The 144,179-nt window shown below is 42.4% G+C and overlaps 5 protein-coding genes and 1 non-coding gene across 10 annotated transcripts; 2 read left to right on the top strand and 4 right to left on the bottom strand.

The window, feature by feature from the left end:
- Positions 1–11,592: 11,592 nt before the first annotated feature.
- Positions 11,593–21,346, bottom strand: LOC134083424 (DNA-dependent protein kinase catalytic subunit-like). The gene is made up of 14 exons (XM_062539749.1): positions 21,257–21,346; positions 20,051–20,215; positions 19,490–19,658; positions 18,964–19,013; positions 18,719–18,859; positions 18,418–18,573; positions 18,149–18,261; positions 17,683–17,842; positions 17,415–17,504; positions 17,176–17,295; positions 16,081–16,237; positions 15,836–15,942; positions 15,195–15,278; positions 11,593–11,688 (listed from the first exon to the last, which is right to left on the bottom strand). The coding sequence occupies exons 1-14, from the start codon at positions 21,344–21,346 to the stop codon at positions 11,593–11,595; spliced, it is 1,698 nt and encodes a 565-aa protein (XP_062395733.1).
- A 15,313-nt stretch (positions 21,347–36,659) lies between these two features.
- ggctb (gamma-glutamylcyclotransferase b) lies at positions 36,660–42,857 on the bottom strand. Its single transcript, XM_062539210.1, has 5 exons — positions 42,703–42,857; positions 39,111–39,232; positions 38,788–38,933; positions 38,410–38,542; positions 36,660–37,269 (listed from the first exon to the last, which is right to left on the bottom strand). The coding sequence occupies exons 1-5, from the start codon at positions 42,773–42,775 to the stop codon at positions 37,105–37,107; spliced, it is 639 nt and encodes a 212-aa protein (XP_062395194.1). The 5' UTR covers positions 42,776–42,857; the 3' UTR covers positions 36,660–37,104.
- LOC134083082 (sodium- and chloride-dependent transporter XTRP3-like) lies at positions 41,100–79,476 on the top strand. 5 transcript variants are annotated; one of them, XM_062539205.1, is made up of 13 exons: positions 41,100–41,415; positions 42,131–42,184; positions 63,387–63,593; positions 65,922–66,062; positions 67,015–67,106; positions 67,624–67,855; positions 69,748–69,854; positions 71,897–72,138; positions 73,750–73,912; positions 74,741–74,945; positions 75,497–75,656; positions 76,395–76,560; positions 77,746–79,476. In XM_062539205.1, the coding sequence occupies exons 3-13, from the start codon at positions 63,470–63,472 to the stop codon at positions 77,923–77,925; spliced, it is 1,812 nt and encodes a 603-aa protein (XP_062395189.1). In that variant the 5' UTR covers positions 41,100–41,415; positions 42,131–42,184; positions 63,387–63,469; the 3' UTR covers positions 77,926–79,476. The 5 variants fall into 5 exon arrangements, with proteins under 5 accessions (XP_062395189.1, XP_062395188.1, XP_062395191.1 ...); XM_062539204.1 differs by having other exon boundaries at positions 42,128–42,184; XM_062539207.1 differs by lacking the exon at positions 42,131–42,184.
- Positions 79,477–79,719: 243 nt separating this feature from the next.
- LOC134083084 (small nuclear ribonucleoprotein Sm D1) lies at positions 79,720–88,846 on the bottom strand. The gene is made up of 4 exons (XM_062539211.1): positions 88,701–88,846; positions 88,375–88,451; positions 88,062–88,253; positions 79,720–79,970 (listed from the first exon to the last, which is right to left on the bottom strand). Exons 1-4 carry the CDS (start codon positions 88,712–88,714, stop codon positions 79,894–79,896), a joined length of 360 nt encoding a protein of 119 aa, XP_062395195.1. The 5' UTR covers positions 88,715–88,846; the 3' UTR covers positions 79,720–79,893.
- Positions 88,847–92,224: 3,378 nt separating this feature from the next.
- sacm1lb (SAC1 like phosphatidylinositide phosphatase b) lies at positions 92,225–108,057 on the bottom strand. Its single transcript, XM_062539203.1, has 20 exons — positions 107,927–108,057; positions 107,085–107,182; positions 106,524–106,598; positions 105,674–105,801; positions 101,398–101,547; positions 101,230–101,289; positions 100,842–100,875; positions 99,769–99,870; positions 99,238–99,323; positions 98,745–98,831; positions 98,367–98,435; positions 98,063–98,142; positions 97,874–97,972; positions 97,583–97,721; positions 96,408–96,477; positions 96,158–96,230; positions 95,540–95,633; positions 95,141–95,233; positions 94,978–95,035; positions 92,225–94,740 (listed from the first exon to the last, which is right to left on the bottom strand). Exons 1-20 carry the CDS (start codon positions 107,953–107,955, stop codon positions 94,604–94,606), a joined length of 1,761 nt encoding a protein of 586 aa, XP_062395187.1. The 5' UTR covers positions 107,956–108,057; the 3' UTR covers positions 92,225–94,603.
- Positions 108,058–108,193: 136 nt separating this feature from the next.
- Positions 108,194–108,266, top strand: trnar-acg (transfer RNA arginine (anticodon ACG)). Its single transcript has one exon. It is a non-coding gene; the product is annotated as a tRNA-Arg (tRNA).
- Positions 108,267–144,179: the final 35,913 nt, after the last annotated feature.

Below are 144,179 nucleotides of genomic sequence, written 5' to 3'. Positions count from 1 at the left end.
ATGAAATGAGAGCAAGTGAAAGGAGCCCCGGGTCTGAGGGGTCACCCTGTGACTGACCATGCTTAACGGGGGACAGGTTTTGTTCCAATTTTGTCATTTCCTTTTTTTCCAAACTGAAGCAATGGGGGAGCCTTTGACAGAATTGTAAAGCAGCAGAACGAGCAGATGTCTCAGGATGATTAATGTGGCTCTCCTCCCCGCCTCTGAACAGTGTGTGTGTGTGTGTGTGTCTGTGTGTGTGTGTGTGTGTGTACAAACCTCTCTTTGCTTTTGCGCAACACCAACAGCATTGCCTATCTTACCTTCTTCTCCCCCCGCCCTCCTCCTCCCCCTCCCCTCCTCCTCCTCCTCCTCCTCCTCCTCCTCCCTCAGCTTGCACTGAGTCTGTACATCTTCTGCAAATCCTCCAATTCATTCCACTTGCTGTCTTCTTATCATTCCTTCTCCCCCTCTGTCTCCGGCACCCTCTCTCCCTCGCCCTTTCCATCAACAGCCTTTTATGTAGTAGTGCTCTCCCGCACACTTCTTCTCCACTTTTCTCCTTTCCTCTCTATCTCTCTTTCTCCTCTCCTCTCTATCTCTCTTTCTCCCTTGCTCTCTATCTCACATACATCTAATATTTCCTTTCACAGTCCTTCAGCATCCTCGTCTCCATCATTAATTTTTTCGTGTCTAAATCGCTCCCACATTTAGCGGACGCCTTTTGACTGCATAGTAGCTTTAATGTTGCCAGGCCAACTCCCAGCTCACACATGCTCTCAGAACAGCCATGTGAGGTGGACCAGTCATGGCTGACAACTTGATGGAGGAAGCGTGAGCGAGGTTGATGACGTCTAATGTCCTCTCTGGAGGAATAAATAGGGCGAAGGCTACGAAGAGGTCCTCAGCTCACCACATTCACGCTACAGCTGGATGAAAATTGGACTTTGATGCAGGGTATTGAGTGGTGTTTTGGTGGTGTTTTGGAGATGCAATGGCCCTGAAGAAAATGATGGGGAAAAAACTGGACATACCTGGTGTCCACATGAACTCTAGTATATGGAGAGAACAGAATCAACGTTGTAAAAATGGGTATGTTGTTGATATATATATATACTGTATATATATATATGTATGTATATACAGTATATATATATATCAACAACATACCCATTTTTACAACGTTGATTCTGTTCTGTTATATACATACAACCAAAGCTACCAATATCAAATAGTTGCACCCCATGGCACACACTTCATTCATATTACACACTGTAGGGCATAATGAAAAGCACTTTCATCTTTATGTTTTGCCATAATACTTAAATCGTTCAAATTTACAGTAAGAAATGTATTCACATGCATAGAAATATTTGCAGATACACACGCATGCTGTTGAAACTTTTTTCAGTCAGTCAGGGCAACGTATGTACAGCAGATATATTTACACTGGAGTGCACAAAAATATGTTCACAAAAAAACAGTAAGCTGAAAAAGAAGATTGCAGAAACAATATATAGAAAACATGTCTTGCTCACCTGTGGTCTTTTCATGTGCTTACTTCCTGATTGAAGTGGTTAAAAATAACCACTGAGTTGTTTGGCCTGGTGGCACATACAGTACATTGGTCCATTAGCTGATGTTGTGCCATTTTGAATGCCATTGTTTTGATATCACAAAACATGTTACTTTATGTCAGATTGCCGTGTCTTGTGCAGAGAACCGTGTTCAGTGCATTTTACAGTAAAAAGTGCCATTTTGAATTGCAAAATCTGTGTAAAGCACAACATTTGCTTAGACTTTTGGAGACTTGAGAAGAGGTTTCCCTCTCTGTGTGTGTCAGTTTACAGTAAATAATTGTGCTATGTGCGTCACAGTGTGTTAGCAATTGAGGAAACAACTATAAAGCAATTCTTGCAACAATTATAGGAAAATTTAAAAAGGCAGAGCGCAGTAAGAACTAGAATGCATTTCCCGGTGGGAAAGTGCGAAGTGTGCTTGCTCAGACGCGCCACGACAGCGCCCGGTAGGAGACACGACCGCTTGTCCTCAGGTCAAAGCGCCAAAGTTTGGCCAAGACGCGAAGCTGCTTCGAGTTTGGCGGCGTTGCCCTCGATTGCCGAATTCTTACACTGACCTGACAAGTTGCCTAGATTCATCAGTGGTATGGCCCAGAGCACCTCCAATGTAAAAATGTAGATGTCATCCCAAAGACGTAAAGAAATATGAGCCAAAATGCATTTTTGCTAATTGCGGCGCCCCCTAGTGGCCAAATTACAACACATTTACTGAGGCTACTTTGGATGGTGTCCAAAATCATGCCGCCAAATATGGTCTCAATACCTCAAAGCGTCTCCGAGATTTGACCTCACTTCCTGTTTGGACGCTTCAACATAGAATTTGATTGGCTGTCAAGGGCTAACGCTTTGATGTATGAAAATGAAATGTACACCTCTAAGGTCTGTAGACCTTGTGTTGAATTAAGTATGAGTTGTTCACGTGTAGCCAGCATGAAACACGTAACCACTGAAGGAAGGAGGGAGCCTAAGGAACTAGGCATGTTTCTAGAACAAATACGAGTAGCCTAATGTTATAGCTATTCTGTTATGCGGGAACATCCGCAGTTTACTCACTGTTGAATAAGTTGCAATGTGTTATAGCCTCAAATGGATGGTAAAATAAACAGGACGACTCACCTGTTCAAATGATGTAATAGGATAAAATTTGGTTTTGATATGTCAAAGCAACCAGGCTGTTACTGGTTAACGTTTCTGAATATGAAATCGATTTTGGATTGGTTGCATGTGATAAAAGCTGTGCCATTTCCTGTCCAGACAGCATTCATATTCAGAAATACTGTACACCGGCAACAAAGACACACACACACACACACACACAAACAACTCTTTCAAACAGAAACGTCAGTCCCTTACATCTGCCTCTTGTCCACAAACTGCATGTCGCTGAGTTGACCAGCAACGAAGACTTTCACATAAACACACACACACACACACACTTACACACACACATACACATCACCCCCTCAAACACAAATATCTGTCTGTTACGTCTGCCTCATGTCCTCAAACTGCATGTTGCACAGTTCACCCACATCTACCCACAATTCTTTGATTTATAAATAACCCCACCATTAAAAAACTGCAATGTGTCAAATCTTATTATACAACAATTGGGTTCTATGAAGCGGTTTCTTTGTTTCTGATTGGCCGAGAGACGTTCCATGAGTTGAGATATCCCACGATAATCCACTCGGACTTTTCACAGCTAATAATAAATCACTCCGCGATACAATGTCAAATTGTCAAGTGTAAACCGAACTGTCACGTTGCATCCAAGCTGAAATACAGACGCTCAGAACATAGAATATGACGGAGGTGGATATTAGCTAGTTGGATGGCATGTAGGCTAAGTAAAATAGTGATGTTTCAAAGCTAAAAGCATGTCCTAACCAGACGCAATGCGAGCTAACGTTTATTAGGCTAGATTCTACATTGCTTGACAACGGGAGAGATAGAACTAACGACTGGCTTTTGGCCATAGCAACGTGCTTTTAGAACTAACGACTGGCCTTTGGCCATAGCAACCATCCATTTAGAACTAGTAACGGCAGTTTGTCCTGCATGAAGTAGAAATTTGTGGCGGAGAGAAGTTAGTTCTACAAACAAGACAGTTTTAGCGATTTAAACGTTTACATGATAATGGGAAATTAGCGCAAAAAAGAAGTGGTAGAATTGTTGTATAAAAGCAATATAGCACTCGTGATCGTGGGTTGTTGTTGGATATTCCCACGGGTGTTGTTCGGCCGTAGCCTCGAGGCCGGAGGCTACGGCCGAACAACACCCGTGGGAATATCTAGCAACAACCCACTCCCACTCGTGCTATATTGCTTAAATATGTATATACTGCATGGGCAATTCCATGCAAAACTGTCAAGTCCATAACCCCACACAGCATCATACTATGATGTGGATGATGATTTCTTAAAAGTTTACCATTTCGCTCTTCTTGTTTGTACAACATATTCGATGACATTGTTAACATAATCATTTGCATTATATAAATGTAACCCCCTTTTCCACTCTTATGTCTCAACATATACTGGAGTCACATTCATAAACATAAACAGGATCCTAGGTTCTCAATTTGCTGGACTCACTTTCTACCATAAAGTTAAAGAATAGTAATAACAGAAGAAAAGGTAAGAAGGTGTTGATGGCGTGATTAACTAGTGTGGTCCCTCCACTGAAGAATTTCTATACCACTGCCCTGATGGAAATATGTAAATCCTCAGAAATGTCAAGTGACTACAGTTACTTCTACCTGCTTTGATATATCATTTCATAAAAAAAAATTTGGCCATAATAATTATATTGCAATTATATCAATTCAAGTTTTCTTTGCAGCACAAACAACAATAGGCTACAGTTTACTTTACTTCAGGGCGTAATGTTAACAACTTCGTTAACATTAAGTTTGTTTGTTTGTTGTTCTGTATTGACAGCAGACGGCAAAATGCAGGTGCACGCAATGGATATGTTTTTAAAGAGAGTGCATTCGCTTCCACATGAACCTCGGAATGTGCTGCACCAGAACAAAGACACTGAATGCTATGCTTTCTATCGTGCGTGTGGCTCGTTTTTCAGATTTGTTTGCTAAATTTAAAAAAGCCACACAATTTAACAGAGTCGCTCATTCTAGCCTGCAAATGGTTAAAGTGATGCTAGGGCCAGATGCTGCATAAGAAATGGAAAAACTCCACTGACCAGTTGGCCTTGCCAGTTGATCGCTAACGTGAGATACGTGGATGATGAGATTTCAGATCATTTTATTTGGCAAAGAACTGGACAATGCTACCGGAGATGAGATGTTCAGGGTAACAGAATTGTTGCCTGCTTTACAAATCATGAGCGTACAGGGGAGCTACATCCGGTGCAGAACTGAAGTGTTGAATTAGCTTCCACTATTAAAGTAGCTATAACAGATGTGGGAGATGGACCAGTCATCTAAAATGAATTGTACGCGTCGCGAACGGAACGCTTCAGTTACGCGTCCAGTATAGCTTTCCAGTTAAGTTAGCAGGGATATGCGTAGTTTGCACTGACGGGGCAGCATCGATGACAGGTCAAGTCAAGCTTCATAACGAAAGCCAAGCAGAAAAATCCTGCCATGGTAGCGACACATTGAGTGTCGGAAAACTCTTAACTGTAAAAAAAAAATATATGCCCCCGACCTTGCTTTGAATCAAGTCGTAAAAATAGTTAATTATAGCCTATGTTAAGTCACGTCCCCTTCAAACACAATTACCCTATCCTCTGCAATGAAATGGGTATCCAAAATATCACATATGTTAAAGGCCGTATTGCAAGGTTTGCATTATTAAACAAATTTGCATTAGGTACTACTCATCTAAACTGTTATCCATTGTAGGCCTATTTGATGTTGCAATGATTTGAGGTTTGCAATGATTCTTCTTTCCCCCTCAATGTACTCTATTGCGTCACGTTGGGGACCACTGAACAAGCCCCCTTGAGATTGACATGAGAGAGGAGTAAAGAGAAACGGGCAAGACACTGTTCAGCAGTAAAAAGTGCAGATTATAGATAGATACATAGATATATACAGATATCCTAGATAGATACAGTATATAGACATATAGATATATATCACGTCACATTTTGCTGGTTGGGGGTGGCCTGACCAGCGATCACGCAGTCCACCACTGCAGTTTACATGGAATAGCACTGCCTTGCCTAGCCTACCACACGCACCTGCCATACACAGCTTACTTTCTCCCTGTCTTGGTAAGCCATACCCTGACGGTGTCAATGACAATCAATCAGGAGGAGTAGTTATTGAAAATAATCACGCTTTAGACATGACCAGCCTACTTGGCAGCAGCTTGCAACAGGGGGATTCATAGGTGGCACATAGACCATACAGCTAGCATGAATGCAAATATTTTTAGATCTTCTGACTAAGTTTACTGTACTTATTCAAACGACATCAGCACCACTGCCACTGGATATAAAGCAAACATTGACTTTCACTTGGTGCTTCATTGACTGTAAAAAAGTGTAATAATATTATCTATGCACTGCCTGATGTAGACTAGCTTGACTTGCTAGCTCGATGAGTTGCGAAATGATATCAGCAACACGTACTCGTTCCATATTAAACTTAGGCTACAGTTAACATAGTTTGGCTTTCCAGGCTACTTGGACCATGCATTTAATTACCTTTCACTGCCTTCACGTCTGCCAGGCTCCAAACTGTCTTCATAACAGCAGTTGCAATTCAGTATAAACAGCCTCGGTAAAGTTAAAACCAACTAGCGATGCTAGTCGCGATTAGCATTTGAACTGCAGTTAGGTAACCTACCCTCATAACTAGACGGCTTCCCAGGCTACTTGGACCATGCATTTCATTACCTTTCACTGCCTTCACGTCTGCCAGGCTCCAAACTGTCTTCATAACAGCAGTTGCAATTCAGTATAAACAGCCTCAGTAAAGTTAAAACCAACTAGCGATGCTAGTCGCGATTAGCATTTGAACTGCAGTTAGCTAACCTACCCTCATAACTAGACCTCTCAAATTCCGAAAAATGCATTAAAATAACATTGGACTACGTTGTTATTTTTGTTAAACCTTAGGGTGGCTATGATATAAATGGTGTAACGAAATTTGAAGTGTAAATATACAAACTTTATGAAAGTGTAAGCCACAACCTTTTCCTACAGGAATACATGGAAAACATAACCCCATAACCTCCATAAGGAGACCTCCCCAAATTCAGAAACATTTATTAAATTGAAATGGACAACGACGTTATCTTTGGTAAACTCTTAGGTGGCTATGATATAAATTATGTGACGAAATTCGAAGTCTAAACACACTTACTGTTGAAAGTGTAACTGCGATTTCCATAGGACTACATTCTAATTAAAATCCTCGTTGCCTCACGCACACCACTCTACTTCCGGTATTTCGCCTGCTTTGTGGGGGTGTCATATGATCCTCTGAGTGAAATACCCAGAAGGCTCAGGTCAATACAAATGATCCAAAACACACCGTCACTGAGAAACATCGTGTGATTGTCTACTATATATAACAACTGAACACACATTGTAATTAACAGCGAGTAAGTCCGTACTTGTCCCTCGGGACCATGGCATCTCTAAGAATAACCCAGTCTCAAGGAGAGACAACGATGCGGACAAGCCTAGAATTACATCATTGGTGTACCGTTGCGGACCATCCCATGTCAGTCAATCGAGGATTGAGTAATATTGGGTTAATGTCATGATGTCATTGAACTGTATGCGTCAGACTTGGAACAATACTGTGCTGTGGCGTACACACCAGTACCTTTTACAGGAATGGCAATAAATAGATTTTTTTAAAAAAATATCAACATTGTATCTTAAATCACTCTGAAATGTCCTTTTGGCATGACCTAAAGCAATTTAAGATGAGCTATTCCGATTAATAGTATACATTCACCAACACTCACGTTTTTGCTAATTATAGAGCCATCGACAGACCAAATAACACCAAATTTATTGGGGGTGCTTTGAATGGGGTCTCAAGTCATCCCACCAAATATGGCTTTCATACGTCACAGAATTTCCAAGATGGGCCCACTTCCTGTTTGGCGGCTTCGCTCGCTGAATTTAATTGGTTATCACAGGCGAACGCTTGGACGTATGAAGGCGAAATCAAGGCGGTTGATCCGCCTTTGTCTGTAGATCATGTGTGCCAAGTTTCATGACGATCGGATAAACTATGCGGCCAGGGTAGCTTTACTTTGACTTTGGACAAAATTCAAAATGGCGGAAAATCCATCATGGCGGAAAATGACATCATATGGTGCGTTGGAATCGGCTGAGTCAGAGGATTCCAATGGTATAAGTTTTATCAAAATCGGCCATACGGATCAAAAGTTACGGGCATGAACGTGTTTTCCATCTTTGACCAGTTGGTGGCGCTAGAGCGTGAGAGTGGCGAGCATGAAACCTGGTGGTGTCAATCAGGGTAGTCTCCTCTATCAGTATACCAAATTCCATGACTTTATGTCTTACGGTTTGGGCTACAGGCTGAAAAATGTGTGGGCATCAGCGCTCAAAAGTCGCTTTTCCATTCATTCCTATGGGGAAAAATCGACCGGAAAAACTGGAATAACGGGAGAACGACAAGGCGTATCGAAAAGCTTTATACAAGCCACCATCCTCGCATCAGGACGCACGCGTGAGAAGTGGAACGGCGTCTCTAGCTCCAAATCCCTAGGACAAGATAGGGAGACAAAAATGTTCCGCAAGATAAATAAATTTGATAATAATAGGAAGAACAATAGTGTGCTGCTTTCAGCAAGCACACTAATAAGTGCATCAATGAGTGCAGTTGTCTGGAGGGGGAATGTGGCTGGGAATGTCTGCCTCCTTGTTGTCCCTGTCAAGGTTGACATGGTCATGGACACCTCAACAGGCAGAAGCAGGTGGGAAATCAAGGATCAGCAAGACTAGTTGGAAGCAGTGCTAGTGAATCATGCGTATAGTTGGAAGCAGTGCTAGTGAATCATGCATTGAATGGCATATAATTCTGTATCATAATACAATTTCAATGAAAACAAATCTTTAAATGCATTTCTTCCATACCTGGTGGAATAGCCCTGTTCTGGCATACATGCAGTCTGGGGAGTGCAGGGCTGAGGGGGATGTTGGGGAGGGGGATATGGGAAATGTCAGAGAAAACTACAGTTCTTCTGCCCAAGCACAGTCATAATGCTTCCCCGTGTGTGTATGACTTGTGTGTGTGTGTGTGTGTGTGTGTGTGTGTGGTATATACAATGTTTCTCTCTATGAGTGTGTGTGTGTGTGTGTGTGTGTGTGTGTGTGTGTGTGTGTGGTTTATACAATACATGTTTATGTGTCTATGAGTGTGTGTGTGTGTGTGTGTGTGTGCACCCATGCATGTGGTAAGATTCTCTCTCTTTCTCTCTTACTCTCTCTCTTTCTCTGTCCGTGTGCCTGTGTGGTGTGTGTATGTTTGAAAGGCTCCCATTCTTGCTCTCGGGCGAGTCCACCCTGCGCTGCAGAGGCTTAGGCAAGGTGGGGTCCGCCTGGGAGGTTTGGCTGCTCAGAGGATTAACGGCCAGCGTGTGGAGATACAGCAGCAGGAGATGATGAGCAGCACTGAAGTGGAGCTGCCCGTCCTCCACAGAATGGCAGCTGTGAACAGCTCAAGGTTAACATGGGTTTATTCTGACCCCTACTGTCCACTGAGGGTACTGCATCGTGTTCAGTATGCGTGGCAGAGGAGAGGATGTCAACTGGAGTCAACAACAGAGTGACACTATCAGCTGTTTTATTCTAGGGGTGAGGAAGTATTAGGTGCGTTTGGGTTATCGCAAAAAAAATGGCAACATATGGTTACATCACTTCAGCCTTTGTACAGTGTGACATTGTGAAAAATAAACAAATTGGGAACACATTTATTTAGATAATGTGAAAACAACAAGAGCAAAGTCGCTTTTAAGGGCATTCTCTCCCTCTCTCTGTGTCTCTCCCTCTCAGCCTCCCCCTTCCCCTTTTACCACCACCCCCCCCCCCCCACACACACACACACACACACACACACCTCTCTCTGTGTGTGTCTGAAACAGACATAGTGGGACATGATCACATAAGAGACAGTCGTCCCAGTTCTCTGGGAGGTCTTTAGTGCCCTCTTTTGATGGCAGGGTGTAATTCCTGAGAATAATTCCATCATCCTCTGGGGAGAAGCCCATTAAATTCTAAGGGTTGCAAGGTAATGAACGCAAGCCTATGGTAAAGGGCTCTTATTAAATATTTACACCATGATTAATATTTTATTGGGCAATTTTGTATTTAAATTGGATTTAATATTTTATATAAATACAGCAGTAAGCGGGGAATACCATTCTCAGACAGCAACTGCATGTCAACAGGCGTAAACAAAGACACAGACATCATGCATGCACGCGCACACACACACACACACACACACACACACACACACACACACACACACATAGGCTACACACACACACACACACACACAGATGTGTCCTTGTCTTAAACTCCCTACACTCTCTGCCTCCCAACACATGTCTTTGACTTGCACGCATCCCTTTTCTGAAGGTGTGATACAAGTGGCATGGGCTCCCTGCAGCAGAGGCAGTGGTGCATAAGGAGTGTGCAGTGATACTAGCAAAGGTCTGAGTCAACACGTGGGAGAACCCAGCGGCAGGTGACTGTGGCCGTGTCGCCACTATACAGCTCATTAGGGAGAGAGACGAGGACGCCAGGCTCAAGTCAGCTGTGAAGAGATCTACCAGAGATGGAGTCTGCGGGGAGGAGGGAGAGAGGGAGTGGGGGGAGGGGGGAGGGAGGAAGGAAGTTGCTGTATTATGTAAGGGATAATCAACGATGCGCCGTGCGTTTATAGGAAAATAATGCACGTTCGAAGTGGTAATAAGGACCCGACGCCGCAGGCGGAGGGGACTTTACACTTCGATAAGTGCATTATTTTCCTATAAACGCACGGCGCAGAGTTGATTATCCCGCTTATACCACTGCTACTATCACTTTCGTTTATATTGCCGCTGTCTTAGATACAACGTTGTTGTTTTTACCGTTACATTGACATTGGCGAATTAATATTCAAGTGTAATAAGCCCAAAAGTAGGGAACTACTTCATAGCCGTGCGGTATATAGAAAAATAATGCACGTTCCAAACAGCGCATCACAATAGGAAATTTGACCAAGCAGTGGTATAATACTATTATATTATATTACTATAGTATACTATTTCAGACAAAATGAATGGGAAAGGAAGTGTGTGTTTGTGCAGTCTCACTATCTTTCTCTCTCTCTTTCTCTTTCTTTAATTCTCTCTATCTCTCTGTGTATGTGGGAGAGGGAGAGTGAGAGATGGTCCACTTTTCATTTACCACCACTTTGAGTGTTTTTTTTTTTTTTTCAATGTGACAACATCCACAGGCTGGGACATCACGGTCTCTGAGGTGAGAGATCAATAGACAGAGAGAGTGAGGGATGGATTGAGGAGTGGATACAGAGACATGTGAGTATAAGAGACAGAGTGGAGGAGAGAAAGAAAGAAATAAGAGGCAGAGGGATAAAGGGCAACGAGAGGAGAGAGAGAAAAACAGAAATAAGAGGGAGAAGGATGAAGGGAAAACAAGAGGATAGAGAGGAGAGACGAAAAGAGATACGAGACAGAGATCTGGTCAGGAGCAGCTGGAAGCAGGGGATGCAGTGAGGTAGCCAGAGCAACTCTCCCCCTGCCAGGCTGCGGCGAACAGGCCAGACGACTCGCTCACCACCTGCTGAGGTCAGGAGTGGACACATTGATGGGCAGAGAGAGGCAGGCCTGTCATACACGCTGTTCCATAATAAATCAAGTTCTCAACGCAAGCTCAAATTCAATTGCAGTGCTACGTGAAATCTCATACCCTTTACCACCCTCCTCAGGGAGAATAAGAGGGAGAAGGATGAAGGGAAAACAAGAGGATAGAGAGGAGAGACGAAAAGAGATACGAGACAGAGATCTGGTCAGGAGCAGCTGGAAGCAGGGGATGCAGTGAGGTAGCCAGAGCAACTCTCCCCCTGCCAGGCTGCGGCGAACAGGCCAGACGACTCGCTCACCACCTGCTGAGGTCAGGAGTGGACACATTGATGGGCAGAGAGAGGCAGGCCTGTCATACACGCTGTTCCATAATAAATCAAGTTCTCAACGCAAGCTCAAATTCAATTGCAGTGCTACGTGAAATCTCATACAGAGTTTGAAGGGTATCCCCACACAAATTCCTCTCTCTCTACCCCTCTCTCTCTCTCTCTCTTTCTCTCTCTCTCTCTCTCTCCTCCATTCCCCTCACATCTTTATCCTTTTGGGTCAAGGGTAGCAGTCAGGTCTTACTGTTACTGCATTCAGATGCTTAACCGCCCAAATGTCTTATTTCTGGTGTTACCTGTGCTGCCATTTGAACTTTTTCAAACAGAGAGGATTCTCTTGGAGCTAGGGTTGCCACCTGTCCTGGTTTCATAGGTGGCAACCCTACTTGGAGCGGTAGACATGACCAGCCCTGCAGTCATGGGGAAAAAATTACAGCAATATGGCATCCCAGGGAGAGTTTCAAAGATCAGGCTGTTTACAATTCATTGTTTAAATATTGTCACTGGGTCTACTGTCATGTCACTAAATTCACTTCACAAATGTTTCCTAGTCCTTCCTGAAAAGCTCAGTAAAATTACACCAGTGGATAATTGGCTACTCAAATTCCCTCAAAAATGTTGGAGAGAGGGTGGCCTGGCCTCTCATTCAGCTTTATTCAGTTCTCAGTCGCTTCCAGTGTTAGCGTGATGCAGAGAGGTCAGAGGTCATGCCGTGACCAGGCTGTGGTTATTCCGTGGCTTTGTGTAGCGACGAAAGAGCGATGGCACAGTGGTGGAAGCACAGCACGCCTCGGAAGGATAATTACCAATCTGGAGTGGCGCGGTAATCTCTCAAACTGCAGCGCTCGGTGGAAAAGTAATGTATTCAAACGTGGCCCGTGTAATTCCAGAAGTTCAAAACAGGATGTGCAATGTCAAAGCGGTCTGTGGAAAACACTATTTCAAAAGCACCAACTGAAGGTCAACCCAATTATCTATGATGGAAGCAAGGTCCCCAGCCCAACGCATACACTCGCTTTCAATCTGCCACACACATGGATGCACCCACACACACACACACACACACACACACACACACACACACACACACACACACACACACACACACACACACACACACACACACACACACACACACGCGCATGCATGCATGTGAATGAGGTGGAGGTGTGTATTTGGGCCTGCGGTGGGTGGATGATCTGTCCGGTCATCACCCATCAGCCCAAAGTCACTGAGACAGGAGAGGACACTGGCTTCATCACAAAGGGGTGACGTGTGTGTACAGTCTGTACAGTGAAGTTAATGTGTGAGTGTGTGTGTGTGTGTGTGTGTGTGTGTGTGTGTGTGTGTGTGTGTGTGTTCGTTCGTGTAATGTGTGTGTGTGTGTGCTTGGGTTTGAATGTGTCCACATGTGTATGTGTATGTGTGTGTGAATGTGTGTGTGTGTGTGTGTGTGTGTGTGTGTGTGTGTGTGTGTGTGTGTCTGTGTGTGTGTGTGTGTGTGTGTGTGTGTGTGTGTGTGTGTGTGTGTGTGTGTGTGTGTGTGTGTGTGTGTGTGTGTGTGAGTGAGTGAGTGAGTGAGTGAATGTGTGTGTGTGTGTGTGTGTGTGTGTGTGTGTGTGTGTGTGTGTGTGTGTGTGTGTGTATGGACACTTGCATTCCAATGGTGACCTATGGAGGAGGAGGGGGTTGGAGTATAATCTAGCCTGCATCCCCATTCCAATCACTCATGCTGTTATCTCATCCCGGCAGTTGTTGTGTGGTGCGATGCAGTGGTAGCGGCCATCATTACAAAGCATTAGACTTTCATTTGGAGCCAATCAGAAGACAGATGAATGTGGTCCTCTCCGCACACTTTTTTGAAACGCTTGGCTTGTGGTAATTGAGGCGTTTGATACCCCTTCACCCTTCCGTCTCTCTGTTCCTTAATTCAACATCCATCAGGGGGACTAATGCTAGAGAAATTACATGCCATCAGAGCAGAGGAGAATATTGGGGCAAAGACATGGGGGGGGAACAGGGAGGGTAAGTGGTGGGTTGTATGAATATTTGACTGCTTTGGGGGGGGGGGGGGGGGGGGGGGGGGGTCGGAAGGGGTTGAGTGACCGTGCATGATTACATTTTTAGATTGTGACCCCCCCGAGGGTGTTCGTCCTCACAGTGTGTTCACAGTAATAGCAGATTATGCATTGTGCCCTGAAGGACACGTCTTCTGAAGTGGATGGAGATTTGGAAGCCTCATCACCTGCAGCAAAGACCGGGCCAAAAACGCATTCACTCACACATCAAGGTGCAGCACGTGTGGCCATTCCTCAGTCCCAGTTGATGTAATCCCACGGGGCACATTGATGAGTTTGATTTGATTTGATTTGAAATATGATAATTATGCTTATGCGCTGAGCGGGCATTGACTGTGCAGGCCATTTACTCTCATTTTCTGTCTAGAAGTACCAATAACTCTCACTGAAAGTGTCCGACTGACTGTATGTGTTGTGTGGGTTTTATTTAGCAGGGTCATGGAAGAGTACGAAGAAATGTGGTTAAAAAAAGAAAAGGAAAAAATGGTACAAGCACGTAAACACCCATATTCCACAGGAGTCCACTGTAATTTGGTGTGTCTGGGCGGAGAGAGGGAGAGGTGAGGAGAGATGGGCAGATGAGTAACGAGTGTTTGCTAACCTCTGTGAGAAGAGAGAGAGGACACCAGTTATTACATTCCCACTGATCCCCTCACTGCGGGGGCCAGGGACTCCACTACAAGAGGACAGTCAGGCCGCGGACAGGCAGTGTGGAGCAACACTGCCCCCTATGGGAGTGTCTATGTATTGCCAGGGGCTTCGGTCCATAGATCTAACAAAAGGAACATCCTTACCCCATAATCATAACCATAACCATAACCATAACCATAATCATGGGGTCAAGACTTCTCATTGTGATGACACTGGCAGTTTCATTGACATGAATACTTGCTTTTGAGGAATGGAGTATCCATCTTGAGAAAGTGACGTGCTTTTGCAGGTTATCCACTACGTTTTGTTTGCACTAATTGTTTTGAGAATTGCACAAACTGCTGTGAAAATGTTAATAGTGATGTGAGAAAAGCACCAAAGCGACTGACAAAAAATATAAATGGACTTGACTTGATATGAAAAAGTTAGAGTGTCCTTGCAGACCTGAGAATTTCTGAGTTTTCAGCAGGTGGAGACATTGATGAGGACAGACAGGTGTCAGTTTCTGTTCCCAGGTATTTAAAAGCCTGCTCCTTTTCCACTGGCTGACCCTGGATGCTGCGTGGCTGTAACAGGTGGAATTTGTTTGTGTCACTTGAAGATACACTGTTAGACTTAACTGTAATTTCCCAGTATGCTTACCGCAAAATGGCCAGTAAAATACCATAACTTTACCATTACAGTATCACTACTGTATTCTGCATTGCATTATGGGCATTTTGATGACGTTTCATATCATTTATGGTAACTTACTGGAAAATAGGTAATTTGTGGTAGCAGGTGGCCCAGGAGTCGCACGACCCTCCTCCTGACCACCGCGATGGGCGACTCATCTCCCTGTGACAAGACACAGAGAAACACACATAAACACACCACACGAACCAGTTCACACACGCTCTCCTCCTGTGGAACACCGTGCTGCTCTGAAGATCTAATATGCCGCTCCTTGTAGAGAGTGGTGTTGTAGGGTCTGGTGTTATGCATCATAAACATAGTATCACTCTTTTCGTAAGGGGGGGAATAAGACAACGTGCTTTGCCGCTTGTAAAACACAAGGTAAAAATACAAGCACTATGTTCTCATAAAAACGCAAATGACGTTGGACACTCTTCCGCTCTCAGTTTGGACTTCAATTCGAGGACGTCTGCGCAAAAACGCAAGGCGCAGCAGGTGCACATAACGCAAGACGCTCTGGGGTCATAAGCAGCACGCAAAACGCTTACTGCCAATACGAAACCACAGCAAAAAGGCACACCTCGCTGCAAAAAATGCGTCCTGTCTGATCGCCCGCTAACACTGCTTATTTCACTCAAAATACAGCAAATGTATTCGCGCGTGCGTGTGTGTGTGTGTGTGTGTGTGTGTGTACTTCTTGGTGTGCAGTAATGAATTACCATAGGCAGGTGCTTTGCCTTCTTCAGCAGTCTCATCATCACTCCCCCATAACCCTTCTCAGTGCCAGAGGACAGACACATCACCTCCATACCACTGTCCTCTTTGTCTGAAAACAATGAAAACATGATTTCATTCATTCAGTCTATTACTCATCTCCATGTCCGATTAAAAAAGCCACAGCACAGCGGGCCCTCAGCACCGCAGCTCAGAGCAGCTCGCTGGCCAGTGGCGCTGCGGTACTCACCCCCAGCGGCGGTTTTCAAGTAGCCGTCCAGGTGTGGCAGGATGTCGCCGTAGTGCGGCTGCATGGCCTCGCGCGGGATGTGCGACGACCACAGCTCCAGCGCGTCCAGCGCAGCCGTGGCCAGGGGCGCGTGGCTCAGACCCAAACGCAGAGCAGCCTGGAGGTCAAAGGTCAACAGTGGTTATCGGAGGATTTAAATCCTTTAATGATGTTTTTGTTTTACATTTCATGCAGATAATACACAGTAAGCGCTGAATGCGCAGTTAAATGTTTGTTCAGGAAGGGTTAAAGAAATCCTTTCAAGAAGGTCTTTGAAAAAAAAAAAACCATCATATGATGTAAAATAAAGCAATAAGCCCAGAGAGGTCGTAGTTTACACTGATTTTAGAACCGCTAAGGCGAACAAGCAAAGTGGGCTGTGATGTGGTGATGTGATTATGTGGGGCTATTTTAATTTCAAAGGCCAAGGGAACTTTATCAGGATGCATAGTATCCTGGATGCATTAAATATGTGGCCTTTAAAAATAAAAATCTGCCTTCCTCTATGGGAATTTAACACATAGGGTTAACATAGGGGTTCCAATACTTATTACCCCTGTATTTTAAGGAAAACATCTATTTATTTACAAATTACAATTCATTATTCATTCACAAGAAACTGATGTCCTTAAGGGTTGGATATTTCCTCAGTTTTTTTTTATTTAAGGCATTAAGATCAATTTCCAAAAGATGCTTTTATATTCCTCTTTAGTCTTTATAGTCAACTTTAGCATGTGTTCAAATGCTTCTGGAGGTATCTGTATATCTGGCAATATTTCATGAAACAAATGCACAGCAACAAGAAATGTAAAGATGTATTCATAGATAATCATTCTTCAGCCAAGAGATAAATTTCCTTTATCTGAATGTCTGCCAAGCAACAGCGAGACCCGGCTACTCTAACTTGTGTGTAAGTTGTAGTAGTGCATTACTATAGAATGAAATGTGATCAAGGTATATGTTTGCGTTGGATTTTACAACGGCATCGAACACGATTCATGGGTGATCATAATCAACGACCGGAACCATCCATTTTAGAATAATCTTTAAATGAACCTGAAGGGCAGGGATGTAGGCCTTGATGTCAGGAGCCACAACTTCATGATGCAGCGACAAGACCAATGTCAGGCAGGCAGCTAGCAGCTCGTCCTTATACTGCTTAATACGCACTGACACCTGCAAGGAGAGCGGAGAGAGTACATATCCAACATATTTAGCATTAAAATGTTAGAACTCAGGTTGAATTCATTTCTCTAGGTTCTGTCTAAGTTCTTAGAGATTTGCTTTAGTATTACCTCTTTTCCAAACTTGGACACGAGAGCAAAGCAGGCACATTTAACTGGGTCCTTGTCCTCTTTAGCTTTGTAGCTCTTGGGGCTAATACCCTGTCAAGGAGATATTGGTGGTCAACAACAACAATCATATAAAAAAATACAGTTTGTATCTCCTTATAACACATTAGTAGATGTGCATAACACAAATGCAACAAAACAAATCGAGTACCAGACATACTGTAGAAGGTCTTTCAATACATTAATGTTTTTAAAACACCCATCCTCTCACCTGGAAGTATTTGATCTTCTTGGCGATGGTCATGGTGAGGGAGAGCAGGCGGTAGAAACCGCTGACCAGTGGGAAGCGGATGGACTGGAGGATGAGCTCGTGGCTCAGAGGGTACACCCACTGCTCAAAATACTCCAGCCTCTTCTGGGACAGCAGCTCACTGCAGGCAACACGAGAACGACAACAATAACAACAACATCATCAACATCAACAACAACACAGCAGTCAGTGGAGAGGGCTCAAACATGGAGCCTAAGATTCCAATCTTCCCCTTTGTAACACTACTGTACAACAGACTCAGTCAGCCTCAGACAAGTCAGTTACATTGATAATGTGCCTTTTAAAGACAAATCAAATAACAATAACAATAAATTACAGTTCCACTATAATATATGAAAATGCATTAAAATGGTGGATATAGCACTTTGGAAAATAGCTCTTATATTTTGGCCTTCTACTACAGTACCTGCTGAAGTCCACCAGGTTGATAAAGGCAGTGAAGTCTTTGGGTCTGTTGGGGATGAGATGGGCGGCAGGGTCTGATGATGGCACAAGGGCGCTGCCTCCATCAGTCTGACCCTGTGAGGGGAGAAAACACCGTTTAAAACAAGAGGGAAACACCTGTAGGCATCAAACATGCACAGGTAGCTTCACTGAATGGCTGAATGGATATGGATGGATCAATGTGTAGTACATGTGCATGTAAATGAAATATTTAGCGTTTGAGAGCCAGACCTGCTCTGCCTCCTCCGTGTTGAGTTTTTGCACAGAGAGATCCAGCTTCTCGATGACTTTTATGACGGACTTCACCACCTCATCGTACAAAAGTCGATTCAAGGAGGACAGGTTGGAGTTTTGGGACTCCAGGGTTCCATCCAAAAACCCAGTGTGCTAAAAGACAATGGTCCAACATGATTTTAGGACATCTGCATATCAAGTCTAGTCATGGACTTCAGGGACTGTGACTTTAATTCACTTTCAAATCAAAGCAATCAGGAGGGTGCATCTAGATCATAAAATAAACCTGATGTCTTACAGTGAGATTTGCACAATCTAGAATTCCCCTGAAAAGATCAAGATAGTCCCGGCAGGATGGAACTTTCCATTTCCCTGTGTGCATCTGGGAGGACTCCCCACCTTCTCCCTGTGAGGGACCACCCTGAGAAGGGCCACCATCCTGAAACACAGGAAACTGTTCTTTAAGACACCTGTTTAATTAGTAATGCAGTTTAGATTTGAACTAAACTAACAAAGAAAGCAGTCCCAATATTCCTGACTCACCTCTAGTTGAGGTATTGGCTTTGAACAAACACGGATTAATCCCTGGTGCACTGGGGGGAAAAAATAGCAATACATAACGAATAACACCACCAGGAGCCACTAACTGTACTTACATTCAAGATTATTACAAGGGTCAATAATAAAGTAATCTCCAATATGCTTTACTTGTATTGTCTTATACACTTAGAAATGAGACACAACTATACAGACAAGTTCACAATATCTATTCTAGTTCACTCGAAAGCTGATTCATAAGTATTACTACCTATACTGTAGCTATTTAGAATAGCATGCCATGGAAGTTCTTGTGGGTGTAATGGTAGGTGTCCAATTCTACAGTATATAGTCTCTCTCTCGTTATGTGTGTGTGTATTGTTCACTGAATATTTCTCCAGTGATGGCAAAAGTAATTTTCTCTCTTTGCCTACATGATGTGCTTTGACTGATCTCCCCCTAATCAAAGTGCTGCCTCTTGAGTCTGGTGTCACTACTGCGGACGGCCATACAGCCCCTCCCTCCTGCTTACCAACAGAACTGATGAAGCTCCACAGCACTGGACCCTTGGCTGCCATGGCAACGAGCACCTTGATGATGGCTCGGCAGGTGGTGTGCTGCATCCGCTGGCTGTACTGGGGGAAGCTGTCCATCTGGACCACCAGAAGCCGCTCCAGAACTGGTGTGTAGACCTCAGGGATCTGCAGTTAGCCAGGAGACACTTAGTCAAATGGGCCAATCGGTGATCAATTTCAATTTCAATTTGATTTCACTTATAAAGCGCCAAAACATTACACATGTCTCATGGTGCTTTACAGTGTTAAACATTCAGAGAGCCAATGAGTAACAGGGGCGAGGAAAAACTCCCTAGAATTCAAGGTACATATAGGAAGAAACCTCGATACAGAGGCAAATGCCTCTCACAAATCCAAATGTGTCAGAAGCGGATGGAGATGACATGTTACTTTATGAGAAAAACATCTCTAACTTGCAATACTGACAATAGAAAACATTTCTGCTTCATCAATGACGACCCTTCACAAGAAAGGTCTGCACATTTAAGTGAATGGAGAGCTTCATCCACACACTGTACCTTGTCCAGGTGTACGAGGACACTGGCGATGGAGTCCAGGAAGCTGGGCAGCTGGTAGATGTTGTCATCATCCCGGTCTGACTCAGTGAGGTACATCTGCTTGCAGCGCTGAATCAGCTCGGTGTACATTAAGTCCACGTCCTGCGGGCAGACCACTTTACACGGCTGCAGAAGACCAAAGGAAAGCCATGAATATGCGCTCACACTACAATTACTCACTCATTAAAGGGATATTCCGCCATTTTTGGAAATAAGCTCATTGTCCACCTCCCCTCGAGCAAAACAATTGATATTTACCTTTTTCCCGTTCATCCAGCCATTCTGTGAGTGTGGCGGTACAACTTTTAGCTTCAGCCTAGCATAGATCATTGAAACGGATTAGAACAGTAGCATCTCGCCTGCTAGCATCATGTTCAAAAGTGACTAAGATTTCCGGTAATTTTCCCATTCAAAACGTGTCTCTTCTCAAGTTAGAAAGTGCAATAAGACCAACTGAAAATGAAACCTGGCGTTTTTCTAAGCTGATTTGACATGGAACTACACTCTCATTTGGCGCAAGGCAACTTGCAAACGTATCATGGGCGCAGTGATATCACGCAGCATCTGAAAATAGTCCCCATAGACAACAAGCAGTAGTAGTGCCAGTAGATTGCAAGTTGCCTTGATGAGAGTGTAGTTCCATGTCAAATCAGCCTAGAAAAACGCCAGGTTTCATTTTCAGTTGGTCTTATTGCACTTTCTAACTTGAGAATAGACACGTTTTAAATGGGAAAATTACCAGAAATCTTAGTCACTTTTAAACATGATGCTAGCAGGCGAGATGCTTCTGGTCTAATCCGTTTCAATGATCTATGCTAGGCTGAAGCTAAAAGTTGTACCGCCAGACTGGCTGGATGGACGGGAAAAAGGTAAATATCAATTGTTTTGCTCGAGGGGAGGTGGAAAATGAGCTTATTTCCAAAAATGGCGGAATATCCTTTTAATACAATAACTTGATAACTCAATTGATACAATAACTTGATCTCTAGCTTTAGTCCTCATTTAATAGGAGCTGCCTCTTCAGGATACATACGTACTGTAGGATGTGAAGACACTTATACTGACCAGATGCTTTAAGTGAAATTACTGAAAGGTTGTTTTAAATCTAATCCTTTCTGATTGGGTTTGATGATAGGTATGACAAAAATGCTTGAAAATAAAACCTACAGCTGCAAATAGCCCATATTCTCGTATGGCAATGGAGAGCTCCTTGTTGGAAGAGTCCAAGGTCTTAATGATGGCACAGAATTTCTGCATAAAGAACTTCAACTTGCTTTTGTGCTCTTCAATGTTTTCTGCAACCAGAACTGCTACCTGTTCAAGGTTAAATATAGCACAAGAATTAACAAACAAAAATCAATATATTAACTGTTATAGAGACAGTGGTCCTCATTTATCAACCGAGCGTAGAAACCAGCATACATCTGAGCGCAGAAATCATCTTACGACGGGGCTCACATGTGTTTCATCAAACTTTTGTATCACTCCAATTCCAGCGTAAGAATAAACGTGTGTTGATAAATGTGGCGGCTGGAAACAAGTGTAGGCCTAATTTAAATATCGCGCCCAGCTAGAAGCTGTCATCAAGGAAGGCGGGAAACTAGAGCGATTCAAGCGCAACAGACTTTATTTTCGCAGAGAGAACGCATCATACTATAAATACATTCATTACAAAACCATATGACACTGAAATTTGCCCTTTGAAAATAATTTAAAATATATAATTCATGAATGTTGCGTTTGCCAAAGAGAAAGTAATCATCTCCTATATGGCTATCCTAAGCCATCAAATGTGTCAATATAATATGCTACATTACAGCAAATAGGCTACACATGTACCGGAAAGGTGTTATGTCCGAGATAGTTCATGAATTCAACTCTTCAACTTTCTAATACACCGCCGATTTACTGCTCCACGGTGCTATGTCGCCTGATCCAGCATATAAGCTGCATCATGTAGCCTAAACCGAAGGACAGTGTTCTATGTGTAACCCTTACAAGACTGAAGTTATTACGTTATGACTAAACCACAGGTCTAGATTTCCCAGAATTCCCACTAGGTGTATTCAACTGAATGAATAAGGGAGGAGACTGTGTACAAAAATAAACTCTTTTATTTTTTTGAGTTGCTGATGACGGTATAACCGTTGGAAGGAGAAATGTAATTAGGCAATATGTTTACGAGCACCAAGCTGTATTTAGTCAGGGTATCTGCTACACAACTAAAGTAAACAATCCAAACAATAACTTTCAAAAGGTGATTGAAACCCCCAAATAGGGCACACAAATAACGATGGGGAGGATAAAAGGATATCAAAGAAAATAATAAGTCTCGCTAACAAAATATAAAGAAAACAAACACAGATTGGAGGTGGTTTCACACAATGTACAAATAGTGTATAACTAAATACCAGCCTGGTGCCGTAGTATGGTGAAGTTGTTATAGTGTGGATGTATGGATGTATTATATAGAATATTAATACGCTTCAAGCTACCAGTATGGATAGACTATCAGTGATGCTAGGCTTGGATATCAAACAAGCTACCAGTGTGGATAGGATATCAGTACGCTTCAAGCTACCAGTGTGGATAAACTATCAGTAGTGCTATGCTTGGATACCAAACAAGCTACCAGTGTGGATGGACTAACAGTAATGCTTAGCTATACAAAGCAAGCTACCAGTGTAGATAGAATATTAATACGCTTCAAGCTACCAGTGTGGATGGACTATCAATAGGCTAATGCTTGGATACCAAACAAGCTACCAGTGTAGACAGAATATCGATACGCTTCAAGCTACCAGTGTGAATATTCTACCAATAGGCTCATGCTATGCTTGGGTGTCAAACAAGCTACCAGTGTGGAAGGGGCATCAAACTGAACAAAGTTATACAACACTAAACAGTGGTGGGAAAAACAGTGGCTACAGATCATTCCTGAAAGTAACAAACAAAGCAATCAGTTTCCTGCCCACTACATGGTTTACATAGGCTAATATATAAGTTACACATTCAATACCAACAGTTACCGTACACATTCCCCTTATTAAAATGTATAATGGCTTTAATCAGTTTACCTCTAAAAATCCCCGCGACGGCATGCCTTTAGTCGGCTGCCCTCTTGCTCGGACCCAATGGATACAAGTGACTACGATTAAAATACACAAAATCATTAGTTGGTCAAGCACTACGTTTGTTCCGAACAAGACAACAAACTTTTACTACCTGACGGTAATACTGCACAGGAGCCCAGGGAAGCAGACGAGCAGGAAGACTGCAGTGTACCGCTCGGGTAAACCACCGCCGGCAAAAGAGTCAGACGAAACAGTGCTCTCACCACTGTGTTTGCCGCGCAATGTGGTTTAAACAAAGAACATGCAACCTAGTAGCCGTCTACTTGTTACCGCGGGTCACGTGAATCAACGTGAGGTGGATAAAACGTCAGGTGACTAAATCAGGTGACCCTCTAGCCTTCTCCCCCCTCTACGGTTCTACCCATCACATATTCCCCCACTTTAAAAGGCCACCGTCCCGGTGCCTGCTAATGCCATGGCCGGAAATAACAGTTGGGTGTGTGTGAGTAGATGGAGTGTTGTTGGCCCTCCAGGTGTTGGGTAGCCGACTGAGGCAACCTAAAAGGGTTTGAGTGTTGGCCTGCTTGTATTCGCCTTGGACGTCTCGGTGGGTCTTCCTGAGAACTGGTCGGACTCTGGGACCGTTCTTCTTCGGTGTCGGGGAGGGCCCTGCTGGCACCGGTTTCCCTCTCTATCAGGGCTTGGTCTTGAGTGCCATCAGCTTGCGGCTTAGAGGTGGGGGTCTGCGGCTGGTCCAAGATAGTAGCTTGACCTTCTGCATAGCCGGGCGCTATCCCCTGTTGTGAGTCGGGTAACACCTGGATCCATACTGTGTCTTCCTCCTCATCACTACCCAGCCTTCCGTTCCCATATTCCACATCACACCTGGGCAGGTCTGGAGAAGATTCCCTCAACTGCTGGATTTGGGACGGCAACACTTTTAGCTGTGAGCGATGTATATTCTTGTCTGGGCCTAGTCCATCTTCAGGAGTGATGTGGTAGACTTGAGTGGTCTCATCAAAGCATTTGACGACATTATACACCCTGGGATCCCAGTGATCCTGTATTTTGTGTCGGCCCAGGGGATGACTCTTTCTATATACTCGTGTACCTGCCGTCAGAAGCGGTGGGGGTGGCCCAGGTCGTTCTCGGGACGCCGCTGCTGCCTCCAGGTGACTTTTGGCACTGGTGTATACTTCCGCCAGGTATTCTGCGTGGGTTGTGACCCAGTCATCAGGGGGAACACTTGTTGACTCTTCTCCCACTAGGCCCAACAAGAAATCCACAGGCAGTTGAGGCTTTTGTCCAAACATTAATTCATAGGGTGAATGCCCTGTAGACTGATGGACTGAGGTATTGTAAGCAAACAATAGGTGTGGAAGCGCCTTGGGCCACCTTCTTTTTTTGTTAGGAGGGAGTGTCCGCAGGAGGTCGTGGAGTGTTCTGTTGAAGCGTTCACACTGCCCATTTCCCTCGGGATGGTAAGGAGTGGTCCGGCTCTTTTGTATGCCATACAATCTGCACAGTCGCTTCAGCAATTCACCTTCGAAAGATCGGCCCTGATCTGAATGAATGCGTTTGGGCACCCCAAAGGAATAAAACCACTTCTCGGTGAGCGTCTTGGCCACGGTTTCTGCACGCTGGTTGGTGGTGGGATAGGCCTGCGTGAATTTTGAGAACACATCCGTTACGATGAGCACATTTTCATGGCCGTCGCTTGCTTGGTCCATCAAGGTGAAGTCAATGGCAATGACCTCAAGAGGCCTGGAGGCCAAGAGATGACCAGAAAAGGAGCGGACAGTTGGGATAACTCCCTTGGCCAGTACGCAACGGTTGCACTGCCTGCACCACTGCTCGATGTCGTGGCGCATCTTTGGCCAGTAACACCGCTGGCGCACCAACTCTGTGGTTCTCTCTATGCCCTGGTGGCCATGATCATCATGCAAGTTGGTTAACACCTCTGATTGCAGTGCTGAAGGCAGTAGCAACTGCAGCTTCACTTCTCGAGCTGGTGGCATCTGGACTTCTCGGTACAAGATACCATCCTTCTCTCGTATCCGGCGCCATTGTCTGGCCAGCTCCAGGACCATGTCCGACTCCTTGGCTCTTTCCTGTCGAGTTGGTGGCTGTGCTCTTCTCCAATAGCCCAAGAAAGCTTTTATTACAGGATCTTTGGCCTGCAGGCCTCGCAAGTCAGCTGGCTGGCGAGTGGGGACAGCGTCTATCGCAGAAGTTACCGCTACCAGTGTTTGCTGTTCCACCACCCTCATTTCAAGGGGAACTGTGATACCGGCGGATACCGCTGTAAAGGACTGGGGATGTGGGTCCGGGGGCAGACGGGACAGGGCGTCGGCATTTCGATTGGAAGTGCCAGGGCGATATTTAAGCTCAAAGTCGAACGCTGCCAGCTGGGATGCCCATCGCTGTTCCACCGCCGCCAGCTTAGCCGTCTGCAGGTGGCGGAGTGGATTGTTGTCAGTATATACCACAAACTTGGCCCCCAGCAGGTATTCCCGGAAGCGCTCAGTAATCGCCCATTTCAGACCCAAAAACTCTAGCTTCATTGAGCTGTAGTTAGTCATGTTCTTCTCCGTTGGCCGTAATGTCCTGCTTGCGAATGCTACTGGTCGTTGCCTCCCGTCCACCTCCTGTGATAATACTGCACCTAGACCCTGATGACTAGCATCAATTTCTAGTACGAAAGGTTTCTCAAAATCTGCGTATTTCAGCACTGGGGCACTGGCCAGTTGGGTTTTAAGGGTCTGAAAGGCCTGCTCACAGCGGTCGCTCCAGCGCCCTCCCAGCATGATCTTGGGACCACCCCCTGCTTTCTTATTCTTCCCCTGGACTTCTGCCACAAGTTGGTGTAAGGGGCCAGCATGGCTTGCAAATCCTCCCACAAACCGCCGATAATAGGAGGCGAAGCCAAGGAATGACCGAAGCTCAGTGAGAGTATGTGGGCGTTTCCAGTCCAACACGGCCTGGACCTTCTCCGGATCTGTTGCAACGCCATTTGTTGATATCACATGGCCAAGGTATTTCACTTCAGTTTTAAAGAAATGACACTTATCCAGTTTCAGCTTTAGATTATGATCATGAAGCCTCTTAAAAACAAGTTCCAACCGTTGCAAATGTTGTTGAAAGGAGGACGAAAAGATTATGATGTCGTCTAAGTACAAAAGTAATGAATTTAAACTCTGATCACCAAAGATACGCTCCATTAATCGCTGGAACGTACTGGGAGCGTTACAGAGTCCAAATGGCATACGGTTGAACTCGAACAGGCCAAACGGTGTGCAAAACGCAGTCTTCTCCTTGTCTTTCTCTGCCATAGGTACTTGGTTGTAACCTGAGGCCAAGTCAAGGGTTGAAAAGAGGGTTGCCCCAGTTAGTGCATCCAACGATTCTTCGATGCGTGGAAGGGGATATGAGTCTTTCCTCGTCTTGGAGTTCAGCTGCCTATAATCCACACAGAGACGAATTGTTCTATCCTTCTTTTGGACTATAACAATTGGAGAGGCGTATGGGCTACAGCTTGGTCTGGCTACACCCTTATCCACCAGCTCTTGAATATGTGCCTTAACTAAAGTGAACTGCGATGGGGGCAGGCGACGATAACGTTGGCGCACAGGGGCATCATCCAGCAGTGGGATCTCATGTTGGACAAGAGATGTGCAACCTAAGTCACCGTCATGTTGACTAAAGACTGTGCGGTATTTTTCCAGAAGAGCCCTTGCTTCTTGTTGTTCTGCAGATGAAAGATTTAACCCCTGAAGACTCGCCCACTCAGATGGAGTCGTGTTGTCCACCTCTGCAGATTGAACTATCGCCACCTGGTGGTCACCATCAGAGCTCTGCGTGGTAGGAGAGTCCACCACATGGAGGGTTCCAAGTACGATGCGTGGGTGAAGCCACTGATCCTCATTCCCCACATTGACTACTGGGATGTTAACTCTTCCCTGCGTAATGGGCAAGAGGGCAGGAGAGATGAGAAGGTTGGCTGGCAACCGACCTTGGCCATATGGCAACGGTTCCAGAAAGCAAGATAGGAGGGGGCCTGTACTGAGAGAACACGTGGCTGGGATAAAGTGAAGACATCCAGCTGGTATGCATAACGAAGGGCCTGGTTGAACTGTGGCCTGACCAATGCACCCAGAACCATCAATACGTTCCAGGCTTTGACATTCAGAGAGTGCTCGTCTCCATCCTCTGCCTGCAGCTTGTACGGGAGGGTATTGAAACATGTTTTGCCCATGCTCACGGAAAAGTTCCTGGTAGCAGCAGCGAATGGCGTTCATCCCAAGCAGACCTGGTACAGACTTTTTCTGTTGCTTTGTAGTAGAGTCAAGAGCGTCTTTAATGACTAATACCCCAATCTTCGGGAGCACTTTGCCCAAGACTTCCAAGTCAAGCTCGAGGTAGCCCAAGTATGGAATGGCTAATCCATTAGCTGCTTTGAGTCGAAGCCAATCACAGGCTTGCATTTCTTCCCTAATCTGCGGTTGGACATACTGATGGAAGAAGCTTTCAGTTATGGTCGTAACCATAGAGCCAGTGTCTAGGAGGCAGCGTGTGGTCACTCCTCCAAGAAGAACATTAATGACGGGACAGCTTCCAATAAGATGGGAAGTGAATGGACGTGAAGCCATTTTTTCTGCTGAGCCCAGCAAAACCCCTCCTGGTGCCTGGCTCCCAACACCGGAGGGCACTAGTTTTCCTGTGGCGCTACACTATTGGTTGCAACCATGGCATGTCCCCCACTAACTAAATCCCTTTGAACTCCTGGGCCTGGCTCTGCAGGAAACACAGCTCTACACACTCTGGCTATATGGCCTACTTTATTGCAACGCATACAGATAGGTTTACCATCGGCCTGATATCTGTATGGCTTAGGTCGAGAAGCGGGTGGCCGATGAGTAGAACTGGTGGCCTCTCGTGATTGTCCTAACTGGTTTAAGATAGCATCCAGCTGAGACTGTTGCTTACGAAAACACTCTTTCAGTTCCGCCAACTCAGAAACAGGAGTAGCAGTAACAGCATTGGTGTCTACCTGGTAAGAGTTACAAGAGTAAGCACGGGCTCGAGGTGGTTGAGTACGTCTATTGAGCCAATCTAAAGCTTCCCTGCGCATATCTCTAAAAGTTAAAACAGAATTAGAAGACACTTTATCCAATAAGTCACCTTGAAGCTTGTCGTCACGAAGGCCTTCGATAAACTGATCACGCAACACACGATCAGCATGATCCAGAGTTTCATCTTTATCTCTAATTTGGCCCATTAGCTCCATTAATACATGGGAATATTCCCTAACTGACTCGCTTTCAAGTTGTCGGCGTTGATAGAACTGGCGGTACAAATTATTAAGGGACTTAGAGCATCTAAAATTGTCTTTTAAGATAGCAAAAATTCGTTCTGGGTCATTTCTATCAGCAACTGGACTAAACTTGATTTCCCTCTTAGCTTCCCCATCTAACAGATCATACAAAAACAATGCTTGCTCTAAAAGAGGCATAGGACGGGCTGTCAATGATCTGTGAGCCTCCTCTATCCAGTCCTGAACAGAAATATTGTCCACCGACATCTTCCCAGAGAACCTGGGACATTTCCTCTCCCTAGGCACACATACCAGGCGTTCAGTAACAGTCGGACCTGATGCACCATCACCAGTGCGCTGAGGCTGGACTGGGGAAGGACCTGGTCCCTCCCGAAGCCGCTGATTGTCAGATTGTAGCTGTTTTACCAATTCGGCCAGAGTCCTAACCTGGTCCTCCAGGCTTTCAGTCGTTGACATGTTGAAAGACACCCTGGGATGCTTGAGTTCGATGAGTCGTGTGCCCTCCTAATTGCAACCACTGTTTTTCCCACCTAAATAATACCTTTCTAAACAACCACCTCCACAAAAAAAAACAGTAAACAAAGAAAAAAAACGGTAAACAAAAAACAACAAAAAAAAAAAATACACAGCCTCCTACCTTGCTCGCAGCGCCAAAATGTAACCCTTACAAGACTGAAGTTATTACGTTATGACTAAACCACAGGTCTAGATTTCCCAGAATTCCCACTAGGTGTATTCAACTGAATGAATAAGGGAGGAGACTGTGTACAAAAATAAACTCTTTTATTTTTTTGAGTTGCTGATGACGGTATAACCGTTGGAAGGAGAAATGTAATTAGGCAATATGTTTACGAGCACCAAGCTGTATTTAGTCAGGGTATCTGCTACACAACTAAAGTAAACAATCCAAACAATAACTTTCAAAAGGTGATTGAAACCCCCAAATAGGGCACACAAATAACGATGGGGAGGATAAAAGGATATCAAAGAAAATAATAAGTCTCGCTAACAAAATATAAAGAAAACAAACACAGATTGGAGGTGGTTTCACACAATGTACAAATAGTGTATAACTAAATACCAGCCTGGTGCCGTAGTATGGTGAAGTTGTTATAGTGTGGATGTATGGATGTATTATATAGAATGTTAATACGCTTCAAGCTACCAGTATGGATAGACTATCAGTGATGCTAGGCTTGGATATCAAACAAGCTACCAGTGTGGATAGGATATCAGTACGCTTCAAGCTACCAGTGTGGATAAACTATCAGTAGTGCTATGCTTGGATACCAAACAAGCTACCAGTGTGGATGGACTAACAGTAATGCTTAGCTATACAAAGCAAGCTACCAGTGTAGATAGAATATTAATACGCTTCAAGCTACCAGTGTGGATGGACTATCAATAGGCTAATGCTTGGATACCAAACAAGCTACCAGTGTAGACAGAATATCGATACGCTTCAAGCTACCAGTGTGAATATTCTACCAATAGGCTCATGCTATGCTTGGGTGTCAAACAAGCTACCAGTGTGGAAGGGGCATCAAACTGAACAAAGTTATACAACACTAAACAGTGGTGGGAAAAACAGTGGCTACAGATCATTCCTGAAAGTAACAAACAAAGCAATCAGTTTCCTGCCCACTACATGGTTTACATAGGCTAATATATAAGTTACACATTCAATACCAACAGTTACCGTACACATTCCCCTTATTAAAATGTATAATGGCTTTAATCAGTTTACCTCTAAAAATCCCCGCGACGGCATGCCTTTAGTCGGCTGCCCTCTTGCTCGGACCCAATGGATACAAGTGACTACGATTAAAATACACAAAATCATTAGTTGGTCAAGCACTACGTTTGTTCCGAACAAGACAACAAACTTTTACTACCTGACGGTAATACTGCACAGGAGCCCAGGGAAGCAGACGAGCAGGAAGACTGCAGTGTACCGCTCGGGTAAACCACCGCCGGTGAAGCACCCGATTTGGTTCCCCCCCCAGTTCGTGTTTCCCCTATAGGTCTTTCTGCAGAAGCTCTAGTCGGCTACCGTAGCTGAAAACCGGAAAACGCAATTCAGTACTAAGAATACGTACGGTAACCTAGCCACAACGCAAGAACTTTAGTATAGTGGCGTTAAGGAAACACGAACTGGGGGGGAACCAAATCGGGTACTTCACCGGCAAAAGAGTCAGACGAAACAGTGCTCTCACCACTGTGTTTGCCGCGCAATGTGGTTTAAACAAAGAACATGCAACCTAGTAGCCGTCTACTTGTTACCGCGGGTCACGTGAATCAACGTGAGGTGGATAAAACGTCAGGTGACTAAATCAGGTGACCCTCTAGCCTTCTCCCCCCTCTACGGTTCTACCCATCACATATGCAAGTTAAAAGAAACAAAACCATATTAACTTCTCCCCTGTATTAACCTCATAGCTGAATACATTTTGCAAAATCAATGTTTAAGTCGGGAAATTACGGTACCATAGTCAACAAGTCATCCACCCGGCTTAACAAACCAGATGTAACTTCACAAAATGTCAAACTCCAGTATTTTCTATTAGCTCACTTGTTTAAGAAATGATTCCAGGGCATAATAACTGGTCTTCTTCATTTCCATATTGATGTGGCCACACAGTTTGGACATGATCTCAAACACTGTCCTGTAGTGATCCATCAGACAGCTGCTGAACTGGACGGCATGCTTAGCAAACAGCCTGAGTCCAGCTGAGAGTGTGACCAGACGAGAAGAGAGACAGAGACATTCATGTCAAATCAGTGGACAAAAGTAAAATGCATCAGCCTCATATTCAAGATAAGTGATCAGGCTTACCAAAGGTGACGGCATATCGTTTCATCTCACTCTGTAGAAATGAGATATAGAAGTGAAATTAAAATACAGTATGTTGTTCTAGGTGTTTTCTAATTCAATCTACAGTCTGAGTGGAGGAACTTAGTAATACATGTACATTTTTGATATATTGAAGGCAAGGCAAGGTTGGATATGGGTTCGTACCTGAGGACTAATGGCTTTCAGTGCATAATCAAAGATTTCTTTTGAAGTTGTGGGATCTGTATGGGAGGGTATTTATCAACGTTAAGATTTACAGGTGCTTGAGACTACATGTGTTCAAGAGAGCAAGCAGGATTTGCCATCATGAATAGAATGACAGTGAGCTCTGAAAAGATGTAAAAAAAAGAGATAAACAAATCTTGGGGAAATGATTCCACTGTAGTTTGTCTCAAATATGAAGGTAAATCACTACATTACTGCCAATGCCAATGTAAACGTGTCTGCTGTAGTCAGAGGAAATAAGAGAAAAGAAGAGAAGACCACACACCCTCCTCCATTGACTTGGTGAAGTTCACCATGAGCGCTGTGATCCCTCTCAGGCACCCAGCCACCACTGGCAATTTTGGCTCCCTCGTAGCGGAGGTCATCTGTGGACAGCAAATCATAATGTCATGTTATGTCTTATGTCTTACAGATCACCAGAGGACTGCGAGAGCATGGAGATGAGACAGCAAGGAACTGAGTTCGGTGCCGATATAGGTAGCAGGAATCTACATCAAGGAGGGGACACTGAAAAGGGCGAGACCTCCCCGGTGAAGTGAATATTGGTCTATTCAAACACACCGAATTGTGTGGTAGGAGCAGGCTTCACTCAGTTTCTTATGTCTTTTTTTAGAGTGCTTGGCCAAACGTATACGTAACATCAAAGAAGAAGAAAATATGGCACGCTATGCATAGAAACTTGTTTTTTGCACAGATCCATTTTGGCTTAGCTCCTTCCTCCGAAACGCATGTGTGCAATAAACACGTTTGCAAAGTGCGGCCCTTTTAGTCATATGCAACCAGTGCCAAATTCTGACCTATCTATCTATCTATCTTTTGTTAATTACCTTTGGCCTGACGCCACCCATTTTGTGTGTCTGACCCCTCTCTGGCCAAAGTACGCAACTACGCATGCACTGTCGGCAAAATATGTTGTCAAATTCGCACCCATAGTGTTTACCTGGCCTTTCAGCTCTCCAAGCTATGCTCTGTAGAGTTTGTCTGAGTTTGCTACCATCTCGCTGGGATGGACTTCACCCAATACACCCAAGAGCTCATAAATGTTACCAAGCACTGAAACAGCAAATAACAAGAGAATTTATGCAAAAGATTTCAAACGTTACAAACAAACTCTCTGTTGATCTGATTTAGTTAGACTGTATTAATCACATCTTATTAAAGGGGAAAAAACGTCTTTGGGCTAGCTTTACTGGCAAAGACTAATCAATTCTTGCCTGTATCAGGTATCTTGTTCTTCTGACAGAGTTCGCCATAAAACTTGTTGAACATATCCCTCACTTGCAAGTTTTGGCCAACACTGGAATCCTTTGTCAGATACAAGAGCTAGAAAGAGCAGAGAAGACATGCAAGTTCATATAGAAATGCATATACTATATTGTGTTCATTATATAGGTTTCATACCTAAAATCCAATTATTCCAGTTATCAAAAATGTCTCCCACCTTGATCAGTAGCTCCAAGGCAGGGGCACGGCATTTGGCCGCTTTGTCTTTGGTGTACACAACCAAACAAGCATCCTGAGTGAGAGATGGAGAAGCATTAAACCATTAGGATAATCAAACCATCTTGATTTAAATATGCAGACTGCAGAATGACATTTGCTTATGGCTCACTGACTGAATAGCTTCTTGTCACCTGCCTGTGTGTGTTAGCATCTGAGAATTCGACTGAGTGGTAATCAATTGAAAATGCACTTAAAAATGTGACAGGTCAGACATGCATGATTCCCTAAAAATCAAAATATCAATCACACAAGAGGACATACTCAAATGTTAATCAATTCACGGTATTTGCAAATGTATGCAATACTGTGTTAACTGTACCTTCAGCTCAATGGCATAAGTCTTCTCCCATCCTTTGACAGTGGATAGCCTTTGAAGAAAGCTTTCCAAAAGGTGCAGAATATCCAATCGGGCATCTCTTAGCTATGGATAACATCATAAATGTCTGTTTTCTTTTGTTGTGGTCAATTGACTTACTGTGAAAGCATTTTTGAAAAAGCTAATGTGTGTAATTTCTAATGGTAAAGAATAATAATACACTTATATTATCTATAATTGTCATGGGATTTATTAAATGATTTATATTGAATTATTTACCGCAACTGGACATTTGCGGTAAGTGTATTATTTACTGTAAAATAAAACTAAAGTAAAGCCATCAAACTGTACAATAAAATTGCGGTAAGGGATCTTACTGTACACAAAAATTGTGGTAAGGGCATCATACTGTACACTACAATTGCGGTAAGGGTCTCTACTGTACACCAAAATTGCGGTAAGGGTATCAATTACCGGAAAACACATCTACTGTAGGCTACTGTAGAAGACTACTTATAGTAACTCACTGGCAACAGTATCTAACAGTGTATCTACATAAGACTGACATGACACATGATGAATGTCATGAATGTGTCATGAACAAGTCATAAACATTTATGACATGAAGCTTCTGTCATCAAGTGTCATTCGTTTTTTGTCATGACAAGTTAGGGTCAGAGGTTAGGGTTAGGGTTAGGGCTCATGTGTCATGACAGTGTCACATGTCCATGATGACAGTGTCTGTCCCTCTTATGCTGATACCTTCAAGTAAACTGTTACCAAATGTTTTATAAACTGTATTAAATGAAAACTAAATGGGTTGTGGCTCTGTCGACGATCAGCTTTTCTTGGAATTAATCCTTCTTTTCAGCTTACTTACATGAATTCATGTAGGCCTACAAGGCTTTTGGAGGCTTAATTACTGTTGCCATACTATAGTATAAGTATTTTACCTTCATTTGGTACATGGACTCCGGTCTCCATTGTGTCATATGACCTGCAATCAGCAAAATCACCAACAGTGACTGTTGATATTTTAGAATACAAAACTTGCTGTGTCTGGTAGTGTTGTTAGGGGTCCCAAGACCGAGATATGCCAACTTGTGACATCAGCATAACAGCCCCTCCAAAGGGTGGACCAATCAGCAATGAGAGGGGTGACAAGTTTCAGAGTAAAAAAAAGCAGTGATAGATAAATAGATAGATAGACAGATAGATAGATAGATAGATACATTAGATTTTCAAAGGCAAGGAACCTCTGATCAATGTGATTGGTTAGGCTGGGCCAAAGATTTCAAAGTTAACGCAAAATATGCCTATTGGGTTTGGCAAGATTCCATCTTCAGAATCTTCTTGAAGCCATTTACATGGCACTTGCATTTGAAAGTTTTGCCTGTAATAGCCAATGGGGTGAAGCTGCCAAACAGGACCCAATATCCAGCTTTTCCATCTCCTTACACCTCAGGCTTTATATCTCAGAAACTTGCTGTGAGTGGTTATAGCCACTATAGCCACATATAACAACATTGACCTGCCCTGGCCTGATCTCTGCTTGTTCCCGTCATTGCCTCTTGCAGCTACATTTGTGGGTGCATTTGTTTTTTTGTTTGATCAAAATAAGGCTGTTAAGCTTGTGTTATGCATTGTGCATGTTATTTCAATGACTAAGAAGCATGATTAATTGGTAAGCAAATGGTCTGAGCGGAAAGCTATATTTTGTTACAGTCCATGCCCAATCCTCTCCAAAGGATGTGAAATATAAATCTGCCTGTGATAGAAACCCCATTCTAATCATAAGATGCACAATGGCTGAACCTGTATTGTGAAGCCAAATACAACAGGAACAAAGAACAATTTGTGTCCCATGTACCAACATATATGCTTGAGCCTACATATCACACATAGTTCATACAGCTATGAGCTCCGGAGACCATCTGCACAAGACTTCCTCTATCCTAGAGGGACTGGACAGTGATGTCAACATTGTGAATTCTTCAAGGCAACACAATGAAGTATTGTGACAAACCTCGTCGGTGGAATAAAGAGACTATTAAAAGTACACGCGGATGACAATAGACTCTTCAGTGAGGACCCTGCACACACTCAACCTTTTCATGAAGCAATGCAGTACTCCACTGAAGGCTGAGAACAGTCATTGTGCTGTGCCTTACCTTGCAATGTACAAAACACACACATGTGACAACAGTCAGAAATGTCCCTCTGAAATGCTGGTTAGAGTCGAATTAGCTTACACTAACTTATTTAAATGCCCTACACCAATCTCTGCACTTACTCAAATCCAAGACTAAGATCTTAATCTAGTCTATTACAAAATCAGAATGTTGGCATCGAGGCAACATAGAATCAAAAAACAGCCGTAAGTTGACTTGTAAAATTATATAACCTACTAAAATAAAGGGAGATCTCTTCAATTCACAATGTTGCATATAATATGTTTTTGAGCACAAATTTGATTGGCTGATCTTGTCCAGTATGAAATATATCAAATGTGAGCTGTCAACGGTGTTTACAAAGGGTGTGTGAACTATTTGGTGAGACTGCAAACCATTCTGTTAATACTGGCCATAGCCCACTGATGTCAGGGAAAATTCCACTCCTGGCATGTGGTGCAAGCTTTCCAGCTGTAGGGGGCAACAAAGGCAAAACAGCATTTCTGGCTATTTGTGCAAGAAGTTTTCTAAGCACCAGAGAAACACTATGCAAGCCATACAATATTGACACATTGCTATGAATTAATTTTGCAACAAAAGTAAGGATCCTGGTATATCAAGTAATGATGTGTTTGTTGAATTGACTGATTGACAGGAAACATTGATGTGGGCTACACTAATTCTAATCAACTGCAACAATGCAAATCATGGTATTCTTATCTTAAAAGATATTGAAACTTTGGTGTTCTGGTGTTCAAGTTCTACCTGAAGACTGTAATGCTACGTGACTCATTAATTTGTGACACCTTAGTCCTGACCAATCACCAGGCTTCGCCTGACTTTATGATGTCTCGCTTAACATGTCTGCAATGCTGTCTTAGGCGTTGTCATTTGTCCTCCCCACCATCTCCATTTTGGCTCCTCTCTACATCTCTACAGGATGACCTACAAGAATGGAGTGTAGAATGTCAAAAACTCACTCAATCACAGAGAGAGAGAGAGAGAGAGAGAAAACGAGCTCAGGGCCTATGCTGTCTATGAGAATCCTCTGAAGCTGTAAAGGTGACGGGCAACAATAGACACTAAACATACTGACACGGAACATCTTATGATACTTTATTTTTTACTTTACTACTACAGTATACAAAGGTTGGATTAGCACTTGCATCCCTGACCAGGCTATTGTGACCAAGACAAAGGTTCTGTGGATGGAACATCTGTTTTACCCTTTTCAAATAAAAAAAAACCTCCCTTTAAACCCAGTTTAAATATACAAGGAATTAAGGCTCTGTGCAAGAACCTTTCCGTTTCCATGCCTTGTAAAGGCCTTTGGTAATTTTTGAGGAACTATACATTTTTTATGTGAGGAATTACTTAAAAGTGGTCAAGCATTCTTTCTGTGCTTCACCTGAAAAGAAAATAATACGAGAGGCTTGTTGCCTTTTTTCTAAATGCTGACTAAAGGCTCAAGTAACTTTCTCGTGATACCGGCAGACAGGGAAACGTCTTTCATCAGAGGTGCGGTCCACAAGCAGAACTATGCATCTGACCGATGGTTTGCTCTCTCCTTTGATCTCTTCATGGCACGTTCGACCTCTAACATCACCGGAAGAGGCCCTTCATATTTGTTGGTCTCGATGGATCGGAGTTTCTCCTGGTAGTCCTTTGGCAAACCATTTTGCTCTGCACCCATGACAATCACCTACAAGACCAAGAGGGACAATATAGCTGCATAAACATATATTGACACCGCAACAGTTCAAAAGCATTTTTGTTATGTGTAGAAGTTGAACATAATTGTGATTCTCAAGTTCAACAAAACCCGCCTATGGGCACATACAGTATGTGGGACGTTTTATTTAGTGCACTGTATGTGTAAAAACATAGCGTGACTGTCACTTTGATTCACCTCTGACTTCACATACAGTTTTGAGACATGACCCCTAACATGTGACACACACAGACAAACATGCTACATGGAAACAAAGTAGAGAGAGCGATGAGCGCACGCTTATGAATATGCATTTCACACAAGCACATGCTGCACATACACAGAGCAGCAGCACACAAGAGAGAGGGAGAACAATATGTCAACCGTCCGCCATATGAGTCTCGCATGCACACCACAGAGCACAAAGCTGGCCTCACAAAGCCGGGCCTGTCACACTTGCTGCCATGATTATTTGGCACTTTTATAAACCAGTGCAGAGGAAGGGGAAAAAGAAATTTCCAGAAAGGTCCTATTTTTGACCCTTTTCCCATTATTTTAATTTGTCAATCTGAAACACGGATCGGTAGGTATTTACCAGCGCGGCCAACAATTTAAAAGTGTCAGCAACAAAGGCTTCTGACGTGCTGCTTAAATCCAAATATGATAGCGAGATGCGAAATTCCAGAGGCTTCAGCATGCTGTGGGTGTAATGTTTGGAGTGGGGCTTGGCTGAATGACTCACCCCATACTCCCTCCCCTATGGCTAATGTCCCAGTGCCCATTTGTACCCTATTGTCCATCCATCACAATAGCGGACAGGGAATAGGGGCAAACACCAGAAACAAACAAAAAAAAAAAAATACAGAAACATTGTCCTATTCCAGCAGTGTTAATACTGGCCTGGTCTATTGACGTTCAGCTTAAAGGATTGACGTCACATTACTGAGGAAATAGAATTGTGTTTTGAGTCTCAGAACTCTACCATCAATTATTTGCCCAGTCCTCCTAACAGATGCCATCTGACCACCCCCATCGGTGCTTGGCATGACATGAAGTCAAGAGATGGCCGTGGTGCCCAGAGCGAGTGAAGTGACAGTGAAATGGACGAATGGACAATGAAGCGATTGCTACCTTCAGGTATTGGGGAGAGGGAGAAGCGTACACGCAGCTGTTCATGATGTATGTTCGGCAGTTGAGCTCCTGACCGCGGGTCAACACAGACACTTCCACTGGGCTGTAGGCTCCAAGTTTCACATTCTCCTGCCTGACCAGAGACGAAGAGTTACATCATAACAACACAAACATCAAGGCCCACCTTACATCACAAAGACCCAATGGAGGCTCCAGACAGCAAGTAATGCAACGTCAATGCCTCATGAAACATGCAATTCATAAGGGTGCAACATACCATATACAAGTGAATTTGAGAACACCTCCATTTCACCTTGAAAATGAGATTAACCTGCTGGTGTTCAGATGCGCATTTGTGAGCACACTGAGGAATCCTACCTGTCTAAGGACTCCAGGTCGGAAATGTTCATCCTCCATACCACCCCCCACACCTCGTCCCCCGGGCTGTGCTCTATTGTGGCCACACCCCCATGCCAACGGTCACTAGCCAGACCCTTGTAGTTGCCGAAGACCAATTTATAGTCCTGGAGGAGGAAGAGAGGGTGATCATAATGGAAAAGACAACATCACTGCACTTGCATAGTCACTACCAGGCCCGAGGTAGGGGGAGGCAGACTTAGGGAAAATGTTAAGGGACAGGAGGAGAGGCTTGTTTATCTCTGGAGTGAAAAAAACGATGTGCTGAGACGCTTGAACCTCACCTTGAGTCTGGCGATGCAGTGAACTGTGGCAGAGGGGTTCTTCAGTTGTAGCCTCTCCTTAAGCAAGTTGCTCCCGTAAGCAAAGTACAGGAAGGTGTGGTTATCCATCTCACTGGAGGCCTCTGGAGGGAGGAGGAGAAGGAGAAGGAAGAGGAGAGAGAGGGACAGGGTGAGAGGGTAACAGAGGAGGAGGAGGAATCCAAGGAAAAGGAGAGGGAGGAGGAGGAGGAGGAGGGAGAGAGAGAGGCGTCAACAGCCACACAATCAGCAGGGCTTGTGGGTATCGCACCCGGCAGGTGAGGACATGGAGCACCAATAGCGAGACAAAGACGAAACATTGTTCGTTCCCTTGCTTTTATACCGCCGAGGCCCTGGAGCTCCATTCTCATGCTAATCCACCATGCCTGACCCCCGGCAGCACAATGTGCTGGGCAGCCAACAGTGGCCTGCGCACTACCACTGACCACACAAGGGCTGAGCGAGGCAGGCCACTGGTACTCGTGCAGTTTGTGCCTCTTGTGGAGACTTGTGGATATTACAGGGCTCCTTGTGCATAACAGGGCTGGGTTGTCATTTCTCGTCGTCTGTGTCTGGGACTATGCCTGTGACTATTTCTGTCTCCCTCTCTCTCTCTCTCTCTCTCTCTCTCTCTCTCTCTCTCTCTCTCTCTCTCTCTCTCTGTGGAATGCTCAAATAGTCTGCCTATCCAAACACACCCTTTGAAATATGTCAAATATAGTCAGACCAAGACAAATATAGATCAGTGCTGTCAGTTTACTCACATGACTCCGCAAACTACAGCAGATCATAAGGTAACTTCACTTGAGGGTGTTTGTGCAGAGGTACCACACTTGCTGCTTTGTAGACTCGTATTACAGTGTCAATTTCTAAATGTAGAAATTCTATCTTGGCTAAATTCATATGTTTTGAGTCACACCTTGGCCTATTTTCGTGTTGCATCTTATAATGATGTTGGTACAAAGGTGTAATTAATGTTTTATGCATTATGTATGTGTATTTAATGTTTGTGAAGCTAACATCTTACTATTTCACCTTAAGATTTCGTGTTTCTGTGAGTAAGTCTGGCCAAATGCTGTTTCTTCTTCTTCCCCCTTCATATGTTTTTAGGTCAGACGTTTAAGTGCAGCCACTGAAATGGAATGCGCAAAAAGAGCACACAGTCCGTGGCCCCACGCACACCATCCCAATGGACACAAAAGTCTGAAAATAAACAAGCCGATGACATAAGAATAATAGCCTGCATTCGTGCCTCCATTTGAAAACAAAGAAGGACAGACATAACAGCGTTTCATTATTCCTATTATTAGAATGAACAGCAGTAGCCTTGCGCAGATCTGCATGTTGAGAGACTATCAACTAAGATGTTATATGTTATTTAGATCATCTGGAGAGGCCACTGTTCGCTCTCTGCTTATGAAGGTTAGACCTGAGTTTTGCGTAATGCAGTAGCCTAGTAGATGACAGAAAAATACGTTTTCTATCAAAACATCTAGGCCTAATTACATTAATGGTTAGGGTAATGTTTAGATACAGATACGGTCGTGGTAAATCGTGAAAAAGAACACTCAAGTTAACTGATGTAATGTATGGAGCTACGGTGACGCACATTTAGCCTGTTGTTCACAACATGCTTTGATTATATGCGAAGCGTAAGACAAGAAGATCATCAATAATACTAGTACACAGTCCGTGCCATACACTATGACATTCACTGCAGACTATTTATGTTATTGAATTCAAATGTGTCATCCCGCTATTTTGCACATCACAGACCGCAGTAACACGAGTGACAGCCAACGCTATTGTTTACCTGCTTGTGTTATTACCGAGTTATGTAACGAAAGGCATCAGAAATGGAATGGCTCTCCCACCAGATGAGAGACCGCGCCCCCCGACCACTACGACCACGCGTGTGTTTAGTACAGAGCATCTCAATGATGAAGGAAGGGAGTGAAGGAACCAATAGCTTCGTAGCTAGAACGCATGTGCTCCAGCCAGGAGAGTGGAAAAACCCCAAAAAGATTCAGCGGACTGTTATCAGCATAGACAGAATAAACTGGGAAATCAATCTCAGAGAAGCAGACCTTGTAGGACACCATATCAGCTGTTCCTTCCACTAACTTTGCAATCTGAGGGGAAAGCTTTTGTTTGTTCATTATATTTACTGACGATTTGCCAGTTTCTCACAATTCAGCATTTTATTTGTATTCAAGAATCTGATGCTGTGCTAGAGTTTTCAGGACTATTCAAATATCGGAATCCACGGTTTACTTTGTGCTTTGAGGTAAGAAGATTTCAAATTAAGTTGTCTTGAATATAGTCTATGGTGTTTTATATTGTAAGGTCAACGTGCGCCACAATTTTGAAATCATTTGGGTGGTCCTGGAAAACTATGGTTTGATAACTGTAGCCTAGTAATGTGGTGATCTGGTATACACATATGAGTAATTTCAATAAGATGCGCAGTACTGAGGGCGCACTTAAGTAACCTAGCCGTGCGATCTCACGGTGACACTGTGCGTTAAACTACAATCGGCATTGGTATTCGCGCATGCAGCATTATATTAAGTGGGCGATCAATTAGAGGATATGGTGCTGGCCATAATAATGTAAAATGAAGCAACAGACTGAGAGAGAAAATGGTTTAGTTGACAACTCCAGACATGAAAACACAAGGTACCGCCTACACACACACACACACACACACACACACACACACACACACACACACACACACACACACACACACACACACACACACACACACACACACACACACACACACACAAACACACACACACACACACACACACACACACACACACACACACACACACACAGTGAATATAAATCATCCTGTGCGTTTCACCTCTGTGGTTGATGTTGCCAGGTTCTTCTGATGGGGCAGATACAGCCTAATCTAAATTGTTACTATACAAAGTTACTATACAAATACTATATAATAGCTCAGATCATAATTTTATTTTCCTATTCAGTAGACCCACAGTCTGCCAAAGGGGGGGGGGACGCTGATCCGCTGGCCAGTTCCGCTGGTAAGTTTGAGCATATAATCTATGGTGACGGATTGTCTCGTGATGGACACAACCATCTGAACAGTTAACGGGAGTTAGGCCTTCCTGCAATCACATTTCCAACACTTCTATGGTTTGATATGCTGTGATGACGGGTTGATCATTTGTCAGGCAAGAGATCTCAACTAAAGTTAAAAAGGTACAGACCTGTCACAATCTTAGCAACCTTCCTGGAAACTACTCGGTTATTACCCAATATTGCTTGCTGCTGTAGATGTTGAATATTTTTGTTATTCCCAATTAACATGTTTTGCAATTGCATATCTGAAAATACCCTTTTCAAATAGAATAGGAAAGCACATTTTAGGATACTTCCAGGTGCTTTTTTCGTTTCAGTGAATTACAATGTTTCCGGAAGCGCATAGACTTGAACATAAATACGCGCACGCACAGATAGCCTACAGTACAACTGTGTTTTTCCCCACCATAATTTGTGGAGAAGATAGGCCAAAAGGCGTTAAATTGTGCCGCACACTCACCTATAATGGGCACACACAGAAGTCCCACAGCCAGCAGCATGGCTAAGCTGTTGCAAGATTTACCGGCGACCATTGTTTTTGTCTCAGGAGCGCTCTTCACCTGAGTGTGGAGGAAGAAGTGGGCGAAAGAGAAGCTATATGGCCCGGGAGGCGGACCCCGTGCATCCAGCTGGGCCTCGGCGGCCCATAGGGTAAAAAATCCACCAATGGAAGTTTTTGGGCGGGTGGTATTCAGGCAGGCACTAAGGAATACCTTTTACAAATGTATTTTTGCTTTTAGCTTAGATTTCTTCTAAAGGGCGAAGGAAAACATTAACCTGCATGCTGTTGCCTACTCCTACAAGCCGACTACTGGCTTGAGATTTAAATTAGCCCAGTTGAAAGACTTATGTAGTGTATATTGATTAAAGGGATACTTCGAAGTAAAAAACAGCCTCAATATTCAAAGATCAAAATTATGTTAAGCGACGAGTTCTGAGCTCGACCGTTATTTACGCCATTAGCAACTAAATGGTTTACAGAGAGTTGTAGCGGGCATACAGCCTTGTCAAAACAAATGGCTATTTTCAAATCATTGACAAAGATCAAAATAGCTGCAAGCGACACTTTGGTGGTAATGTCCTTGGGTGCCCTGTTTTGCAAACTTTTTAAGAGGACAGGAGGATTTCTGAAGGCAACACACATTGCTCTAATTTTGCCTCAAATCAGTGGTTCTTCTTCCAGCGTTGGCTGAACGTGATGCTTGTTTGTTTTAGAGAATTGGCCAGATCCGCGCAATGGTGTAAGAAGTTGAACGTGTTCACTGATTTGACCTTACAAGAACAGAAGTAAGCTGTTTTTTTCTTACTCCAGAGTGTTCCTTTCAATCCAATCTATATTTGTTATTATGAAAATGATGTTGGTGTAGGTGTATACTACAATGGTCAATTTTTCTTAGGATTAAGTTGCACTGTTGCCTAATTTCCAAGACTATTCTTTGCAGTGTAATTACAAACTGATTACCTAGCTTTTAAGAATTAGGTTACAGTAGTGTTTTAGAATTGCAGTGCAGTTGTAGGCCTCTGCACTCTTAGGGGAAAAAAGTATAGAACGAAAAGTGGTTCTATTGTAGGCTATGCTTATATGGCACCCTTGGTTCTTTAAACAATTTTGAAGGGTTAATCAAAGGAACTAAATAGCACCCAAGAACCCTTCTTGAGAGTAATTACATAACCAGATCATCTGCACACTGTATTACTAAACATTATAATGCATTTAAGCAGGGAATAAAGTTATCAGTCGGAAATCCATAGGCCATATGTAGGCCTTTATCCCAAAAGGTGCATGTTTTTGGCCTAATGGAAAATAAATTAAACTGTGGCTTTTATTTTGAAACTTGTTTTCACGGTTATCATGTCACTCATGCCACTGCCTCGGAGCGTAAAAGTAGCCTTTCTTATTTGTGAGCGCATATAGAGTGTCTGAAATGTCAGTTGGAATAGCAATGTGAGCCCAGCGAGGAGAGAGATGCCTATAGGAACTTCACAGGTGGGATTTTTTTAAATTGTGCGCTCAATTTCCAACAATTAAAATGGGAGCACAATTTGGTAAAATGAGCGCACTATTTAGTAAATTGTGCACACTGGTTACTAAATTGAGAGCACAATTTAGTAAAATATCTTGTAATGAAGGGTTATGTACATTAGTGATATATTAGACCGTTAGTGACTAACCCTAGGTAGGGTATGGAATTTGCTTTTTTGGACATTTTTGCAAAATCACTTGAAATCCTATTCCCAACCCATTTACAGTCACTGAGTTGGAAACACTGAAATGGAAATTTAACACGTCAATCATCTGTGGAACGGGCAGGGCTTGGGTTAAGCTAAGAACTGTTGTGTCAGAGCAAGGGGAACTCTGCCCCAAAAAGGCACAGGCACAGATGTTTAGAAAAATACAAAAATACAATCTTTATTAAATATCGCTGGATTTGTTGCATGGATTGGTCAATAAATATGAAAATACATTACTGAACGGGGCTTATAGCGCCACCAGGTAAGAGTCAGTCAAGCCACAGAGACCTAAGTCCCTTTCCCACATGAGCGAGACATCCGGATGTCAAACGGATATCAAACGGGTGGCTGTATGTGGGAACGCAAAACTCGGGTATTTTCTTACCCGGAACTCACCCTACTAGCCCCCTAGTACTACTTCTAGATGTTACCCGGGTGCGCTTAGGTGGGAACGCAGCCGGCACAGTTCTGGGTAGAGATATGGGGGGCGTACCGCTGACGTATAGAAATGCGCCCTTGCAGCCTGCTTGCAGCGCGAGGCAGAAAGTACAAATTGCCATGGTAACGATAAACATTGCCCTACGAGTATGAACACAGACGAGAACACCGGAGTACAGAAAACAGTGACATTTTGTTGTGTACGTACAATAAAAATGTAAACTGCAATCAAGTTGTTGTGTTTGTTGTGGGACAGGCAGGATTATCCTTGCAAACGTGAATAGCTTGAAGTGTTGTCGATTAGCTTGCAACTAGCTGTTTATTACAGTGGTTAGCAATTAACAGCTAACAGTTAACGTCGCTGTTATTTAGCATTGTTGCTTTTGTAGGAGTTGGGAAGGAGCCTCAGACCTCTGTGTGCTGTTTATATATTTTCCAGGTGTGTCATTATTTTCTATTAATTTGTTGTGTTGGATGTTTATACCAGAGAGTGTTGAATTAGAGCTTTGTTTATACTGTGGTCCTGGCGTTAGCTATTTTTTCCTCTATGCTAGCTCCTGCTGACTAGCGAGCTAACTACTTCTGTTGTTTCATGATGGCAACACAGCACAACAACGCATTTATTTAGCGTCATCTCCCTCCCTCTGCAAGTGCTGACATTGCCCCACCCCTCGCGGCTCCTACTCGGGTCTAGTGTGAACACAATTACCCGTATCTCACTCGGACATAAAGCTCATGTGGGAAACGTCGTGTCGTGCCTCTACCCGGGTAAATATGTCCGGGTAACTTCTAGAAGTTATGTGGGAAAGGGACTCTAGAGGAAGTGGCTACCAAACGTGGGTGGGTGCACACAACCCCTTTAGTAATACATATTAAGAGTTTGAACCACACACACAATGCAATAATTGAGTTCTGGCAAACACTCCACTCAAGCTTAAGAATGTTAAGCGTTCACACTACAAAGCATTAAGCTCAAACATTATGTGAATTACTACTACAGTAACTAAGGAGACCTGCTTTCCTGGTGTTCCATGTGGCTGAACTGCTGCCGAGGCTATATAAGGGAAAGAGGGAGACATTAACAAACAAAAAGAAGAAAAGACAAAGAAACAAACATATCTAGCCTGTGGCTCACAAGACTACAATACCAAACGCACAGCATACAGCCCGCAGGCTAGATAAAATAAACTAAAGAATATTGCTAAACTAAGAGCAGCACGTATCAAGCATACAATAAGCTACTAGAGAACAGCAACTAGCACACAGGGCAGCGGTAGGTCTAGAACACAAACAAATCCATTAGAATGTCCATATTGCAGAGCACACATTGCACATTCACCTCATGGAATGTTCCTATAATTCAGACATTCCTAGCTGAGTGGTTTTACAATTAAAACATTTCCCAATCCATGCTGGGCATAAGCTTCACATGGGCAGGTCATTTACCAACAGGCCCACCATACAATACACATCATACATTTCCCCATAGATCCCCCCTTAATGCAAACATAAAATAGAAGAGACGCTATTACACAAATGCGTCATAACAAACATTTGCATGGACTACCAAATACCTGTACCGGTATTTAAGTTGACCCGTGTTGGTGAGCCCTACTCTCGTCCACAGCCACAGTCAGCTGAGCACTGGATTGAGAGCAAAGGAAGTGTATTACGAACAGAACAGCCAGCAAACACTTTACTGCGAGCGACGTGTCATTCAGCATACCTTATACACGGAATGAACCCCCGATCACTAGATCCTATTTGTTTGTGTAGATCAGGACACCGCTAAAGACACCGACCCACAGTAACTGATCAGCGTCGGCTCCCCAGCTCCCTCCAACGCTACCCAAACAGAAGCCCATTTAGTACGTTTGTAAAAACAGCAACAGTCTACTGTACAAGAGAAATGTTCACAACATACCTTAAAACTGGTCACACGACCCAAATCCCGCTACGCACCCACCAAGCTTGCAACAGGGAAACACTACTGCACTAAGGAACCCAGGTGTCTATAACTATGCCTGTTCCTAACTGAGGCCGGGGTGAGCGGCAATGAGTGATGTCGCCAGGTGTAGTAAGAGTGATAGGAAGAGGGAGGAAAACAAAACACACCCATTGGCAGTGTTTTAGAATTTCCGAAGGAAAGGGGCAGTAGGTAGCCTAATTTGGTGCTTTTACGATAATGTATAAACTCATCTGCCTTCGGGGATTTGTGGAACTATTAGCCTACCTAGCTAGCAAGTTGAAGGAAGTTGATGTGGGCGATTGTATGGAGAGTAGCTCTTATAGTGTACACAAAAGGGCTGGCTTTTCTTTTTATACAGCTCTACCCCTGTCAAGAGGGCATAGCCTGGCTCGCTCTCGTGCATCTGAATTCTCGCTCGTGCATGAATGCGCGTCCATGTTCAAGTTCAAGTTCAAGTTCAAGTTTATTATAGCCATTTCAACAGTATGAAAATACAATTGATAGGAATGTGTTTTGGTATGCTCACATATAAGACACATAATGACAACACAATAACACAGGGGTAACAACACTTAATATACAGAAAAAGTGCAACAAAGTGCAAGGATCACAGAAAGCAGCAGTTCAGTACAGTTGTACAAGTGCAAAGAGAGGTAGCCTGGTATGTAATCCATAAGTGCTTAGTGCATGTTCAGGTGGCGAATAGCTTGTGGATAGGTACTATCCCTGAAGCGTGATGTTTTGCATGTGATGCTCCTGAACCTTCTCCCTGATGGTAGGGGTGTGAATAGATGGTGTGCTGGGTGGGAGAGGTCAGAGATGATGTTTTTGGCTTTCCTGGAGATTCTGGTGATGTAATGTGAGGCTATGGTAGGCAGACTGCAGCCAATGATTTTTGAGGCCCTGCGCACCACCCTCTCAAGCCGTTGTTTGTCCTGGCTGGTGGCACTACCATACCAGACCAAGATGGCGAAGGAGAGTACACTCTCAATGGTAGCCCGATAGAAGTGGATCATGCCTGCTTGACTGACCCCAAACTTCTTCAGCTGACGGAGGAAGTGTAGTCTCTGATGGGCTTTGGAAATGATGAGACTGGTGTTCGGGTTCCATGATAGGGACTGATGGATAGTGGTGCCTAGAAAACGGAAGGAGGGTACCCGCTCCACTACCTGGCCATTAATGGAGATGGGAAGGTGCTGGTCTGTCTTTTTCCTGAAGTCAACTATGAGTTCTTTGGTTTTTGATGTATTGAGGATGAGATTATTGTCTGCACACCACTGCACCAACTTTTCTACCTCATCCCGATAGGAAGACTCCTCCCCATCACGTATGAGGCCTATAACGGTGGTGTCGTCCGCAAACTTAAGCAGTTTAACAGATGCAGAAGTTGATATACAGTTGTTTGTGTACAGAGAGAATAGCAGGGGTGATAAGACACATCCTTGTGGGGCACCAGTGTTCAGAACCCTGGGTGAAGACACATTGTTCTGGATCTTAACACACTGTGTCCTGCAGGACAGAAAGTTCAGTAACCACTGACAGAGTGAAGGATTTGCTCCCATGGACAGGAGAGAATTGTACAATGTGACAGGCAGGATGGTATTGAAAGCTGAACTAAAATCAATGAACAGTACACGGGCATAGGTGGACTTAGAATCAAGATGTTGCAGAATGAAATGTGTGCAGAGTGAGACTGCATCGTCCACTCCCCTATTTGCCCTGTAGGCAAATTGGTGAGGGTCTAGCGTGATATGTGACAGGTACCTACAGACTAGACGTTCAAAGATTTTCATTACAACAGAAGTGAGTGCAACAGGCCTATAATCATTGAGACAGGTAATGTTAGTTTTTTTGGGCACTGGGATGATCAGAGCTGATTTAAAGCATGCAGGTACCATTGTACTGTTAAGGGACCAGTTGAAGATGAAAGTGAGAATAGGAGCAAGCTCGTCTGCACAGTTCTTAAGTGTAGCTGGTGTCACGCCATCAGGCCCAGCAGCTTTGTTGGTGTTCTGTTGCCGCAGTAGTCTACGAACATCATGCTCCGTGATGGAAGGGGGGGAATGTCCCACCCCGAGAGGGTGAGGGAGAGTGCTCGCCTGGGCACTGTTCTCAAAGCGGCAAAAAAAGTCATTAAGCCGCTCTGGCAGGGAGGGGTCACAGTCAAGGATATGTTGTTTAGTCTTGTAGTCGGTGATCGCCTGTAGGCCCTGCCACACACCCTTGATGTTGTGATCTTGAAGTTTGCCTTCAAGTTTGACTCTGTAGTTGGATTTTGCTGTGTCTATTGCCTTCTGGAGTTTGTATTTGAGAAGTTTGTATTGCTCTTTGTCCCCACTTTTAAAAGCGTCATTTTTCTCCTTGCAGAGGCGCTTAACTTCCTTGTTGAACCAAGGCTTGTTGTTACAGAAGATGGTAACAGTCTTAGTGGGGATGCACACAGACTCACAGAAACAGATGTATGACATTATGCAGTCAGTGAAAGAGTCAATATTGTCTGACTCAGCTGTAAACACCATCCAGTCAGTGATATGAAAACAGTCTTGTAGCATGTCAATAGCCCCAGGAGAGCTCCTCTTGACTGTCTTGGTCTTAGGTTTGGATGTCTTAAGTCTCTGTCTGTACTTAGGAACAAGAAATATGGTGTTGTGGTCAGACTCACCGATAGGGGCTCTGACTAAAGCCTGATACGCCTCCGGTATGGAGGAGTAGCACTGGTCCAATGTTTTGTCCAGCCTGGTGGGGATGTGGATCTGAGGCTTGTATCTTGGGAGAGCTTTCTGCATGGAGACGTGGTTGAAGTCGCCAAGCACCAGAACGACCGAGTCAGGGTTGGAGTTTTCCACGGAGTGAACGTGGTCAGCTAGTTGTTGTGAGGCTGAAGCTGCCGCCGCGCTCGGAGGGATGTAGGCTGCACACAGGATGATGGAGGAGATTTCCCTTGGCGAGTAGAAGGGGATACACTTCACAGAAAGATGCTCCAAATCAGGAGAGCAGCCGGACGATAGAGGTTTGGTGTTTGTACACCATTTCTGATTGATGTATATACCAACACCGCCGCCGCGCTGCTTCCCCGAGTCACTGGTGCGGTCCGCCCGGTGGAACGAAAAGCCCTCCTGTTGTGAAGCCGCATCTGGGATGTTTGCATTCAGCCAGGTTTCTGTCAGACAGATGGCAGCACAGTCTCTGAAGTCCCGTTGAGAGAGAATGAGGGAGGTGAGCTCGTCCTTCTTGTTTGCTAACGAGCGAACGTTGGATAGAATGAGACTCGGCAGGGCTAGTTTGTGACCCCGGCGTCTCAGCCGAGCGAGTGCTCCTCCTCGCCTGCCCCTTTTCTTCGACAGATGTTTCGGTCGTCCTCGAGAAAGATTAGATGGAAAATCCAAAACGGGGGGCTGTGAAACTGGCATATTGTCCCGAATGTACATGAGTTCGGCTCTGTCGTACCGAATAAGTCCATTGCACGATCCCAAAAATACACAAAACACCAAATAAACAAGACAAACAAAGAGCAATACCGAGTCGCCATAGTACGGCGCCATCTTGTCCTATTTGGGTGGAGTTAGGGTAAAGGGTTGGACTATTTGAGTTGTGTATTTTCAAAATCTGCCGGCCATATCGTGAATCCCATACCCAACCTTTAATAGAGATGTCATAATGAGTTAGGCCTAATTTGACGTGCTGTTTGAACCATTTAGATCAGTGAAAGGTGTAACAAATAGGTAAGCTTTATCAGAATAGCAAAGGCAACTGTATAAGTACCACAAAGGCTAATGCAATAAACAGTTTATTAATTACTTCTAAACTGAACAGGTACGTCTTTCACGTTCAATATTGTCATCATGATGTTGTTTTTAAGAAACATTCAGTAGCCCAATCTGAAGTAGTCTCTACAATGCACACAGGGTAGCCCACAGTGTAACATGTACTGTAATGTTCACACAGTTTATTGGTTGGTTAAACAAACTAACTAGCACACAATGCTACAATCTGTAAGTGCAGGTCAAAACATTTCAAATCAATTTCTTAAATTAAAGCCTAGTCTACCCTTTTTTCTATAATATCTTAATCTGAAATAGTGTGTGTCTCAAGCGCCTTTAATCGCTGTTCCGGGTGAAAGGTTTTTTGTTTGTTTGTTTTTAAGGGATCAGTAGTTTATTTACTTAACTAGTAGACTCAAGGTGACTGCACTGCAGGTTGTCTATTGAACATAGGAGGCAATCGTTGTCATTTTTAAGCAATGCTGCCTTCATTGTTATTCATGTGAGGAGTTTGGTGACCACAGAGGACCAAAAGGTAGGCTACAGAGAGGTTAATCCTCTAAAATAAGAGGCAATACTTTTTAAGCAATGCTGCCTTCATTGTTAGTCATGTGGACAGTTTCTCTGAAAATCCAGAGTTCTCGCGAGAGCACTCTGACAATGATGCTCATTACCCCTGTCCTTTGAGCCGAACTGTACCAACCACATTGTGTATCTGATATAGACGGGTAGAGGAGAGCTCAACAGATGGTGACAGCACTGCAACGGCGAAGTCCGGAATCAGTCAGTAAACATTGGTCGTAGTGTTATCCAATTGCATGCAGTGATATTTTCAAACGTGTGCTTGGTGCCGCCCCTCAAATTGGGCCATTTTCATAGTCAGACCTTAAGTTGTTTTTTAGATTTGGGTCTGGATTTCAGGCTAGTGAAGAGGATTGTGGCTGCAAAGAAACCTAAAGGCATAGAGAGGTTAACCCTCAAGGGTCAAAGCTATTTCCAGAACAATCTTCCTACCTTTATTTTTGAGCTCATATCTAGGCCATTATGTGGTCAATGTATGTATGATTTACCTTGTTCTTTTATGTTTTATTTATTTAGGACAGTCTAGGCTACACCTGGCATTATATGATGTGATAATACTTTATATTTCTTACTCATATTTCTTGTAGGAAAAAACATTTTGTGTCTTGCATGCATGTCACCAAAGCATGCCAATACTTCATACTTGTGTGGGGAGACTGTCTGTAATTTGCCAATATACAAGTTATCATGGTGGTGGGGTTTAAGGAACACAACAACCAGAAAGACTGGCAGCTTTACCCCCTATCCCCTACAACCACGCCAACAGTGGGCAGGAAAAACTCCCATATTCCAGGAGGAAACCTTGAACCTGACTTAATAGGGCGAGTCCGCATGCTTCTGGCTGCTGCAGCTCCAATGGCAGCAGTTGGATGTAGAATAACCTCAGAAAGTAGTCTACAAGATAAGATGAGTTAACTAAAAGCTCTCTTACAGGGGAGTTACACCAGGCGCATAACTGAAGCGTTCCGTTTGCAACGTGTATGCTGCAGCAGTTAATAATCACTATAAACAATGGAAGTAGCTACACCAGATGAGACAGTGGCACGTATGTTCGAAAAAAATAGACCTGTCTTCTGAAATGGATTTTACGCAGTTACGCGTCTGGTGTAGCTCCCCTGTTACATTGCAGTGGTATGTTTTCTGGTCTTTCTTAAAGTGTAACTGCACCTAAAATATGTTTTTGAGCTGTTGATTGATTGAAATTACTCATAAGTGGTGACCTACACTAGTACCAGGGTTGATATTGACAAAAATCGTGTTTCCCGAGAAAAGTAACATTTCGTGTGATTTTGTATTGGAGACATAGCTCTCCACGCCTTCTACAGGTTGAAACATGCCATGGCATTTTGGTCCAAAATGCTATTGGAATGCTGACGTAATCCTGCACTTCTCTGGCGAGTCTACGTCACCGGGTCGTTACAAATTAGGAATGAAACGCCCCAACACCTGCTGCCCTGATTAGCCTACCTGTGATAAGCATGTCTGCAGCACTCATTCCCAGATTGACATGAAATCACCATGGTTGATTGGTTGCAGCAGAGCTGCACTCCCTTCCAAATTTCAGAACGTCCAGCCCATTTTGAAAGAAATGTGAAGTGGGTGGAGTTATGGGGAGCAGTTACACTTTAAAGATATTCACTGAATTTGCATGCTTGGTGAGAGGCAGGGTGTTCCATGTGGTGCATAATGGATAAAAACAGCTTCTCTACTTTGGTTTTGGAGCACTTTAGGTACAACTAAAAGATTAGACGATCTAAGTTTCCTTTGCGGTTGATACAATATTAAAAGCTCAGAGTTATATGAAGGTGCCATGCCATAAGGAGCTTTGTTAGTAATTCACATAACCTTAAAATCAATTCTTTAGGAAACAGGAAGCCAGTGTAGTCTAGCCACAGAGTTCTATAACAGTTTCAATTTCTTTATATGTTTTTAGGAGAGAGCAGTAACAAGTGCGTTGCAGTAGTCTAACCTGCTAGTGATAATGGATTTTTTTTTCTGCATCTTGTTGAGATAAAAAGGGCCGCACTTTGCCAATGTTTCTCAGGTGGAAATAGGCTGCAGTTTAACATATGAACAGCTCTAATCCCTGTTTAAGGTAAAAATGTTTTTTTTTGGTTTGTTTGTTTTCAAGGGACCAGTAGTGCATCTAGTATACGGCGGCAGTACAAGACAAGGTTGTCTATGGCTCATGAACATGTTAGGGAAATAAGGGGAAATACTTGCCATTTTTGTGCGCTTGCACATTCAGTTAATCTTGAAGATTCGTTGACGAGAAACCAACTTTTCCGGTTCTCTAAAAAGCAATGCTACCTTCATTGTTATGTGAAGAAACAAAAAGGCATAGAGAGGTTAACCCTCAAGGGGTCAAAGCTATTTCCAGAACAATCTTCCTACCTTTATTCTTGAGCGCTTATCTTGCCCATATGGTCCATTTATACATGAGTTATCTTTATACAGTATTGCATGTACTGTATGTCACCAAAGCATGCCAAGAGAAATATTTTTTTCATACTTGTTTAGAGGGTATTGTTTGTTATTTGTCAATATACAAATCAATCAGTTTTTTTTCATCCATTTTTTTTCACTTGAGTAATGTTCTGTCAAGGATTCCCAGGACACTGAAAGACCGGGTGCACGAAACTTGGTTGGCATGTAGCCCCACAAGGATATCACAGAACCATTGTTTTTCTTTTTAATCCGTCGCTCCCCCACCAGACTGGACTCCCTAGAATGAGGGTAGGGTGGACACAGTTTTCTGTGAATATCTCGAGAATGGTAGGGCCTAGGGGTCATGTTAACCCATCCCATAACCACTCATTTAATGTAAAGTACCACCTAGTCAGAAATGAAAAAGTAAAAATAAGGCGCACACTCACACACACAGACGCACGCACATGCACAAAGACACACACATACACACACACACACAGTAGACAGGCAGACATACACAGAACAGCTAGCCTAATTTTACAGAGGAATACTTAATATTTTTGGATTCAGTAGGGTCTGCTGTTTATTTTGAAACAGAGCAATATAGAAAAAAACAATGACAACAATAATATGTCAGTTGACCAACTGGAGTAGGCTAACACAGACATTCTTGCTATTCGTCCCTCCAAAACTAACTTTCTGACAAAAGGCTGGACATTTGAGTGACCACTGTTATGACTGATGAGTAAAAGCATAACATTCATTCAGGGCTCTAATACACATTCCTGAATAAGGATGACATCACTCTATTACCTCATGGCATATTAGCTATAGAGTACATCAAAACATCAGCAAAAAAACATCTTGACCTAAAACAAACAACGTAACAAAAAACATAGTCCATTTCACACTGCAAGCAGGCAGGCAGACAAGCAAACAAGGCAAGAGAGACAGCAATGAGCTTTTTTATAAACATGAAATGTGCTTGCGGTCTAGTCACCCTCTCCATTCCACCATACAGGTTCACAGGTAAATACTCATTCATCACTTCACTGGCTTCAGCTACACCCATGACCATGACCCTCTACTGTACACCGAAACAACATAAAGGACAAACAGTTCATAGGTCATAGGTCATGACATATGGCCACTGTAAAACTGTGTCATTGTTTTGTTGATTGCTTGAGCTGGTCCAACATTAGTGGTTCTGAATGCATGAAGATGTATTCTCTTCTCTAGCCAGTTGGTGGCAGTGTTGAGTTGTGTTGGTAGCTGTTGACTGCTGGGGTCACAGTGATGTGGTGTAATCTCCAAATGCACCTTAAATTGCAGTAATACGGTTTTCTGTAATTCATTAATTTAAAACCTTACCCTTTAAAACATAAACACAACATTATCATAATTTCCTTTGACGTTATACTTATTACTTATACGTTGACGTTATACTTTTTACTTACACATTTACTTTTACTGTGATCAAAAGTAGCCGACTGAGCCAAGAGTCACACAACCTCCTTCACAAGAGTCTATTCAAGAGTGCACTTTAAGTGCTTGGTCTTCCTGTTCATTCACAAAAAAAAAAAAACCTAACGACAGCCACACATCCATATCTCAACAGCCAGAGAAAGGTGCTGTCATGGTTGCTTGGGACTGCATCAGTCACAGGCTGTTTTTCACTCGGGTAACACCGGGCACAGGTCTCCGTTCCCACGCTGATCAAGCCAAGACCACAGACCCACCTCCAGAAAAGCAGCATTTGCAGGTGGAGGGTGTGCTGAAAACAGGTGCACTGCTGCTGACAGTTGAAGGCTTTAACCAGGGAAGCAGAAGCATTCGTTCCAGCTATATGTTTCCCTCCCGTCTGGCGGCAGTATGCATGAGTTAAGACAAAGGGGAAGAAAGTATGCACTGGTGATTGAAATGAGACATGCACTGTTCTTGAGAGAAGTCGTCGTCTGGTCACGTCTGAACGCATTATGCACAAAACGGCTTTTAGGAGGCACAGTTGCATAACTGTCTCCAACCTTAGTTAAGTGAAACAATTGTTAATTGTGTGGGGCTATGGAAGGGCGCTGGGGGTCTCGCTCTGATGGCGTACGATACAGGCATGGGGTCTCTGTTCTTCTCAGCAGCAGGATGTCAAAAGCGGTTAGAGAGGTTTACTACAAGAGAGTGAGAGGGGAACTGCACATACGGTCTGCACCGGTTCCTGCCGGCTTAGCCCTGGTTCTGGGCCTCCTGACTGGAGGTTGTTTTTCCAGAGCTGACAAGGTTGACTAGTTCAAACTACTCTTGTCATTGTCCGCCTTCGGGATTGGCCATGATGGTGTGGGGCATCTAAAAGTAGGGCGCAAGATGTTGATCTCCTGTCGAGTGGCTTCGTGGAGAGCTCCACATCTGTCTTGAGATGAGTGTAAACATACCCCCCAAGCCCTCTGCAAAACATGCGAGCACTCAGCACCAACCGCTTGCGCCACCAGTGGACCTTCCACCCTGGTGATCACAACCACCACAGACGAGTGTGTAACGGCCTGCCCCAGACAACTGTGAAACCCTAGACACTTATCCCCCCTCCCTCAGGACCAGCATAACTAGTGAGGACGTTGAGGCTCCATTTGGGTGTCCGAGCAGTTGGATGCATGTTGTTCAGTGACACAGCTGTGCTGCTCACTGTGAAGGCCTCCCACACACAGTGTTTGTCACTGTCTGTCACTATCACAAACACACACACACACACACACACACACACACACATACTTATTCCACCATGCATGACTGATCGATTTTTGTATTGATCATTTCAAAACAGGTCATTTATTTCACATGAAGCTCTACAGCTCATGTTATCATATAGTATATCTTTGGTATGTATTACTCTATACATTTCATGTTATTTAGCTGTTGAAACAATCCCACTCCAGGTCTTTGTAGCATCTCAATATGACTGGCATTCCCCATAAAGTTGGTGAATGCCAGCAGACTTGGGACTTTATGTCCATATTCTAGTTCTCTTCAAAACGTGTAGCTGCTGTCTTGCAAGTAGAGCACAGCTGCAGGTGACTGCACATGTGGCAATGCACAATACATTCCAATGAACTAAAACTTGAACATGTTCATTATACAGTACTGTCAGTATATCACAGCTAGTATTTCTGCTGTTGTTGTTTTGCTTTTATTTGGAAATCATAATTAAATCACTGCATCGCCAGACACTTTTTCAAATCTAATCCCAAAAGGCACTTTACAAAACCACTCCAGGTACTGGAAAGCATTACAAGGACATGAGGCTGAGTAAATCTCCCATTAGATTACCATAGTTTTCTTAATCTCTCCCACATGATCTCACCCACCTTGTGGTATTGAGCACAGTGACTCGCATGACTCAGAGAGCCGCTGTTTACAGCAAAATTTGAATTTATCAATGGGCATAACAGTTGATTTTGGTTTGCGTTGCTGATGGGCCCGGACTTGTCAAGGACCCGCACGACTTTCACCAAAGATATACTATGATAACATGAGCTGTACAGCTTCATGTCAAATAAATGACCTGTTTTTGAAATTATCAATACAAAACTCGATCAGTCATGCATGGTGGAATAAGTGTGTGTGTGTGTGTGTGTTTGTGTGTGTGTGTGTGTGTGTGTGTGTGTGTGTGTGTGTGTGTGTGTGTGTGTGTGTGTGTGTGTGTGTGTGTGTGTGTGTGTGTTGTGTGTGAAAGTCTGAGTGTTATGGAGTGCATGAAGAAATATGGGATATATAAAGTAGGCCTATGATAATTGCTGAAATATATTTTGTTTCATAATGAAAACAAATGTTAGTGATCATAGAATACATTTCTGAAACGATATGATGGTTTTGGGTGTCATTTGTTTTGTTTGAATTGGGACTGGGGATTGTGGGATATAGTAGGCCAAGTGAACATGCGTGTAAAACAGTAAACACGTTGAACTTGGACAATTTCAAAAGTGAACTGAAGTGGCTGCACCGTAGGTGCAATTAGGGCCCGAGCACCGATGCCCTATTGTTTTTGCTCAGATTATTATTATTATTATAGTGGAATCCTCATACCGGAAATGTTGTGCCCTTTTTCACCAACTTGGCATGCTCTGAAACTCTTGAAATTTGCCCTTCCCCCTTTTGCCTCTGCCCTCCCTCTCTCTCTCTCTCTCTGTCTCCCTATCATAGCCCCATGACCCCCTCTTTCCCATGCCCCACACACACATACACACTCTCTCACTCCCTTCCCATCCCCCATGTCTCTGTATCCCATCCCCTTTCTCTGAAAATAAAAATGAAAATAAATGGCCAGAGTCAAGAATGACAGTGTGATGCAAAGTAAAAGGTAAAGAAAAGATCATGTCTATAATGATTTTATTTGGGTTATATACTGTATGCATGTTATGCAGTGGTAGTAAGGAGGCCAACAGGTGATAACTCAACTTGAGGATGAGAGAAGGCACCACAATACTGTAACTTATTTGCAATGTGTGTGTCACATTGCAAATATGACACACATTTGAGTCTGCCAATGCAGACTCAAAGCAAGCACAATATATTAATTTTCATATTAAATAGTAGGCCTACTATAGAATCAATTGAGAAAAGTTTGATAGTGACCTTAACATATCGTTCTGGGTTTTGCCCTATCTATACAGCTAATAAGGAAACAGAATTATATTTGGACAAGGTGAACTTCTCCCTGCAGAGGAATATAGAAAGGGGTGCTACAAGAAATTTCAAGTTTCTGGCAAACAGATTCCGCATATTTGCGGCAAGGTCATATTTTCAAATGCAAATTATGTGGTTAACTTTTGGCAATATTGTATGGAATTTTTTTCTGTTAAGGATTTGCATAGCATAGCATATGGCAATAGCCAGGACTGGTTTCTGTGGTCGGAGCCTTTTGTTCTGTGAACTTGCACAGGCAAACTTGCTCATCACTGAAATACTGTAAAACCAGTATTTGACCACCTTTGATCAGTTGGAGCAGTTTCATTTCCCTGTTGTTGAGATTAAGAGTTTCAGGCAGACACAACAATCTTGTTTGGGATGTGTTCAATTATTGGGCTATAGGCTCGGTTTCCAGTGTTGTGCATGAACGAGTTCAAAAGATTGATTCATTGAACACGTTCATTTTTCTGACAACGTTGAACTGAACACAACACATTTATAAATAATGAATTTGAACGTGAATTCGCTCAGATTGTGTGAAATGAACGACGAACGTCACTGTTGAGGTCCAATTAAACGTTACAAAATTTGTTTTGTCCAGAGAAGTCGTGACACTATCTGCTGGGATTTTGGAAACAGCAGCATGTCGTTGTCACACTCACTGCCCACGGGCGCCACTCCTAAACTACAGCTTGAGCTTTGCACTACATTACCATTGGCTACATTACCCATGATCACGTTACGCATGATGCATTATATAGAACTGCTGCTATGTGAATGCAATCGCAGAAAAATTGGAAGTATAATGTGTGTTCAAAGAGCCCTACTAGTCTAGTCGTAATTTCTTGAACCCAGAAATGTTGAGTACCCTAAAGTTTTATTGCAGAAATGTCATCTATAGGCCTAATAGATGGAATTTAACTTGGTTGCCTAAAGTTGCACTTTGGGCAATTTGCATAATTAGCATAAATATATAGGCAATTAAGGTGAATAGGGTGCAGGTGAATAGGGTAAAAAAAATAAATAATAGATATCACTATGAAACTTTCTTAATTGGTTACTTGTGCTAAGATGAGAAAAAAATTTATTGCATGTTTTTTATATTTTAATGTTTACATATGCAAATGAGGCCATGTCTCATTAAACATGTGCTTATTTGCATACTGACAAAATCAGATTGTTTAATAATAAAGTCATGCTCAAAATATATTTTTCCAAGGGTAACATGTGTACTTGGGGTCTGAGTTGGTGAAAACCTTTAAGGAACCTGTCAGGAGGCAGTGTTGACCTATGGACAGACGGATTAAGAAATTAGGTGCTCCATGCAAAATAACTATAACAGCATGCACACACACGCAAACCTACAAGAACTGTACATAATATGCAAAATAACTATATCCAGCATGCACACGTACACAAATACACATTAACTATATACAAGAACTATACAACATATAAAATAACTATGACATTTTAAAGGCACAGGAGCAAGATGTTTTTGTACAGTCACAATTATGACAATTGGGATTAAATGGGTCAATGGGTTAACACTGCCTCCTTACCAGGTTACTTTAAAGGTTTTCACCAACTCAGCCCTCCAAGTATACATGTTTACTTTGGAAAAAATAAACATTTTGAGCCTGGCTTTATCACACTATCTGATTTTGTGCGTATGCAAATTAGAGCCTTTTTTATGAGGTATGGCCTAATTTGCATATGTAAACATTAAAATATAAAAAACATGCAATACATTTTTTCTCATCTTAACACAAGTAACCAACTGAGAAAGTTTCATAGTGATATCTATTATTTATTTATTTTACCCTATTCACCTGCACCCTATTCACCTTAATTGGCTATATATTTATGTTAATTATGCAAATTGCCCAAAGTGCAACTTTAGGCAACCAAGTTGAATTTCATCCACTAGGCCTATAGATTACATTTATGCAATAAAACTTTAGGGTACTCAACATTTCTGGGTTTACTATTGGGCCTATGGGGATTACGACTAGACTATACTACAGTATCAGTTCCATCGCTGCAGGTAATGCAGCAAGGCTCCTCCATACTCCTGATGTAAAAATTAGCTTCCGTTGTCAGGCAGACAGAGCGGTCGCATATATTAGGCAAAACAAAGTCCAATTTGCGGACATTCTAAGTTAGATGAGAATGAGAATAGCCTACATTCCGCATATGCTTCACGTCTGAATGTCCGCTGCTGTCAGGAACAGATTTTCATTAAAATGAACTGAACTTAAACTAGTTCAAAATTAAAAATGGTACCTGTGGAATTGATAACTCTACTGAGACACAGACCTCTGGCCTAGGGTGTGGCTCAGGGACTCTATAGCGCCACCTAGCACGTTGTCTGTTGTGGTTGACACCACATTCATGGAAATGGCCCAGATTTAGTGAGCATATGTGTTGTATGAATCTGAACAAGTTTTACATTTCAACTACATAGTAAAGATGAACAGAATTTAAGTTATGTGAGATTTCATGTATTTTGAAACACTTCTCCTAGACGGTTTGTCGAAATCATGTCGTTTCAGCAGTAAAATGATCTTGAGGGGTTGCCCAAGAGAAATTGGGACCAGATTTTTGAATTTCAAAAGTATATTGAAATGGCGAAGGTTTGAATCCAGGCATCTTATAAAAGAAACAGGAAGTTGGCGTTATAGGCAGAAAACAGTGACTAATTTGGATGAAATTAAATGGAGTATTAGTTAGTGTGTTTGTAGTGACAGTCAAGTTTTGATGTGCCATTAATTCTGTCACTCAATAGCGCATTAATGATCGTGGTTGACACACAGTTTTACCTAAAATATTATGAAGTGAGTTTACAAATATTTATACTCATATGAACCTATGCTATGGTCTCAAATATCTGCTCCTTGCTGCCCGCGCGTGTTACACACAGAACTACTTTCAAACACACACACATTACACACAGGCGAGCTTCCCAGAGAACTACATTCAAGCACACACACATTACACACGCGCAAGCTTCCCAGAGAGACACGCACACACACATCCTCGCCCTTCCCCCTTTTGCCTCTGCCCTCCCTCTCTCTCTCTCCGAATCCCTATCTTAGCCCCATGACCCCCCTCCTTCCCATGCCCCTCCACACACATACACACTCTCTCACTCCCTTCCCATCCCCCATGTCTCTGTATCCCAGCCCCTTTCTCTCCCTTCCTGATACGAGTAAAAATCATGAAAATAAATGGCCAGAGTCAAAAATGTCAGTGTGATGCAAAGTAAAAGGTAAAGAAAAGATCATGTTTATAATTTTTATTTGGGTTATATATTGTATGCATGTTATGCAGTGGTAGTAAGGAAGCCAACAGGTGATAACCCAACTTGAGGATGAGAGAAGGCACCACAATCCTGTAACTTATTTGCAATGTGTGTGTGTGACAACACGTTGGTTAAGAGATCTGAAACTTTCCTTAATATTAGATAAAGATTAAAGAAGGGTTAAGAACACTCTGTCATGCTGTCTATTGTGATTGACACATACATTCACAAAAATGAACCAAATTTGGTGGGCTTGTTTGTTATTGCTATTGCTAGTCAAAGACAGAGCTCTGTCCTAGGGTGTGGCTTAGGGACTCTGTAGCGCCACCTAGCGCGTTGTCTATTGTGGTTGACTCATAAATTCACAAAAATGAACCAAATTTGGTGGGCTTGTGTGTTATTGCTACCGCTAGTCAGAGACAGAGCTCTGGCCTTGGGTGTGGCTAAGAGACTCTATAGCGGCACCTAGCCTATTGTCTGTTGTGGTTGACACATACATTGATGAAAATTAACCACATTTGGTGAGCATGTGTGTTGCTCATGCACATTCCCACCAACAAGTAGGTGTTGCTTTGTTAGATTCCGAAATGTCACGGGTCCGCACCGCAGGTGCTCGGGCCCGCCATCGTCGCTTGCGGCTATTTCTAAATTAAAACTGCGAAGTTCAGTGGGACAGTAATCTCTAGACTCGTCGAGTCGATTTGTCGGGAAATGCATCCAGTGATGTAGCCTAAGTGAGCCTTCATATTTGGGGTATGTGCAGTCATAATTTGTATTCAGTGTTTTTATGTGTTATGGTCCGCCGTCACCAATGTTTTTTTTTTTTTTTTTTTTTGATGCGTTATGGTGCGCCTGTTTGATCAACTGTTCGCGACACAGGGGACACCTTGTTAATCTTTTTTAAGGACCCGATGTTTGCTCTATATTACGCCATTGGCCGTGGTTTGTCATCATTAAACACATCTTATGACACACTTACAGCAGTAGGCTTAAGTCATTGCATATTCATTGTCATAGTCGATGTTTTTGTTCCCTGTGGAGTGAGCATGCACAACACCCGTTTATGATTTTATTTGATCTACATAGACTTTGTCCTGAGTGCCATGTTTTTGCACTCTGTAAATTGTATTTTAACATTTAGAATGAAGCAGGTGTATTTGCAATAGATTATTACATTTGTCTAATCTATCTCCGAGGTTAGTAGTCTTATTATTTCCCGAGGGGATAAATCAAGTATGTATTATGTTTATGTTAATAAGTGGAATATTGACAATATGTGTTTCTCTTTGGCCTTTGTTATCTTATGCTACTTTGTTATGGTTGGCTCAATGAATATGACAGAATGAAGGACCTTCGATACACTTTCATTGCAACATAATGGGTTGCAATAGGGTAGCCTGTTTTGAATCATGTAGTGAGCTACTTTTATTGTTTGGTCAATAGGTTAAACAATAGTATATACACTTTGACAAACAATTTTACCGCTAGTCATAAAAGGGGACTCTAACATACACACTATCTTCATATGAGATAACCGTCGTTTCAAGAAACACCAATTAAATATTCACCTGAATTGCGCAAGTGAGGCCAATTAACCAGTATGACCCTCCCCTTACCATGAGAGGATGTCTTTAGAAACGCTCCCACTCAAGCTTTATATCTGCCTGTGAGAAACGGAAGTCGGACTAATCGGTGCTGAAACCTTTCTTTCACAGAACTTTAAAATCTGCATCTTTGGATCTGTTCATTTCCCACAGGCTGGTCCATTCTAATAATCCCCAACCCGCAGCTTCAACTGTTGTTCTTACATGATATATTGACGGAGTCTTGAAATCCGGAGATGGAGAAGGACGCGAGACCATCCTGGGATAACCCAATGCAATTTGTCCTGGCCTGTGTGTCATACGCAGTAGGACTTGGAAACGTCTGGCGCTTTCCTTACCTCTGTCAGATGCACGGTGGAGGTATGCGATCTCTTAACCACTTGCCCTGTGTCTATGAATTGTAAAACCTCGTGACAGGTACCGATTTGAATGATTTACGCATATTCTAATAACAATACAAAAAGCCGTTTGTATTGCTGTGTGATCGCAAACAGGCTATTAGGCTTAACATTTTAATGAATCCTGAGGCAATGAGACGTGTTGATGAGACGCAATGAGGATACAAATTAGTTGTAGAAAAGACTGAAAGACCCTCTCTGCTTAGAGGGAAGACATATAAAATCATAATCATGACCATATGCTACCCATGCCATTTTTAAATGTATTTATTCCAAGGGCATTTCTAGGCATTGCACAAGCAGGTTGATTTTGCCTGGAAATGGCATACATGACACATTAACACATGGCAAAACATGTTGTGCAAGAGATAAAAGAAAAAAAAAACATTTTAGGGAGCTCCTGAATGCTCATAGATAGACCTACCTAGGCTTAGAGATCTTCTAAAATGAATTATGACTGTAACATTCGTATATTAGAATATACATATATGGTAACACGTAGAATTCAGACAAGCAATACACTGAAAACTGTTGTGGTGGTTATGTGATTTAAATAGGCTATGGAGATCGCCATGCAGAGACAGATACTTACATATGTCTGCATAGGCTCCTTGCCACTGGAGTGAGCTTTATGCATCCATGTATTTTTAACACCCCCAAGTAACTCTTGCTGTTGCTAACTACCAGTTAACTACAGTATGTGAAATATCAGCACTTGCAGTCAGAGTAGGCCCATAGTTAAACTTAGGTCCAGAAAAGTTCCCCTGTTTTACATGGAATGGGTAGAGATGTGCAGTTGTGGAATGTAGAATGCTCGAATCAATCGACGAACAAAAAGTAACAGAGGTCTTAAAAACGCACATTCTTGATGCCCTATGTCCCATACGTTTTATATGCAGCAAGTGTAAAGATGATGATACACATGGCACAACAATACTATTTTCAGGAAAATCAGAACGCATGAAATTAGTTATGTGTTTGCCCAAACTTGCCCCATATATCGTCACCTTAACTGCACATGTGAACAACTTGTTTTTCCATTTCTAATCTGTGATTAATTAGTCAGCAAAAAGTGATTTGTGCGAAATCTTCAAATATTCCACTCTGATTACACTCAAAGTAATCTGCTGTTTACCACCAAGTGCTTTCATGGGAAATGCACTGTAGACTGAGGCCCTGAGGCAGGTAAATGAGTTGGAGGGACACCGCGCCACAGGAGTCATGGCCACACACTGTTTAATTGGCAGTTATGTAGTTGACAGCAACAGCACCCCCCCCCCCCCCCCCCATTCATAGCTGTGACTGCTAATGAGCGTTTCCATTGACTGGGACTCTAGAACAGCTTAATCTACTGTACCTCGACCTGCACTGGGCTTTAAGGGTCACTGAGCTTGCCTCTCGCTCAGCCACTCCAGTCAAACATCAAGGAAATGAGAGAGGATTGAAAAAAATAGATAGAGATGGCAAATCTATTCAAGGCCTATTAAGAGAAATTGGCGCTGAATGAATGTTTGGTAGTGCATAGTAACTGTTAACTGTGTTTTGGTTATTGATGTTGTGTTATATTTATAATTATTTTTAAGTTATTTTGGAAATTCAAATGAGAAGAGAAACAGATTTGGTGGTATCCTTGTAATAAGTGCATGGTGCTCAGGTTAAAAGATGATGATGATGATATGATACATAGTTTGATTATGTTTTACTTTTTACGTGAATTTTGTATTCTATTTAAAATTCAATTAAAACATGTACATTTTGAATATGGATGATAGTTCCAAAATCACTGAGTAATCACGATTAATAATCGTGATCTCACTATTGAACAAAATGATTATGGTAATGATTTTTACCATAATCGAACAGCCCTAGTACATTGTGTCACTGTGTTTGAAATAAATCTTCCCTTTGATCGCTTGCTGGGGGGGGGGGGGGGGGGGGGATACCTGTGCACAATACCTGTACCATCATTAGGCCTAATGGAAAGTGATGAATTGGACTGTTACGCAGAACAGCATGTTAGATAAATGAGAGCGTAATGAAATGTTGGCAAGATACAGTATAGTCCTGAATTAGTCTACAGACTATAAACGACAGACTAATTATAATTGATAACTGATTTATGCACTGATATCAACGAGTCTGATATCAAACTTACGTTTTTAATCTACTGATAAATATCCCTGTAAATGATGTGATAAGATGTGCGAAAGAGCTAAATGTGTGTATGTGTGTGTATGTGTGTGTGTGTGTGTGTCTGTGTGTGTGTGTGTGTGTGCGCATGTGTCTGAAGGGGGCTTCATGATACCTTACTTGTTGATGCTGATACTGGAGGGCATTCCTCTGTTTTACATGGAGCTGGCTATCGGACAGAAGATGCGCCTCGGAAGCATTGGAGCATGGAGCGCCATCAACCCTTATCTGGGGGGTGTGGGTGAGTTGGAGCACATACCCATGGGCCAGATTCACTTTCACATTCACATATGCATGTGAAGAGCCTGAGGCAGTAACAAACAAAATGACAGACAATCAATCAAGGCCAAGGATCTTATATAACTTTCTTGAGCTTGGGTGCATTGTTATATACCGTATATACCCGAGTATAAGACGACCCTGTGTATAAGACGACCCCCCCATTTTCCAGACTTATTTTTTTTCTGTTGAAAAATCTGGTTTTCAACAGAAAATTATTTGATTTGATTTGATTCTAGTGATAATTCATTGGAAGAAAACATTTGAACACCATTCATTAAATATTTGGATTAATTTATCCATGAGTGGGCATTTTTTTAGTCATTATTTCGGTGCTCGCCACCTCTGAACGTTACATTCCGTGACTCCAAATTCTTTGGCAGCTTTCAACACCATCAAGTGAATTCATAACACTGTCACTAATAATAAGCCTATTGCATTAGCACCCTCTACTGTTTCCCCCGCTTTCTCCCTTTCTCCCGTGATTTTGTCTAGACTATATGGCGAATATAAGACGACCCCCCCGTTTTTCAGCCTATTTTTAGGACAAAAACCTAGTCTTATATTCAGGTATATATGGTAATCACACAGTTACCTACAGAACAGGTACGGTTACTATAGACACATTGACTAAGATTCCAGCCCTTTTTCATCAGGGATGAGTTAGTTGGGAATGTCAGATATGTCACAGGAAGTTCAGTGTGAGATGCCTTTTTCATACAAGTCAGTTCTTGAGCGAATGACTAGGTTGAGAAGAGGATGATGAAGAGTTGTTAATCAAATCAACAAAGAAGCTTGTAGCATTGAAGTGTTGTGCCGTGTGTGTGTGTGTGTGTGTGTGTGTGTGTGTGTGTGTGTGTGTGTGTACCAAGGAAAAGAATGATCTAACTCTTCCCAAAAATCTCCCCGCATAGGTATTGCAAGTGTTGTAACGTCAATGTACTTGTGTCTCTACTACAACGTCATCAATGCATGGAGCTTCTGGTATCTCTTCCATTCATTCCAGGTAAGTCTGAATAACTGTGAAGCTAACTGTCTAGACAAAGAAGATTTTAATACATATTTTTGACTCAGATTGAATGGACATGTGGTTCGGAAAATTAACAAAGGGCTCCTTGTCAAAGGCCTTCAACGAAAATGTGTCTTCCTTTTGAAAATCAGTAATCTACTTGTCACCATTTTTTGAATTAGTTGTCTCCTCATAAGTCCTTTGGTAGTATGCACACATTCACAGTCATAATTTTGTCCAAGGGTCATGCTCCATTTCAACTTACTTTAGATTTAATTATTTATATTTGACAAACATTAGTCAACTGCTTGTTACCATAAGGAAATATTGCAACTTTTTTTCAATTCAATTAAATTCAAATATGCTTCATTGGCACGACAAGCCATAAGATGCATTGCCAAAGCGTTCACAGAAATACAGTAATAATAATAATTACAATAATCAATAATCTCTCAATAATCAATAATCAAATCAATCTCTCTCTCTCTCTCTTACACCCTGGCCGGATCGCCAGTCGGTGCTTCCGTGGGCTGAATGTCCGGTGAACAGCAACCAGACAGGGTATGTAGAGGAGTGTGAGCGTGCAACGCCGACTCAGTACTTCTTCTACCGGGAGACGCTAAACATCTCTCCCACCATCGATGAGAATGGAGGAGTGCACACAGGCCAGGCACTCTGTCTGGTCCTGGCCTGGATGATCGTCTACCTCTTCATTGTGCGGGGAGTGAAGTCCACAGGCAAAGTAGGTCTCTAACTTCATACACTGTGGAGCGGAGATACCAAGGCATTATTATTGTCGGTTTCATGGTTTATGTGTGCCTTAACATATGGCATTGTATGTATGGAAGTTAGTTCGTTTTTTCCTCATGAAGTGAATGCTTTGTAAATTCCATATAATATGACACGTGTGTGCTTTCTGCAGACTGACAAAGGTGCTTATTACACTTTCTGTGTATAGTAATTTTATAAAGTATTTCTTTGTTCTGTTATCGGTCCATTCTCTCACGGTCATGTAAATCACTGACCCAAACCTCACTGGACTTAGGTCCCCGCCTAGTCCAGTGAGGCCTGTCTTTGATCCACATGCACAAATATTTAGAATGACCGGCGCTAGTGTAGCTAGCGTGAAAGTCATATAGGGATTTTTTTTAAACTTCTACTTGCTGAATTTTTGTTCAACACATGAAACTTGGGGGGCATGCAGCCCCAATAGACTTACAGAAAACATTTGTTTGGTCCCTGGGGGCCACTCCACCCCCGTGCTGGCCCCCCCAAAACTCAAAAAATGCTGTTTTCCCGAAACTACCTGAACCGTGGCACCGAGGATGACAAAATGTTGGCATGTTAGTCTCAAGAGCCCGCATCCACTTAGCTTATAACCAGTCATTTGTGATTTGCACCCCCATGGTAAAAATGCAATATTATACTGCCTTAATTGCCCTTATCCTCCAATAAGATGTTAGGAACAAATTTCATGTGCATGATTAAACTGACATCGTCTGGGAGTATGCCAAGTTTTGTGGAATTTCATCCATGGGGGGCAATAAAATAAATACATTTTTGTGTACATTTAGTGACTGTACACCCATCGCCTGTAGATGGTGGTGTTGAGCAAAGGGTTGCTTGTTGCTGGATGATACTGTCACACACACACACACACACACACACACACACACACACACACACACACACACACACACACACATACATACACACACACATACGCGTATGCAGGAATACACTCGCACACACACAAACACAGACAAGCACAGACACACACACACACACACATACATATACACACACAGTGGACAGGCAGGCATATGCACGCATACACATGCACATAAAAACGTACACAAACACATGCACAAACACACAAACATGCACACACGCATACACTCCATTGCCCACACACTCACAAGTGAACATAATACACAGACACATAAAACACACACACAAATGCAGCTCCCCCCCCCCCAAAAAAAACACACTCACAAGCAAAAACTCACAGACAGAGAAGCACACATACACAAAAGCAAGCGCAGACTCATGCGCACACTCATTTACACACATAAAACTTGCAATAGAGGATGATGTAGGAGATGGAAATGACAAGTGTGATTTATTTTTGCAGAAAGAATGTGCAGGACTGAGCGCCGGTCATATTGCGTACCGCTTTGCGGTACATCTAGTATTGAAAATAGTATAAACCGATTAACCACTTACCAAAATAGTTGCTGTTTAATTTGATGATTGACAATTAATCAAATAATTGATTGAGTGTAAAAAGTGTTCTACTTGTAATTGTTTACAAATAAGCTCACGAGTCAAAGTCAAAGAGAAACTATTCATAATATTTATGTTACCATTTCTTGGAAAGGCCTACCTTATGTAAGCCTAAGGCAGAAGCTCGGGGGGCAAGGCCTTGCGCTGCTGTTTGCTGATCTTCAAAGTGGTCAAAGTGATAAATCATGTCTAGTAAATGTCCATGCAGTGGTTGTTACCCTGAAAGAAAAGTAAACAACATAATTGTGTAGGCGTGGCTGAATGTTAGGAAACCCATGCACCCAGCTAAGTGGGTCAAACTTCTGTTAACACCTCTGGTGAACTTTTGACCCTGTTCTATCTTCACAGGTAGTGTACTTCACGGCCACGTTTCCCTATGTCGTCCTCTTCATCTATCTCATCCGGGGAGTCACTCTGCATGGAGCCTTGAATGGTGTCAAGTATATGTTTACTCCTAAGGTAATGGAAGTTTATCAGTTCATCTACAGCACTTTGTTTACAGAAGGAAGGAACTCCAGTAATTAACTGTCACAAAACAGTTCACCTCAACACTTTTCTGACCATTCTGCCAGAAATGCATTTGTCAGGCCACACACTGATGTTGGATGAGGAGACTGGCTCTCAGTTTCCGCTCTCATTCATCCCAAAGGTGTTCTGTTGGGTTGAGGTCAGGACTCTGTGTAGGCCAGTCAAGTTCATCCACACCAAACTCTGTCATCCATGTCTTTGTAGACCTTGTTTTGTGCAATGGTGCACAGTCATGTTGGAACAGAAAGTGGCCACTCCCAAACTGTTCCGTTTGGTTGGGGTGCGCACATCCACAGAAATAGTCCAGGTGCTGGACAAAAGTATAGATAATGGAATGGATTGGTCCGCACACTGGGTAGGCTCCAAAAATACACTTTATTTACTTCATAAAAAGGCAACGTTTCAATCCGCAGTGGCATCTTCTTCAGGCACTCCCAAACTGTTCCCACGAAGTTGAGAGCATGAAATTGACCACAAATTCTTGGTTAATTCTGAATCATTCTGAGTTCCTTTCACTGGAACTAAAGCCGCATTCACATACGTCGCTACTCGCCCATCTCTGAGCGAGAACTGCGAGTGAAGCGAGTACCAAATCAGAATGTAGAATAGAGATGATTGACAGTTAACGGACATGCTTGCAGCATAGACTGTACCGACGCCGGCAGCAGATGTTTTTTTCTGCCAGCGAGTAGAATTTCTGCGAGAATCGAGGAGCGATGGGCGAGTAGCGACGTACAGTATGTGAATCCCCCTTAAAGGGATAATCCGGAGTGAAATGCACTTTAGATCAATTTTTCGGACTATTGGGGGTACATACGTTGAGTTGACACCAAAATCATGTCATTCGGATGTATTTTGAGAAAGTTCGAGCTCACCGTTTTTAGCCAAAACTCGTTAGCCTGGAAGTGACCGGGGCGTGTCCTTTCGCCGCTACAAAACGCTATTTTTATACCTCTTCTACTGTTCCAAACAACACTACACTTACGTGGTAGTGAGTAGAGGGTCCCTAAAGCCAAACCGAAGTATCCCCACATCTTTATGTGGTCGGATAGAGAGTCCAGAATGAATTTAATCGAGTCAGTACCTTTCCGGAAATGTCGCTGCTGCAGCTGGCAACGTTTTAACAACACTTTACCAACATTTCCGGAAAGGTACGGCCCTGATACAGCCACCCTAGGCAGGGGCTAGGGTGGTCTAAGCCCACCCAAGCATCGTCATGCACACTGTCCCAAACACAGTTGAGAATTCTTTCTTTTTTCAGTTGGGCATTTGCACAGTGTGCAGTTTCAAACTTGCTTTGATGTCGCAATGCATCATACTGTCATAAAATCATGCAACATGCTCTACCTTGTCTGTGGACATCGTTATTTGGTGGATATCAAATGAAACTGCAGAACCTGACCTTTCCAATGGCACTATCCGCTCGTTTCTATGATGAACGTTCGCGAGATAATTAGCGTTGAAAATTGCAGTTACATACAAATATGAATGTCACATTCAGTTCTGCATCATACCCATTCTTCTCTGTGAAATGAAATGTCTCACGTTTTCACACCTGCCCTATGGCAAAGTTTGCCAGGCAAACTACATATCAAAATAAACAGAGATACTGATTCATCAAATTTCTGCATTTTGTAATTTGTCATATAGCCATGGCAGATGCTTGATATGCCATTTCAGGACCCAAAATAGCAATAGAAATAACACTTAGTCAGAATATAAAGCCATTTTCTTTAACAAAATAAATTACAGATGACAAAATAGTATTTTGTATTTGAAATACTTACATCATGTAATTTGTATTCATGTAGCCTATCAGAAATACGGTCCATCTCTAGGTGTTTGCTGCAGCATCTCGAGCTAGGTTGTACCGATTGTTTTGTGTTTGTGTTTTGTGTTTATATCCATTTTGATCCATTTGTCCACTCATCCATTTGTCCACTTCTCTCTCTCTCTCTGTGTGCTCATACCAGCTGGAGCAGTTGGCTGACCCTCGGACATGGATCAACGCCGCCACCCAGATCTTCTTCTCCTTGGGTCTGGGTTTTGGCTCGCTCATCGCCTTTGCCAGTTACAACCACCACAACAACAACTTTGAGAAGCAGGCCATCGTGGTGTCCTTGATCAACAGTGGCACCTCTATCTTTGCCAGCATCGTTACCTTCTCCATCTATGGCTTCAAGGCCACCTTCAACTATGAGAGCTGCCTGGGAAGGTGAGGCGTTGTTTTCAACAACCCAGCTGACTTCAGCACCATAGATAAGGAATTGCAGTCATGCAGTGTTGATCATCCAGGTGACTCACAGCATATTACTCAAAAGTCCATAGACTTGGAAAGTCACCTGGCCACACAATGTTTCCTAGACCCCTTATAGGATGCATTTAGTCAGATTTAATACACAGTGTTTCCCTATGATAAGCTAGCCATACTATGAGTTGGTCAAATGGATTTTCATATCCATTTTCATACCAATAAAAATGCCTGATACAATTAGAATTGAGTGTATTTAGTGTCGGTTTGCCTGCTGTGTCTTCCCAAGGAAAAGTAGGCAACAACGGCTATGAAATGCTATGGAATTTTACCAGACTACATATACATTGCAATAACATCTAACCAAGACTTATTAATCTTATATCAAGATAAAAAAAAATATATAGTTGTTTTCAGCATAAAGACACTTACCCATAGCCTAGCTATCACCAGACCAAGCTCAATCTTTTGAGATTGAACATTAGTCTGGGGAGTCTGCAGTGTATTTCTACTGCAAAAGAGATCAATGGGCATAGTTAGATAGTCCTTAAACCGAATGGCTGCATCTAAGCCAGTGTGTGATTGGTTCCAGCAAAAGTGGAACGGAAGCAGGAGAGATAAATGTGCTGGAGGCCAGCCTGAGCTGCAGGGTGAAATCCAATGGCTTTACCCAGTCGAACTTACCAAGTATAGCGCTTCCTCATACAATCATCTGACTTCATTCAAGAAGTTTGAGAATTTAAGAAGACATCTCATTCTGAAAGCAAGCAAATTTTTCGTAAAACAAATACATTTGTCTTAAAATAAGTCAAAGTGTTCTTAAATGAAGTCTAAATGTTCTTAAATTAAGTCTAAATGTTCTTAAATGAAGTCTAAATGATCTTCCAAGAGAGTGCTAGGTAAGTCTGTTCGTACTAAAAAAACAATACCTAATAGATTTTTTTAATTCTAATATTTTATTTTTTGCAGTGCACATGTGGAGGAAATGCTTTGCATGTGGCATGAGTGCTGGCTAATGATTTAAAGAGCATAGATACCCAGAAGATGCAAGTGATGTTTCCTTCTCAGCATGATAAACTGTTTTACAGTTTATAATCCTCAGTTATTGCTTAATCTTATCAGAGGATCTTAGGGCATGGATGAGCAAGCAATATTTATGGGAAGAGTTTGAAAATCAGCTTTAAAGCCTGCAGGTAGAGTCTAGAGTGAGCGTCATTCAAGACTCTACGCGCACAGTCTAGTTTAATCTTGAATTCTTAAATGTTCTAAATCACTGTGACAAACATGATGTCACCAGACAGTTACTTGCCTCTCCCTGACATCATGGTACTTTATCAGTCACCAAATTAAAACAAGGATCAACCATTGGCCATTATGTAACACATACTGTATTACGGTTGGATTGTGGTGTTTGTGTTAGACACCAATGATCCACCAATCCAGTTTTGGTGTACATTTACATTTCTACTACGCCATCAAGAGAAAGACGTTGACAAGTTGTGGAGAACAGTTCTGTGGCATTTGCACTAAACTTTACCAAAAACCCCAAATGTGTAAATATACACTCTATTCCAGGGTGAGGCTGTTGCTCCTGAACACCTTTGACATGGCAGAGGACACCATTTCCCTGGACAATGTTGACTACTGGATCACAGAGCTGAACCGCACCCATCCAGACCAGTTTGCCAACATGGCACCCAAGCTGGACACCTGTGATCTGATTGCTGAACTAGACACCGTAATATCTCTCATTTACTGCTCCTTTCACCTTCATATAAACTCTGTGTGTGTGATTGTTTAAGGGGTAGATAAGAGGAGATAAGCTTTATAATGAAAGATATATGAGCTGATTAAATACTAGACCCTTAAACGATGTCGTACCACACAGCACAAATGACTATGTATTATAAACATTGCTCATCAATGAATGAATCAGTTTTGCTGAAGATAAGAAGTATTATCAAACTTATATGTGGAAACTTATGAGCATGTAGATAAGAGGTTGTTCATTTTCTTAAGCTTCGGTCACTTAAGGTCCATAATTCCCTCTGTTGGGAAGTGATTATCGAAGGTTTACCTTGTGTTGATTTGCTCTCGCATTGCCTTTTGCATGTAAAAACAAATGTATTGTTTGATACTGATTACACCAGTGGTGTGCTAAACTAGCTCTGTTACTCTTTATGACTTTGTGTAATTCTGGTTCTACAAGCTCACCTGCAAATTCACACTAGTAAAGGATGAGGTATTTCACAGTTTACAGAGGAGAAGAAACAAAGATGTGCCAAAGTCCTTGTCATTATGTAACTGTCAAACCATTCACCAGCACAGTTGAACTGAAGTATGATGTAATCTATGGCATACAAGGACAATTTCAGAAGACAGAGAGAAATGTAAAGGCTTATTGTTTCAGTATGTTTGCTACTGGTAAACTTGCCAGGCAACCTATGCCCAGAAATGTGTATCACAAAAGCATACCATCGTAACATTTGCTTTGATATCAACACATCGTCCATATACATGCATATAAATGTTGACTAGTGCATGTGCCCCTTATTTTTTGTTCTAGGCTGTTGAAGGCACAGGTCTGGCCTTTATTGTGTACAGCGAGGCTATTAAGAACATGCCTGCGTCCCAGCTGTGGTCGGTGCTCTACTTCTCCATGTTGCTGTTGCTGGGCATGGGCAGCATGCTGGGCAACGTGACCGCCATCATCACCCCACTGCGCGACTTCAAAGTGCTGGCGCGCAACTTCAGCCTAGAGACCCTAAACGGTGAGCTTGGTTAGAAGAGAGAAGGCAGGAGAATAAGAATGAAAATAACATACAGTACATAACATTATGTGAATATTATTATGTGTTTATTTTCCCTCCATTCTGTAAGTTACATAAAATAGTGGCAAAACACGACTGTAAGAGTTTGGGCCTCAATATGGGTCCTAAACTCTAAACTTAGCTTTCAAGCACATTAAAAGTCCCCCTTTCTACATAAAGGCAGAAGGCTCTTAAGGTCACGGCACCAATGTAACCACCTCTGCCAGAGGTCATTATTTTCTTTATGGGGGAGCATGTCCCACACAACCCCCTTAGTGTGTTATGCCATCGGGCCCAGATTGTCTAGCCTGGTCCTATCAGACTCTCGTACCACATAGAGTACCACATCTTTCCATTGCCAAGCATCGTGCCAAACTATGTAAAAAGCTTAAAACGTCCTTAACTCCTTGGAATGCCAACGTGACCACGAGTTAGTGTCTCACGTACAGCACTCGGCTATGAAAACTACGAAGGGACTGATTGTGTTTTCTGGTGTTTCGGCGTATCTGCAGGCCTGGTGTGTGTGTTCTGCCTGCTGCTTGGCCTGGGCTTCACCACCCGCTCAGGGAACTACTGGTTCACCATGTTCAACGAGTATGGAGCCACATTCTCCCTGCTCTTCATCGTGCTAATTGAGGTCATCACTGTCAGCTACGTCTATGGACTGAAAAGGTACATTTTAGTTGGATGTCTGTGTGATGATGAGAGAAGGTGAAAGGGAGAAGGCAGACTAATGTTCTCCTGATTTCTTCTGTCTCTTCCATCTACCACCGGTACTATAAGATAGAATAATAACATAATGAGACAGACAAGGGATGAAGTAGTATGACATGTGTAAATAGAGCTGGGACATTGTGGAGTTAACTTCCTTTCAGGGACCTAAGCCTTTGTTACATATTCTAATATTAAATTGTATAACAAATCACAGACGTCCAGTGCTTGCACTGCTAGTCCTAAAAAAGACAAAGAGAGGTCTTCTATTCTATTCAAGAATGAAATGTTCTCTTACGTGAACAGATTTCACTAATATGGTGGGGATGCCACTGATAAAAGTCTAGATATTTGCTACATGTGTGGACACTGCAAGAATGGTGCTGTTCTAAGCTGCACATTGAGTCCAGCAGACAGATTAACTTTTTTTTCTTTTGATGGAGTGTTGAGACTGCAGAAAACCTTAAGGATAGTGGGACATCATGACAAAAACTTCACAAAGATTTTAAGATTTAAAAATGAAGATAAGTTATCTGTTTAAATAGGGTTTGAGTAGTTGTCTTGTTAAATATGGAACATATTCTGTAGGTTAGAACAAGATGTTTAATCTACATGACAGCCATTCTCCTTTATTGGGCTTTTATGAAGCATTCTTTGTGTGAGGTTTATGTTTGTGACACTGAGAATCTCACCCAATAGGTTTGAAAAGGACATAGAGGACATGCTGGGACATCGGCCCAACTGGTACTGGAAGATCATGTGGGCAGTCGTCAGCCCCGTTCTACTCATCAGTTTGTTCATATTCTACATTGTTGACTACATCCGTGGAGGCACACCAACATACCAAGCCTGGGACCCAATCCTGGTGAGATACTACCTCTATTTCCACATTGCATATACCATAAGAACAATAACTAACAAACAAGCCATTGCCAGCTAACAGTGTTGGGAAGGTTACTTTAGAAATGTAATGTGTTACAGTTACAAGTTACCCTGTTTAAAATGTAATAGTAGTGTAACTATTTGAATTACTTTTTCTGAGTAACGTAACTAATTACTTTTGATTACTTTTTGATTACTTTTCCAATTTTTTAATGATATATAGTCCCCAAATCCATGCGAAGATTTCGGCCTTGGTCTACAGGCTGCCGAGCAGTTCTGTACAAGCGCACAAGCAGTGGCGTAGCGTAGTTGCGAAAGGCCCCGGTGCAAGTCTGGCTAACATTGAAATATCATTAGTAAAATCAAAATGATATGAAAAGTAGGAGAAAATACAAGAATTGGGGAATGGATAGGTGCCACCATGAGATCAAGTTGTAGGAGATAGTGAAGCACTTAAATAGCAATCGGTTACATCGAGTAAGTAATTTAGAAGAACCGGCGTCATTATGACAATAGTTGACTTTATGTCGCATAGCTGGGAGGCGATGGACAAATTCCGAATCGTAAAGGGCCCTACGAAGCTCAGGGGCCCCGGTGCGTTGCACCGGTTGCACCGTCGCACGCTACGCCCCTGCGCACAAGGCAGCAAGGGCATTCAATACATTAATTAGCATCAAATGTTTTTGTGAGGATAATATAATGATAATCATAACACGTTTACAGGCAGGCATGTAGGCATACGCTGATGGCGCTGTAGACGTGATAGAGCCTATCAGAAGGTCCCGTATCAAACTATGGCTGTGGAGGGAAACAGTTCTTTTTACATACAATATTCTTTGCAAGGTTTTGCTGACAATATTGAGATGTAATTGAAATTGTAATTTTGAAAAATGTCAAAAGTACCTGTAATTGAATTACACATTTTTCTACAGTAACTGTAATATATTACTGTTACATTTATTTTGTAATTAAATTACGTAACTCAATTACATGTAATGCGTTACTCCCCAACACTGCCAGCTAATGATGGTCTTCTGATGGACATGGTCATTGTAATAAGTAAATCTCAATTTTAGTACGTAAACGACAGTAACAGATTGCATTGACATTATGATTTTTTCTTTGTGGTTGTCTTACTGTCATACTCTGTTGTCTTTACCCTTTGTAGGGTAAGTCAGTGGTGATGGAATACCCCTGGTATGGTCAGGCTTTCATCGCCCTTCTGCTCCTCTCATCTGTCTGCTGTGTGCCCGCCACAGCACTCTATACCTTCTGCAGAAAGAAGCAGAAAGAAGCTAAATCTGTGCCCCTCCATGAACACACCGTCAGTGCCATCTCGGGAGTTTAGAGTACCCGTAATCTGCCCACACACACACACACACACACACACACACACACACATACCAGCACACACATGACTCAGACTGTGTGCTGCTTCACTGTCTGAACCCACCAGGTGACATGAAGACCCTCTTTATCTGGGATAGCAACAGCTAGCACTCCATTACATATGCACACGCTTGCAGCCACTCACTCATCTCATGTGGGCATTTTCCTACTTCAGTTTTTAGTTGGGAGGGGGGTTGTTTGCCTCCTTTGATGACTTTGTCTGGCAGAGGTTAGCTAGAAGTGCCAACATTGCTTACAAAATCTTTAGAGTTTGAACAGTATACAATGTCAATTGAAATTGAGGAACCATATATTCAATCTCTGCATTAATTGTAGGCTTCAACACACAATTTTGTATGCATATATGCCAAATGAATTGAACAGTATTATGTTTCGACATATTTGTGTAAGGTGTTTAGCCTTCAAAAGAGGCTTAGAGGTTGTATATTAGAGGGATAACTATAGGAACAATGGATATATTTACTTTCTTTGCCAGGAAACACTGTAAACATGGACATCAGATTTTATACTGACCATTGATTGCCAAATTTGATCGAGAAATACTGTGAATGTATATTTTTAATGTGAACAGCATACCTGAAAATGTCAGTAGTGTCAAAATGTTAAATATTTGTACATAGATTTTTACATTTGCAAATTGTGGGATGTAGCGTGCCAAATCATGTCATAGTTAGAGATTTGTATAGTTTTATATCTAAGTTTTCTTTATTGGAATGAAACCATGAACAATGCAAAGTAACACTACTTTGGAATATATGCCAACTCGTCTGCAAAGTGTAATCAGCAAACCAGATTTGTTTTTCCAAGAGGCTAAACCTGGTTACTTGCACTGACTTTATCAAGGGCCAAAGATATAAAATGCATGGAAAGTGTACTACAGTATAGATCATCTGGTGACCATATTGATCACAAGAAAACTGCTTACAGGCCTTCCCATCATGTAAGGACAAAAAGGCAGTGAAATCCTATCCCTACATCATTACGAATCTGGGCCCTTTGATAAAAAAAAAAATAAAAATAATAATAATTAAAAAAAGCTATTTTGATATCTACCTGTGCCAAACGGATTCAGATTTGAGTTATTTTTGCTACAGTGAAAGTTCTGGAAGTCTCTACAGCCTCCTGAACCATTTCACCTGGAAATCCTGTAGAGCCCTATGGGGAAGATGCTTATACTAGGAGGTGTTTATACTACTAAACTTTGCCAAGGGTGGATTCAGGGAAAAAGCTTGGCAGTATGCCACTGGGTAAACTGTTACGATAGAGGACCGTATGTGTAAGTTTGTGGATCAAACAGTTAACATAAGATGGAACATCTGTGCCCAGTTTGTACAATCAAAGTACCAAATTGGTAATGACATTTTAGATGGATTCTGTCAGCAGCCTTGTTTTAAAAGAGCTGCATTTTAAGGCAATCTCCTAGCTTAAATGTATGAGTAGATGTGTATATTTGTATCTGTATGAAATTAAAGGCTTTCAGTAGAAATCACAGGTGTCTCTATTGTTTGTCTATGAGTAATGGGAGTGGTTTTACTCCAGTTGCTGAACACAATGTAACATAAAAAAAAAGATTACTAAGAGACGAATGACAACGTAAACTAAGAAAATGTTGATGTATTCTCTCTCTCACACACACACACACACACACACACACATTCATTAAACCTTAATACCGAGAACAATCACTCACATTTAAAATGTGAGCTACAGAGTGAAGATACACACAAATTACTTCATAGAAGAATTGAAGATTTAATCTTCTGAGAAAACAACAAATCAACACAAATACAAAAAAACACAGCTCATCCTGCTGAGAAATCTCAAGCTCAAACTTGATATTAAAATATTGCCCATGACAAGAAAAGTAAACTTTCTTGGTTAGGAGAGTAAACAAAACAGAGGCTCTTCATCGCCTGGGTCCTCCTCGTCCTCTTCCTCTCCCGCGTCCTCTACCTCGACCCCTACCTCGACCACGCGCAGCCACTGAAAGAGAAAGAGGCAGCTGGTGAATGTGTGAGAGAGAGGGAGTGTGTGTGTTTGTCAGTGAGTGGGACAGCCAGATAAATGAAAAAGAAGAGAAAATAGAGAAAAGAATGATGATCACCGAGTGACTACATTTCAGCTTTCCCCCCCAAAACAAACCATCTTAAAAATACAGTGTTCTATACTGTCTGTGTGTATGTATGTGTGTGTGTCTGAGAGAGAGAGAGAAAGTGTGTGTGTTCTTTTTGGCTTGCAGAGGACAATAAAGGACTGTGTAAGCACAACAAAAAGCTAATGCTCTGTGTGCAACGCATGTTGGTCAGCGGTGTGAGTGGCTCAGCGAAACCCAAACTGCCGTAAGGAGATGGGACCTCGCAGCTGCAGCAACATAAGACAGTTCAAGCCGCATACAAGTCCCCTAAGGCTTGGAGTCATGCTGTTGGGAGATTTCACTGCAAATCTGCAACTGATTGACCCCATCAAAGGCAGACAGTGTCAACATCTCCCTGACCTCTCCTCACCTCAGGTAAACAATTAAAAAAGCGGGACAAATTTGCTGGCAAGCTCCAGTTAAATTGAAAAGTTGTAGTGCACTACAGGGCACTTCACTAAAACAATGTCATTAGTAGAACCAAAGGTTCTAAGATTACTGTGTATCAGCTGTTATTCACATACACAAGCCATGGCTAAATAAATACAATGATTTGGTTAATTCTATTCAAACGTTTGTGAAGGGTCTAATAAATGTTTTCTACAAAGACACTACTGCCGCCTGAAGATTTCTTTTAAAAGTTGTTAGCCTAAGAACTCCTCAGCTGGCTACATCAAGCTTCTTAAAAATAAGAATATACTGCTCATATCAGAATCTATTCTTGGCCCTGTAGAGAATGTCAGGTATAGACAGGGCAAAACCCAAAACAATCTAATTAATGGTCTCTACCAAACTTCTCTCAATTGAGTCTATGGTACTTTTTCATGCAGAATCCATTGCTGCTTGGGACATTTTTACATCCTACATAGTTAATGAGATCCTTTGCATATTTTAATACATTAGCGAATATAAATGGTTATGGTTATGGTTATGGTTATTTAGCAGACGCCTTTGTCCAAAGCGACATACAAATAAATAACAATACAAATTAAATAACAGTGAACAATTACAAAAAGGGAGAATAGCAATATTATCAATAAAACAATCAATTAAGCACTAACCTAATGAGAAATAAAACAATGAAATGAGAATAGCAATCAAATAAGTCACTCAGTTAATTATATAATAACAATAACTATAGCATGGTATGGCTAAATTTAAGGACAATAGCAGAATAAATGTCAAATTCTAACAATGGACAAATTATAATAAAACAATACTATTATACAAACCATAACACATAACAAACGCTCAAAAGACTAAGTGCATATTAAACAAATATGCCTTAAAGGTAGGGTATGGAATTAGCTTTGTTGGCCATTTTTGCAAAATCACTTGAAATCCTATTCCTAACCCACTTATAGCCACTAAGTTGGAAGCACTGAAATGGAAATTAAACACGTCAATCATCTGCGGAACGGGCAGGGCTCGAAAAACTCCAGCCAATAGAATTCCTCACCCCATACCATCATTTCACAGCTCGTTCGTCAATCTAACGTCTTCCTCCTCTTCCTCCTCCCCCTCCCCACCGCGCGCAACCCTTTCGAAAGCTGGTGACCGCGAGTCAGTGCTGAAACGAAACCAACTGCCTGCAGCTGCACGTCCATGTTCCCCTCTTGTTGTATGTGTCACTTCATTTCTATACAAACTAACTAAGGCAGCGGATACCTACGGAAACTCAATCACCCACGCAATAAATAAGCTATGTAGCAAAAATTACATTTTACCGTGACACGAAGAGTGCTGTAAACATGAAATCGAAACTTAACAGCTTGGAGCTACGGTGGAATAGGCGAACCAACGGGCCAGCACTAAACTCGGATATTTCAGGAGATAATCGCCCTGGTAAGAACAAACCAGATTCTGTTCAAATATACACACCTATGGCTACTGAACCATATGTACTACAACCCTGTGGAGGTGAATAAAGAATGTAATTGGGGAAGTTGATGTGAGTGATTGTATGGAGACTAGAGCTCATAGTGCTGTAGACGCCAGGCTGGCATTTCATTTAGCATGGCTCGCTCTCGCGCTGCGCATTTGAATTGTCGCTCGTGCATGGAGGGCGGGACTTGAGGTTGTATATGTTCAAACTCTGCCGTCCGTTTTGCTAATTCCGTACCCAACCTTTAAGACCCCTCTTGAAAGATCCAAAACTGTTGCTGGAACGGAGAGCACTGGGCAACTCATTCCACCAACACGGAACCACTGAAGAATAGGATCTACAGTTTGACCTAGCATGAATGGTTTGTCGACATAACAGACGTTCCTCAGAAGATCGTAATGGGCGGTTGGGAATGTACATCTTGATCAAAGAACTGAAGTAGCTAGGAGCAGATCCAGTCAGTGTCCTATAGGCCAGAGTGAGAGATTTAAATTTAATTCTGGCTACTATAGGGAGCCAGTGGAGAGTAACCAGGAGAGGTGTTACATGTGTCCTCTTTGGCTGATTGAAGATCAGTCGTGCTGCAGCATTCTGAATCAACTGTAGTGGTCTTAATACGCAAGCAGGTAGGCCAGCTAACAGGGAATTGCAGTAGTCCAGCTTGGAGATAACCATTGCCTGTACAAGAGGCTGAGTGGAATCTTGTGTCAGATAAGGTCTGATCTTCCTAATGTTGTACAGGGTATACCGACATGACTTTGCAATTGAGGCAACATGCTCAGAGAAAGTAAGCTGGTCATCAATTATGACACCCAAGTTACGTGCCGATCTAGTTGGAGTCAATGAGGATGAATCAAGCTGGATGTTCATCTGTTGGGGAATGGCTGTTTTTGCTGGAAACACCAAGAGCTCAGTTTTTGAAAGATTAAGCTGAAGGTGCTGATCCTTCATCCAGATTGAAATATCCTTCAGGCATGCAGAGATCCGATGGGAAACACTAGAGTCCTCAGGTGGGAAGGATAGGAAAATTGAGTGTCGTCCGCATAGCAATGATATTCAAATCCATGAGAGCGAATAATCCCACCTAAAGAAGTGGTGTAAATAGAGAAAAGGAGGGGCCCTAATACTGATCCTTGAGGGACTCCTGTAGTGAGGTCATGAGACTTTGATATCTGTCCCTGCCAAGACACGCTGAAAGAACGCCCTTTAAGGTAAGATTTGAACCAGTCAAGAGCTTTCCCAGAAATTCCCAGTTCATATAGTGTAGAAAGGAGAATGTCATGGTTAACCGTATCAAAGGCTGCAGATAAATCTAACAGAATTAACACTGATGACTGAGCAGAGGACTTAGCTACTCTCAATGCTTCAGTCACAGATAGAAGAGCAGTTTCAGTAGAATGACCACTCTTGAAACCAGACTGCATAGGGTCTAGTAGGTTATTCTGATAGAGGAAGTCACACATTTGCTTGAAGACCACTTTCTCCAAAACCTTTGACAAGAAAGGAAGAAGGGAGACAGGTCTGTAGTTCTTCACATCAGTTGAATTAAGTGTACTTTTCTTCAGCAAAGGTGTAATTCTTGCCTGTTTAAAAGAAGAAGGAACTATTCCAGAACTGAGTGAAGTATTAAATACATGTGTGACTGCCGGTATAATAGCGGGTGCTATAGACTGCAGGAGAGTAGACGGGACAGGATCCAAAGGGCATGTTGTTGCATAACAAATACATTTATTGATAATATGGCTGTAATGGCCAGATAATACTCAAATTGTATGAAATATAACAATTGATCATACAAAAGTATGTTTTTAGATGGGATATTGCAGTTACATTGCGCAAATTAGGATACTTTTTACCTTAAAGGGATATTCCGCCATTTTTGGAAATACGCTCATTTTCCACCTCCCCTCGAGCAAAACAATCGATATTTACCTTGTTCCCGTTCATCCAGCCATTCTGTGAGTCTGGCGATACAACTTTTAGCTTCAGCCTAGCATAGATCATTGAATCGGATTAGACCATTAGCTTCTCGCCTGCTAGCTTCATGTTTAAAAGTGACTAAGATTTCTGGTAATTTTCTCATTTAAAACGTGTCTCCTCTCAAGTTAGAAAGTGCAATAAGACCAACTGAAAATGAAACCTGGCGTTTTTCTAGGCTGATTTGACATGGAACTACACTCTCATCTGGCGTAATAATCAAGGCAACTTGCACACTACTGGCACTACTACTGCTTGTTGTCTATGGGGACTATTTTCAGATGCTGCGTACGATATCACTGCGCCTATGGTACGTTTGCAAGTTGCCTCGATTATTACGCCAGATGAGAGTGTAGTTCCATGTCAAATCAGCCTAGAAAAACGCCAGGTTTCATTTTCAGTTGGTCTTATTTCACTTTCTAACTTGAGAGGAGACACGTTTTAAATAGGGATGCACCGATTGCAATTTTTTGGCCGATTCCGATTTCCGATTTTTCATCGAGTTTGACCGGCCGATACCGATTTTAGCCGATTCCGATTTAATTTCTTCTAACCACTTTACAGCACAAACAAAGAGTTATTTTCTAGCCTATATTTTCTTTAATACAACATGTTAGAAATGTAGCTAATCAACTTATCAATGGCTGGTAGAAAAATGTGAATAGCCTAGACAGATTCTTCTTCAAGTCTTCTTCAGCTGCAGTAATCCCAGTGTGGGACATTCATTTATGTAGAAATGCACTAGGAACACTTTCTTTCTTCTCACATCCATATGCAATATCCAACTGTAAATATCTTCAGAATAGCCTACTGATAACTGAAGTTAGTGCTACATAGGCTGAGATGTTGGAAAATGACAACAAAAAAAACTAATTTTGAGAAGCCTTGAAACACAGCAAATGACATACATTCTCAGTCCACACTCTTCTTTGAACTTTCGCGATTGCTTGCGGATACTAAGGAAGTGTCCATATTTGGATGGCCTAACGTCATGCAGGAGATCGAAACACAGCTTTCCAACGACACCACGCATGATATGTTTTGTATCACGGTCGCGGTAGGCTAGTTTATGACACGTTAGAATGCTAACTTTTGGCGAATTTAGAAGAAATATACAGGCGTGATCAGACAAAAGGTAATGAAATAAACCTCTAAATGTGTAAATCGGACTTAGTTGTTGTATTGTAGTAGTGTGAAAGAATACATGATAAGTTGGCAAACCAAAGCAAAACTATGTTTATTCCTGCCGTGTCTCGCCTTAAGTTGAGTAAAGGCTATGTCGCTGCTTGATAGCGCTTGTGGTTCAGCTGTGGGCACGCAATTAGCGGCAAGGACGGGCTTTGATGAGCGCTGTAAACCTGAAGTGACAGCTTAGTAAATTCCACGCAATATGGCGAAGCACAGCGTTCGCTGCATAGAAAAACTCAGTATTAGCGCTTTATCCAGCCCTGACTGTTGGCCTAGCTTCATCAAACGTTGCAAACTCAGCTGTGTGAGTGTGATGTTGTTACAAGTACGTGCAAGTGCATTTGACCGGCATAAAATCGGCATGTCTCAGACTGACCGGCCGGTCGCCGGTCGTGGCCGATCACGTGAAAATCGGCCGATTCCAATCGGCGGCCGGTCGATCGGTGCATCTCTAGTTTTAAATGGGAAAATTACCAGAAATCTTAGTCACTTTTAAACATGAAGCTAGCAGGCGAGAAGCTAATGGTCTAATCCGATTCAATGATCTATGCTAGGCTGAAGCTAAAAGTTGTATCGCCAGGCTCATAGAATGGCTGGATGAACGAGAACAAGGTAAATATCGATTGTTTTGCTCGAGGGGAGGTGGAAAATGAGCGTATTTCCAAAAATGGCGGAATATCCCTTTAACCTTTACAAGAGCATCATTCCAAAGCAATTATGGATGTTTTTACTTAATTAGTGTAAATATACTCTCTGCACATCATTTTGTGAGAGCTCATTTGCATATGGGTATCATTTCATTGTCTAATTTGCATACAAAAAATTATGCTGTGAAGACAAAATGCTTTGTTGTAACTGATCTTACCCTCCACTTTTCCACTGCATTTAGTAATAGTAATAGCATAAATAGCTTACAGTAATAGTAAATATCCAACATTTTTATATCACACATAGTTAAAAGGCTATTTTGTATGCTTCAACTAATCAGATTCAGCACAAATAAAGGGTACGGATGTTTGGGTGACATTTATGATTAGCTAATAAAGCAATAAGCCCCATGAGGCTGCGGTTTAAACTTTATAATCGAACAGCTAAAGGGCACGACGCGCAAGGGTTGTTAGGCACGACGCAAAGCATGTTTATGCTAGAACATAGAAACATAGAACTGTGTATAACCTGTTTGGAAATACCTGGTTATGCAGTAAATTGGATCAAATTCTGCCTGATGCACAGTGACAATAATGTGAGACGCAGTCTGGTAAGTCTAAAATATATATGTTGTACACAGATCAACCAACAACTGTTATTATAATCGGAGAAATCACTCTCTCTATTTGACGTCTCTTGAATGGGACATTTCAAGACCACATGTTTGTTGCGTATTGAGCCAGTCATTGAATGAACAGTTAAGCTCAAATCAGTGCGTTTCACAGACCTCTGGGGCCGGTTTCCCGACAATGGACAAAATGCACCATTGAGAAATAAGTTTTGTATAGAGCACAGGTGGCACTAAAATCACTGAATCATTGAAATTGCAGGGTGGGAACCAAACATATTGATCTCAATGGTGCATTTTGTCAATGTTTAGGGTGGAAAATGAAAAAGAATGATTCAAAATTGGTGTCAAATTGGTCTTTTTAAAAAGGAGAGGTAATGGGGAACATATATATAGATATATTCCCACAAGGTGTTAGGGTGCTCTAAATATGAGATCCAAAATTAAAACTTTTCAAACTTGTGAGGTCTGCTGCTCAGTCCCTGATGGAATTTCTTTTCTCTCCATTGCTTTTTCTGAGAGTGTTTCCACTGATCTCAATAAGGGAAAAAACATCAAGAGCCGAAAACGGTAAAAGTGTTCTAATTTGCATAATGTAACTGCAATATCTCATCTAAAAACATCATTTGTCATATTTGATACAAAAGGGCTCGGGATCATGACGTGAAAACTTTGCGGGCACAGCCATATTGGCAGCCTCACTCCTTAGTTTACTATGGATTTACTCCCCCCTATTAGTGTGTTCCTGTTACTTAGTTTTTGCCTTCTTGGTCGTATGTTGCTGTGTAGTGGGGTGCAGGGGTGGAAATTAGCACCAGCCACCAGCCAAATGCTGGTAAAATGTGAGAGTGGCTGGTAGATTTCAGACACAAAGTCATATTTTAACATTGAGTGACTGGTTAATTTCACCAGAAATCTGCTATTGGCTGATAGATTGTCACATTTTCAAATTTTAATTTCCACCCCTGGTGGGGTGTAACAGCGCAACCCACAACTGCAAGAGGAAAAGAATCACTAATACTATATTTCTGCTTCTTGTCTTCTGCATCTGAATGAATGGATATTACGTTCGGTGCACTACCAACATGGCGGCAATATTCCTAGAGTGCAAGGCGTGTGCCTGAGCCCTATTTGAATATTTTTTGGGCCTAAAGCCATTAACGTACATACAGTCATATCATTATCATACATTTCTCAATATATTTCTTAAAATTATCTCATAAACTATGCGTGACATAAAAATGTCCTAAGCAGGAATGGATTGTAGGCCTATGCGAAGAAGTAAAATAGAATCAATAGAGAAAAGTTTGGTAGTGACCTTAATCAGATCAGTCTCTTGGTTTGTTTTTAAGAGTGCTAGACCAAACTTATATGTTTACTAAGAAAAGGAAAAAAGGTCGCACTTTGCATATAAACATGTTTTTTTATTGTTGCACAGACGCGTTTCGCATAGAAACGCGTCTGTGCAACAATAAAAAACAAGTTTATATGCAAAGTGCGACCTTTTTTCCTTTTCCTGTCTAGTAGCACTCAGTGGCCATCTGCTTCCTGACCAGTGTCACTCTCACAGAACTTCTCCACCAGTGTGTGCATTGCTTTCCTAATCTGACTTACCTGCTTCTCTCTTCTTGGACTTGATTTTTGGCTCGATGTCCACCAGTAATGTGTCCAATGGCAGGCTGTCTGGCAAGATGAAGTAGCGGATGTTGTTGCCACGGATACTCAGCGTCTCCAGCTGCACAGGCTCTCTGTTCTTCAACGTCATTTTCACAGCTTTAAGGTGAGTGTTCATGGACACGTCAACGCCTGCGACAGAGGAGCACATATGTTTGGTAACATTCAACCTTTTGGGGATGCATTATCTAAGATTGCATGCAAGACTCTACTACTAAGCGCAGGAAAAAACATAATGTGAAAGGGATCACACCTGTGATGGTGCCGTGCACCTGTGTACCATTCTTCAACTCAATGGTGACTGTCTCGTGACTCAATTTCATGAGAAATCTGAGAGAAAAGGAGAATAGCAAGGTACGTTTATAACAAATGCGTTCCTACATCCGCAATTACAGCATTACTTTAGCTGAATAAAAATATAAAGGCAGTGAAATAATTGTGAAAGGTAGGCTAGGTCCTGCTCCGTCTATGACAGAAGGCCTTTACACATTAGCCTACCACACTGTTACTAGAGCTGGCTGCTGCTATAACTCCAAAGCATACACAAAACGAAATGCATTATTGTAACGTTAACGTTACCGGACAAGTTTCATGGTGGCAGTAGATTTCGAGAATCCTCCGCCGGTTTAATAAAAATTATACTGGAACACAGAGAGCCTGTGTACTTCCAGCATTGGTTTCAACACATTTCAACTGCCTGCCTCTCACACACAGGAAACGCCACTAAAGACACCATTTTCTGAAAGAGCGCCATCTCGTGAAGGAGTCTAGATTGGAGGACCTGCACATCTTTATTTCTGCCTGCCCTTTGATTATATCTACTCAGATAAACATTGCCAAGTTTATTAAGGCTATCTCATACGTCATACCTCCATTACCTCCTATCACCATACTAAGCTCAGTCTTTTATGCATTAAGAAATCCAAATTCGCCGGCAGGTCAGGCAGGGTTCGCAAAGCGGTCAAATTGGATCAAAATTGACATGAACACAAACACGGAAAAATCGTTTTGAAAAATCTAGTTTGAGTTGCAGCAGCCAACAGCCAGGGATAATCAGTATTTCTGATAGGCTATTTAAAAATATATTTCAATACAAAATAGTAGGCCTAGGCCTATAGGCTGTAGCCTAATTTGTAGGCCTATTATTTTGTAGGCTATACAATATGGATGTGTTTGTAGATGCTTTTAGAAGTGCATTAAAAGTTTCGTGCAAAACAATGTCTCTGACTGGTGCTGACTTAATATTCCCCGTTGTTTCAGACGATTCAGTGCAAGATGAGTAGCCTAATGTGTAGGCTAGTTGCTCAAAGTTTCTTGAGAACTTTAATCGAGTTGGAACACAGTTGAGCAGATTTCTGTGACATAATCTGGAGACGTTTTCAGTTTAGCAGTAAATACCTGCAAAACATAATGATTTTTTTTTTTTTTTAAATAAATATTATTATTTTTTTAATCTTTGTAAACCTAAAACAGGGACACGTTCCACTGTCAACACTCCATAAAATTATACAGTAGCCTAGTGGTCATCTGTGTTGTTCAGATAGTTAATCTAGATCATAGTTATCTTGGTCATTGTGGCTATCTAAGCCTATGCATACTATATCTTCCTTTTCAGGACAGTCTGGGCTACCCATATCTGAGAAAGTATAGGCCTATGGCGAGATAATATTTGTCTTATGTAATATGTCTTATGTCAGTCCTCATGTTTTTTCCTTCATATTTTTGCCGTAATGTCACTAGGAAGCCAGAAATCCCAGGAAACATAATGGCCAGGTTTACAAAAATAATAGCCTACATGACCTGTTTTGGAGGTATTTAAGCTTCTGAACTGAAAATGTCCCTGGATTTTGTCTCAGAAATCTGGTCGCCTTAGCATTCTACATCTCTTAGGTCTGAGCTGAGAGCTTGCTCTGGCTGGCTTGAGCTTTTGTGTGTAGGGTGCACAACTATACGTTTGGTCAGTGTTTTCTTTCTCTCTTTTATTCCAATTTCAGGTCAGTCACAGTAGAAACCGGGGACATTTTCAGGGACAGGTCATCAAAACTGGTATCTAACCTGCTGGCGAATTTGGAATTCACCCAGCAGCTCAGGCTGGAAACCTGCACATCTATCTCCCCTGCTTCCTGTCCACAACCTTTGGGTCCAATCACAAACTAGTTTATCCAAAAGACCGGATCATTGGTCTGATTGGTTGAAGAACTATCCAAGTGTACGGAGTCATTTGAGCGATGCCAATTGATCACGCCTCTTGTGGAGTAGGAATAAAGTGCAGACTCCCCATACGTTCAATCTTAAAAGATTGATCTTATGCTGATAGCCTACAAAACCGGGGGACGTCTGGTCACCCAAAGACTAAACAATGAAAAAATCTGCAACATTGCTCAATCTGGGCATGCACTGACAATGTAAGAGACTATTTTTTACCGTTTGACAAGTTCAGCTGTCTGAGTGCATCTCTGATACAGCATTTAGGCTATGAGATGTGAAAGTCAGGATATTGATCTGTTGACAGTTTGCAGGTAATAGTAAAGTCTCATAGGCAGAGAAAAGCTGTTGTTGTCAAACACTGTCCACTTACTCAACAGTCATGTGTTGATGATAGATGAAATTGAAGGATATGAAAGGTTTGCCAAGTGATATCATGCTGCTTAAAGAGTATTTTTAGTACTAGTAATTTTGATATACTTAAAATGAGGGTGTTTGATATTTAATTTTAAAATACATTATGATGTATTTTTGCCCATCCTTGCCAACAGCTAAATCAGCAAGGCAGCTATAGTACTACACTCACTCTGTGGGCATATTTAAAAGCATGCCCCCTACAGTATAGCACAGTAGCTGCCTGGCTGTTCTAGCTGTTGGCTGCAGCAACTAGAGCTGTACAAGCCACAATCAGTGAAATCATAATAAAGCAATTATCTTATCTAAACTGACTCCGCCTGTCTACTTACTTCCATTCAATATCTTTTCCCTTCAGTACTCCGTCTGGAATACCTGTATCCACTTTCGTTTACTCCGGCAAGTGCACCCCTGCCAATCAGGGAACAGAGGGCGTTCCTGACAGCGATTGCATTTGAGTTTCAAGCCTATCGTTATCGCTGTGTCCCTCGTGGTTAACATACGTCATTACCAAATGTTAATGATTGAACTCCAATGAATGACTCCAACTCAAACTTCAGATAAGTGTCCACAAACCAGGAAATAAATGTTTGCCAATGGATCTAGGCTAGACTCCCTGCTAAGAGAGTCATGGGGTGCCTCTCATGCAGTGTTTATACGTCCTCCCTCGCTCCTCGGGCCACGATCCTCACTGATCTACATAAAGAAAGATAGAAGAAGGGATAAACTATCCCATTGTTGCCGCCCATCATTCTTTTAGATCAGTGAGAATCGAGGCCCGAGGAGCGAGGGATAACGTATAAATGCTGCATGAGAGGTACCTATGGTCTTCAGGCTAGTTCTTATCAGCATTATGGAACGCTTTTATGGATAGCATCAGAGAAAAACACTGCTCATTACATTTTCCAGTCTAGTAGAGTAAAAGCTGAAAGGCTTGTATCTTTCTGTGCACTATATAGATGCACCAACATCCAGATTATTATGATGTGCAGAGTACTGTGTGCAGAGTACTGTCATTGTCTGAGCATCATCAAGGTCATGAAGAATGAATCTTTCTTATTGGACAGCCCCAGCTGCTTTCTGCGTGTGTGAGTGCACGTGTATGCACGTTAGAGAGTGTGTGGTGTGAAACCATAGGGTACACTTTGTCTTGTTTGTGCACTCATTCTGGATAATCTGGTGTGGCACTTTAAGCCTGTTTTTCTCTCCCACTGTAAAATCCACAGCCAAATTATTCCAGTGGAATTTCCTTCAGGAATGTCATCAGTGAGCACAAGTAAAGGCTCATGGCACATTTGAGCCAGAGCATGTACAACACGCTACTGTATATCCAAATCCCCCCCTCATGTGTGCAACAGATTAGGGTAATATGTGTTGAATCTTCCTCAATAGGGCAGAGGTGAGATGTTCCCAGATCAAATATAGCCTTTTCAGTCATAATGGTAATGATTACCAGAGCTTATGAAAGACGAGTCAGAGACTACTGAGATTGCCATCTTTTATTACAAACCTCCTTGACAGACGTCAGACTTGAAATAGTGACATTTCATATTCCCATGAATCAAAATATTTATTACAAAGAAACATCCCAAATAATTACCCAACAGGAGCTGATGAAATGATTCAAAATTGACAATAATTTAAGAACTCATTGGGAAAGTGCTGTTATGTGAATACATTTAAAAGTCTGCCATTTCCCACTGTGAGGCCCATGCTTAAGAAACAGTATAGAGCAAGGTGATCCAGTCAAAGCCACCAAAAATATCTTCCATAACATGTAGTTTATTCCTCTAAATACTGTATCTTAACTATGGTAGTGAAGGTCCCAGCATGTTTAATTTGGCAAGTTAATAACAATAGTGTCTATTGACAAGCATTCTCTCTACACTGCACCAAAGAAAAAAAAAATATATATGGTACATTATCAGAGGGGAAAATGCCAAAGCCTCTTACCATCAGACACATGGCATTTTGTGTCACAAAATTGTGGGCACAATTGTGGCATCATGGATAAAATTGTAAATGGTAAATGTAAAAGTGATGTATCTTTAAACATTGACATTTTGATACATAAATAAGGGATCTGCAGTGAAAGTAACAGACTGAGATCTGCTACTCAGATGTACATGATGGACACATTTGTACATGCTGTTTTCAAACAGATGGGACACAAAAGCTATCCAATGATATGTCGCCTTATTGGAGGCTATGTCATAAGGGAGAATACAGAGTATGCCGAAAGTATGGCGCCATTTTGAATAAGAACCATATTACTATGACTGGAATGGAGGATGCACGGGTGAACTGCCTCGTGTGTGACCACGCTAATGGAGATCATAGCTGCACTGTACCATGAGCAGAGCTGGGAAAGAGAACATCCTGCTTCTTGCTGTGCCGTGATGGGACAGTGCACACTAAACATCTCACAAGCACACAAAGACAAGGCATTCCCCACTCCCATCCCAAGCGTAAGGCAGCTCGAACACTACAAGTCTGACGCAGAGGCAAAGACACATCAGTAAACAGCACACATGAGACAGAAAGAGCGGAAGGGACTTAAAGGAAGCAAAGCATGGGGTTGAGGGAGGAGGATGTGAAAAGATGGACGTGGCACGGTTCAGTGATGAGCCATATTCCCACACATCTTCCTTCCCCATCTTGGGAAAACTGCATAGCCAGACTCTCACAGGATACTAAATCATCGCTCCAGCAAGCGTTTACTAGTACATGTGTCTGCATGCCCCTTCCAAAAGCTGTCCTTCCCTTCGCAGTCTGTTGTTCATTCAACAGTTACAGTTTCATATGATATGGACAAGGATGACCCCAAAACCAAGGCAAAAATAATGTAAAAAAAATAAAGGCAAAATATATTGTACATATTCAGCAGAAATAAAATCCTATCTGATGATGGATGATCTGATGTTACTGCTCGAAGCCTACAAACCACTAAACACCAAGATGCAGCCACAAATCTTAGCTGTGTGAACAATGGACCTTGGATGAGAAGATGGTTCCCTGGTGGAAGAGCATTCCTCACTCGCAGATTTGGCAAAACTCTGAGAGGAGACGAGGCCAGCATGTGAAGAGCTGACTTCAGAGTTTGTGTGTGTATGTGTGTGTGTGTGTGTGTGTGTGGGGGGGGGGGGGGGGGGTACGGCAGTGTGGCATCAGCGCAACTGCAGAATGGCATCATGGGTAATTAAAAGCTCAGGTGATGAAGAGACCAGGGACCGGGCTGGCCTCGTGGTTGTCAGGTGGATGAAGAGACAGAAGAGTGAGAAGAAAATGATAGCAGAGACTAGAGGAGAAGATGGTGAGCAAGAGAGATGAAGAAAACCCCTGATCTCAATGACGCTGCAGTGGCTGGGAGCTATGAAGGTTCTAGTACCTGCTCTCCCCCACTACACAGCAACGTGCATCTGAGTGAGTGTGTTTGTGTGTGTGTGTGTGTGTGTGTGTGTGTGTGTGTGTGTGTGTGTGTGTGTGTGTGTGTGTGTGTGTGTGTGTGTGTGTGTGTGTGTGTGTGTGTGTGTGTGTGTGTGTGTGTGTGTGTGTATGCACATGCGTCCATGTTTTATCCGTGTGTGTGTGGACAGCAGCCACGGTGAGGGCGCCCTCTCGTCCAGTCTCTTATCTGACCCTGGCACTTCTCCCTCACCGTCAAATCCAGTCCCGCCCCGGCCCATATCGCCCCCAACCCTCCCTATCCTCTCTTCGACTCCTTGACCCTTCCGCCTCTCGGCTGCTCAGTACAGACTCCAGACCTGCCGAAGGCGCGGGAAGGAGGAGGGTCCGGTGGAGGAGGAGGAGGATGAAGAGTTGAGGGTGTCGGCGGGACCCAGCTGCTTTCCACACGCGCACATTCAGTCCAGCTTCTCCTTCTGCACCAACTTGGGCGCGTCCACGAAGTCGCGGCCATTGAAGAGGATGACGCCGGCAGTCACAACACTGGCCGTGCCCCAGAACAGCACGTAGGCCAGCGTCTCTGTCCATGTGTCACCTGTCAATCAAGTGGCATTATGCAGTGACTCAACAGACCCCTGAGTTTTACGGTGTTAAAAACACTTCTTATTACGAGAAAGGAAAAATACCTGCATTCACATGAAAATCTAATGCCATTTGACCACGTAGACTGGAATGTTTATCTTTAAAACAAGCTGTATAGAGCCTCTAAGAAATATTCTGAATTTAAATAGATTAGAGGGAAGTTATTATTTAAAATCAGGCACATTCTTACCTGCCATAAGGAGGCATATGATGCACATAGAGAACGCAACCACCATGATAATGGGCAACTGAGAAAGAAAAAAAAAAGGATTAAAAATGTCACTTCAAAAAATGTATTTTCACCTCAAACTATGTATTTGATATGATGGGTCATCTTTCCACCTAGCTCTTACCGTGAGGAACTTCCAGTCTTTGGGCTCATGAAGTGGAGTGCTCATGTCCACTTCATCCACCGCATAGTTACCTAAGAAGAGATCTATAGAGTCCTGCTCAGAGACAAGAACACAAAAAGAAAAGCAGAGTACATAAGTAAGTATATAAAGTACACGTTTTGTCCCCTGAAGTAAATTAGTCTTGGGCTTCCGCCAATGCATCAAATAACATACAGTACCTCTCAGCATCCAACACACACAACGCAAATGATACATTCATACATGCATGTTATTTATACATACCGTAACGATAAAATGAAAGTCATAGAACTGTAAGTTACACACAAATGTGCAATCACTGCCCATCACTTCCGTGCTCCATCACTATTTGTATGTATGTATGTATGTATGTATGCTGACCTGTCTGAATCCATCAGAGAAGTTGTTCTTGTAGTATCTGATCATGGAGTTCCAGCCGTCCATCAGGAGGCCCACATGGGTCCTTTTACCTGTCCTGCAGGTGTGGGTGGGGTTTAGAGGCAGGTGTGATTATGTGCACCACTGCTATACTGCTCAGCCACATGGCAGTCACCACTCAGGTAGCATGTATTCCTGATCATATCCATCACATATAAATCCCACACACACACACACACACACACACACACACACACACACACAATTTCACCACCCTCGTCTTTGATCTGCTGTGGGTTTCTGAAATTAACCGCAATGCACAAATTAAATTGTTTCACAGTCTAATATAGACCTTGCCTATAGATCTAGAAGATCTATTTCTCATAGACAAACAACAAAAGGTGTCTGTGGGATGTCAATCAACTTGCCAGCCACCTTCAGAATATGCCTCAGGTCATATTACCATACTAGGCAATACAATAAAAAAAAGTTAGAAGAGATTGTGTAAAAGACTTGTAAACCAAAGGCATAAATAGCCCTAGCTACATTAGCCATTCTTATCTCCTGCAGCAGTGGGATATGCTGTTGCGAGGAGCAGTGATGCCCACGTGATGCCCTCACCGTGTGAAATCCGTCTTCAGCGCCCCCGTGCCCGCATACTGCTTAGCACACGCATTGGCATTATCCGCCCATGCTGAAAGAGAGAGAGCGAGAGAGAGAAAGAAACAGAAAGAGTGAGTGAATGAGAGAGAGAAACAGAGAGAGAGAGAGAGAGAGAGAGAAAATAAGCAACCATAAATTGTAATTAATTGTAATTAATTGACTGAGGGGTGTCTGTCCTGGGACCAGTGACTAGTGGGCGTAATCTCACCATTCTTATAGACCTTCTCAAAGTCGGTCTGCTCCTCCACCCTCTGGCCCACGTGGAGGACACTCATTTTCTGCAGGGACCACAGGACAGAGTTAGCGCTGTGCTGTACAGACCTACTGTACTCTACTGTACCTTTGCATTTGCATGTCAGGCAGGTGTGACAATACAACTGACAAACTACCGTATCCCACATAAACACACAGACACACACACACACACACACACACACACACACAGCGAGCCCCCGCTGAATCATTTACTACTCCTCGGATGGCTCCATGTCAAGCCCCTTTTACAACCACATCTCTGATAAACATCACCCTTTAAGACAACAGATACTCAAAGTCCACGGGGCCATAGGCTACCCCTGCCAGGCGCCCTCACAAAGCACTGCAGGGTCTGGACAGACCTTACTGTAAACACACTTGCTCAACTGCTTGCACAGTAAACTGACCATGTCACCGGGAGCTTTTTCCGTTAGATTGTTAAATTGACCATAAAAAGAAATGCTACTGTCGTTTGTCATGTCACGAAGGTACAAAGTTTGCATGATTGTTGAAACCTACTGTTATTACTGTTCCTTTCATTCTGAGAGAAAACACACGGGATGGGCCTCTCACAGTACTGCTTAGCTACAAACACACATTCTAAAATTGATAGCTCCGGTCCTTGACTATGACTGGCTGAATCTTGTTCGATGCCATTGTAAAATCCAGCACAAACATACACCTTGACCACAGTTCACTCTATATGACTGCACTACGACAACCTGATACAAAAGAGAGTAGCTGCATCTCACAGTAACTTGGCAACCATTCCGATTGAGGAAATATATTTATTGGCTTAAGAATGATTATCTATGACTAAATGATTACTTATCTCATTGCTGTGCCTTTATTTTTATGAAATCTTGCCAGATGTATGTATTGACCGTTTCACAAAAGCAATAAGCCACTTGAGCCTGAGGACGCTTGAGCTCTTGAGTCGTGCCTAACAACGCCCCTTAGCGGTTCTAAAATCAGTATAACTTACGGCCTCTCGGGCTCACTTGCGCCTCAGCAAAAAGCTAATGATCTCCAAAATGAGTTCTGAAACAAAGCAAAAGTAAAGTCGTCTCTACGGGGCTGAAGAGAGAAGTTCATGTGCGGGCGAGGAGGGCGTGGGGGGAGCGTCACCTGTAGCTGGGACTGGAGGGAGCGGCGGGCCAGCAGGCTCTGCACCACATTGGTACGGTCCAAGCAGTCCATGCAGTTGCTGCGGAACGTTCCCTCTTGCTGAACAATCACAGAGCCGTCGGCATCCACCAGGAAGTACCTGTAAGTGACGAGAGTAGCTACCGTCACCATAGAAGGCAATCACCTCACTAAATGCGCCAGATCTATGGAATGCTGAAGATTTCATGTGTGAAGGTGGACACATTTTAGGTTATATCGTAAAAAGGCCACCAAAAGTTGGGTAATGCATACCCAAATTCATCTTGCATCTCAGCCACCATGTCCACCAAAATCTGCAGGCGATGCCACCTCATCCGACTGCACTCTTTGTGGAAATCAAATGCTATATACCTACAAGGGAGACGAGCAGTGCAGTTAGGCAGGGAGGCTATAATCAGCAAATACAACATGTTTCAGAGTAGAATCCACAGGCTCACTTACTTCACCATGCCATTCGCTAAACTGGACACCATTTTGGAAAAGGCAAGTTCCAAGGGTTTTTCTGAACCTTTCTGATTAATCTAGAACAGGACAAATGAATAATTCCTTCAGACAAGTACTGTTTTTTTAATAACATAATATACATAACATAATAACATATTATTTTAAAAAAGTATATATATATATATATACATATATATAAAGTTTTAACTCTTTGAAAATTTAGGTTTTGACAAATACAATACAAAAAAAATTGTGGGAGACTGACAAAAGAATACAATTGAAATGGGTTCAAAACACCTACCAAGTTTAAAATCACTTGTTTCCCATACGTGATTATCTGAGAGTCAAAATGCCTTTGGAGACCATCAAGCTGAAAGGAGACGCGAGAAGAAGAAGAAAGCAGGTAATCATTACTTAGAGATTCTCTGAATGGAGGCCATCAAATACCAATTAAAACATCTACTTAAATTGACTACAGTAATTTCACGCATATAAGCCACATTGTGTATAAGCCGCAGGACAGTGTTTTATGCAAGTTAAAAGTTGTGCAAAACAAAACCATATTAACTGCCCCCCTGTATTAACCTCATAGCGGAAGACATTTTGCAAAATCAATGTATAAGCCGCGGCTAATAGTCAGGAAATTACGGTAATGATACATAGGGGGCTGCCGTCTTACATGGTTGGTATTTTTGCTGATCTGTGGCTTGGGCTTGTATTTGAGGTTTGGCCTCTGAGACCAGTAGAAGGGAATGGATCCTCGGGTCTGTGCAGAGAAGAGGAGAGGACATTTCATTTAAGAGGCAGATAAATGGAGGAGCTGACATCTTATTTTAGAGGCAGCTCGTGTGACTACATCAAGGAAGTGAAATCTAAACTTCTATACGTCTTCATCAAGCCATTATTACATAACTGGCCAAATCAAGTCTGAGGAACTGCAAGGCCAGACGAGGTAACTTTACACTCACGGAGAGGGCAAGTGTTAGATAATCATTGTAGTTAAAACTCTCATTAAACCCCGAACATAAAACTTCTATTCCAAAGGCTAAAAACACCTCATGGAAACATGCGCAGCTTTGCAATAAGATTATGCAGTGTAATAATCTCAAATGTGTAGACATTTGTGCTGTGTCTATCAAGCAACAATTAAGAAATTCGTATCTATGAATCACCTGAACAAATGAGGCTTTTGATCCATTGTACTGGATGATCTGTTCTGTTTCCACAAAGTTGGCAGCATGGCCTTCGGAGTCAATACCTGAGCGAGGAAGAGGTTAAATAAAGTTATTTATTATGTTGTCATAAAGTTATGCTAACAGAATATGGCAGTAAAGATGAAAGCTACTGAGCATAGCTTTATGTGTGCAGTTAGTCTTTGTTGTGTCCCGCACACCCACAATGCTGTCTTGTCACTATTTCAAACGCCCTTTAAGGGCATGAAAAGACAAAAGCTCTTGCTCTGGAGTCAGGAGTTACTCTCTCCCTTAATTGCAGTCTATCGGTGTTCACCTATGGGGGATGTTACCTCTAATCAATGTATGTCTTCTCTAATGGTGAATTTTGTTTCTACAAATAGACATAAAGAAACAATAAAACTCTGCTTGGGCATAACACATATTACCGATCAACAGTCAACTGGGAAGTTGTGTAATGTTGTGCCAAAAGCCGAAACATGCGGGTAAAGTAAACAATGAACCAATCACCTCGCACATAATACCGCACCCCCGCTCGGAAACAGCTCCTCCTGGAGATGATGTTCCACCCAAAGATCTTGCCATTGATACAGCAGGAGTGCATTGTGATGTCTGGTGGGATGGAGTGGGTTAAGGATTTTCTCTCCAGCCATTAAAGATATCCTAGTAGTATTTAAACCAAGCCGGCTGAGTACAGGTCAAAACGGAGTTCAACAACTTATATAAAACATACAGAGGAACTTAAACACAACAGTAATCATTTCAGGTGAAAAACCATGCAATTGACCAACTCTCCCAACAACCCACTCATAAAACAGATGGCCATGTCAGAGAACTAAGGAGCCTTTCAACAGAACTTATTTCCCCCATAAAATAGGTTAATGTCCTTGATGTACTATCCATTAACTGATAAGGAACTAAACATGCAATCATAAAGCTAAATATAAGTCTAAAAGCCTTTATGAACTTGTGACTCAGTGCCATGGCCCTGTCAGATAGCAACAGAGGCAGATTTGTTTTGATAACACAGGAAGAGGAGCAACAAAGGACTGCAGATATCTAGATAAGTGAAACTAGATATAGTAACGAAGCGGACTACTCACCATAGGCACAATAATGAACAATGCCTGATTATAAAGTAATAGATGTCGATTACAAATGCTAATCTGCATAAACTTGTGAGGACAAAGGGGAAAATCTGCAGAGATATTTTGGTTACACCACTAAGACAAAAGGGGAATATCTGCAGAGATATTTACATTACACCACTGAAGTGTCTGTTGAACAGTAGATTACCACATTTAGGAGGTTGTTTGGCAAAACTAAAGAGAGCAGCTTTCACTACGTTCAGGCCATGGCCCAATAGTGCAAGTAATCCTGATAAGATGTGCTATGGATCTCTGGCTCCCCTCAGTGGCTAGAAGGCCACACTGCATATTCTGTTAGCTGAGGAAGTTTTGCCCTACAAAACATGCCTCCTTTTTGGGCATTATTAAGCCTGAATGAATGACTAAGAATTTTCTTCAAAGACATCCAACAGTAGTTTGGCTTGATTAATATGACATATTATAATAAAAGGATACAACCATGCACCACAGGGTAGGCAAACTTGTGTAGCTGTGGAAAGGGAGACAGAACAGCAGCGGAAACATGAGTTAACTCCATTGACAGCAAATTACCTTTGTAACTTTGTGAACTGGGTCAACCCAGTACTACCCATATAGTTCATATACTACCAATGTTGGCGTACACAGAAAAACATATGATGGTATGAACTATAGAAAGTAAATTCATCCGAGGAAGGTCTATGACTGAAACATTGGGAATACAGTGAATAAATGTTTGCATGCGTAATGGGCAGTGTGCGGGATTCTCTCTTTTAAGTATGAACTATAGAAAGCCCATGATGGACACACACGTCGTCACTAGCTGGTAACAGGTACACGGGATCACAGGGGGTTCTCTTCTCACCTCAGGCTGAGTCATGAAGTCTCTCAGCAGATGTCCATTCCACACAAACCTCTGGTCTGCCTGAAAACCAAGCACGGATGTGTTTAGGTGCAACAACTGCATTACTGTGGCCAAGTTTTACACACGGCTGTGGCTGTTTAAGAATGTGTATGTGCCTGTGTGTCTCACTCTCTCTAGCAGGGTCATCTCCTGAAACTCGGGGCTGGTGTTGGCCAGGCGCTGCAGTGTATGAGTAAGGTCATAGTCTGCGGCGAAGTAAAAACCGTCTGTGTTCAACACATTGTTGATCATGGACAGGAAAGTCTTGTTGTCCTGCATCTAAAAGTGGGACAGAAAAAGATGAAACATGATTTATGTAGGCTACCTTTTAGGCTGTGCATGCCTGAACTCTGCACAGCCTAAACAAACCAAGAGACCTCTTAAATTTGCCTACAAAAAAATAAGTGATAAGACCAACGGAAATTGAAACGTGGCGATTTGCCAGGCTGATTTGACATGGAACTATACCCTCATTCAGGCGTAATAATCCAGTCACGTCTGCTGCAGCTCAACCTTGCTGCTGAACATTAGCCAACAGACACTATTTTCAGGTGCTGCATGATATCATTGTGCTGCTGTGCCCAGGGGCGTTAACTACCGACAGTGCAGATGGTGCTGGGGGTGGGGCACCGTGGAACAACGGCCCCCCTCCCTACTTACGTTTTCAGTGACACATTTTCACCTTAGTGTTATAGCTACAATAGAGGCTTGACAAGTACTTATACCACTCTCTAGCCTTGCCCATCTGAGTCACGGTGACCCTATTTGTATATATATTTTTTGTATTGTGCTTTCGCTTTTTCAACTGTCGTTTAGAAGTAACAAAAAATACCTGCAACTTATTGTTGTGTTATTTGGGTTCTATTTTATTGTCAGAATTTGCAAAGGAACACAAGGGCTGTTGGGAATGGGGATATCTGTTTATCCATCTTACTTCCTGTCATTCGTGATTACGAATCTTTGATTACATTCTTGAATAGCCTACTAGCTAACAGTATTAGCACTAGTGTGGCTAAGTTTTACAGTACAACAATGCAGTCCGCGTTCAGTAAGCACTAAAGCGGCTTACAAAAGAGAAAGAAAAGAAGACTGGTGGATGACTGTAGTCTACACTGCTTAACTTAAAGAGACCCTATGCAACTTTCTGCAGGAGACAATCGCTCCTTGTTTACATCTGGAAGTCTTGAGACGAAGAACCACGCTTGCAATTTATATATTTAAATATAGCCTATACATGTATAAATATACACGCTAAAGCTGTCGGGGAAGCTCTGCAGAGAAAATGCAAGCATAAAACGAGCGAAAACGAAAAACAAAACCGAAACCAGAGATGAAATCGCCAATCCTGCATAGTTTCTCTTTAATAGGACTGTTTCCGATATCGGGGGAATTCAGTGGGATGATTAACCTGGTAGCCCATCAAAATTCCACTGGAGCTCCAAGCGGTTTTGTTCATGCAGCCTAACACCTTACAACTCTTCGACTCAAGGTAAAATGTAATTTTTGGTACATAGCTAATTTAGATACATTTATGGTGTGGGTGCTTGCGTTTCTTCACAAATCGGCTGTCTTGGTTTGTATATAAATTAATATTAAGTGACACATAAGAGGGAGGTCAAAGGGGACGGACGGTAATTAAATTGGTGTCGTTCTAATACCCTCGTAGTGTGTTAGCTTACTTTAGATCGCCCAACTAGACTACGCCGTTACGTTAAGTCCATAACATTTAGAAGATTAAACTGTCTAACTATGAGTTGAGCACACTTTTTTGAGATTGGGAGGGGGGGGGGCCCATCGCCAATCTGTGCATCAGGGCCTTGTCCAACCACGTTACGCCACTGGCTGTGCCCATGGTGTTCCTTGATTATAACGCTGGAATGAGAGTATAGTTCCACATCAAATCTGCCTAGAAAATCGCCATGTTTCATTTTCCGTTGGTCTTACTACACTTTCTAAATTGAGAGGAGACAAGTTTTAAACAAGAAAATTACCGGAAATCTTAGTCACTTTTAAACATGATTCTAGCAGGCGAGAAGCTAATGGTCTAATCAGATTCAATAATCTATGCTAGGCTGGAGCTAAAACTGCTATCACCAGACTCAGAGAACGGCTGGATGAACTGGAGAAAGGTAAAAATCAATTATTTAACTCAAGGGGAGGTGGAAAATAAGTGTAATTTAAGACGTCTCTCATCATGAAAACAAGAAAATGTGGCCATGTAATGTAATAAAAGATGAATAACACTTGGTTAGATTTTATTTTTTTCAGTGAAACCTCTCTCAGCTTCATATATATAGCACATGTGGGCTGTGTCTGAAACATAAGTACACACACGCTGGGCAGTGTGCATTTTCCGGAAGTTACGTCAGAATAGACTGTCCGAAAGTCAAGCGCTCTCACTAGATGGGTACTGGGTCATTCCACCTCAATTCAACGGATTTTAGAGAAAATTTCTGCTTGACCATCTCAGATTTGCTTCAAACTTTTACCATCTAAAGAGTAACCATTTAAACTAACTTAGCCAAAATATTAGATTGGTATACCTAATACATCCAGAGAAAAACATTTTTGAACATGGTACCCCCCTTCTGATTTTTGGCACATTGGCGCCCTCATCTAAATCTGCAGCAAAGTTCAGATGTCATTATCTCAAAAAGTGTTCAAGCTAAAGACTTCATTTTTTCTGTGAATAATGATTGCTACCTATAGATTCCACATATTCATTCATAAGTCGTATGTGTTGACACTGGCTGTGTTTCAATCTTGTGAAATCAGAAGAAAAATTGCAGATTTCTTTCACACCCCCACATTGGGTGCCCCATTACACAATTTGTAAACAAAATGTTTGGCAAATGGTTATGTCTCTCTACAGAAGTGTTTAAGCTGTCTTTGAAAAAGTAATGAAGAGGTGTCTATATTGCTTTTTTGTTGGAAGTATTGTAACACAAAACTGAAAAACAATCAATTTGGATAATATTGTATCTCCCCATTACAGAGGTATGACAAGCTATACCAATGAATTTAACACATCTCCAGAAAGAGTATGGAATGGGCTTTCAGACTGTGAAATTTCAAGATGGTATTATGGCTATGGTTATTGAAATGTTATTTTTGAAATATTGGTCTACTATAACAACACATTGCTGATATCCATGAACAGTGACATCTAGTGGCATTAAATAGTGACAGCAGCAATTTATTTCGGAAATACAGGAAATATTTTATTAGTTCATCACTCAGCAAGTAAATGAAAATATAAATGTTTAACAGTATGAGACATAAACATCTGATACTTAGGAATAAGACAAGGATTATGAAATCATTAAATAATAGCAAAAAAAGCAACGCTAATTGTTGTAATAGACCAATATTTAAAAAAATGTTTTTTAATAACTGCAGCCATAATACCATCTTGAAATTTCACAGTCTGAAAGCCCATTTCATACTCTTTCTGGAGATGTGTTCAATTCATTGGTATAGCGTGTCATACCTCTGTAATGGGGAGATACAATATCATCCAAATTGATTATTTTTCAGTTTTGTGTTACAATACTTCCAACAAAAAAGCAATATAGACACCTCTTAATTACTTTTTCAAAGACAGCTTAAACACTTCTGTAGAGAGACATAACCATTTGTCAAACATTTTGTTTGCAAATTGTGTAATGGAGCACCCAATGTGGGGGTTGAAAAAAAATCTGCCATTTTTCTTCTGATTTCACAAGATTGAAACACAGTCAGTATCAATACATACGGCCTACGAATGAATATGTGGAATCTATAGGTAGCAATCATTATTCCCAGAAACTTTGAAGTCTTTAGCTTGAACACTTTTTGAGATAATGACATCTGAACGTTGCTGCAGATTTAGATGAGGGCGCCAATGTGCCAAAAATCAGAAGGGGGGTACCATGTTCAAAAACGTTTTTCTCTGGATGTATTAGGTATACCAATCTAATATTTTGGCTAAGTCAGTTTAAATGGTTACTCTTCAGGTGGTAAAATTTTGAAGGAAATCTGAGATGGTCAAGCAGAAGGCATTTGTTGAATTGAGGTGGAATGACCCTACTTCGTTTGGCGTGATTTCCAAGCGTGCATCGATGCATCTTTTTTGGACTCAGATATCCCATAATCCATTGCGCAGCGCAGGTCAAGCTCCACACGTCATGCAAATCGTCAACACACCCCCCTCCCCGAGTCAGGTGACGCCAACTAGTTTGTGCTGCCCAAATGTAGGTAGGGACGCATACTGAGGAGCAAGCTAACTGAGACGCTACTGGAAAGAAGGTACTATCCAGCGTGCACGCTTGACTTTTGGACACAGCCGTGATGTGACAAGCACAGACCCAATCACAAGGCTTTGAAAAACTCACAAGGCTTTGAAAAACAATTACAGCGGTCACACCTGATTATCAGTGAGGTGAAGGACTGTCTTTTTGTATGAGATGACATCAAATTCCACAGCCTTCCACACCAAGTGTCCAAGCAGGTCCCCCACCTTTTTCTTCTTTGTGATCACAATGAGGTACATGCCTGAGAAGATGAGAAGGAAATGCAACTCACACCATCATAGCACAAATTGAATCATGATATGATACTGTACACTGCTAGGTTTGATGAAAACATACAATACATAAGTGGGCTTATAAATATTACTCTACAGCCATCTTGTGTGAAAATGTCTGCCATCAAGCGGTCACAGATCTCACCCCTAGCTTTCCAAGCACGTACCAATACCAGAAGCTGTTACATGCCAATACCAGAAGCTGTTACGCGAAGCTACTTCCAGACATTAACATAGAATATATAAAACAGTAGCAAAGTTGGATGTGCTGCAGCTGTGAAAGTGCACCTGCTACAGTGTCAACGTGGTGAAAATCACAACCAGATATGCCATTGTGTTTCAAGAAAACTATTGCAATTTCTAGGAAAAGCAATCACACACTTGGCTATATTTAGCGACTGCAAGAGACGTGATGAGGCTACAGCAAAGAATTTGTAGCAGCGTACATTTTTTTTTTGTGCAAACACTTGTACGTGTAGCACAAAGGCCTAGTGACCCCCCGCTGTTTTGGATCACTGTATCAACATGGTGGTGCACTTCTCCGCTTCTACGCTTATGAGAATACTTTGATCAAATCACACACATAAGGCTTGAACAGTGTACATTTACCAAACCAACAATTCCAGCTAGTACCAATCTTTGGCCACAGTGGAACTGCATTCAAGGATTCGCAGCAGGACTGAGGGCATACCTGCCACTAATCTGATCGTTCCCATGATGCCGCATACTGGCCGTGTCACTGCTGACGGTGGGATATCCTTCCTCACTGTAAGGTGAAAACCAAGAAAAAAAACAGAAAATGTCACTGTCATACCTGAAAAAAGTCCCTTGAAGTAGACAACAGAGATGAAAACATGACAAGAAGCTGGAGCAACAACATGCATCCAGAAAAAGTAGATGAAAGGTACCCTATTGAACAGGATCATATTAGTTCCGCAAGGACATTACCACACAACAAATTTAGGTGTATGCAACAACTAATGTGTAGGATCATTCACAATACATGATTAATTTAAACAGGTACAGGTACCACCACCTGTAGACAACTTTAAGCCTACTTCAAGATTCTTGGACAGGTAGCATTTAATAACAAACGCTGAGGCTTACCACTCTCTCATACAACAAAACAATACCTTTAGAGTAAAAACAATTCAAGCGGTCAGCTCCTTCATAAAGACTAAATCACAACACAGTGCTCTCTTACATAAGTTATATTGCAAATGTAATGATATCCATCTGCCAAGATACATACCAGTGAGTGTCATCTCTGTTGACACCCTGTCGATGGCAAGGACATCATTTGCCCCATCATCACAAGCCTCAATAAAAAATCTCTCTGGGGTTGTATGCCTACAGAGACAGAGAGAAAGGGGAGACCTGATATGACAGACCTTTCGCAACTTTGGGACTTCACAGCCAGATGTTCACACCATGGTTCACACGCATACACGCACAAAACATGGTTTACACATTACGGTTAACGTAACTTAAGGTTAACCCACTCTCTATGGAAAGATGTCCAATCTAACATTATGATTTCTAAAATTTTCAAAAATGGAGATATGGCATAACGTAAAGCTATTTAACGGACGTTAACACAACGTAGTCGTCATTACAACGGGGCGGTGAACGTGCTGTATTAACGATAACATTTAACGTTGGCTCACCAGTTCTCTGGCTAACTGCTGGTGAGCTAACTAGCCATAACTTACTGTACAACGTTGAACTTCAAACACATTAACTCTTATTACAGCCAACTCTATTAAGTATATTGACTATAAACACATCGGCCAGCTTGTATGACCTTTAGCAGAACTGCCCATTGGAAATGATCTCGCAACGAGTTTCTTCTAACATTAGCTATCTAGCTAGCATTAGCTCTTCGCAATCTGGCAGCAAGCTGGCAAGTACTGAATGACAGCATTAGAAGACCACAATGATAATATGCAATGCCTTCACGACTAACTATTCACTTATCAAAACATTGCAAGAGTCTAATCTATTTAAAAGACCTATGTTCAATAACTCGCGTCCGACCAGATAACTAGCACTAACAAACAATTAACATTACAATAACCCGCTGGATATACTTACAAATTGAAGCTCTCGTAGGCAGTCGCCATCTTTACATCAGCACTAGGAGCACCCCCAGTGACGTGTCACATGTAAGAGGGAGAGACTTCTAAAGTATCGTAATAAACGTGCCTAACTTCCCTAAATGTCACATGTATTTCTTGTGTTACGGTAAATGAACGTAGTTTAGACAAACGCCACGAAATGCACCATGAAATGATTGGACAGTTGATTAGTAAAATGAAAGATGATTGGGTGAAAAAGATTGTCTTAATTGACATATCCGGCGGGCCAGTGGCGCAATGGATAACGCGTCTGACTACGGATCAGAAGATTCTAGGTTCGACTCCTGGCTGGCTCGAAAATTTTGAACTGATTTCATTACATTCATCGAAGACCGATATCGGACGTTGCTGACGTTCCTACAAACCGTCCCGAAGATACTAGCAATCAAGAAAAGCATGAAAGTAGCGAGCCATGGGGCAAAGGGGGTTTTACAGACATGGGCTGCTGTAAAAGATTGTCATGCAGAAATAAAATCTAGGATGTCCCAGGATCACAACCTGGGTGGACAACCCGGTCAATAAGCTGCTGTTTGTGTGTTATCGCCCTTTTTATGCCCTATTATAAGTCTATGGCCGAATATATTATGGGGTGAAAAGGATACAAATTTTAACAAATAGATATCCCCACAAAAATTCCTCAGATGATTATTTACATTAAGGCAACACTTTTTTGTATTAGAAAAATAAAATGGACAAGTATTCTATATTATTCAATCTAAGAAAAATAAGGCCAAACTAAAAATGCAGCTTTGAAAGCAAAAATATAAAGTTTGAAAGCAAAAATCATGATTTTTAAATGTTTAAGCCTAACAAAATGTATTGTGTTCTCATTGACTTTCAATTCAAATTCTAAAACGCTGGTTACGAATGTAACCGTGGTTCTATGAATAGTGGAAGACCGCCAGAGGCGGAAACAGAGTGGAAGATATCATGCGCTCGCGCATTGGCTACGAGAACTTATTGATTGGTTGTCATCTCGTGACCTCATGACGCCCTGATATTTATATATACCTACTGATACGTCATGATCTTTCTCAATGGTCATTCTCGCAATTCCGAGTGACCAAGAACTCTGGCGGTCTTCCACTATTCATAGAACCACGGTTACATTCGTAACCAGCGTTCTATTTCATACTTCCAGACCGCCAGAGGCGGAAACAGAGTGGAAGACTTATACCACCAAGTCACGAGGAATAAAACACTTCAGTCAGTCCAGCTGAATTCAACACCTTTATTGAATAACACACAGGTTTAGGCAAACCGCACCTAGGAATCACTAGGTAACACTGCTGCAGAGACTGGTGGAAGAGATACCACATTCAATCTATAAAACCTGGAAAACGTACATGGGGAAGACCAAGTAGCCGCAGAACATAAACTGCTCACAAAAAGAAAGGAAACTTGACTTTGGCCCATTATATCTCCCCTTTAGTAATACCAACCAGTAAAGTGTTTCCTATCATTTTTATCGTTGATTTGTCACCTTTACAATGAGGTATAGCTTGTAAGCATAGGGCAATCATGGAATGAGCAACACAAGCAAACGTGTAAGTAGTGCCAACGAAAAATGTGCCAAAATGGCCTGTTATGCTGTTGGAATTCACCTTTGTTACTTCAAGCATTGACGATTGCACTCTCCCACAGAAATGAGGAAAACAAAACATGTTAGGCATACATTTGTTCATTTTATACTCAGTGTCAGGGTCCTCAGTAGCGTGTAGACAGGTTGGCACCTTCTTCTCATGCTGGTCACCAACCTGGCTACATTCTGCTGTGGGATGGCATTCCATTCCTCGATAAGGATCTGTTGTAAGTCAGCCAACCTGGTTTTGTTGGTGACTCTGGCACGTACAGCACGCTCAAGCTGATCCCACAAGTGTTCAAGGCAGGCCATTCGATCCTCTCCACTCCCAAATTCTAGAGGTACTCTCTGATGATCCCAGCTCTATGGGGGCGAGCGTTGTCATCCTGGAGGATGGCAATTGGTCCCATATTCTGGAGATATGGAATTGCCACTGGCTCCAGAATCTCATCCCGGTATCTAACTGTATGATGATTGCCTTCAATGATAACAAGGTCTGTCTTTCCAGTTAGGGAGATGTCACCCCACAGCAGAATGTACCCAGGTTGGTGACCTGCATGAGAAGAAGGTGCCAAGCTGTTGTGGCTGCATATGGATCCTCTACACGCTACTGAGGACCCTGACACTGAGTATAAAATGAACAAATGTATGCCTAACATGTTTTGTTGTCCTCATTTCTGTGGGAGAGTGCAATCATCAATGCTTGAAGTAACAAAGGTGAATTCCAACAGCATAACAGGCCATTTTGGCACATTTTTCGTTGGCACTACTTACACGTTTGCTTGTGTTGCTCATTCCATGGGAGCCCAATGCTTACAAGCTATACCTCATTGTAAAGGTGACTAATAAACGATGAAAATGACATAAAACACTTTACTGGTTGGTATTACTAAAGGGGAGATATAATGGGCCAAAGTCAAGTTTCCTTACTTTTTGTGAGCGGTTTATATCGGCAAGAGATATCCCCCTCAAAGCAGCCCAAGAGGTTGCTATAGCGCGCGTTGAGTGACACCTCACAGAAGCAGGCGCTGGTCTATCAACAGAACGGTAGGCAGTGCTGATGGCCTCTGACACCCAATGTGCCAGTCTTTGTTTTGACAGGGCCGTTCCTTTCTGACAGGCCCCATAACGGACGAACAGTTGGTCCGTTGCACGCCATTGGCCAGTCACAGAGACGTACTGCTGTAAAGCACGCACTGGACACAGTGCTAAGCGTGAATCATCAGAATGAAATGCAGCCAAGGTCAGTGGCTGATTAGAAAATTGTGGAGACAGTACCTTGGGTAGAAAGGCAGGGTTAGGCCACAGAGTAACCTGGTTGTGGTCAGGGCCCCAACGCATACACTGAGCACTCACAGAGAGGGCATGAAGTTCACTAACTCTCTTGGCAGAAGTGATTGCCAACAAGAAAGCTGTTTTAATAGAGAGCCATTTAATATCGGCATGCTCTAATGGTTCAAACGGTGGCGAACACAAGCCATCAAGAACAATGCTTAAATCCCAAGAAGCAAAATCAACCCGTGTGCGGGGGTGCAACCGCTGAGCACCTTTAAGGAAAGCCACTACTAACTTGTGAGCACCTAAGGAAACACCTTCCATAGGTGCCCTATAGGCCGCCAACGCAGCAACATACACCTTCAAGGTAGCCGGAGAGCGTCCCTCATTCAGCAGCTTTTGCAGAAACTCAAGTACTGCCGTGACCGGACATTCAGAAGGGTTTAGGGAATGTGTAGCACACCAAGCAGTGAAAAGCTTCCACCTGTTTGCATACAGTACTCTAGTGGACAGAGCACGGGAATTCAAAACAGTGTGTTTGACCCCTTCCGAACATTCCACGACACTTTGGTTCCCCCTACTGGCCAGACCCAAAGTTTCAGCCTCTCCGGGCAGGGGTGCCACAGCGAACCTCCCATCTGGGACAACAAGTCCTTCCTGAGGGGCAATGGACTGGGTGGACCTACTGTAAGTGTCAGCAGCAGATGAAACCACGGCATGCTCGGCCACCTGGGGGCTATCAACAGCACTCTGTGGTCCCTCTCCCGCACACGACTGAGTACTGCCCATAGCAACGCTATCGGTGGAAAAGCGTACAGTAAGAGGCTCGGCCACTCGTGAGCCAGAGCATCCCTGCCCAGAGACTCCGTCTCCGTCCATTCCGCATACCACAGGGGACAATGTGTTGTCTCCTTCGAGGCAAATAAATCCACTACTGCTGTGCCGTAAGTGTTCCAAATTCTCTGCACAACCTCTTTGTGCAACTGCCAGTCCGCTGGCCTCGGCCCTCCCCGAGACAGCGTGTCCGCCGCCACATTGAGGTGACCGGGAATGTGCGTTGCTCGTAGGGAGGGGAAACGTGTCTCCGCCCATGTCAGAAGTACCCGCGACAGATGAAGAGATGGAAGGGACCGTGTGCCACCCTGATGGTTTATGTGAAACACCACTGAGGTGTTGTCCGTTCTCACCAACACATGTTTTCCTAACAGAACACTCTCGAAATGCTTGAGCGTCAGGAAGACTGCTTGCAACTCCAGGACGTTGATATGGCACCCTCTCAGGTGTGGGTCCCACAGGCCACTCACCCCCCGTTGTTGCCACACGCCCCCCCAACCGGTGAGGGAGGCGTCTGTTGTGACCACCTCTCTGCGTGCAGGAGGCGGGCCCATCCCCACTCCAGACTGGAGAAAGCCCTCCTGTCGCCACCAAAGAAGGCACGAGCTGCACGTTGTTGTCACCCGCACCAAAGTTCGCCTGTTGTGAACTGCTGATAGGCGCAGTGCGATCAGCCACCGCTGAAATGGTCGGAGGTGAAGCAACCCAAGCCGAATCACTGTGGTCGCTGCAGTAAGCAGCCCTGCCAGCTTCAGTAATTGAATGTAGGGGAGCCTGCGCCCTTCGCGGACTCTCGCCAAGGCATGTTGAATTGCTTCTCTCCTGGCTCCAGTGAGAGTGGCACGCATTGTTCTCGAATCCAGGTGCATGCCAAGGAAGTTTACTGACTGAGCAGGGGTGAGACAGCTTTTCTCCCAGTTGACCTTGAGGCCAAGTGCCGCAACATGCTGTAAAAGGCGGTTGGCATTGGCTGTTGCTTGCTCTGGTGTTGCTGCACACAACAGCCAATCGTCCAGGTATGGCAGGACTAAGATGCCGTCCTGCTGTAGGGGTTCCAGAGCCACCTGAACACACCGTGTGAAGACTCGGGGGGCTAGCGAAAGCCCAAATGGGAGAACCCTGAACTGATAGGTCCTGTGCCGAAAGCTGAACCTGAGAAATTGCCTGTGCTCTACCGCGATAGGCACATGAAAATATGCATCCCTTAAGTCTATTGTTATGAACCACGCACCTGGTTCTATGGCCCGAATAACATCGGCAGTGCGCAACATCCGAAATGGTAGGCGTTTGATGAACGTGTTTAAACGCCTTAAATCCAGGATAGGCCTGAACCCGCCATCCTTTTTTGGAACTAGAAAGTAACGGGAATAGAACCCCCCTCCATGAACCTGAGGGTCTACCTCTTCTATAGCACCTTTCTGCAGTAACTGCTGAACTTCTGCAGTGAGGGCAAGAACTTGTTGTCGGTTTTTTACTACGGTGTGACACACACGAACACAAGGTAGTGGTCGACGGCGAAACTGCAATCTGTAGCCTTTCTCGAGTGTCTCGAGAAGCCAACCGTTGGTGGTGATGTCTCTCCAACATTGCAGCTGGGGTGCTGTAAAGCAAGTTGCCGTCGACCCCTGCCGGTCAGCGGCGTCTGCCCGCTGTTTCATTGGCCTTGGGGGGGCGCTGATATGGTGGCTGCCTCATAGGCAGTGGACGCGGGCGTGCCCCTGCAGCAGCCCGATGTGCTTGAGGGGCAGGTCTGGTGTGCTGACCACGGGAAGACCTGTTAAATGAGTTTGCGGGCATGCGCTGAGGGACATGGCGGGGAGGACGTATGACCGCCTGTGAATCCTTAAAGACTGTCTGTCGATCAACGTGATGTGAGCGGGATTCAGCAACGCGCACTCTTCTTTCCAGCGCCTCTTGTGCGGCTGGCCCGAACAGGTGGCCTGGTGTCAGTGGCAGCTGGCGCAGGTTGTTACGACAAACCTCTGGCAAGGGCGACTGTGCTAGCCACACCTGCCGTCTCGCATGGACAAGAAGGCCCAGGGCTCTCCCGCAATCACTAGCTACAGCGCCAAGCGCTTGTAGCGAAGCATCAAGCAGGCCAGTCACAGATTCATCATGACTGGTAGTGTCCAAGGTGGAATGCAAAGCCAACAAGAGATGTCCCATAGAGTTGCCAACACGACCCAGTCTGGCCACAGTGTTGTAAATTTTGACCAGAGCATCATCAGTACGCCTGCACTCCTTGTTAGGGCAGCGCACATCCTGGCGTAAGGCTTCATCAGGTGAAACAATGAGGGATGCCACACAGGGCTCCAAAGGTGGCATCGAGCCAAGACCAATGGCATCCGGTGCAGTCATGTCCGCTAGCATACGAGCAACGCGATCTGGCCGAAATGACAGAGCTGACTGGAAAGCTGCTGAGACAACATTGGTGAAGTCCTTACAGTGTGGTAGATGCACATCTTTTGTCCCGGGCACAGAGCGACACAGGAGGTTGGTAGGGCCCGCCACCGCCGCTGGCGCATCCAGCTTCAACTTTGCAAGCGCCCTTTTAATATTGTCACGCAGAGACAGAGCTACCGATGATACCTCACTCCCTGTTCCCGGCTCACTGCCACTAACTGAGGGCACTGGGGAAAGCTGAGAAAGTGGTAGATCCACACCGATGGCAGAAGGCTGACCAAAAGCTTCACTGAAGAGGGAATCTGTGGCAGCCACTGACACAACATCACTCTCTTCTGTATCCGCCATCAGGGAATGTGAATGAGCATGAGCATGAGCATTTACCTGTGCTGCACAGTCTGCTCCATCAGCATGGCTCTCATTAACCGCTGAAATAGTAGGACCAGTCAAAAGTGCTTGTAATCTTTGCACTGTTGTGGTCAGCTCATCCATACGCTTAGCTAGCGTAGATGAAGATTTACGTTTTGCTTTAGGTTGCTCTTCGCCGTCCGAATGTTTACGTTTAGTGCCTTGCACATAAACGTTAGACAAACCCTCATTTGGACACACGCTGTTAAGGCGTTGTTGACGAAGCTCAAGTGGCATGATGCTACACTCCGGACAGGGATTAGATAACGCCTCTCTGAGGTGTTCTTTACCCAGACACGTCGGACAACGGTTGTGTCCGTCAAGCATGTCCATCCCAGCCAAGCATTGTGAACAGAAAGCAGAATGCTCCATAGCTCCAGACGCGTGGAGAAAACAGCACAAAGCCGACGAAGTTCGGCTAGGTCGTTAAGTAGCGCCAAATGAATCAACAGCGTGCTGGTAACACGGCAACGCAAGTTCAAGAGCAGGGAAGCTAGCGTTGCAAACGAGGGGACCCTGGAAGCCAAAGGTACTCGTTTGGGAGCAGAGCTTGATAAGCCAGGCGAGGGAACCCTGGAAACCAAAGGTACTCGCCGGCAATATAATGTTTACAAGATGTAACTTACCTGCCGTGGAAATCCCATTCAAAATGCTTGCTCAGGCTATCTTTGGCACCAAACGAGGGAACCCTGGAAACCAATAGGTACTCGTTGTGCTGACGGTAAATCCAATCGTAGACTACAGCTAGGTGGGGAGCAGATAGCTATGCCCAAAAATTAAGCTGCACAAGTCTCTGGGAAGTTCTCTACCAGGCGAGAATGAAAAAGAGAAAGATCATGACGTATCAGTAGGTATATATAAATATCAGGGCGTCATGAGGTCACGAGATGACAACCAATCAATAAGTTCTCGTAGCCAATGCGCGAGCGCATGATATCTTCCACTCTGTTTCCGCCTCTGGCGGTCTGGAAGTATGAAATAGAACCTCTGTTTGGAGGCTGAAATGTTTTGTTAATTAAAATGCTATGTTTGCCGATCAAAGGGTTTAGTTGAACATTGCACGTCATGGGCGGGGGATGTGCACGAGAAGAAGGAGTGGATTTCTATTGGTGGCTGAGCCTGTAGGACAGGCAGGTTGGATGTCCAACGCCGCCCACTTCCAAATTTGTGGTTGCCTGTCCATTCCATCCCTCCCTCAACGAGCGAACAACTGAACTGATGAGGAATTGGAAGGTAAGCTCTATCTTGACAAAATAGTTTAAAATTCAGGACAGGAACACGATACATTACATTACAATGATTATTAATATCAAATTTGACCTCTGTCAGTGGCATGTAGAATGCAGTGGGTGTCGTGTACAGGAAAGACAGAATATAACTTTAGTAAAGCTAGCTAGCCGGAGGTGTCAACCGTTGTTGATCTTAGATGATTTCATATACTTTCATTCGGTACTAAAATGACAACTGTCCATAACAGAAAAGAGGCTAAGTACGATCTATAGATACAAGGATAACAGTGAAGATTTGGGTTTATATTTCGAAGCTTCGAATGTTCTGGTCGGTTCTGGTAGGTAGATGATTAGCGAGCTAGCACTAGCTTGCTTGAACTCCTCAGGTTTAGCTGGCTGGAGGTGTCATAGGTCTTATTCTGAGAGGATTTTATATACTTTCACACTGAAATGACGGCAATCCGTATTGAAAATAGGCTAATATAGCATGATCTACGGAAACATGGCTAATGAGAAGATTTTTTTATTTTTATTTCAAAGCATAGAATGTTCTGGTGCTGCTGGGTGCTAACTCAGTTCTCCATGCTTCCCCCCTCCCCCATCCTCCAAAAAGCATGCGCCATATTGATATTCCTTGGCTGACTAGAAACTCAAAAACTTTGTTCGACCTGCAATATGTGTGGTTTCATTGTTACTTGTCTGCTATAATAGTTCAAGAATGGAGGATGCTTTTTGAAATATCAACAAAAAATATTTCATATCATTCCAAAGGGTGAATGAATGATATCAAATATTTTTCAACGATATTTCAAAAAGCATCCCGCCCAAACTGGTGACGTCACATGCAACTGTAGTTTGTTATCACCATGTTACAAAACTGATTTCAAGATCTGATATCCCGGGAACTGCTAATGATACAGAGGCATATACACCCTTGAAACTGTATGATCTGTTTATTTTGATATGCGGTTACCTTGTGAAAGTTGCGAAATCGTGACATATTACACAGAGAAAAATGGAACTTCGACCCATTGAAATAACAGCTCTGCATCCCATTTGCCATATCATGATTTCACAACTTTCACAAGGCAAATGCATATTGAAATAAAAGGGAGGTAATAATAATAATAATACATTTTATTTATAATGCAAACAGTGATCTCAAAGTGCTAGAGATCCTACCGATTCCAAGGTATGATCACCAGTTCAGGAGTAACCAGCTTGAGAAATCCTATTATTTTCCTCTGTCAAAATAGAAGTAGAAGTTGTTTCTATAACTCACAAGTGCTTTCATAATTACAATGACCTTTCCTTTTCTTTTCAATATGGCCTTAATCTTTCACTGCTACCATGGTGAAGCAGCGGTAACATCATAGTTTATATTTAACTTTTTCAATCCTTCACGTCGTACTACTACAGTAATTCTCTGGAATTACATTCTCTAGTAGTGTCAATGTGCTTTTTATAGTAGCCTATTCAGTGGTGAAAACCTCTAAATATTTTATTTTGTGTCTAAGTAAACCTGGTACGACAATGTACTTTTTACAATTTATTTTCAGAATGGAAAACCACACACGTCAACCAGGAGAGGTACTGACTGACATTGCTGTTTTAGTAGCCATTATGTCAAGTCATTTTATTATATAGAACTTGCCATACATTATGGCAGCTATACACAACATATCAAAGTTTTTCCACAATCTATAAATCTCGTTCCAGTATGATCCACAACAAGCCACCGAGGCAGTTCGACATTTGTTGTCGTTACTGACTAGGAGTATACCGGGGCAGAGGCAGCCGGAACCAGCTGTGGAGCAGCTCTCATTCCATTCTGAAATGACCAGGTAAAGAGACGATACATTCAATTGAGCTACCGTAGTCTGATGTATCAGCCGCTTTCACATAGTTTCACTTCCTGTAAAGCGCCTGACCCCCAGCCATAGCATTCATTCGCTCCACAGTGGGCAGATACTTTCTGCTTAAAACCAATTGCTGTTTGGAGAGTGTGATCCACCATCTCCCAGTCTATTGTTTGTCTTCCTAACAACATCACTTGGTGACCTCAAACAACAAAGCTATGGATTGTCTCACACTGAATTTCTTCTGAGGTTGTTTTTTTATGTGTGTGTTTTTTTGTGCTTGAGACTGAACCTATGTTAAATTGTCTCATCGTTGTCTCAAAACCATACAGGTCCTTTCCTGGATTTTTTAGAGGGAAGAGGCGTTTCAGGGGCAGCACCAAAGAGAATACAAAATGGCAGAAGAAAAGCTGGAAACCATTTGAATTGTCTTTTTCTTTGCTGTCCTCAAAAACAAGCTACATACCAGGAGCTCATGAGGAGCTAATGTTGTTGCAGGCAGGCTTGAGGAAGCGCACTATCTCAATATAGTCTGATTTTACACATGCAGAGGTATACTTTTGTTCAGTTAGCCTGTTTGATGCTCATTGAGCTCAATGCAAATCAAACCAGCTAATAGGCTAACTGAACAAAACCGAAGAATGGGACCGTCTGAAGCACAGAAACGTCACGCGAGATCTCACAAGGAAGCACGGGAACTATTGTCGGACGGGACTAAGGGTAGACAAAGTCACATTTTTAAAACCACTAACATTGCTCAAAACAGCGCCAAACCTCGTCAGTAACTTGCTTTAGGTGTCTACACATAAAACGAAGCACCAATAACTTGGTTTACGAACCAGACGTTTATAAAAGAAGACTGTTATGAACACTTACCCCTTCCAGCTCCTCATGAAGGAAAGTCAGTGATTATCACGCAATGCTCCCGTGTGAGATCTCGCGTGACGTTTCTGTGTTTCAGGTAGGGTTGCTGTCTCGAACTATAATTCTAACTGTATACAAACTATTCCACCGTTTACAGACTGATTGGTGCTTCGTTTTATGTGTAGACACCTAGAGCAAGTAGCTGACGAGGTTTGGCGCTGTTTTGAGGAATGTTAGTGGCTTAAAAATGCGAATTTGAAAGCGTATGGCTGTAAGCCCTATGCTAACCCACTGTTTGCTATTTTGGGCTGGAGCTCTTGCCCGTGCTAGCTCGGTACTGCGTGATCAACGAAAAATGCTTCTTCCGTGGCTTAGTTGATGTATTCTCATTCAGAAAAACAGTTTTTTCCGCTAAACTTACACTTTAAAGAGACCCTATGCAACTTTTTCATAGTCATAAAATCGCTTAGAAATCGTTGTTTTGCTTGACTGACCAGTTTTATCGAAAACAGTCACATTTCCTCCCGCCCCTAGTGTCCCTCTCCGCTATTACAACCTTGCAACTTTCTGATAAACGATCGTCTGCTGTTTACATCTGGAAGTCAGAGACGCGAAAGGAACAAGAAGAACCACGCTTGCAATTTATATATTTATATATAGCCTATATATGTATATATAATATACACGCTAAAGCTGTCGGGGAAGCTCTGCAGAGAAATATGCAAGCATAAAACGAGCGAAAACGAAAAACGAAACCGAAACCAGAGATGAAATCGCCAATCCTGCATTATTCCTCTTTAAACTATGTTATTCCCTTAATTAAGACGAGTTGCTAAGCAGGTAAAAGGGATAACTATAGTGTGTGGCGGAATAACATTGGGAGCACTTAGACTCTGCGCAGTAATATCCTCACTCGAAAGTGAAACTGAAAGTGCATGAGTGAGGATATTACTGCACCACCCTCTTACCTGCTTACAAATGCACCATGTTTTATTTTGTCTCACCATACTTGGTCGTGTGACTTCTCGTGTAACTGTATTTTAATAGGGAAAACATGGAGGTGTTTGGTCGTTTCTAACTTCATCTCTGTTTGGATCCTAATGAATGCATTGGGCTGGCTAGTGCTATCCAAGTTGCACCGCACGCCAGGGCCAGTGAGTGCACACATTGAAACGTGAGAGGTATGTATCAACTCGTCTTTTTTTTATATTCCTCTTTTTAGTCAACTTTAGCATGGGTGCCAACAATTTCAGCCATGACTGTAGTAGGCTGTAGCTACTACTACCAAGATAGCCTGATATGCTTTCCGTAGTGAAGTGATGCAAAGAACATTTTGCCTATGTGAGACTCATATTCGAAACCCAACAAAACGTTTGTTGTTTTACTTGGACAATAATCCTGTTTGAAGAGCATTTGTGGATGATGCTTAAGCAGACATGCATAGGCTACATGAACTGATGATGTCCGCATTTTTTCGGCAAGATTTTTATTCATAATTCTGTCGTTCACTGGGCTTCGTGAAATTATGAATCTCTAATATCTAAACTGGCACACCGGCATAAGCTAGACACTGGATTAGCTAAGGGCGGTGAGCCATTAACCAGCTAACGTTCGACGGGAGATTTCCCGTAATGTTTGGATAAGAAGCACAGTCCAGCCTGCACGAAAACCATGACGGAAAGTCATTCGCAAGATCAGTGAAAAGCGTGTAGCCTACGATAGCCTACTGATTGATAGGGTAAAGCATTACCTAGAGGTAAGTAAACATAATAATAATATTACGTTAAAAAACAAACGTTAATAATGGATTGACAGTTGTGAGGAAAAACCAATCTATCAGACGAGTTACAGCAATATACAGGATGCCTAACGTCACGAAGTGAGTACGAGTCTGCGCAGTACGATGGAAAGTAAACGGAATTTTGTTTCAGTCCCCTCCCATTGAGAACAACGGAGTCTGTTTGTCCATTTCTTTTAGGTCTATGGGCCCAATGAGCCAAATGTGGGCAAGCCCCACACTCTGCCCAAACTGTGGGTTTGCCCACAGGGGCCCCACCAGGGTCCCTTAGTGTGGGGCCCACATGTGCCCCACATTTCACGACGGTAATGGGGCTCACAGTGGGCAGCCCGCAGTGGGCCCGAATTACACGCCCACTGTGGGCCCACACGGGCATGTTTGCTGGGAAGTGAGATCTTTTACATTACATGACATTTCATTTGGCTGACTTAAAGCATGGTATAAATCTTTTTTAAGCTTTCAAGAGGAATTCTAACAACAATTTCAACTTAACAATTTAGGGTGGGTTTTCAGACTTTTTTGAAAATGGAGAGGGATGTCCCTACTCTAGTAGGAACTGGTAGTGCATTCCACCAACGAGGAACGACAGATGAGAAAAGTTTGGATTGGCTTTAGCTAGACGTCACGGCCAATGGTAGCCAGTGTAGCTGGATGAGCAATGGGGTGACAAGTGTCCTTTTGGGTTGGTTGTAGACCAAGCGTGCCGCTGCATTCTGGATCATTTGAAGGGGTTTCTCTGTGCAGGCTGGGAGACATGTCAGGAGGGCATTACAGTAGTCAAGTCATGAGATGACTACTGCCTGTATCAGGAGTTGGGTAGCATCTTGAGTCAAGTAGGTCCTGATTTTCTGGGTACTGAGGCTACATGATCGGAGAAGGTTAGTTGGTTGTCAAGAACTAGGGATGTTAACCGATGACTGTTTGACCGATGGTTGACCGTATCTACGTTAACCAATCAAAGTTGTCGCTAGTCAGTTTAAAAAAAAAAAAAAGATCTCTCATAGGCTATTATACAGTAAACGGCATTACAGTCAGCCATCTCGTTCCAAGATCTTTTTGTGTGAAGTTATAAATTACCCCTCGCACTCAATTTTTCATAACTCGCCTGTTTATAAGCTAGGCTGCTTAATAAACCAATAAAAACATTTGGTGCGAGGTCACAGCATTACAGACAGCTACACAGCTGTGGAGGATTTAAAAAAAGTGACATGAGTGAAAGGGCAGTGCCGGAGCTGTGTGTGTGTGTGTGTTAACTGTCTGGTGTGAGCAAGGGACAGAGATATGCGACAGAGTTGCAAAATTGCGTGGCTGTTATTTCAAATAGCGTAGCATATTTTAAACTAATCGGATAACTGGTTTCAACCGGCTAATGAGGCTCGGTGGTCGGTCAAGAAAATGTGTAGTTTTCGCCATCCCTATCGAGAGTGACTCTTAAGTTTCCTGCAGTCCTGGTAGGTGCAACAGACAAGAGTCAATTTTGATGTTGATATCATGATGTATGGTAGGTTTGGCTGGGAGGACCAGCAATTCTGTTTTTGAGAGGCAATCTGAGATTTGTGTTGAGACCCAGGGGTCATCAGGTGGAAAGGACAGATAAAGCTGTTTGTCATCAGCATAGCAGTTGTATGAGAAGCCATGCAAACAGATGATCTGTCCCAAGGAGGTGGTGTAGAGAAGGGGGCCCAGCACAGAACCCTGGGGGACCCCTGTGGAGAGAGTAAGTAAGGTGCAGACTGCTGTCAGAGCCCTGATACCTTGAACGAGTGTCCTTTCAGGTAGGATTCAAACTAGGAGAGAGCTGAGCCAGAGATGCCCATGTTTGAGTATTCATGGGTTTCATCAGGTCCCTTTCCACAGGTGTAAAAAATCAAGCACCGTGATTATCAATGCAGACTGCATGGTGCTTGATTAACCCACCTGTGGAAAGGGACCTGATGAAACCCATGAATAGAGAGAAGGATGCTGTGATTTACGGTGTCAAAGGCAGCTGACAAGTCAAGCAGAATGAGCAGTAATGACAGAGCGGTTGTCCTGTCCTCCTTTAAGGCTTCTGTTAAAGATAGCAGAGCAGTCTCAGTGGAGTGGCCACTTTTAAACCCAGATTGATTTGGATCCAGAAGATTGTTCTATGAGAGGAATTCAGAGACTTGTCTGGAAACTTCTTCTGTCTTAGCAGCTGATTAGCAGCCGTGATGCTGGTGGAAAAGGAGGATAGGAGTGTCTGACAGTTTTTGAGATCTTCGGTTGCCTTTGCTCGGTTAAAGCCTAGCTTACATTGACAGACTGCAAAGATTTGGAAAATATTTTTGAAAGACTACCGTTTCAGACCAGACTCAGAGTGTAATCACAGGCCAGTCTCAGATTAGGATTTTGCAAAGACTGTGGGTCACTATTTACAAGACTGCTACTAGATTCCTTCAAATTATTTCCATCTTGCACTACATATCAACAGGAACTCATACGATAGCCTACTCATCAAAGTCATTTTTTTTGCGCTCACAAATTCTTTTGGCCCTATGAAGCGATCACAGGAGAGGAGATTGGACCTTAACTGTATGCTGCCCATCTCGTCTTTCTAGTGAACAGTTACCCCAATTGCATGCACTATAGTGCCTTCATGCAGCTCGGAACCTTGGAGGACCCGCCTTTAAAAAGTCCCGACCTCTGAAAAAAGTGTGTTCATGAGATCAGTTCGGAAAATAAAATAAAAAAAATAAACATTATAGGGTACAGTTCTCAACGAACGTGCAAATGAAAGTTCTCCAATGACGTCGAGCAGGTGGCCACCCTTCTTTATCGCCCCAGTCTTGGTGTGCAGTTGAAACCCAGGAGGGTCCTGAAGGCAAGGAATGTGCGGGGCACACCGAGGCTGTTTCGACCCTTCTCTCCATCGTATGCTGCAAGCAGCTCTCCATTTCAGTAGCTTCCCGGACAGCTCTCTTACAGTGCAGCATCATTTCTGCTTTGGTGATGTGTCTTGTTACATCAGCCTTTTGCTTCAAGCTCTGCCCACTTGGCTGCTCTGAGACGCTGCAGATCTTCCTTATCTCACACAAATATGCTCATTTGGGCCAAAAACAGCTCATTTGGGCCATAAAGCTTGAATATAGTGCATGGGAATAAGTTGTGCATCCAACGCTAAACCGTCGCATAAAATGCCAAATGTCCAACCTAATCTTCATGTCTAGCCAAGCTGCAAATGTCTTGTGCAGGTGGGAGTCTCGATCTACATATAAAATCTCTGGTGGTGACACGCCAGCATCCTTATATTGCCTTCTATATATGCCATCTTTGCCAGACCCCAGCCTCACTAAATGTGAGGACACTCATGATCACATGGCCATGTTCATTTAATTTACAGAAAGTCTATCTCTTATCACTTTTAACAGAAGTTAAAACCTTTTGAAATTATTACGTCAAAATTGAACGTTTTAGGAAAAAAACTCCGATGGAGTCCAGCAGAAGTGAGCTCTGACTGGACATAGTCAGGATGGGGATAGACCAATCGCACTCGCCAGAATTTGCTGGGAATCCATAAGAACAGTGGGGTGCCAAAGTATTGCTCTGTGCATTCAGACCAAAAGCGTCAAAGTCGCTGGTGAAGCTCATAGCTCGACGCTCAACCCAGTTCGCCGCCAAAAGCGTCAAAGCCATGACGTGAAACATTCGAACAAACCACAAGCAGCAATCCTGCGAGTTTGACATTCTGATTGATTGACGCCGAACCGTGTCATAGCTCATTACCATAAAGTTAACCTTTTTTTGACGACCGTGACGCTCATGAAGCCACACTCACACCCAGAACGTTTTTGACGCCAGTAACACCGACTCTACACAGAAAATGAATGCTTTCCGGCGCTCTTGGTCTGAACGCACAGTAATGCTGGCATGCCATTTGGGATCTGTGGTGGTTGAGGTGGATACCATCACATTTTGTCTACCTTTGTAGGCTTAAGTTCTGGCTGATCAAAGCGACCACTGAAAAAGATATTATGAAATCCAGCGTTGGTCAACCCCTGGCAAGGCGGGGATCCATCCAGCTGGCAAGCATATTCTGCTCTCTAATTACATTACATTACATTTGGCTGACACTTTTTAACGAAAGCGACTTACAACATGGTAAAAACATTTAAAACTTTAAAAAAAAAACACGTTGTGCAACAGTATAACAAGTGCATCAATGAGTGGAATTGTCAATATTTAACATATGTGAGAGACAGAATTATGGATATATGTTCTTTACAATTTGTTCTCAAAAGGTCCGTACTTAAGCAATATAGCACGAGTGAGAGTGGGGTTGGTAATTAGTGTCCGTAAGTTATTAAAAAGGCTGCTACGAGATCCCTTGATCGTTGTCAGAGCTGCGTGTAGGCTTGAGTTTGTGCGTGGTGTATAGGAATTGTATGTATGTGGTGCATTAAGATTGTATACAGGGCAAAGGGAGACGGTGTATGGAGCAAATTATAAACAAGTCACAACTTGGAAAAACAAGCCCAAAAACCCGCAACCCGCGACTTCTGATTTTTCCAAGCAACTTCACAAATAGCAAGCCCAAAGTTGCTTATAATAAGCGGAATTGGCAACCCTGTTGGTAATAGATATTCCCACGGGCAATACAATATGAAGTTGTGAATTTTTAAACAAACTGTCACGTTGCATCCAAGCTGAAATACAGATGCTCAGAACAGTATATGACGGAGGTGGATTTTAGCTAGTTGGATGGCATGTAGGCTAAGTAAAATAGTGATGTTTCACAGCTAAATTGTTGTATAAAAGCAATATAGGACTCATGATCGTGGGGTTGGTAATTGTTCACGAGTGGATGGATTTTAGCTAGTAGTTGGATGGTATGTAGGCTAAGTAAAATATTGATGTTTCACAGCTAAATTGTTGTATAAAAGCAACACGTCAAATTTCTATTACGTGCAGGACAAACTGCCGTTAATAGTTCTAAAAGGACGGTTGCTATGGCCAAAAGACGTTAGTTCTATCTCTCCCGTCAAGCAATGTAGCCTAATAAATGTTAGCTCCCTTGGTTAGGACATGCGTTTAGCTGTGAAACATCACTATTTTACTTAGTCTACATGCCATCCAACTAGCTAAAATCCACCTCTGTCATATATAGAGAATGGGAATGTGACGTCGCGGACGTTTTCGAAGTTGCGCCGCGGTGGCGTCTGGGATACATAGTGAGGCCACTTGTACGCTGCTGCCAATGCTGTATCATTGTAAACATTGTAAAACATGGCTAACTCGCTGTTTGTAACACTGTTTTTCACACATCATGGGACAAACTTGTTGTGTTGTTGGATGTAACGTCCGTGCCCACGATCGTCAGGTAAAAAAATCAACAACGGCATGTCTTTTTTTATTACTTTCAGGATCTCGAGTCCTCCAGACGGTATGTCATAGGGATCCATGTTACCGATCAAAGATATCTTTTCCATGTAACGTTTCCTCGCGTCCGGCAGGAGCTTGTCTCTGTACGGTCCATTACTACTTCTACTACTAGTTTTTAGCATAGTAGCCTAAATGTTTACATCTGGTGCTATTGTTTTGGCTAGCCGATCTTGTTCGAAATACCATAGGTTTCTTGTTTATAATAGTGCGTTCATGCACCTCGGACCTTCGGAAATTTCTGACCTCTGATAGCGGAAAAATGACATGAACGCTAGGTCGGGTTGGATTTTTTGCTCGGAGACTCGTGCGGAAGTTTTGTGCCCCGAGGTGTCCGACTTGACGTCACTATCATATTCTCCAACCACGACGGCCTCCCTTGCAACAACACAAGAGGTGAATTTCACTGTCATTACGAATAGGCAAGGTAATTTGTCACTAAATAAACAACACAGATAGAAACACTCGCCCAAGACATTTTCCTTCTTGCTCAACCATACTAAGCAGTTGTAATAACGTATTTATGCGTTTCCTGTATTTATTTTCCGAACTGATCTCATGAACACACTTTTTTCGGAGGTCGGGACTTTTTAAAGGCGGGTCCTCCGAGGTTCCGGGCTGCATGAACACAGTATAATTCGCGCCGCGGCCTCACGTAATGGAGGAAAACAGCTTTTTTGTCCCAGAATGCATTGCGCCGCTGACTTCCTTTCCCATTCTCTATATATGTTCTGAGCCAGCGTATTTCAGCTTGGACGCAACGTGACAGTTTGTTTAAAAATTCACAACTTCACATTGTATTGCGGAGTGATTTATTATTAGCTGTGCAAAATCTGAGTTGAAATGTCCTGGGATATTTCAACTCATGGACCGTCCCTCGGCCAATCAGAAACAAATAAATAGTTCCATCGAATCCAATTGTTGTTTAAAATGCAACATTACGTAGAAAACATTTCATAGTCTTATATTATCATAAGTGTTTAATGATTTAATTATAGTACACATGCTGTATGCTTGACCCCAGCTGTTGAGCTGGCACTAAATGGAAGTTTGGGAGGAGCATGACGGAATTTGACACACCTCCTTCTTCAATCAGTCAGGTTACTAAAGCCTACTAAGAATCTTTCCCAAATCTTGTCAGTGTAACGTTACGTGTCCATTATCGCGGCAAAAGCCACCGCATCGCACATAGCCCATTCATTTCCTATGGAGAGCGGCACGGCGTAGTTAACGCTTCCGCAAAGCACCTTGGGAAGGCGGCGCGGTCATTTGAACAGAGGCGATGCGTCAAGAACTTGGGCTCTGCTGAACTTTATGCAAATGAAAGCGGTAAACGCGAGGCAGCTAGCCAATGAAAGTACGTCTTTGGTAAACAAGTGTTCTCCTTTGCTCTAGTCCTCCGGTCCGGAACCATAGCCTGCTAGAAATATTTGTTCCGCCTGCTAATCGTCTCGGTTTAATGAAAATATATAAGTTATATAGCGGCTAAGCCATTAAGTTTAGAACAAGTTTGCCACTGCACCCTATCAAAATGACATTGTTGGCGACTTGAACCAAGACAGAAAGGTGCTTTGGAGGAACATGGCAATGACATTTGTGAGTATTTCAACAAAATATGTTAAAATGACTTGCACTGGCTAACCCAGCAAACACGCCCTTGCGGGGCCCATATGGGGCCCATGCGGTATTTCTTCGGGTAGTGTGGGCTAGGGCCAAACCCATACAAACCCATGCAGGGCCAGCGTGGGCTTGCCCAGGTCAGGACCAAACCTTTGGGCTCTCTGTGGGCTCTCTTTGGGCAGCCCACAATTAGCTGATTGCCCCCAGAAAGCCCCTGCTGGCCCAGTGTGGGCTAGCCCATTCTGGCCCAGAGGAACTTTTGTACCATTGGGCCCATGCAGGTTTTTTGTGGGCAGCCCTCACTCATAGGATTTTTTTTTTTTTTTTGGACCAACCAATGTACAAAGGCATTGCAAACCAAAAACAAAATACAGTATGCATCGTTCAGTGAATATTTTGATATTCTGTCCCTGATATTACTCTACACTCTAAAAACAGATTGTTCAAATACTAATATCATTGGTAAAGCCAGCATTGGTTGTTTTAACCAGAGCCCGTCCCTTATTAGACATTCTGGTTTTAACCAAGATGTTACTCATAACCAATCAATTGGTTATTCATCAATCAATGTTTTTGGTTGAATAGTCTACTTAGGCTATCTGTATTAGTTGAAAGCCAATGTCAGAAAAAGGGATAGCCTAATGGTTGGGGGCTATTTTTGTTTTCTAAGGTGGCCTTCACATTTTGGCATGTACTTTGATCGAACTTTAGCCCCAAGGTAGCATAACATGTACCTTTTCTGGAAACAAAAAAGGCCTACAAACAGTCACGTGTGTTGTTGGGGAAGGGGATATCGGGGTGACCGATACGGTCACCTCAAGTCTCAATATCAGCAGCCCTCCCTCACCAAGTGATGCAGCAACTTTAAACTGCCTTTGGTGAGGAGGCAGAGATGCAGGGTTGCCAACTTTGGGTGTTTGGCTGGAGTGAGATTTTGTGAAGTTAGGGGGGGGGGGGGGGGGGGGGGGGGGGTTGCAAAAGGTATCAGCACAATCTTTAAGTGCAGGCCCCTTGCCAGACACACGGGCCGCCTAGACCACAACATATACTAACATGGTTGTTACACAGGTGAATATAATATATCAGCATGGGTTTCTCAATGTCATTTAGTGGTGTTGTAGACCGATACAACTCACATCCAATACAATATAGCTATTTACAGAAGGCTGTACTGTAGGCTAGGCTATCTATCTATCCATCCATACATAAATTTAGGTCTATATATCTCATGCATCAGTTAGGAGCCATAGCCAGTGAAAAACATTATAAGAATTTTAATGTGTCACAATTGTTTTGATATTGACAATCAGTCAATAATTTTAATATCTCTTGATTTGATTTGGGATGCTAATGCTTGTTTTCTAGTAAAAAAAATAAAATAAAACTAAACAAGTGGAAGAGCAGTAGCCTAGTTAATTATTTTGGGGCGCTACATAGCCTGCAGTGGTTCTCAAACTTTTTCTTTCATTCCCCACTTTGATCAAGGGGGCTTTCTCGACCCCCACCTGTCCATCATCATCACTCTAAAAAAGTAGTAGCCTAGGTCAAGCTCAAAATTGTCAAATTTATTGACATAACGTCACTTGCTAAATATACCTCAGTAACAGTTAGGCTACAGATAGGCCTAAATATCAGTTCAGAAATAGAGAAAATAAAAATCTAAATCAATGACCAATATCGTCAGTTTTTGTCATTGACAAGGTGTTAATCCTTGCTTCAAAAAAAGATGATTTCCAAAATTACAGAAATAGGGCCAACTATAGGCTACCATTGTGTTATAGGCTAAATGAAGCACAACCTCGTTCAAAATTTCAGTCAGGTCAGGTCAGGCCCTGACGCGAGCGCTTCCCTGAATGAAACAGTCCGTCCGTTGCGCATCGGGCGCTACCCCCTCTATCACGGTCTGCAGGCCATTTCTTTTACCTGCTATCGTATGTGCGCCATCTGAGTCCCTCACAGCTTTCCCATTTGATGTCATGTTCTGCAGGTAGACTAGGGTAATTGTTGAGAATGTTGAATAGCTCATCAGCAGTGGCCCTACTTTTGACAGAATAGAATATCTTCGCTCGCTGTCAAGTTAACAAAGCGGACATAACTTTGTTACTGTCAGTGCCTACTGCCTGAAGTTGGAGAACAAGTAGAAATGTAGGCCTATTGCAATTTTAAAACTGGAATAGGCTACTGAATGGCTTCATTAATTGCATTAATTGCATTAACTGCCATCAGAAAGATTGCGCTCTGTCAAGTGTCATTCATATCAGTGTGAACTTCGTGAGCAATCCGACAGAAACGAATGGTGCGCATTTTGCACTTCGCCCGCCGCAAATAATTTCTCTGCGCTGAGAACGTTGTAGACAGATATTATACCTATACCTGCTATTGATCTAAAGAGCCTATAGCCTATAGCCTATACATGCCTTAAGTTCGTCTTCTGTCTACAATAGGCTATGATCTGCTGTGGTCTAGTCACCAACTGATTATGAACGGGTTGAAGAAAAAGAAGAATGGATTTTGGCGTGACATTTCTTGTGTCTGCGTGAGAGCGTGAGATTGATGCTGAAATCGTGAGTGTCACGGCGGGAGCGTGAGAGTTGGCAACCCAGATGTCGTCTGTCTGGTTGTTCTTGAAAGTGTCTGAATCCTTTTCCCAAAACCATATTTGCTAACCTGTTAGCAACTTAGTTGGTTGGCAATGGGAAGTTGCATTGCAACCTCAAAGTTGCTAACTTATAGGCTACTGACTCAGCTTGCGTACCGACACACACACACACACACACACCATAGACTGTAAAAAAAACGTGTTATATCAATGACGAGTCTTGAGATAGTGAATTAGCCTAACAATGGCCCTCATTTATGAAACGTGCGTACGACCAAAAACAGGCGTAAAACCAGCGTACGCTTGTTTCCACGCAAAGTAGGCTACAGCATTTATCAATGTAAACGTGATCGGTGCTAAACGCTCAAATCTCACATCTAGCCTGAACTCGCGTACGCAAGTTTCAGGCAGCATAGCACCGTGCTGAATTGATGGACTATCTCGGACATAACACCTTTCCTGTACATGTGCAGCCTATTTGCTGTAATGTAGCATATTATATTGACACATTTTATGGCTTAGGATAGCCATATAGGAGATGATTATATTCTCTTTGGCAAACGCAACATTCATGAATTATATATTTTAAATTATTTTCAAAGGGCAAATTTCAGTGTCGTAAGGTTTTGTAATGAATGTATGTATGATGTGTTCTCTCTGCGAAAATAAAGTCTGTTGCACTTAAATCGCTCTAGTTTTCCGCCTTCCTTCATGACAGCTTCTAGCTGTTAAAATTAACAAGGTTTAGCTGGACGTCACTGTGGCTCGAGATCATGATGATCTCTTTTGGACATATAATGCACCTTCATGTCGCAAATTCTAGGGGCGAGGCCATTAAAACGAGCATAATACAGGGGTGTGATATTTAAATATCACCTTGTTTCCAGCCGCCACATTTATCAACACACGTTTATTCTTACGCTGGAATTGGAGTGATACGAAAGTTTGATGAATCACGCGTGAGCCCCGTCGTAAGATGATTTCTGCGCTCAGATATATACACTGGTTTCTACGCTCTGTTGATAAATAAGGGCCATTGTCTACTGATAACCAAAAAATAATTTAAAAAATGAGTAAACATTAAACCACATCATCACATACCCTTCACCATAGCTAGAGATTGGCATGGTCCTTTTTCCAGTAGGCCTATTAGCCTGTTTGATGCTCATTGAGCTCAATGCAAATCAAACAGGCTATTAGTCCTACTGGAAAAAGCCCAACAGGAAACTCCTTAAATTATGTACATGACTTTCATTGAATTAAATTCTACTTCCTGTATTAAATTTGAATTGTAATTCTACATCCTGTTTTTGACCTCAATTCATATTCAAACTCAAGAATTGAATTGGAATTTATAAGTCATTCTCAATTCAATTCTGAATTGTGCTAGCCTGACCTAGCCTTGCACGCCCTCCCAGTGACGTAGCCTAACACACCTTCGGCGTTGCTGTCGCTGGTCTGGCCCAAAGCCATCGATATCTCAAAGTTGCGACACTACCATTGACTCCCGTGTACAAACAATGGCGGCACATCCGGGAACTATTCCATTGAGAATGGATGAATATCTCAGGTGTTATATTAAGACTTTTCTACATGACTTATAGTCGTGTGCATAATAATGCATTTTCATTGAGTAATATATATGTATGTGGAAATGCAGTTTACAGTAATTTTCATCGAGTATTTACCGTAAATATTAATGCGATCGCTGCTGTCAATCCCGTAGTAAACCAGGGACCGAGGGAACTACTGAGTCTACCCACTAACCACGTGACCGCTCTAATCTGGCTTTAAGATGGAAGTCAACGGCTGTCGCAACTTTGAGATATCGATGGCTTTGGTCTGGCCAACTGCTCATCGGGGAGGATTTCTGAATTCCGCAAAACTGCGTAACTGCCCCCTCTGGCCGAGAACCAATCAACTTTGAGCAGCTCCAACGGCTCTGGGTAGAGGCGTGTTCAAGGCAGAGTTGTTATTGATTTAAACTCGGCAAACCCCTTTCTGACATTGACCAGTAACAAATCGAGGCACTTAAAGGAGGCGGGTCAACCAAGCGCTTGGAGAAACTGTTTAGCACATGCTCTTAGTCAGACTAAAGTCTCGCAGAGCCTTGAAAGTCGATGGCAATCAGGCTAAGCCTGACCAGCCAGACCCACATCAAGATAACCCTAGGCAGGACTCAATCGGAGGGGTGGGATAAACAGTTGTCTTTCAAATTCCTTCTCCACGCAATAGGATAACGCTAAACGAATCATCTTCTTGTTTTCAAGTAGCATGATGTGTAACCGTTGCAACTTCTGGTCGCATGTCAGTCACCATAGACCTCTGAAGTTCGCCTACAAAAAAGCCACCATCTTTGCCCAAATAAGGAGATCCGGTATCTTGAGATTTTTTCTATAGGAAAATAACATGGGTTTTTTCAATTATCGCACCTGTTAAACTCTCGCGGGGATGATGACATTGGAAATGCAGACGTTTTTCGCTACACAGTTTTGTCCACTGACATCTAGTGGATACTGTGATCTTCGGTAGGTGAAGACGGCACAGTTTGATCTTTGCTACCCCAGAGCTAACTTACAATGCAACTTGCCATAGGCAGTTAGCTTCAATTAACTCCCGGATCTCCTTATATGGGCAAAGATGGCAGCTTTGGATCCTTTTTGTAGGCGAACTTCAGAGGTCTATAGACCTCTGAAGTTTGCCCACAAAAAAAGCTACCATCTTTGCCCATATAAGGAGTTACGGTATCTGACGATTTGTCCTATGGTTAATTAACATGGGGATTTGGAATTATCACACCTGTTAAACTCGCGGGGATGACAAAATCGGAAATGCAGGTGTTTTCCTGAACACACTTTTGTCCTCTGCCTTCGATAGGAATCTGTGATCTCCGGTACACGAAGGCGGCAGACTTTGATTTTTGCTACCCCAGAGCTAACTTGCGATGCAACTTGCCATTAAGTTAGCTCTGGGGTAGCAAAAATCAAAGTGTGCTGACTTCACGTAGGCCTACCGGAGATCACAGTATGCACAAGAAGGCAGAGGACAAAAGTGTGTTCAGGAAAACGTCTGCATTTAAGACTTTATCGTCCCCGCGAGAGTTTAACAGGTGCGATAATTCAAAATTCCCATGTTATTTTCCCATAGGAAAAATCGGCAGATACCGAATTTTAAAGATGCCAGCTTTTTTGTAGGCGAACTTCAGAGGTCTATTATGTTAAGCCCGCCCATCGACTGTACACGATGTGATTAGTCTGGTGATTCTGCCAATGCCCAGCTCCCAAGCTAGAGTTCCTAGACTGACCCGGGCAGCCAATTAGATTTGCTGCCGCTAGGGGCGTCTAGATTTCTAGGCTAGTATTTTGCACAAGCCTGTCCCGAACATTAACAATATGCTGGCTTTCTGCCAGAGTGAACTTTGGTGTCTTTTTAGACTCTTGCCTTTTTAATGGCACACATTATTCCACCCAGTTGTAAGGCTGTGTGTCTAATTTTCTGATGTTATAACAAACCATTGTAAGATTGCTGAGTGTTTTTGGAGATATAGAGTCTTTATTGTCCTATAAAGGATATTCTTCTTCACACGTCATTTCATCCATAAAAGATGGATGTTTCTCCAAAATATTGCTGCATGATTCATTACACCACACCAAAGACAATATATTCTCCTCTCCATTCACTATGGTGTGAAACCAAACATGAATGTTCTTATGTTGTTCTTAAGCACAACGTAAGCTTAGTTGAAAGCAATAAACATTTTGTTCTCGATTGCGAACATTGTCAAATATTCATGGGAAGGTATATTTACTGTTGGTCACCTATTATGCAAGTATTTTCTTAAGCATATTAGCACATTGTGGCTGCTTTAAATGGTAGTGTTTTATATTTTACTCACCTGCACAATGTACAATGTACAATGTTCTTCTTTCAGACACATTTGAATTTGTATAGTGATGTTTGGAATGAGTTAATGAGAAGTTATGTAAACTGTACAAGATATATGGTTGCTTTTACAACGTAGATAAATAAATACCTTTTTTAATGTTCATGGCTTCTTTGTGTAAGCACAGGCAATAACCATAGTATATTGGTTATAATTAAACAAAGTCAATGGTAGGTTGTTTCCATATGGTACTAATATATTAGTCAAATTTAACCAATGAGATTACTCAATATATTATACTCAATGTATAGGTTGATTTGAAGTACAGTAGACTATCCATGCTCAGTAGTCATCAAATGTGAATAAACTGGAGACATTTTGGATGGAAGAATAGTTCAAAATACCTGGAACCAGAATTCAGGGACTTACAGTATCTGTAGCTATCTGTAGCACAAAAACAATGTATCTACAAACTAAATTTTTGTAAGCTAATATAGCAAAGCTAATATAGCTTGGTGTCTGTCTTGTTTTGTGTATTGATTGGTTTGTGTCTACCTGTCTATTGAATGGTGCTGGCCGCCAGGTATATGTTCCCCCTTCAAATGTATAGTATGTGTTTTATTTATTTAAAAGAAATGCTTGTAAATCATACCATTTTCCTCATGAAGACTGTTTATGTAAACCTAAAGGACTTTTAAGAATGACAAGGAAGATTGTTGTTAAGATGAAAATGGTTTGTAATATATGGTGGTAACATTCATTCATCTTTGAAAATGCCTTTTCAATATAGGATTATAGGCACAATATGCACTTTAATCTACCAAATTTCAAGTCTGATAAAATGATTCTTAAAGGGGTCTAAGTAAAGATCCTTCACACTAAAAATCCTTGCCATTTGTTTTGACAAATAAGGTTTGTAAGTAATTATCTCAAATAATCAGAAAGACGTGGTGAACTAAGGTGGAAAAAACACTTACATTATATTTTTTGTAATTTCTTGTTGCAAACTTGTAGAATTCAGTTGACTACTTCAACATTTGATTACTTTATCAGTGCAAAAATCTGCTGCAGACACATGAAATTGGCGCATGCGCATTTTGTTTATCAATGGGATTTCACGTGCGCTTGATTCGGCCAGGGATTTGGCAGACTTCACACAGACAAACAACATTTGAAACTATCTTTCGAAAACGAACGACTACATACTTAAACGTAAGTAAAACATTTAATCAAACTATACAGTATTCATTGTTTTAAATGACAGTCTTGAACATTCCGTGTCGTGTTGATTAATTATGATTAAGAAATAATCATTTGACTAGCCAAATTCTGTTAATAACTAGCCATAGTTAGCTATGTCTAGTTGTTAGCCATAACTCAACTCTTTATACAACTCAACTAATGTTAATACTAGCTTGATATGTTGTGGTAAGATTTAATCTTTTGTCACTGACTGTTTCCCTAATGAACATGTTGTTCCTAAAACATTCACTCATGCAACAACGGAGGCGTTTCTGTAGCTTTGTATGCTAGCTACCATCTGGTAACGTAAGGTAACTGTGTTGAACGTTATTAGACATCAATAGAGCCATATATGGTCGTGCTAGTCGGTGACAACTGCCACTATGTGGTTGACGGGATCAAGCACGGAGTGTGCAGGACTGGACCGCACGCAGGTTACATGTTGTTTGAGGGATAACTTTGTTGATGATTACCTTTTGAAGCATTTGGAATACTTTTATCTGGGACAGTGTTCAGCTCTGCAGTCGAACTTGCTATTTGAACAGAGGAACGACCGATGATGGGCTACATTTGTGGCAATAGCCGAATGCAACATTGATATACTTTCAGTTGTTTATACTTTTACTCGATTACAGAAATATAAGTTGTCCTCTTGTCTCAGTCCTAGAGTGATGCAGTCCACCTTTCTCTTTGCCATCAAGATGTTGTGGAGGTTGATTCCCATATCAGAGAAATTAGTCAAATATGGCCTGCTCTGTTTCTCAATGATGAGGCAAGTATTAATGTATTTCTCTGCATGTCTGTGTATATCTATTTGTCTATCTATGTATTTTTTGCACATTGTTTATAAGCTTAAAGGAAATATCTGGTCATGGTCAAGTGCATAGGCAATAGAACAGGAACATTTGATCAGGTTATCTGCAAATGTTACAAAATTCATATACTTTCAATGTTTTCAGTAAGCAAATCAAACCAGCACAATTTAAATAGCTCAACAAGTGTTTTCTCTCAATTTGACACAAGTTGACACCAAAAAAGAACTAGTGCAGTCTCACACTTATTCAACACCTTCATAACAAGTGTCTTTCATATTTGGAAGAGCACATATGTGTTTTAACCTGTTGCAAATGCATCTTAGCTCATTCCTAATGGGCAATGGCCTCCAATCCTCTCTTAGGACTCCCTAAGTATTTTAATGAATCCATCTTCCCCTACACATGCTGCATGTTTTCCAGAGGAAGCAAAGATGCCATATTGCATCACCGAGCCATCATCATTCAACACAAGTCAGGTATTTGGCAGTCAGTGTATGCCCAATTTTTCCCCTCTAGACTTACTGCCGTTTCATCGGCATAAACAGAACAGAACCCACAACTGTATGCTGTAATTGAGTCTCATGAAGTATATAAGTATATATCCTTTTTTGATCCCGTGAGGGAAATTCGTTCTCTGTATTTAACCCAATTTAACCGAATTAGTGAACACACATAGCACAGCGAGGTGGGTTAGGTGCCTTGCTCAAGGGCACTTCAGCCGTGGACTGGTCGGGGATGGAACCGCAACCCTCCGGTCACAAGCTCGAAGCCCTAACCAGTAGGCCACGGCTGTCCACAAGCATAGGCTGTAAACTGCATCATGTATGAATTAAGAGTAAAAATTACAATGGCTTTGTAATACTTTAGCAGTTGGTCTGCTATTTAGTATATGTTGTACCAAGTGTTCTTGTTCTTTTTCCTGCTGATAGTACAGTGACCATCTCAACCTAAACCAACAAATTTCCCGTGGGAAATTTCCTGTAACTGATGCAGTCTATAGCTAAATTAAACAACAATTGGGAATTGTGTCAAATATTGTCATTCTTTCTGTATCTCCATCTACAGTATGTGCAGGTGGCAGATATCACAGCACATAGGAGAAGGATAGCCCTGGAAGGACTGCCGCTTTTCTTCAGGGAAGTCTACATGCCTTTTCAGGAAATGCCTGGTAAATGCTAGTTTTGTTTCATTGTGGCCTACCAGGCCTATGTCAAAAGCAGCCTTGGGTAAAGCTGGGAAAGATTAAACACACAGTTTCCACACCGTGGTAATCAACCGTGATAATTATGTGCCCATGGTACGTTTGCAACTTCCCTTGATTATTACTCCAGATGAGAGTGTAGTTCCATGTCAAATCAGCCTAGAAAAATGCCAGGTTTCATTTTCAGTTGGTCTTATTGCACTCTAACTTGAGAAGAGACACGTTTTAAATGGGAAAATTACCGGAAATCTTAGTTACTTTTAAGCATGATGCTAGCAGGCGAGAAGCTAATGGTCTAATCCGATTCAATGATCTATGCCAGGCTGAAGCTAAAAGTTGTATCGCCAGACTCACAGAATGGCTGGATGAACGGGAAAAAGGGAAATATCGATCGTTTTGCTCAAGGGGAGGTGGAAAATATTTCCAAAAATGGCGGAATATTCCTTTAAGGATGGGATGTGACCGAAGTTCATATGTGAGTCAAGACAGGTGAGCGAATGCTTTTGCCAATATAGTGTATTTCTTGTATACCTTATACACCTTGTCATTCGGTGGTATTATTTTTATTATTATTATTTAATTTTCGAAATTCTTGAGTAAATGAGAGATCTGGGGCCTCATGTACAAAGACTTGCATGGAATTCTTACTACAACATTGCGTACGCGAAAATCTGGAAAGAAGCGTACGCACAAAAAAATTCAGATGTATGAAACCATGCGTACGCAGCAATCCACGCAGCTTTCCTTTGTACATCCCAAATAACGTGAAATTAAGCGCACATGCATGAGCATTATACTCCACCCCCTCTCCTCCCTCAATCACACTCATTTTAATATGCTAACTAGAAGGCCACTCGAAAACTCAGACCTCCGCGAAGGCAAAACGCCTTATCCCACAATATTAATAAGAGAAAAAAATCATTTGTGGATCCATCCGTTCTTGAACCTGCTACAAAATGTAATAATTTATATAATCAAATCGAAAAAGTATTAAACGTTTATTACCAGCGATTGCGAGGTAGAAGTGCTCTTATCAGACAACATGGTAAAGACAGTAGCCTACGTCTTTATCATCTGTAATTAATAACAAAAAAAAAACAGAAGAGGCAGAGCGTGGCAGTGGCTACAAGGGTCAGAGACCGTGGCAGATTCATTGGTCAGTCTGCAAGTGACAAGGTTCACATAACGCGGTTTGTTGGGCATTTCAAGCATTACAAAATAACTGCAATAATTAAAAGGTAATTAAATCACACGTGTCCGAGTAAGAACACGCATCGCGCACCCATAGTAAGTTTATCCACGCTTTGCCACGACGATTTCTGGATCATATTCCTATATTTTGCACAAGTGTTACAACAATAATGTGAATGCTTACTCGAGGAAAGTCAAAGTAGCCTATGCAGTCAGTCAGGGAAATTGCTTCAATTCGCACTAAGCTATTCACACGGATCATCTTGTCCCATTTGTTTTTTGTTTTACTGAAAACTGTCGGAAATATGTTAAAACACCCGGAAAATGTTTTAGACATGGACATATGCGTGAAGCCGACCACATTCATCACAGATTTCGAGGAAGGAAAGCTCTTCGAAATCTGAAATGTTTGATAAGCAAGTGAATAATCATGTATGGAACTAAATATAGGCATTATCTCTATACGTTTCACATTAGGCTACCTAATTCTTGATATCCTCTGATAAGACTACAGTTTTAATTGCAGATATAGGCTGTTGCATAGTTCGGTACTATTAACGCATGTTGCATGGCCAATTATCTAGAAACATATGCCTATTTCGAAGTGCTATTTTTAATATGCTGTGCAAATAAAGGCCTTGATTCGTGATCAACTAATGTTGTTGCGCTGCATTGCCTCTATGTGTCGCCAACTGACGATACACACTGGAAATGTGCGTACGCCAGGCATGAAGCTTGCGTGGAGGACCGCACATTCTCACATTCAAGTCAGTCTTTGTACATCCGGACGTGAGCGTGAGACTTAGAGTACGCAGCATTTTTGTGCGTACGCAAGCTTTGTACATGAGGCCCCAGGTGTGTTAAAACTAGAGATGCTCCGATCAGCATTTTTGGGGCCGATCACCGATTACCGATCATCAAAATCATGATCGGCCGATTGCCGATCACTGCCGATCACAGAATGGCAGGGGAATGAGAGTCTTTTAACAATAGTCTAGCAGAGTTTGCATCATTTGTAGAAATTAAACTAACTATGAATTAATGCAAGTGGCATAAAAGACAGTAGGCCTATAGGCTAGTCAAGATGTTGAAGAACCACCATTTATCGATTTGTATTTAGAAAATGAAATAACTTTGGCCATCTTTTCCAAATATGCAGCGAGACATAAAATGATTTCATACAAGGAGGGGGTCAGGCAGACCAACACACAGATCACCTAAATGGGATGGGACCAAATTACATTGCCTAGGCTACTTGAAAAGTATAGCTTCTAAATAGACTGACTACATTAAATGAAAAACGTGTTACATCAAAACCTACTGCCTCAAAGTGCAAAACTATGGCCTTTTCTCTGTTCCAAATCCCCCAAAAAAGAAATAATGTAAGCTACTGTAAGCAATAAATTGCAAGTCTTTTTTATCTTGGAATCCCCCATGACTGAAACATGCCGTTAAATGCCACCAGTTTGAGTCAATAAAGTGCGCTGTTAAGCTAGCAGGGACATTGGACAGGCGTCTGCGCTTGGGAAGCTAATATGCCTATTCTTCAGCTTGTCAATGTGGTTTGGTAACGCGGGGAGATACACATTAGGCTAGTATTTTATGCCTGCGGGGTAATATCGTGGATCAAGGCAGGTTAGGGCCGACTTACATTGCGCGATATTGCCACGTTTTCACAGTCGATGAATAAATATCCAAAGTCGGGACAGAAATCATGGTGCGGCGCGCTCCCGTGTACTCGTTTAATGTAAGTGTTAATTGCAAGCGGTTGTAAGCCAGTCGGAGTCTTTTTCTAATTCTGCCGTTACAACAATATCAAACATGTCTGATATTATCGCATGTCTGCATAGTCTGTGACTAGTTTGTGACTTAAAACTCTATGATTTGTCTTTAGATGTGAGAGTCTGACTGTCTTTCAAAAATCTTTTAGGCTACAGATATTTGCAAAATCGTAACTGGGCTTTATATCCTCCACAACGAAATAGAGGTTGTTCGAGGAGGCAAATTAATTCTGAACGTAATGCCTTTCCATCTTATCATCCCTATTGTTAGTAGCCTAGGCCTACAGTCGGCTGATTGAAGGATGGGGAAGTTGGCTGGTTTAGTTTCTCATACCCGACATATTCAGTTGTCCGTCAGTGGTGTTAAAACGTCTTTGGTGGCTTCCACCTCGAGGGATTTCAGCACGACATACATTGCATATGGTTAATTTTACACTGAACCTTTAGCCTACTCATGTTTGCCACTGCAAGCTCCTCTCTACTCTAGGCTGTTGTGTGCCTGTGCGCTGCGCCTGCAGGTGAAAAAATGTCACGCAAGTAATTTACTGCAGGTCACATGATCGGCTTTTTTGATCGGCGCTTTTGAGCTTCACCGATCAAGCCATTTTTAGCCAATATCGGCCGATCATGATCGGCGGCCGATCGATCGGAGCATCACTAGTTAAAACGTGATTATACGTTGTTTTGCCTCAGCCCTCTTTTTAAATGTTGGAAATGTCATTATACTGTCAACGAAGAGTGGGACTACTTTGAGCTAGCCTGGCACGCCGTCCCAGTGACGTAACACCTTCGGCTTTTGCTGTCGCTGGTCTGGTCAACTGCTAATCGGGAAGGATTTCTGAGTTCCCGAAATCTGCGGAACTGTCCCCTTTGGTCGAGAACCAATCAACTTTGAGCAGTGGCTCTGGGTAGAGGCGTGTTCAAGGCAGAGGAAAGAGTGTTGTTGTTGGTTTAAACTCGGCAAACCGCTTTCTGACATCGACCAGTAGCAAATCGAGGCACTTAAAGGAGGCGGGTCAACCAGCGCTTGGAGAAACCGTGTTAGCACAGGCCCTTGGTCAGACTAAAGTCTTGCAGAGCCTTTGAAAGTCGATGGTAATCAGGCTAACTTTGAGCCTTTCTGTGGTTTAAAACAGCGATTTGGCTATTTAGCTACAACTAGGAGGCGGTCTTCTCCGGCCTGCCTGAACGTCTGCTTGAAATTCTGCTCCCCGGCAAACTGCATTCCAAATTATTATGCATATGCAGTCTTTGTTCATTTTCCAGAATAGTCTATAGCTACACCGGCATTCTCTTTTAACATAGACAGCCAAATTTGCCTTTAGATATATTTCATAATTTTATGAAAATGGCTTGGAATACTGCTCTGACATTCTGCAGGACAGGAGTACATGATTTAAAATAAATAAATGAATACAACTTGAAACCATCAAGAAATTCTGTAGTTGTCCAGTTGACAGTGGAATGATGTTCCTCCAACGTGCAGATAACGACCCCAGTGGTGCTTACTATAAAAGTAGTATAAGAATGTAGAAACCATGTAATGCCAATGTAATGTCATCAAGTGTTATTACATGTTCATGATGATGTGTCATGTTAGTGACAGGTTCATGTCACTCTGTCGAAAACCTCAAGTAAAGCGTTGCTATTTTTTAACACCCATTCAGATGCTGTGAGGAGAGTTGGATTTGTTGGTGAGATGCCACAGGCATCTAATGTTGAAAAAGAAATTAAGTCATGGCTACGCGAGAGACCAGGGTGGCGGACGACGGCAGAGGTTACTACAGCAAAACAGAAACCCTGATGCTAACGTGAGCTAAGGGGGGGGGGGGGGGGGGGGGGGGGGCAAATGTAACAAATGTATTGCGGAGGTGTACTGTATTTGTTATTTGTTATTGCTGGGGGGAACACATGTTATACCTTTGTTATTTATTTATTTATTTATTTCATATACAGTGCCCTCCATAAGTATTTGAACACATGCTAAAGTTGAGTATAAAGAGGAATATAAAATCATCTTTTGGAAATTGATCTTAATGTCTTACTGTAAATACAAAAATGAGGAAATATCCAACATTTAAGGACACCATTTTTCTATGTTAATGAATAATGTATCGTAAATAGATAAATGTTTTCCTTAAAATACAGGCGTCATAAGTATTTGAACCCCTATGTGTTAAATTCCCATAGAGGCAGGCAGGTTTTTATTATTTCATGGATCCAGGATACTATGCACCCTAAAAAAGTTCCCTTGGCCTTTGCAATTAAAATAACCCCACATCCTTACATACCCTTCACCATCCCTAGAGATTGGCATGGTGTTTTTTCAGTTAGTCTATTAGCTGGTTTCATGCTCATTGAGCTCAATGCAAATCAAACCAGGTAGTAGGCTAATTGAAAAAAAAAAAAAAAAGAAGCACCATACCAATCTTTAGGTTAAGTGAAGGGTATGTGATGATGTGGGGCTGTCTGCCTCATGAGAATTTAACACATGGTTGATTCCGTGTCAAATCAGGACACTTTCGGATCTCATTGTCACAGATTGCATTTTGCATTTTGTCCATGCTCAGGGTGGGAAATGAAAAAGAAACATTTGCATAAGACAAGTCAAATTGGTGTTTTTAAAAAGAAGAGGTAATGCAGATTAAAGAAAAAAATATTTAAAAAATCGTTGTATATTCCCACCAAGTGTTAGGGTGCTCTGAATATGAGATCCAACATTATTTTTCAAACTTGTGAGGTCTGCTGTTCAGTCCCTGATGGAATTTCTTTCTTCTTTTTCTGAGAGTGTTTCTACTGATCTCAAAAAGGGGGAAAAAATCAACAGCCTATGTTGAGTAAAAATATGTATTCTGTAAGTCTAAACAGAGCCCAGCCAAGAACTCCAATAAAATGTTGATCAACTTTGAGGGACTGCTATGACCATCCAGGATGATCCAGACCACTCGTGGTGATTTTACTGCATGCTATTCCAATTTATGCACCAGCCTCCAAAATTTGAGCCTCCTACAAATTCTAGTTCTTGAGCAATGAGCTTATGAACTTTGACAAACAAAAGAGGCAGAGCAAAATTGACACCCCCCTCCCCCCGTAAAACTGTCTAACTTGGAAAGTATTGATCTTAGCACAAACACATTTTACAGAGTGTCTCCTGGGTAACATAGGTACAAATGGTATTTTTTTTTCAGATTTTTTTGAGACGCAAGTGCGTGCGCTCTGGTTGATTTGACGTGGAATGACCCTCTTGTGTTTTGACTTATTGAATCTCCTTTACTGTAATAGGCCAGTCAATCTAGCTAAAAAAAGGGCCAAAACTTAAACTAATTGCAATAGTAATGGTTCATACTTTTTATTGATCCTTAAACCCTCCTGCATCACATATTACAAATCTACCCATTTATATTTAGTGGAACATACTTTTATTCAAGATCAAAGGTAGCAATTTCCCATGCATTTTGCTATTGGGATTTACTACAGGTGAAATGAGTAAAATGTTAAACTATAGATATCAAATTGAAACTTTCACAGTTGTTTACTCACATTAAGGCTAATATTTTTTGTATTGCAAGTTTTCTGAAATGTGATGTTTATATATGCAAATGAGACCAGTTTTACCTAAATATGCAATAATTTGCATATATTTCTAGAAAACTAAATCTGAGCAATAGGTACAGTCAGCTTCAAAATAATTGCTGCATTTTGCTTCTATATTGGATACCAAAAGCCTATGCAAAGGGAATATTAGATATTACTTCATATCACCTCAGAAATGAGGAAATCAAGTCAAGTCAAAATCAATGCGTTTCAATGGAAGTACATTATAGAACAAATGATTGTCAATGATATGGTATGATGGAAGTATCTCAATGCATGCCAAGTCACATAAGGAAGATATTGACCTTTAGACAACATATCAAGTGAGTTGCATGCACTGAGATACTTCCATCATACCATATCATTGACAATCATTTGTATAATGTACTTCCATTGAAACGCATTGATTTTGGCTTGACTTGATTTCCTCATTTCTGAGGTGATATGAAGTAATATCTAATATTCCCTTTGCATAGGCTTTTGGTATCCAATATAGTAGCAAAATGCAGCAATTATTTTGAAGCTGACTGTACCTATTGCTCAGATTTAGTTTTCTAGAAATATATGCAAATTATTGTATATTTAGGTAAAACTGGTCTCATTTGCATATCTAAACATCACATTTCAGACAATT

The sequence above is a fragment of the Sardina pilchardus genome, chromosome 6 (genome assembly GCF_963854185.1).
Source record: "Sardina pilchardus chromosome 6, fSarPil1.1, whole genome shotgun sequence".
Taxonomy (NCBI): Eukaryota; Metazoa; Chordata; class Actinopteri; order Clupeiformes; family Clupeidae; genus Sardina; species Sardina pilchardus.
This window is presented reverse-complemented; position numbering and strand designations above follow the sequence as displayed.

Coding starts and splice junctions, on each gene's coding strand:
- LOC134083424 (XM_062539749.1), bottom strand. CDS start 21,346: ATGCAGAAATTCTGTGCCATCATTAAGACCTTGGACTCTTCCAACAAG. Junction 19,014..19,489: donor GAGCTTCATCAGTTCTGTTG/GTAAGCAGGAGG, acceptor TTTTCCCCCCAG/TGCACCAGGGATTAATCCGT. Junction 11,689..15,194: donor CACAAATTACCTATTTTCCA/GTAAGTTACCAT, acceptor TGACCTCAGCAG/GTGGTGAGCGAGTCGTCTGG.
- ggctb (XM_062539210.1), bottom strand. CDS start 42,775: ATGGTCGCCGGTAAATCTTGCAACAGCTTAGCCATGCTGCTGGCTGTG. Junction 39,233..42,702: donor TCTGTGTGTGCCCATTATAG/GTGAGTGTGCGG, acceptor TCCTCCCTCCAG/AGGCCTCCAGTGAGATGGAT. Junction 37,270..38,409: donor CCTCTCCCCAATACCTGAAG/GTAGCAATCGCT, acceptor TTGGTCTTGTAG/GTGATTGTCATGGGTGCAGA.
- LOC134083082 (XM_062539207.1), top strand. CDS start 63,470: ATGGAGAAGGACGCGAGACCATCCTGGGATAACCCAATGCAATTTGTC. Junction 66,063..67,014: donor CCCTTATCTGGGGGGTGTGG/GTGAGTTGGAGC, acceptor CTCCCCGCATAG/GTATTGCAAGTGTTGTAACG. Junction 67,856..69,747: donor GAAGTCCACAGGCAAAGTAG/GTCTCTAACTTC, acceptor CTTCACAGGTAG/TGTACTTCACGGCCACGTTT.
- LOC134083084 (XM_062539211.1), bottom strand. Junction 88,254..88,374: donor GGTGCACGGCACCATCACAG/GTGTGATCCCTT, acceptor CCTCTGTCGCAG/GCGTTGACGTGTCCATGAAC. Junction 79,971..88,061: donor GTCCAAGAAGAGAGAAGCAG/GTAAGTCAGATT, acceptor TTTCTCTTTCAG/TGGCTGCGCGTGGTCGAGGT.
- sacm1lb (XM_062539203.1), bottom strand. CDS start 107,955: ATGGCGACTGCCTACGAGAGCTTCAATTT. Junction 101,548..105,673: donor TTCACCTCACTGATAATCAG/GTGTGACCGCTG, acceptor TCCCACTTTTAG/ATGCAGGACAACAAGACTTT. Junction 94,741..94,977: donor CATATGCCTCCTTATGGCAG/GTAAGAATGTGC, acceptor CTTGATTGACAG/GTGACACATGGACAGAGACG.